Raw genomic sequence first — 144,179 nt, forward strand, 5'->3', positions numbered from 1 at the left:
TTATATAGATCACATATGTGTATATGCATATATTGGATACTATATAGGCCATTTAATAATTTTAAAAAGTTTTTTAAAAGCATTTTCAAATCCCACCAATCAACCTTACATGCCTGCCAGGAGCAGCCACATTACTCACCGAAAGGTGAGGCAGAATGAATCATGATGAAGACCAAAAGTGAGCAGAGTACCAGGAAAGATTTGGCCATTTTTTCTCCTGGTGTTTCCTTGAAGCGATGCTCTAAGTATTATTTCAGAGTGTTGTCCTCTAATACAATCAACAAAACAGAAACAGATTATTAAAACTATTTTTGAAATTAACAGCCATCTTCAGTCTGCCTATTATATCTACTGTGCACTGCATGCAGAAAGCCTATTCTGCCCCTCTTCAAAAATAAGTGTGTAGGGAAAGTTAAACCAGATTAACCATCTTAAAGACTGAGAGATTAAAAATATAGAATTCAGTGAAAGACTTGTGAATATTCAGAAAGTAGAAATACATCAGAAGTTATTCTATGTGCATAATTCTATTATTGTAATGTGAAGTATCTTAGATGTCTTAAAAAGGAGCACACTTTCTGGGTTCCTAATCCTGAACGGTGACCTGGCTCTCCATCCTCTAGGGTTTTATCTTACATATAAGTAGGTAAGTTATATAAACTCATTGCTGATATGCTATCATGGACATATTTGGAGACATTGCCCTGTCTCTAGAGTGCTTCACTCTCAGGACAATTGGACAACTTTGCCTGCTCTGCCTATTCTGAAACAATTTGGAAACCATGGTTTATTAAGCCCCCCTCCATCTCACCCTTACATATTCCCTAGGTTCTCCAGAAATAGAGAAGCAGCACGAGAAAGGAGAGGTCCAAAGTACAATGCAGAAGGCCCTCTCCCCGTGCCCCATGCTGCACTTGACCCACCTTGGAATACGGAGGAAAGCCAGAGGCATGTAATATGCTGTTTTGTGCTGGTGCTACTCCTTTAAGGTGCACTTGTTAGGGTCTCTGGAGAAATCTGAGTAGCTTCGTAGGAGAGGGAAGGCACTGAGGCATTGTGTGCTGGTCAAGGAGGCCCTTGGGGGTCTAGCCTTCAGATTGAGTCAAGATCAACCCTCAGCAGGGGGTGTTGAAGAAGACTTTAGTGAGAAGTGATCATGGGAAAGGGAAGTCCTTGGTCCTCAATCCAAGAGAAGCAATAGTGTGAGAAAACTATAGTAGCAAAGAGCATATCAGAGAAATCATAGCATACTCCACAGGAATAACTAGTGCTTTTGGATAAAATAAAAAACGTAGAAACACCTAAGGAGCAGAAGGCTGGCACACAAGTCTTCAATGATGTATGAAGTCTGTGGAAGCCACGTGCAGCAGTTGTGGCTTTGTCCCTGTAGCAATCCACAACCCTTGCTGTTTTAACAGGGAGGATGTGTGCTCACAGCTTCATTTCTCCTGGTGGCCAAACTTCTTGCCTCTAGTTTCCTTTCTAAAAAGACCAACTTTCCTTTTACAAAGGAAATATATATTCACTTAGAAGTTTGAAAAACAAAACTATAAAAATAGAAATATGACATTGTTATGGTTTAGATCTAGAATATCTCCCTAAAAGTCTCATGAGCTCAAAGGTGGTGCTTTGGGAAGGTGATTGGGTTGTGGAGTTTCTTTACTGATCAGTGGATTCATGCACTAATGAGTTCAGTAGCTGAATGTGCAGTTCGCTACAAGGTTGGGCCTAGGTGGAGGTGGGTTGCTGGAGTCATGACCTGGAGGGCTGTGTTCTTGTCTCTGGCTCCTCTTTTCTCTGCTTCAAGGCTGCCATGGGTTGAACACAGTCTTCTCTGCCGTAACACTCTGCCTTCTTGTGTCTCCCTTAAAGCTATCGTGCTGTGGACTGAAACCGAGAGCCAAAACAAATTTCTCTTCCTGTAAGTTGCAGGTATTGGGTATTTTGTCCCAGCAAAAACAAACAAACAAAAAATAGTTACCAAGGCAAACATGAAGTCTCACAAATAAAAGATGTGTTAAGCATACATTAAAATATATTTTCCAGTTTAAAAAATTATATACATACACACATAGAGACATATGTACATGTTTTTATTCTGATATTCAATCAAATTTTTGTAATATAGTCTTTTTTTCATTTATAAATATGTTATTTCATTGTCTTGGTCTCATATGTAGCCATATAAAACAAGCATGATGTCATGTTCTTTCATATATGAATTCTAATAATATTAATATAATTCAATTGTTGATTGGTGTGATCCCAACTTTTCATTATTATTTAAAGTACTGGAATTAACAGATATTTTTAACCTCAGTTAATATATCTCTTATTATCTCATTTTAATAAGTGCCTATAAATAAATCTACAGAAGATTTCCCAAAAGGAACTCGGTCACCTAAAATAGAAGAGATAGTACTTTTTTCTAATTTATGGGCTCTACACTTGTATCAAAACTGGGATATTTTGAAAACATCCACCATATTCTTGAGTAAATTATTTATTCTCCAGTGCAGTAAGGAGCAGACACCCCACTGCCGAGAAAGGATTGTGGCAGCAGAAATAGAAGACCTAGTTACGCTATTTTGTCAACTTGTGAATAAATTTCTCCCCTGTGAACTATGAAAGATTTTCACCTGCACTCTGTGGTAATTACACCTTCTATAAGGTGCTCTTTGGAGGTTTAACTGAACTAACATTTAAACAGCCTGGGTCAGAGGAGCCACCAGGAGATGCTATTTTGTTTTGGGACTTCTTAGCCACTGCTATGGATGTGGATGTTGTAGGGTGAGAGTCACAGACCCATTTCATCACATTAAAAATAATAAATGTAAAATTACTTTCCACCTGAGAATAAATAATTTAATTTTTTTTCTATTTCATTTTGTTGCAGATTTAATGAGCAGAACATCACTGGTCAGGTGATTCCCATAGGGCATGTTTAAGTCAGGGATTTTGTAAAGGGCACTGGAGATTCTACTGTGAAAAACACTGGCCTAATCCTTACCCTGAGGGAGCTTATACCACAATAGGGGAAAATCATCACACAAATAACTACTCATGGAATGCAGAGTTGAGGAAGTATTTTGTAAAACTCTGTTTCTGAATCTTGTAATATTTAGATATTAATGATGGCCTTTGTGTTTCTCATCCATATCATCATTGAGAAATCAAACAACAAAATTCCACAAATCCAATGTATTAACTATGTAAAAGTGAAGTAAACTATTCTAAAATAAAGAAGATTGTATATTACTAGTATGGCTTTATTAATGAATACAAAAATGCAGCAACATAGAGGGTTATAAACAATATTCAATCCTAAAATGTAGTATTATTCAGAGGAAAAATAGTAAATGCTGTATGAAAGAAGTAAGGTTAAAATATCTTTAACTTTTTCAAACTTGTGCAAATTCCAGTTGAACTAATACTGGGAGAGGAAAACAATGAAGATAAAAGGTTCACATCTACCTCAGGGAATCCTTAGTCTGTGACTCCGTCATCAGCTACCATATTCCAAAAGCTTCTCAACAAGGATTTCTCACTGAATGCCAGGCTCCAGTTCTTGGTTATGAAGTAATTCAATGCCTATTTTCCAATGTTACCTCTAACCAACATATTTAAAACAAACCCTTCTCACTATTTATAATGCAGATTATCACCTTTTAGATGATCCAAGACCCCATGACCTCCTACAGAAAGTCTCAATTCCCCTGCTCAATCTATCCAACTTTTATGGTTCAGCCCCCTCTATGGTCCAATTGTGTTTCCACCACAATACTGCACTGCTTTTGTTTAGATGCCAACAACTGTTTTTTTCCTTTATAGCAATACCACTGACAATCCAAAAATGATATAAGGTACCAAGTAATCCAAATAAGAAAAAATAATCCAAACAAGGGCAATATTATAATTCGCAACCTGGTATATATCCAAAACACAAGCTTGTTTTCTCTAAAATCAATCAATGAATTCTAGGAACAACAGAGGTTAGGAGTAGAAAAAATTTATTGAGAGAAAGATAGCTTCTGTCTAAGAGAGACAGAAGAGGGATCAGAAACTGGGTTCCCCAGGACCATGTTTCCCAGGGGTTTTTTATGGAGCAAAGCCACGAGGTGGGGCAGGTACAAAGTGGGACAAAACTCTAGTTAACTAATAAGATCTAATGGGAAATCACAAGGTGAGCATAAGGTGGAACAAAACTATGATCAACCAATAAGATTACAAGTACAGTTACCCAGGTAATACTGATTAAATGGGGATCAAGTGGGAAAACAAGTTGGAAAGGAAATGGGCTAGGGAGATTTATGCCTACTTAGAATATCAATCACTGCTATTTATCTCTAGGGGAAGTAAGTGTAGTACTCTTTCTTTCTTTCTTTCTTTCTTTCTTTCTTTCTTTCTTTCTTTCTTTCTTTCCCTTCCTTCCTTCCTTCCCTCCTTCCTTTCTTTCTTTTTTTCTTTTTAATAATGTTGACCTTCAGTGAATGTGTCTCCATCACCTTTCACATTGACTCCTCCAGGGCTGGCCCTAACTGCCTACAAGATAACTTATTAACTTACCTATCTACAATAACACCACATCAATGGCCCATCCAACCTAGGGTATGAGACAAATTCTATATCTTTTCAGGGAGTTTATGAAAGCCCCATGATAGCCTGATCCAGACTTACGTGTTCTCCTCCTCTGGTATTGGCCATTGGTTTGGATAACAGAATTTGTGGTCTAACCTGCTTGGACTGACGAAGATGACCTTAATCTCTTTTGCTGGATGAAACTTTAGTCTGGCCTCTTATTGACCTCCCTTTATGTAGAGGACTTACTTTAGAATGTATAACTGACTTTTTTCCTTTCAGTTAATGTCTTAACATTTTAACTGACATAAAATCATAAGTGTACATGTTTATGGGGCTTCATGTGATATATCAATACATGTATACATTATGCAATGGTTAAATAAGATTAAAGATCACAAACATTTATTTCCTTACTGTGAATGTATTCAGAACCTTTTCTTCTAGATTTTTGAAATAAACAGTACATTATCATTATCTGCAGTTACCCAACTGTGCAATAGCACACCAGAACTTCTTGTTCATATTTAACTATGATTTAGCACCTGTTCATCAACCTCTCCCATTTCCTCCCTCACCCCCGTCCATCCATTCAGCCTCTGGTAACCACTATTCCACTCTCATCTTAGAGTTGTAAATACCTTCAGTAAGTTCCTCCCAATTTTATAATCCAGGGCCTGGGAGCCATCTCCAAAATGCATTCATCAAAAAAGATATTGTAGTATCCCTGTGCCATTCTCTGTGAGAGAATAGGAGCCTATTTTCTGCAGACTTTAAACACCTTGCTCCAAGTGACAAAATTACTTCCTTCCATAAAGGTATAAGAAGTTTATTTTCAAAGGAACCCTTTAGGGCATACCAAAGTTTCAAAGAAAAAGGAAAGAACAAGACAAATGAAATATCCTTACATAGAATATTCTGTCTGTTTTATTTTTAATGTATTTGAAAAGATTATTTTTGTGAGGATTTGAATTCTTAGTTAAGAACACTTGCTCTCCCCAAGCTTCAAACTGAAGGATGAGAGGAAATATTCTTTTCTTGTGCTTTGTTTCTTTTTCCTGCTATTAACAGGAATGCTACATTGAATCTAGTTCTGCATTTTCTTTCTCCTAGCAGTCTCCATATCATTTGCTTGGATTTCTCTATGCAGCTTAACTCAAAGCAAACAAATATTCATGAAGGCAGAACGGATGGTGACAAATAAAAATCGCCAAAACTGAGTTTCAGCCTTTGTTTTCATTATTTTCTTGGGCCTCAACCTCTCAACGTATCTCACTAGGAAAAATCATCAGCCTAGATTTCCAGACCCACTGAAATAATAACTTATGCCCATATATTTACCAGAGAAGTATGAATCATTCAAGTGCATAAAAGACTCTGGAACATGCTTGAAGGAAAATGGCCACACACACCTCTCTTACCTTTGGTTTTTCTATTTCTTCTTGGTCACGTTCTTCTTCCTTTTTCCCAAGATGTTCTTTGCATATGCTATCTGACCATGGAGCTATTTTTCTGGTAAGAAAACTTTTTACCTCCACACATAGACATTCGCATTAGTTAGCATCAATTTTTTGGTAGTTTGTTTTGTCTTGTTTCTGCAATATTGGGGAATGAATCTAGGGTCTTTACATTGAACTGCATCCTCAGGTCTTTTTTTTTAATTTATTGCCTTATTTTTGTATTGAGACAGTCTCTTCCTAAGTCACTAAGTTGTCAAGGCTAGGCTTTAACTTGTGATCCTCCTGGCTCATCTTCCAGGATTTCAGGTGTGTATAATATATTTCTGCTAGTATTATTTATGGAATTTCCCTAAATGATAAAATGTTTTATTTTTAGATAACTACTTTTTACCACTTCTGAAGTCTTGTACCATGAATTTTGTCATTGTGAAAATCCCAGTGATGGACACAGAGCATTCATGGTTCTGTTCTCTCTGCTTTTTAATCTGTTCAATTTCTCAAGTAATAGAATTTGGTAATATATATGTGACAATGTGACAAACCGAGAGTAAAATTTCATTTACAAAAATACGATTTATCACTAAGCAAAAATTGAAGCCTATGAAACATGGAAGTGTTTTGAATTGTCATTACTCTTGGAAGCAGTCACTGTGTGCTACATTTTGTGACTCCAAATGGCCATGAAACTTTGATGATTCTCCTCTTCCTCATCCCCCTTCTTCCTCTTCCTCTACCTCCTCCTCCCCCTCCCCTTTCCTCCTCCTCCTCCTCCTCCTCCTCCTCCTCCTCCTCCTCCTCCTCCTCCTCTTCTTCTTCTTCTTCTTCTTCTTCTTCTTCTTCTTCTTCTTCTTCTTCTTCTTCTTCTTCCTCTTCCTCTTCCTCTTCTTCTTCTGGTTTTTGAGACAGGTGGGCCTTGAACTCACTGTGTAGCTCAGACTGTGATTTTCTTGCCTTAGCCTCCAAAGAACTGTGACTATAGGCATGTCCCACCACACCTGGTGAAACCTTGATTCTTATATGCAAATTCTACTCTACCTCACTTTACAAAGCAGTTCTTAAGCATAGACAAAAAAGCAATAACACATGACAGTTACAATAAGCAAGATGACAGAAGATGGTAAAAGCCTGATAGATTGTACTCTTTAAGGAAATTTTGCTGTATATTGGGGCATCTGTGCCTCCTGAAAGTAAAACAGCAAAAAAGCCCAAAAGGAAGCATGAAGAGTGGCAAAAAGATGCCCAGGAGGGAAAAGAAATCTTCTAAAACCCCAATCTGCTATCCAGGAGTCCTCAACAAAAGTCTTTTATGAAGGACAGCTGACAACTTCATGATTATCCTTAATTTCTTCTCATTGTACAGATATAGAGAGTCCTGAATTTTCCTTGAAATTCTCATTTTAACCTTCTAATTATTTACAGTGTTAGAAAATAACTATCTATGTATTGATATATCCCAATTAAAGACCATGAGTAAGGTTTGTGAAGTCTTCATTTGCTATATTTGTGGTTTCTGCTTAGGCTGAACATATGTCTCATTTGTACATAATCATATGTAATTCCTGGAAACTGTACTGTAAAATAGTTCTTTTCTTTTTTTTCCCCCCATTAAGTTTATTGGTACATTTTAGGTATACAATACAGTTACATTGATCATTGGGATCTTGTACCATTACATGAGTCTCTTGGTTCTTATTTTTTATCCCCTTCTTTTGCCCTCCCTTCACCCTCTCCACCCTTCCCTATTTGCAAAGACTTTGTTTCCATTTTTTCCCCTTCTCATAATTTTTGCGTTCCTTTTTTTCCCTTCCCCTACCCCTCCCAATTCCCCTGCTCTTTTAGACCTTTCCTTCCTGTTACACAATATCAGTTATACATTTTTTAAATTACAATATTAAGATCTAGGAGACATTACCACAGATTTTACAGAATTTAAAAGGATATAGAAAGCATATTGCAAAAATCTTTTTTGAAATAAATTTGATAACTTCTAAGAAGTAACTTACAAGACAAATTAATGAAACTAACTCTGGAGGAAATATAAAATTTGAATAGCACCTATTAAAGAAAGTATATTCCTAGCTTGAAAACCTACCTATACGACAACAGCAGGCTCATAAACATTTTAACTGATAAATTATATCAAACAATTAAAGCAGAAAAAAGAAGGAACACTTCTCCCCTCATTTTAAGAATTCAACATTGTGCTAATCCTAAAACTGGATAAAGATAATAGAAGAAAAAGGTATGAATATAGATAGAAATTTGTTTAACAAAACAAACTATTAGAAGTCAGATCTGGCAGTATGTAGAAAGTGGTTTTGTTATAGGGATGGCAGTATTGGTTCAGCATTGGAAGATCCACCCCCAAAAGTCATCATTTTAACAGAGGAAGGGAAAAAGCCACATGATCCTGTCACTAGTTGGAGAAAAAATATTGGACTAAGTTCTACAGCTGTTCATGGTAAAAGCTATCAGGAGACTAGAAGTAGAACAGAACCTTCTCAACAGATCAAAGACATGTACTCCATACTTCCAACAAAAACTCCTTCTATGAATGGAGATGATACAATGCTTTCGCCCTTAAGTGCGGAACAAGGGCATATATGCCTACTCTTTATCTGTCCATTAGACTTTGAAACATAGGTCTAAACCAAAATAGTCTGGCAATAAAATGACACAACTAGGATAGGATTGGCACGGCCGAAGCAAAATCTTTATATGTAGAGGAAATGATCATCTACAGAGAAAATACTAAGAAATCTCTAGGAACCCCTAGAACTTGTACTTGAATTTAGCAGGATTAGAAAACACAAGGTATATCTAAAAATTCAGGTCTGTGTATAGTTGCTATAAATGAAGAACTGGATATTGAAATTTTAAAGTTATGTAGGAGTACAAAGGACCCAGAAAAGCCAAAAACAAAAACAAAAACAGTGTTGGAAGACATTTAGCACCCTATTTTAAGACTTCTTCTAAAGCTACAGTAATCAAGGCAGTGTTGGTGTAAGGAAAGACATATAGATCATTTGAATAAAGCAGAGAATCTAGAAATAGAACCGCACATATATGGTCCACTGAGTTTTGAAAGATTATTTAACATTAGCATTTTATAGAATATAAACTTGATTCAAGAGCCGAGGAACAGATAGTGTCTTCAGCAAACGGCACTAGAACACCTGGTATCCGTATATAAAAAGTTAACCTCAACCCTTTTTTTCCATACATGAAAATAACTTGAAGGGGTCTATGAACCTAAATAAGAAAGCCTAAAAGTATAAAACTTTAAGAAGAAATTATAAGGGAAAATATTTGAATTCAGGGCAGGCAAGAACTACCTAGGATACAAAAACCATGATGTATAAAAGAAAAAAAATTGATGAGATTCCATCAAAATTGAGAACTTTAAATGACATCATTAAATTGAAAAGTAGTCCTTAAACAGACCATATTTACAATGCATATAACCTATAAATAGAATATGTAAAGAATTCTTAGAGCTCATTAATAGACAACCCAATTACAAAATAGACATAAGATGATAAACAGCCAGTACAGCACAAGGAATGGTGTGCAACTCTAGAATCAGAAAAACACTAATCAGTACAATAATAAGATTGAATTATACACTCATCAGGGAGATGAAGTTAAAAGTTTTAAAAGCCTTATCATGACTTTTTCTTTTTGTTGGATTCTCCCCCTTTGCACATTTAATTTGTCACGCCCAATGGATTCATTCTGCTGGGTTTCCTGGGGTTGTGATCCTCATTGTCTTTTCCTAGGGTATGGTCTACAATTTTTTGGAGTGCCGGTTTGGTATTCATGAAGCTCCTGAGGTGCTCTTTATCACGAAAGTATCTTATTTCTCCATCAATTTTGAAAGATAGTTTTGCAGGGTATGTCAATCTGGGTTGGAGGCTGTTTTCCTTTAGGCCTTGAAATACATCACTCCAAGCTCTTCTTGCCTTGAGGGTTTTCATTGAGAAGTCTGCTGTGATTCTGATGGGCTTTCCATTGTATGTGATTTGTTTCTTTTCTCTCACTGCTTGCAGAATTTTATTCTTCTGTTGGATTTCTGGAATCCTAACTATTATATGCCTATGTGTAGATTTTTTTTGATTAAGGCTAGCTGGAGTCCTATATGCCTCACTTATCTGTATGTCAAGTTCTTTTCCCCTGCCATCACTTCTGTGAAGAGTTTTTTTATGTCATCTGCACTCTCTCCTGTTTCTTCATTGACTCCAATCAGTCTTATGTTATTCTTCTTTGCATCGTCTAGCAGCTGCTTGATTGATTTCTCATGTTCCCTTACAATTTTAAAGCAATTTTTCTTTTCCTCCTCACTAATTGCAATCTTATCTTCTATATATGAAATTCTATCCTCACATTGGTTCATTCTGCTGCGCAGACTTTCGATGTAGTTTTTAATCTCTTGGAAATCTGTTTGTATGTGCTTTATGGATTCCATTTGTTTCCTATGTTGGGATTCCATCATGTTCCTCAGATCCTCTGTTTTTTTATCTGTGTCCTCTCTAGATTTATTAATCATGTCTTGCACCATGAGCAAAAACTTTGCTGTTATCTGAGTAATTATTTCTGATTTCATTTTTCCCAGATCCTCTTTTGTTGCCAGTTCAAAGAGTCCAAGTGGTTGAGTATCAGAGTGTTCCATCTTGTTTCCCTGTGGAGTTGCTGTAGGTGATCTGGAAGTCTGTTTTTGAGGCTTATTTATGTGTCTTCTCATTTCCACGGCGGGGGGTGGGGGGGGTGCTTCTGGCGCCCATACATCTCACCTTCTGTGCCCTAGGAGCTTGGGATGGCAGCAGGGAGCTTCCTTCCGGGTGCTGGGACCAGCTCACCTTCTTGGCCCTAGGAGCCTGGGGTGGCAGCAGGGGAGCTTCCTTCCGGGTGCTGGGATGGGCTCACATTCTTGGCCCTAGGACCCTGGGATGGCAGAAGAGGAGCTTCCTTCCGGGTGCTGGGACCGGCTCCAAATAGTTGTTTTCTATGGAAGTAAAGAATTATTGTAACAATTTAAAATATAAATTTCTGCATATACTTGCATATATACCATCATTAAGTTTTCTGAGTTTAAATCCTTTATTCATTCATCCAAGATTTTATAATCTCTAAAATATAATAGAGTCATGTGCTACTTCTGTCTTGTATGACCTGGAAGGAAGTGAGGAATTCTGGTATAATATTACTCCAATTGTCTAATAATGTCTGTAAATACTTTTAATAGATGAGCAATTGTGAAACAATAAAGAATATAAGAAAATAATGTAACACTAAGAGAAGACTGGGAAATTAGGAAATAGCCCTTTGAGATAGTTAATTTTGATTGTCAGCCTGATTGGCTGGAGAGGTGTTCAGAAATTAGAAGCACACGTATCTCAATGTGTCTGGGGGGGGTCACAGGGGCATGACCTTGGGGACTATATCTGGTCCCCAGCTCCATCCCTCTGGATCTTTTCCTGCTCTGTCTTCCTAGATGCCATGAGGTGGGCAGTTTTCCTCAGCTGTGCCCTTCTACCATGAAGTTTCTGCTTGGAAGCTAGCTGACTATGGATTGAGACTTCTAAAATCATGAGTCAAAATAAGTCTCTCCTTCTCTAAGTTGCGGTTGTCAGGTATTTTTTCCCACCAGTGGGGAAGTTGACTAACACATCCATGTTAGTTAAGGTTCTCTAGGGGAACAGAATATATCTATATTGCTCAGTCCAAGACAATGAAAGTCTCAGAACAAGAGGGACCAAGTGTTGGGAGCAATGCTACATAATTTTAGGGGAAAATCATTTGGTTAGCCTAGTTCTCCTGCCTACAGCCCAGCTATGGAATTCTGAGACATAATTGCATTTTGGCCTCTGGTCACAACTGAGACCTCAATGATCCGGTGATGCTGTCTGTGATTCTCCAGGACAAGAAACGTCCTGGGAGTTGAAAACATCCTGGAGGGAACAAACATCTACTCAGTTCCTCCTTGTTCTTGGATTGTTACATCTTATTTATGCAGGATGTACTGAACTCTCTGCAAGTCATTTGTTACACTTTGTTTCTCCTGATGTACTGAATAAAAGGTGCAGTAAGCTGGGGGCTTTCATCTTTGCTGCCCAAAGCAGCACTGATCAGACCCAAAGCTCAGCTTCTTCTCAGTCTCATTTTTCTACCTTTCCTGTAATTCCCCATGTACTGCCATGGCTCGCAGGAGACTAGGACTTAACTGCAGAGGTTCTAGTAATGTCCCCTTTCCCTGTTCTCTACACCAAGGATGTAGCACCAGTCCAAGGCCGAAGGCCAGGAAGTTTCACTATTGAGTTATCAATGTGAATTTGTGTTGGAAGGCTGAAGACACTGGAGACCTAAAGACTGATGTCCAAAGGTGACAGCAACAAGGGATGCACCAGCTCAAGAAGACTGAAGTGAAACAATTCATAATACCTAAATCTTGAAAGTGACTTATATGTCTATCAACAGATGAACAGATGCAGAAAATGTGGTATTTATACACCATGGAGTACTACTTTGCTATACAGAAGGATAGATGAATCACTTGTAGGAAAAGATACACAGTGAAACTATAACGTTAAGCAAAATAAATCAGACATACAATCTTAAGTATTGCATGATTTCTCTTATATGAAAAACTAAAATATAAATAAAGAGGAAAATAAAAGATATATAAGAATATAGGGAGATCAATATTTGGCAAAAATATTTTGCAAGGAAAGTGGACCAAGAAATGGGGGGAGGGAGGAGGAAGGGGAGGGAAAGAAGATGAAAGACTTAAGAGGTATTATGTACATGTACCAACTCCCCATGAGGAATGTAAGCATTATGTACTGCAAACATATACAAGTAAAAAATAATAATTAAAAGAATAAAAGAAGATGGAAGTGCTTCAAAACAGGCAGACTCTCTTCCTCTTTTCTTCTTTTATTCCATCCCGACTCTAAGTCTATTGCTTGGTGCCATTCACAAGCAGGGTGTGTCTTGCCCTCCTCTGTTTGCTGGCCTCCATGTCCCTTGTTCAGAGACACACCCAGTGCTGTGCTTCACTAACCTGCCAGGTATTTCCTACTCCAATCAAGCTGAGGTATTACAATTAATCCTTGCCATAACCATATGTATTATGAGGAAAATACTGAAAACAGTACAGTGTAAAAATATACTTAACATTGCAGCTAAGAAGAAAATATGCCCAAATCTATCTCTGGCTGTACTGTACTAGGTTCAGTAGATGTGTTTTGGAGGCTCTTACCTCCTCGGGATGCTGCCAGGCAGATTTTTTTTAATTGTGCAAAATATACAGGGTATGAGTTTCACCCAGTTGACAAATTTCAAGGGTGCAGTGGAGTTGTGTTAATTATAAACACAACATTTTACAGCAGTTTTCTAGAACTTCTTTTTATTTCCAATGCCTAAAGCCTTATTCCCATGGAATAGCCATTTTATTTAACCCTTCTCTTGGCTCCTGGCACCCTCCATTCTGCATTCTATTCCTATGAATGGGGCTGCTTCAGATTGATACAGAATCTGCCACTTTGTATTTGCCTTGGACTCAGCACGATGTCCTCAAGGGATGTTGTAACATGTGACACTTTTATGGGTGAGCGATAGTCCATTGTACGTCTATCCCACATTCTCCTTATCCCTCTGTGTGTGGGCATTTAGGGTCCTTTCACCTCTTGGTGATTGTGGATAACCCTGCACTAAACACGAGAGTACATTATTTCTTTCAGGCTCTGATTTCAATTCTTTTGGATTCATGCCCAGCAGTGGAAGTACTTGCTCATATGGAAATTAAATTTTTAATATTTTTTGAAGAATTTCTATTCTGTTCTTCCTGATGATTGCAAAATTTCTCTCATAAAGAGTACACAAGGCTTCCAATTTCTGCACTTTGTGAACATTTACCTTTTGTTTTCAATAGCAGTCATCTGGTCAGGTTTGAGGCCATAGCTCATTGTGGTTTTGGTTTGCATTTCTTGATGATTAGCAATGTCCACACACTCTCATGTACCCATGGGCATTATTGGTTTGTTACATGTAATTCTGCTACTGAGGTAGAGAAAGTATTTGGGATACTAGCCTCTCATCAGATATATGGTTTGAAAATATTTAATCCCATTCTACAATTTTCCTTTCCGCTTTGCTGATTGTTCTCTTTGCTGTGTAGCAGCTTTTGGTTTGATGCAGTTGCACCTGATTTTTGCTTTCATCTCCTATGTTTTGGTGTATTACCTGAGAAATCACTGAGAAGACTAATGTCATGAAGCTTTCCTTGTTTTTTTCCTATCATTTTTACAGTTTCAGGTCTTACATGCAATTCCTTGATTCATTTTGTAATAGATTTTGTATAGGTGTTAAATAACAGTCTAATTCTGTTCTGCTGCATATGACTACCTAGATTCTTCAAAACCAGTTGTTGATAAGACACTAACCAGTACTCTTGGCCAGTATTAAAGGTCAGTCTCTTTTGTTTTTCTTTAAAACTTTATTCTTTTGGATTTACTTAACTTTTAAAATATTCAAACCAGAACGAGTATTTTTTGCTCATTATTTATAATTTTGTCATGTTAACTCAAACATCCTCTGAGTCAAAATTATACACCTTTTTCTGATAATTTTGTGGTAGGAAGCAAAAAAATAAGAAAAAACTGGTTCACAGTTCTATACTATTGCTTTTATTGTTCATGTTTTGTTATTGTTTCTTGTTTAACATTAAGTGATAGTGTTGGAATTTTACTCTTTTTCTAGAATAGTATATTGTGCTTTCAGGTAAGAGCTAATTGAGGGTAAGCAGCAATACAAGATGTCCTTCAGTAAAGACATTCTTATATCAGGAGCCCATCCAACTACTTCCTCATTGACTCTTTTTTTTTGTACCAGAGATCGAACTCAGGACCTTGCACTTGAGAAGTAGGAGACGGCACCACTGAGCTAAATCCACCCCCTCAACTACTGGCACTTCTCCTGAGCACTCAGGAATGGCTTGTGAATGGAGAAGGATGTATCATTTCCCAGTTGACTTTTCAATGGACTTCTAGAACTTCAGAAAATATCCACTGGGGATACAACTTTTCAATTCTCATTTTAGAGACCTTAGAAAAAAAAAGCTCTAGCAGTTTGTCACTTAACACTCTAGAAACAAGATGAATTCTAGAGATGAGAATATGTAGGTGGCCACTTTTCATTATATTATGGGTTCTCTGAATTTCTTTCATGACAGTCAAAGCATTAGACTTCATTTTTAATCTCTATTCCATTACTATATGTAGACTATATTTTCAAATGTACTTCCTCCTGCCATATACTTTGTAGATGTAGAATTGAAGTATGCCATAAACAAGCAGAAGTGACTATTTCTGCTGATAATTAATTATTTTTCTAGGATCACTAGAAATGTAAATTCTATTCTTTTATCTGAAAATCCATCAGACCGATAATGTCATTTGAAAGAACATGACATTTGGGTTTATGCAGCTTGATTTACATGGAGTGTAAGGACATGACATCAAAAGTGATTTAATTGAATTTGTATTTTTGATTTATACCCACTTGCATATGCTCAGCATCTCAGTCACTTTGTTCATCACCAAGACACAATGGCCACCAGTCACAATTTAAAGGAGGAGAAGTTTATTTTGGCTCACAGTTTTAGAAGTTTCAATCCATGGTCAGCTGACACCAATGCAGAAATAGTATGGCTGAAGGGCCAGGCAGAGGAGAAGCTGTTCGTGTCTTGGCAGCCAGGAACCAGGGAGCGAAGGAGCCACTGAATTCACCCTAGATGAATTCACTCTGGAATACAGGGCTCCCATGATCCAACCACCCTTCAAAAACCCTTCTCTGAGCACATGAGAATTTGGGGATGGGAGGGATATATACATGCAGATGGATATATATATATATATATCTATATATATCTATATATATATATCAGAAAGATAGATGATAGAGATAGGGATAGAGATATATGCAAATATTCCCCATTTCTTGTCCCTAGCATCTTGGGTAAGAGATACAAAATCTGTATTTATAAAAGTAGATGATGGACCATATTTGGATTGTGGGGCTGTAGTGTCCTTGCTATAGACAAATTCTGTGATGAACAGACATCTGTCTCCCGTCTTTCATCTTTGTGACTTATCTTCTTCTTGCTCCCTTTGAGTCCTCACACACCAGTCACACTTCCTATTCTATGACAAACATAGGAATGATAAAACTTATAAAAGTTGACATTATATATACTTAACATGTGTTTTACACTGAGAAAAGTATATGGCAAGTTCCTCAATCTGATGTGTTGCATTATGGACTGAATTGTGTTCTTAAAATGGATAGGTTGAAATGCTATCCCCAGTGTGACTATTTGGGAAAAGGAAAATAAGGCTAAATGAAGTTTTAAGAGTGAGGCTCTAGTCTTAAAAGATTGGTGTCCTTATAAGAAAGAGGAAGACACCAGAGATTTCTCTCTGCCCATGCACTGAGGAAAAAACATGTGGGGACATGGCAGCCACCTATAGTTTGAGTTTCATTCAGTTACAGGGGACGAAAATCACAAAATCCTATTATGATTGATCTAGTGGAAACTTGTTTTTTTCAAAAAGAGAGCAGATGGAACTATATAAAGTTATTTTCCCAAATTCAAATACATCAGTGACACCAGGCACAGTTCTTTTGTGGCTGAGAATGCCTTAGACCACAATGGATTCTCCATATGATTTCTCCCTCTGGGAATGTGTTCAGTATCAGTCCAGGATCTTCAAGTGAACTAGGTGACTACATAGTACCATAGGAAACCAGTAACAAGATTCTTAGAATGACACAGTTTCCGCGTGGAGGCAGGAGCTTACACATTGTTTCATCCCACCCCTATTTAACTCTTGGGTTCATCCTCAGATTTCCCATATCTGTGAGCTCATGGTAGAGCAGCATCTTCTAATATGGTAACTTCTACCCACCTGCAGCTATTGAGCACTTGAAATGTGGCTGGTCCAAATTGAGATACACTGAAAGTGTAAAATACACCCCATTGTCAAAAACTTTGTAAATTAAAAAATTTATATTGGTTACATTACTACCTTTTGATATACTAGGCTACATAAAATAAATTATTAGAATTAATTTTACCTATTTGTGTAGCTACTAGAAAACTTAAAATTGCATATGTTGCTTGTACTGCATTTCTGCTGGAGAGTGCTGCCCTGGAGGTTTGCACATATTGCCAGACATTTCCTTAGTCTTTCCTACACTAGGTTACAAGGTTTTAATGTAGGGAATTGTCCTGAAGCAATATGATTTGGTTTGAAAAATTACTAGTTTGTGACATTGGTTGGGATGCGCAAAAGTGAAAGACAGTTTTGCTATTCATGTGGAAATACAGAAGCTAGATACAGGAGCCTGCAGGGTGCTAGGTAGAATTACACAGCTGTTGACAGCTTGAGAGCACGTATCAGCCCACCTCTCATCTAGATACTCCTTCCCAGACATAACAGCAACTTGAATGTGAAGAGTGAGCATTCTCTACTATTGGACTTAACACGGGAACAGGGTAGAATTTTTCCAACTTCTGTAGAATAAAATTCTTAGTATCTAATAATTGACAAAAAAAACCCCTGTGTCCCCCCCAAAAATGTATTCTGCTGAGTCTACATTTATTAACAAGCAGCTGGATGGACAACATAATGATGGGGAGATTTCCAGAGCACAGACTGGATAGGGATTTTTCCATGCCCTCAGGCCACAGAGGCTAGCAGGAAAGAGATGAAAAGACTGAAAATCAGGGAGTCCAATGCCAACATCTCTGTATTGTTTCCTATTGTAAATGAGAAGAGCTCTGAAGCATTATTTTTATATACAGATGGTAAAGGCAGGTGATTCAGAATTGGGTTGTATTTGTTTTCCTTGTGGCTGTCATCAATCCTTGTATCATTGGCCCTAAAAGAGAAGAGAGCAAGTCAGATGCTGAAACTCAAGGACACTGCAGAGATCCAGGCTATATACTCATATACTCATATATTTCTATATAGATACTCATGTATCTTAATCAAAGAAATCCATAGATTCATGCATTCTGCCAAGGACTATTTAAAGTCACTCTCACATTGTACTCAGGGTGATTCTGTGAGTATTGTTTTAGAACCTGGCACATGGTACCTTTTGAACTGGACACAAAAATTAACATGTTTTAACTCTAAATCTGCTCATGCCTACATGTGACTCTCATGGTAATCAAAGAGGGTAGGGGTCATTAACACCATTTCTCAGGTTAGAAAATTAAGCTTGAGAGTTTAGTGACTTACTAAATTCTTAGATTAAGTCATGACAATGCAATTCCGATGATTCCTTGTCTGACTCTTCTATGTTTTCAAACACTCTTGAAATCAATACAGATTGTCCCCGACTTACAAACATTCAAGTTGTGAACTTTCACAGGTGTACTGTAAGACTCATTTTTGTCAGATTACAAATCTGACTTATGAACAATTCTCCTGGAATGTAACCTGTCTGTAAATTGGAGACTTATTGTATTTAAAACATTAAATCAATGTCTTAAAAAGAGGCAGGAAGTTTTCTCCACATATCAGCACATCATCAGTTAGTACTGTCCAGGGAGTAAGTAGCAAAACACAATCACCCCAAACACAGACATCTCATTTAGGGTCCATACCAACTTCACAACCCTGCCTGTGAATTAAAAGTGGCAAGCTATTGTCTTGCTTAATCTGTGAAAATATGTGTCATAAAGTTGAGAATAGCCATTTTTTCATCTCACAAAATAATGTTGGTATCTTCACTAATATAGGAACTACTTGAGTGCAGGTGGAACAGATGGGTCACGGTCAAGCATTGTTCTGCTGACTGTTGTGGTTGGATCCTCCTATGTTGAAGGTTGGAACTCACTACCTAATTTAGTTCAATCTTGTAATTGAGACAATGCCTGCTCTAGGGCCTCTGGTTTTCTGATTTTCCTCTTAACTCAGGGATTGTGACAGGGGATTAGAATGAAGCCAGAATATCTACACTGGGCTCCAAATATTGCACTGAATAACTCTGATAAATGACATGATTTCCCCCAATTTGGTTTTCTATAAAATGAGAAAGATAATAATTCTGACTCTCATCATGGGTCATTGTGAGGAATCAAGGGGAAAATGCACATACAACTCTCTTAAACTACACATGTTATAGTAGTCACTGTACAATAGTTAGTATATGATAGAGAGTACTATGTAGTAAGCAGTAGTATAGGTTTTAGTGTTCTCATCCTGTTTTTCCAGGAAAGTTGTGACTCTCTGGGATTATTTCCATTTTGGGGTTGCTAGACTCTCTTGGAGAATCTTCCACCCAGGAGCAATGCTTAGGCAATATGTTGCAATCTCCAGGATATACAACCATAGTAGTCATCAGAGCGATGCTGGGTCATGTATTATGTCCAAGGTCACACCACTGAACTGTACAAGGAGAACTAAAATTTCATTCATGTCCAGGACAACTTTTGTTGTAATGATTTCTATCAACAACACCACAAAAATTCCTGTCATTAATAATGAAAAAAATTATAATGAGAAAAAGATAAGGAGCAAAGTGAGTGATGTTTCAGCATCAAACAAAACTGAAATTAGAGGGCTGGTCTGGGATCTGCATTCAAGTATTTTTCAGTAAACATGCTGTGGAATTCTAAAAGAAAGAAAACACCTAGAGATGAAGGAAGAAACTTTCTTATTTAAAAAAAACTTGTATGCTGACATCTATTAGAATTCTTCATTATTTGAAGAAATGTATCTTATCAATTTAACCTTAAGGAGAGTTCCTCATGATACAGCTTCTGTCAAGTCACCTACACAGAATGAGAGAGTACAGGGAAGTGAAGTCCTAGGTGAGGTCTATTGGACTCTTCAAGATTATTTTGACCTCTTTGTTCTGCAATATACATAAGTGTTTATGTTTGTGAGAAAAATAGTATATTCCATCAAGAAAACAAGAAGCAAATCACTAAGCATGTATAGGAAATAGGAAATAGAGAAAATAATATAACAGCTAGAGTAGGGCCAGGGATTTAGCTCAGTGGTTCTGGCACCTGCCTTGCAAACGCAAGGTCCCGAGTTCAATCCCTGGTATCAAAAAAAAAAAAAAAAAAGAAAAGAAAAACAACAACAACAAAAATCATCTAGAGTAAAAGTTTAAAGCTTTCTTTTTTCTGAATGTGTAAACACCCAGAGTAAGTAAATAACTGTCAAGTCCACAGGAGAAGGAAATGGAGGTTTTCTAGTTCTCAGTCTTACTACTGCTATGTGAAAGCCAAAACACTGTAGGTGATAGCTCTTGCATAGCTAACTCCCATATCAAGGAAGTGTGACCTCATATTCCCATAGTTTTGCTTAACAATGATACCTAAACCTAGCAGCATGTATTCCAATTCCATCATTGTCAAAGCCTATTGTGGCAGTGGAATGGAGCAATATAGCTATGAATAAAATTATTTTATTAAATATCATCTATTAAAACATTACTTATTATATTAGGTATAATTACTGAATATTAAATTTAATTTATTTTAAAAAATTAAATACAGTGGCAGGGTCTATTTTTCTAGTTTATATTTTTGGCTCTTTCTCTAAATTTACGCTTTGGTCTGAAACATTATGAAAATAGTGATAATAATAAAAGATGCCACTCATTTTTCAGGCACTGTGTCTAATGCTTGGAAGCCAATGTTTAGTGAATATTTTGATAGTTTGTTGAACTCTCCTGTTAGAGTGTTGAGGTAATTCACCAGAGTTTTCTGTGTGAAGAATGTCAAAAATGGTAATTTGAACTCATATTTATCCTATAACAAATATTTTCTTTTATTTAAAACTTTCTACTTTTCCAAGTTATAGATCATCTTTTCTGAGGACTATACTACTCAAATATAGTCACTAGGGAGCAAAGTCATAGAAAAGTCAGCAATGTGTGTTGAGGTATCTTTATAGGAGTTTTAGTGCAGCAGGCTAATTTCCAATGTTGAACAAAGTAAATGCAGTGTTACATGCAAGGATGTGACAGTTACATAGTAATCGTTTCAATCCAGCTCTGTCACTATCTGCTCTCTCTCAGTTTCTGTCTCATCTTTCCTTTGTACATCACAGATTAAAGCCTATTCTGCAAAAAGTAATGACAGATTACAGACACTTCTCAGAAACAACCTATTAAATTTTCCAGTAAACAGTTTTAAATGTAAAGTGCTCTATTGTTATCTCCACATACTTCATAGTAAAAATGAGACCAATTCTGGGACCACCTGGCCTAGCATCACTTCCCTCACCTGGAAATTTCTATTACCCATGCAGGAGAACAAGCACAGAACCAACCACTTCCCACCCTGTAGCCATGAGAGCCACTGTACTCACCTTTGCGGGCAGTGTCAGGTGTCATTTCTGAAGTGCTGCTCTCCTCACACCTCCCTAGACTACGTATGTGTGTATTAGTCTGATGTATCCTGAAATAGAACAGAGAACTCTTCAATGATGGGAAAAAACACAATTATAATGAGAAAGAAATAGGAGCAAAGTGAGTGATGGTCAAACAACAAATCAAACTGAAATTAGAGAGCTACCCTGGGATTTTCCTTCAACCATTTTCAAGTAGGCATAAGCCTCTCTGTGTGTTCTAGATTTATCTTCTATCCCTGAATCTATTTCATAACATTCCATCCACTACTATACTCACAGAAATGCTGAATCTTGGAGATCATTAATCCAAAAGGCATTTTGTAAATAGAAAAATTAGATTCCAGAATTTGACTTTGTTGAGTATAAAATTGCTTGGGAAATGGAAAGAATAACAAGACACAATAATACAATCAGAATTTCATAGTTTGAAATAATTTAAAAGCTTGAAATTTGTAATACTTAGAGTATTAAAAATCAAACATCTTGTTTGCCTCTGATGATGGGAAACTCATTGTCTAACAAGGCAAGGTGGTCTGTCTTTGAACACTGATAAGTTGAAATGTTTCTTTTATGACTTTTTTAAGCCCACAGAAACCATTATTTGTCACTTTGCTGTATAATACTTACTCCCAGCCTCCTCAGCCAAACAATCCATCCTAAGGCATTCTTTATTAATATTTTCATCCATTTGAGTTTCTGACTCTAAAGTTCTTGAATAGAGGGCCATTTTTATGGATCTATAAAGCTAATGGAAATTTGGATGAAATTATATTGATAATTTAGGCCCTTAAATTTGAAATAAAGAGGAACTGAAATATTTCTGGATTAGAGATATGGTATATACAATAATTGAATTCCTGGAAGATATGTTCATTTGTTAAGTAAAGATTTAGTTTTTTAAAAATACGTAAGGTCTATGTATAGATTTTATAACTTGTCACCATACTTTTGTTATAAAATGGTGAAATGGAGAGAAAGAGTGGAAAAGGGAGAAATTATTACCAATAATCAGATAACATTTGAGCAAGAGAGCAACAACAAAACCAAAACCAGGTCACTTATAGTTAACCTAAAATAAAGACATGTTTATAGCTGTCAAAACAGCTCCTCAGTGAACTGTTTCTACATCTCAAAAGGAGAAACTGAGACTCCAAATGATGAGGGTATATGAACATGGAAACATGGATATTAAAAAATCTGAGAATAGACTGCAGATGTGGCATTTATCCTAGTGTGCTTTCTTTTGTATGGTACCACTTTGCTTTTGTATGGTACCACTTTCAAAGGAATACTTAGAGAAGGTGGAAAATCAGTGACTGGTGGTCATAGGACCTTTTAGATACTGCAGGTCAGGTTGACTCTATACAGCATTGGTTCTCAACTGTTTTGCTCTGATACCAACACACAGGCTTATAGAGATGTTCGGTAATTGTAACTCCACCACTTTTTGTTCTTTTCTTTTACTCATTAAAGTATATGACAATGTAAGTAAACAATTTCACTAAAGGGATAGCACTGAGTCCTTGTTATTTTATATATAAGAAAGATAATTCACATGCTTTGATTTTTTAACTGATATGATTAATAAATGATCTCAATACACCTAAAATTGATATCAGCATACTACTGTTGGTTAGTACTACAATTGGGAGCCACTACACTAGAATATAGGAAGAGGTAACTTGTATACTTACAGGTTTTCATGACATAGGATGCAAGGATTGCTATATGTTTGACCATTATCACCACAGACAGGGTGTAAGTCCTTTGGGCAAAGAAAACCCATCCTGGGCAATACTCGATAGTTCTTGCACATCTCAGAATCCTGAACAAGCAAAGCATAAAGGAGACTTGCTTAAGAGTATTTAAGGGAAGCAGTAAGTTTGGGAGAACCTCTTGGTTTCCTTAATCATGATTAAGACAAGAGCTGTGATATAGGTTTTATGAAGTCCCATAATCACTTCATAACATATTAAGTGGCTTTAACTTCCTGGATTTGGTTTCTTTTAATTACAGGCATTTCTAAAAAAAGGAGAACAAAACAATAAAAAGGAAAAATCCTACAAAATATAAGGCATGATTTGCTGGGGCATGCCTAAAGGAAGACCACTAGAGCTTGGGATGTAGCTCAGTGGAGCCGAGCCTGCCTGGCAAGTGCAAGGTCCTGAGTTCTGTCCCTGGTACCGGAAGAACACTAGGATGGCACTCAATGAAGGTCCTGGTTATATTCAATCTAGAAAGTAAAGACCCTGAAGCAAATACTAGCTATAACAACAACAATAATAACAACAAGATTAATCAGAAGAAAGAAAAAAAAGGTAAGTCTATAAAAAGAATTTTTAAAAGAAAGAAAAATTATAGATTTGAAGAAGACAAATCCAATGGTAAAGGGAACTGTGTTAAACATTAATGAGTACTTTACTTAAAGTAAATTGTCAAACTGAAAGAAAAAAGTCAACTGTAAGATGTTTACAAGAAATATAGTTTGAAAGTAACAGGCTGAGAGTAACAGAATGAGTTTTCTAAATAACTCTTAAAATTTAAAGTAATCATAAAATTTATAAATAGTTGGGAGTAAATGACAATGAAAATATAAGCTATCAAATCTCAGAAATTAAAGAAGAGAGGTAAGGAAAAGTTATGATTTTATACAGACATTGTTAAAAAGAGACTGTTCTAAAAAATCAATAATCTAACTCTCAAAAAGATAGCAGCTAAAGAGAAAATTAAGCTCAAAGAAAATAACAGAAAGAGTAAAGAAGAGAAAGTGATGAAACAGAAATTAGAACAAAGCCAAGTAGCTGCTTGAAACATTACTAAATAAATAAAAAGATTAATAAAGTAGGAAAACACATCACCATTATTAGAAATAAAAAAGACAAAAAGTATATGAACTATAGCTATTAAAAGGATGATGTAGAAGTGTTATGAATAAATCTGTGCTAAAATTTTAACAATTTAAATTAATAAAATTCTTGAAGACTACTTTCTGAAGCAAAGAACACAAATAAATTTATCAGTATAGTATCTCTAATGTTCATTTCAGAGGTGCCAAGCGTATTAACTTGCTTGTTCTTTTGCTTTGCTTAATGATTCAAACATCTAAATGAATTGTTTTATATTGCATATTATTTTGTATGTTTTGTTTAGATTGCTCCATATTGATATAAATATTCAGGTAGAATTTAGACAAGCAACTTCTATGAATCTCTGGCAAAGGTGGATTAACCCAGGTAAATAAATCATATTTTGAAGGTAACTGTTTTTGCAGGGTCCAGTAAGTACTTGGATAAAGCATTCCAAAGAAAAAGCAGAGAGAGGAAACAAAAAAGGATGTTTATTTTTTCATACATAGTACATCAGTTCTGAACCAATTTTGTTTACTTCATCTTCCAAATGAACCCCATGTTCATCTATCTCCCATGAGCTTCACCACTTCTACCATGGTGAAAATCTGCATTTTCTCTTCTGGGGATTATTGCAATTGCTCAGGTATTGTCTCACTTCCGTATGTGCCTCCCTGTATTTCCAAAAGCGCTTATCCTTCAGCTCCCCTCTGCACTCTAGATGATTGGGAAAGGATTCAGATGGGATGGGCAGTAAGTGGAAGCTGAATGATGAACCTTTTCCATCTGTTGAAATTCCAGAATTCAGGCATCGAACACAGATGAGATTAGTCACATTCACTACACACTCACTTCTTAAAATTTTTAAATATACTAAACTGAATCAAGGCTAATGATTTCAAAGAATAGAATAATGACAGATGAGTAATCCCAGAGCTTTCACTAAGCACAAACTACACTTAGTCCTGAAGCCACTTGAAGCTGCACTGTATCAGCATCCCGAGATCCTTCTGTGCAAATGGAGATTGTGGCTTGAAAAGTTAATTTAATGAGTAGCTTTTCAGAAAGCATCATTCTTACCAGAGAAGAATTGGAGGAATCCAGTCTCTCTTCAGATGCTCTAATATGGGATGGCGTTGCTTGAAGTTTTGCCCTTTCTAAAGCTTCCTTTTGACTAGAGAAGGAAATAAAAATTAATTTAAATCAATATTCACAAGGGCCAGCTCTGTAACTTCCAGTGGAAAGTTAAATAATCATAGGAAACCAAGTTAGAGTCATAAAACATTCAAAGAGTAACTAGGATGGTATATCAAGATAAGTAGACAACTGGAAACAGGCTAAGAGCTCTGGTCACGTAATAGATGTGAAACCTTAGGCAAGTGGCTAAAGTCTGAGTTTCAGCTTCCTAGAACACAAGAACAGAGCCGTACTGGTAATTTCACCTCAAAGAACATGCACTTGTAGAAAGTTAAGTAATATGTTTTCCTCGTGGTTTTTAAAAACATCACCATCCTGTCCATTGGTCTCTGAATTTGCTTTAGAAACCCTTTCCAGAAAGCAAATTCTTTAGCCCTAGAAGTTCTGACTTAATATATTTTGAAGCACAAAACAACTGTATTCTTTAAAATAGGCTTTTCAGTTGGGTCTGCTATAGTTGTGGAACAGAGATTTGTAACAATTTCTTCCAACTATGATGCTTAAAGTGGGAAAACATTAAGTTACACAGCTAGCCCTCTGATTAGAACTTACATCTGGTTTCCTGTTTCTAGTCCAAGCTCCCTTTATACTGTCAGATATTCTCAAGCTAAGGACCTTGATCCTGAAGACCAGTGAAGAACTCTATGGACATATGAGTACACATGTTTATTAAATCAGCAATTTCTAGCTGTGCAGGTCCGTGGATAACTGAAGCTGGAGCAGACTCCTGTACTCACAAGACAGCTCTGCACTTGAAGCACTTGTTTTTATAGGTCCTCCCGTCGGCACTGCGCACAGGGTCATTCTCCTGCGTGCAGGCTAGCTCATTGTTCCTCTCATTCTTCCGAAATTCACTGCACTCATCCTAGAAAATGTGAAAAGGGAAGTGAACATGGCCTTTTCCCTTTTGCTTGGTTGTTTTCTCAGACTTGTTTTTAGGGAATCCTCTCCTAGCCCTGGGCTCAGACTCACTGCACTTATGCCAATGTAGGCCAAGGAACTCCCAGACTGTCTAAAGTTTGTATCTTCTGCTTCACTCGTAACCTCTTTGCACTGGTCCTGGAAGTGGAGGGAAACATAAAACAACACTTGATAGACCCTATTTGTCTCCCTCTCCCTTTCATCCATTGTTCCTTTCCCCCATTTTCCACTTAAGGTGTGCTTTTAACCCAAGGAGAACCTAACTCTACAAATGTGATTATCACTGTTAAAGGACTGAATGAAGATGTCTTCTTTGCAGTCTTGAAAAGCAAATAGAAAAGGTAGCATGATGCATGCACATTATTGATTCATTGATGCTGAGAAAATCATCTGGAGAAAATAAAAGAGATATCAAAGAGAGAAGCTAAACAGGAAATTTAAGATTAATTAATATTACCTGAATTATAAAAATCATCAACAAGCTACCTGCCTGATTTCACATTTAAAATGTCAGAAATAAAGCATGCAGTTCAGGTGATAAGGGATTACATGCTCTACTTTTCAATCCATATTTCTCCAAAAGCAAAATGCCTAAAGCAACAATTAACACACATTCTAGAGGAAATCTACAAAATCAAGAAAGCCCCATCAAGCCCCAAATCACAGCAACAAACTCTTATTATGACCCAAAGTATCAATGTTGACAAAATGATTTTTCTTTGAAGCAAAGTATTAGTATCTTTATAATCCGATCCTTGGAGAAGAAAGCAAGATTCTGAAGGTGAAAAGTAAGAGTTATTTTGTTAGCTTTTAGTAAATAACCTTTGCATCCTTTGAGGGTTGGGAATTTGATTTTTCTTCATCATCTTTTTTCCTTTCCCTAGCTTCTCGCTCACTGTAAAATAAAAAAGAAGGATAATAGGATTTTTCTAGAGTTATTATTGAATTCTGTTTAAGTAATTTTCCAATGCTAAACATTAAAAAATGTAACATTTTTTCTCATGTTTAAAAAATTAAAAATACTATTCTTTAGGCAGTTTCAAATATTGGAATTTTCATATAATATTTGTAGCAATATTCCCAGTTTTAAATGATTCAGTCACCCAGGATGATATTATACTGAAAGGCTATTTTTAGAATATTGTAGAATAAATATTCTACACTGTCATTTAGAAGGTTGCCTCTTAAGATGTGTTATATACATTTATCAGCTCTCCACCATGAATATAATAATTATGTACTGTAAACATTTTAAAACATAGAAAGCTGTCTCATTTTCTTTTTCACTTTCCTGATTAAATTTTAACTCAATTCTCAGTTTTGGTTGTTCTATACATAGAAGGATTTGAAGTTTATAAATACTTTTTAAATGTAGTATTACTTTGAACTGCCACAAAACTATATTGTGCAGTTACAGTATTTCTTTTATATATCAGCAGAACTGAGGCTCCATAAAGCAAACCAGCCTATCTCTGGTTACTTTCTGGTACACTTTCTCTTTAAAGATCACCAATTTTGTCAGCATATAATCCTACCCAGAGACTCCGAAGGTGATTATGTTTTCATCATCAGAATAAATATTCTTGTTAAAGTACTTTGGAGCTAACTATTCATCTCTAAAATGAGAAGCTACTTATCTGTAACATGTAAAGTGTCTCAGGTGGAAAGTAATAAGAACTATTTTCTGGCAAACAGACACCAATATACAGAACTCATGGAGGGGCCTCTTTACATACAAGATGCTCTGGCACATGGCACACTTGTTGACATGCATCTTGCCATCGGGGCCTCGAACAGGGTTGTTATCTCTGGTGCACACAAGTTTCCCATCCTTCTGCTTGTTCCGGAATTCATAGCACTGATCCTGCTGAACAGAAGAAAAAAAGTGTTACTACTATAATTTAACCTTTGAATTGTGAAACTATGACTGACTGGTTAGATAGGAACTCATAACACTTAAGGAAAAAAATAGAGAAAATGAGGTTTCAGAGATGGAATGTGTTTTAAAGGCCCTTTTTCAATCTGCCTAAGACATTTGAATTTGAATCCTCCCTTAGATCTCTCTCAATAACTGTCTTGCCCCAGGGGAACTGTACTACTGCCTAGGTAGCCCACGCCATTTCTGCACAGTTTCTGTGAAGATGGGCCCCAAATATATCTCCCTGCAACTGCACTCATTACTCCATCCAAAATGTGTTATTTTTAAAACTCTTAGAATAAGCTAAAAATGCTTTCAGTTTTGTTTTTGAATAACAATATATTTCTAAAAAATAATGTGTATTACATGCCAGACATTTGTTCTTCTGTGCTTTAATCAATTTCCTTTAGTGACCCTACAAATCATCTAAGATAAACATTTGTTGTCCCCATTTTACAGATGAGAAAAATAAGACACGGTCATTGAGTAGTCAAAGTTAGTGCTGGATTTAGGACCAGAAACCTGCTAACACCTAGAGCATTCTTTTTTTAAACAAAATATTTTATTTGAAAAATAATAGAGAAAAAAAATCAAAGAAATTATGGCAAATCCAAAGGCCTCAAACTTATTTAAATGTATTTTGTTTTTTGAGTTACATTTGGTAGAAAATAAGGACAGAACTGGCATTTTTGAAAACACTCTTCAGTCTTTTTATTAGAACTAAAACCAAGGAAAATTAATTTGTAAATGAGCTATCTTTTTTACTCCTTCACTTTCATTTGGCAGAGAATGAAACTCCTACCAGTTGTATGAAAATAGACCTGACATTTTGTTGATTGAAAAATAAAAAAAAAAAAGAACCCGTGGAACTGAGCCCAAGGGATCTGGCTTCTGTTGAAATCTTCTCTTAAAACCTAAAGAGACAAAGTAGACACATGGAAACATTATCTTAAAAAATACCACTAGCAGCTTAAACACTACAGAGTTTCTTCACATGAGAAATCTAAAATATAGACAAGGACCAAAAGAGAAGATACATAATAGGAAGTAGGGCGATAGATTTTGTTCAAAGGGGAAAGGATTCAAGGGATGGAGGGAGAGTGGAAGAGAAGGAAAGAAAAGGGATGAAAAAAGATTGAAAATGTATTATGTCCATGTACCAACCCTGCATAAGGAATATGATCATCCTGCAATATAAACATGTACTAATAAATAATAAAACAGAAAAGATAATAAAAATACTGTTGGTAACTTAGATTGTGATTTTCCTTCTTTCTTCAAATTGTGATACCCATAAAGAATTCCAGGCCTACTTTTCAAAAATTTTGTTGATATATTTTAGATATGCACAATGACATTCATCATAGGGAATTTGTACCTGTACTTGATACATCTTGGTTCTTTTTCCCTGTTCCTCTCCCTTCCCTTCAACCTCTCTTCCCCTCTGTATTTACAAAAGCTTTAATTCCATTTTTTCTTCTATTCTTTTTTTCTTGTCCCTTCCTTCTTTCCCCCCTCCCCTCTTCCTCTTCCTCCTTCTCATTAGAACATTTTCTTCCCATTTCTCAATATCTATTATACATTTTTGTCTTTATTTATACCTTTGGTTTCTCATACCAGAGAAGCAATGCAGTATTTAAACGTGTCCAATTTATTTCACTTAAGAGTGTAGTCTCAAGGTCCATCCATTTACCTAGAAATGTCTCAATCCTATTCTTCTTTATGGTTGAGTAGTACTCCATTGCATAAAACAACCACATCTTCTTTATTCATTCTTCAGTTGATGGATATTTGGGCTTTTTCCAAGCTTTAGCTATTACAAACTGTGCTTCTATAAACATGGGTGTGCATATATAGCTGTGGTAGGATGCTTTTAATTCTTTTGAAAAGATACCAAGAAGGGGAATACTGGGGTCAAAAGGAGCCTCTAGTTTTAGTTTTTTGAGGAATTTTCACACTGATTTCCACAATGGTTGCACCAGTCTACACTCCCACCAACAGTGGAGAAAGATTCCTTTTTCCTCCACATCCCCTCTAGCATTTGTTATTGGTTGATTTCTTGATAACAGCCATTCATACTAGGGTGAGGTGGAATCTCAATGTTATTTTAATTTGCAGCTCTCAAATCACCAGTCTGTTGAAAATTTTTTCATATATTTATTTGCTGTTTCTACTTCATCTGAGAAGTGTCTTTTCATTTCAGATGCCCATTTTTGGATTGGGTCTTTAAATTTGGGAACTCCATTTTGTTTTGTTTTTTAGTTCTTTATATATTACAGATATTATTCCTTTTTCTGAGGAAAATTTTTTTTCCCACTCTGTGGTTGTCTCTTCACTCTGTGGGTGATTTCTTTTGCTGTGCAAAAGCTTTCTAAAAAGATGAGATCCTAGTTTTTGATTCTTTGTGATATTTCCTGTGTGATCGAGGTTTTGTTCCTAAAGTCTTTGCTTACAACAATGTCTTTATGAGTTCTACCTAGTCTCTAGTCCAGCAGATTTAGTAGTTTCTGTTTTAATATTTAGATCTTTGATCCATTTCAATTTTAATTTAGAGCATGGTAAGAAATATGTGTCTAGTTATAATCTTCGGCATGTGGAAAAACCTGTTTTACTAGCAACATTTATTTAAGAGGCTATTTTTCTTTGAAAAATTTGGCTCCTTTGTCAATGATAAGGTGACTGAATGTGTTTGGAGTTGTCTCTGCATCTTTTAATATGTTCCACTGATCCTCTGGTCTGTTTTTTTTTCCAGTAGCATGCTGTTTTTATCACAGTAGCTTTGTAATATAATTTCAAGTCAGGGACTGTGATGTCCCACTGCCTTGTCTTTGTTGCCCAGAATTGCTTTTGTTATTCTAGGCCTCTTATGGTTCCAAATGAATTTTAAGAATTTTTTCTCTAATTCTGTGAGATATGCTGTTGCTATTTTGATCAGGATTGCCCCACATCTGTATAAAAATTTTGGAAGTATAGCCATTTTCACTATACAGGTTGTTCCTACCCAAGAAAAAGGAATATCTTTCCATTTGCTGATATCCTATTCAATTTCCTTTTTCAGAGTACTGTAGTTTTCAATGTAAAGGTCTTTTACTTCCTATGTTAGATTGATTCCTAGGTATTTCATTTTTTGGATACTATCATGAAAGTTGTTGTTTCCCTAAATTCTCTCTCAGTGAGTTTGTTATTTGTGTCAGAAATGCTATTGATTTCTGAGTGTTGACTTTGTATTTTGCTCTGCTACTGAATTTGGTTATTAAATCTAGAAGGCATTTGGTGCAGTTTTTGGAGTCTTCTAGAGTATCATGCCACCTACAAATAATGATAATTTAACTTCTTCCTTTCCTATCCTTATTCTTTTTATTTCTTTCTCTTGTCTAATTGCTCTGGCAAATGTTTCCAGAACTATATTGAATAAGAGTGATAACATTGGATATACCTGTCTTGTTCCTGATTTTAGAGTGAAGGCTTTCAGTTTTTTTCCATTTAGTATAATGTTGGCTGTTGGTTTGTCATAGATGGCTTTTATCATATTGAGATATAAAGACCATCCATTGCAATTTTCTTAGATTTTTTTTATCATGAACTAGAATTGGACTTTGTCAAATGGTTTTTCTTCATATATTGAGAGGCTCATACAGTTTTTGGCTTTGGCTCTGTCAGTATGGTGTATTACATTTATTGATTGTGTACATTGAACCATCCCTGCATCCCTGGGATGAATCTTACTCGGTTGTGGTGTATAATCTTCTTTATGACTTTCTGCATTCTGTTTGCCAGTATCTTACTGAGGATTTTTGCATCTATGTTCATTAGGGAGATTGACCTGTAGTTAGTTTTTTGGTTGGCTCTTTTTCTGGTTTTGGTATCAGGGTAATGCTTGCTTCCAGGAATGAAATTGGAAGTATTGCTTCCCTTTCAATTTCATTAAAGAGTTTTAGAAGTAGCAGCATTAGGTCTTCTCCAAATTTCTTATAGAATTCATCAGTGAATCTGTCAGGGCCTGGGATTTTCTTTGTTGATAGGTTTTTAATTACATATTCAATTTTATTGATTGATAGTGGGTTATTTAGAATTCTTATATCTTCTTGATGCAGCTTTGGTAATTCATATGTATCTAGGAATTTGTCCATTTCTTCTGTGTTTTCCATCTTATTAAAATACAGGTAGGTATTGATGATCTTCTGGATTTCCATAAGATCTGTTATTTCATCCTTTTCATCCCTAATTTCATGGATCTTAGTCTTTTATTTTCTTTTTTTATAAGGTTGGCTAAGAGTTTGTCAATTTTATTAAATCTTTCAAAGAATCAATTCTTCAATTCATTGATTCTTTGTATTGTGTTTTTAGACTTTATTACACTAATTTATGCTCTGATCTTTATAATTTCCTCCCTTGTATGAGCTTTGGTCTTGACTTGCTCTTCTTTTTCTAGAAGGCCTACTTTCTAAAAATTAAATTTATTGGTACATTTTAGATACACATAACAATTGCATTCATCATATAGAATTTGTACCTATACATGGTATATCTTTATTCTTTTTTTATCCCATTCCTCTACCCTCCCTTCAATCCCTCTTCCCCTCTTATTTACAAAGGCTTTTCCATTTTTCTTCTTTTCTCATTTTCTTTTCCTTTCCCTTCCTTCCTTTCCCCCTCCCCCTTCCCTACTTCCTCTACACATTTGAACATTTTCTTCCTATTTCAAAATATCTATAATACATTTTCATCCTCATTTACACTTTCAGTTTCTCACAGCAGAGAAACAATGCAGTATTTACACATATGTGTCCTATTTATTTCACTTAAGAGTATGGCCTCAAGGTGCATTCATTTAGCTTTAAATGTCTCAAGTTTATTTTCTTTATGGCTGAGTAGTACTCCATCACATAAAAAAAAAAACAACCCACATGTTCTTTGTCTATGCATCAGTTGATGGGCATTTGGACTGTTTCCAAGATGTAGCTATTACAAACTGTGCTGCTATAAACATTAGTGTGCATATATAGCTGTGGTATGATGTAGATGGCCTACTTTTATCTGCTGTATTTCTTAAAATATCTTGAATTGAAATCCAGTCTACATAGTAAATGTCTCAGGATCATCATTTTCAGAAGTAACTAGAATTATTTTCTTTGTAATGTGCTCACAAAACTGCATACATATGTGTTAATAATATCCCTATCTGCCCGAATTGCAACCTTTGCTTTAAGAGTTTAGACTCTTGTTCCTTTTTAAAAAATTTTTTTGCAGCAGTAGGAATTAAACCCAGAACCTTCACATTGAGTTACATACCCAGTCCTCTTCTCCTCCTTGTTGTTTTTGAAATAGGATCTCACTAAATTACCTAAGTGCCTAGGCCGGGCTCAAACTTGAGATCCTCCTGCCTCAGGCTCCTGGAGTACTGGGATTATAAGCATTGCCATCACACCTGGCTTTGTTTTTTCTGTTTATTGTTTATTTGTAATTACTGATTCTTGAATTTCTCAACTCTAAAGTTGGAACAACCCACACCATAGATTTTTTGGGGTGCTTAAACATGATAATTTGCAAACTTTATTTTACTTTGCACATTTAGATAAAATCGTAGTTCTCAGATGTCTACATACAATCTGAATATTAGAAATATATATGTTTATATATATATATATATATGGTTGTGTTTCTGTTTGAAATGTTTCAGATAAATATTACACATTTGAAAAATGACTGATGTACAGTAGAGATCAACTTAAGGTTGTACAATAAAGTGTTTTATCAAAGACATTCATCTACCAAAATGTACAGTAGATGTTCCTAAAATAATTATAAGTAGTGTCAACATTACATTTTTATTTAGTCAGAATAGAGGCCTATTGAAAAATCACCCCACTAACGGGAAATATCTTCTCAGAAAACTTTATTGTTTTGTTTTTCTAATTGGAGTCCATGGCCAGATTAGAAGAGATCAAGCTATGTGACATCCTGGTGTTGGAGTGGTCAAGTGGCCCGATATGATGTACAAAGCCCCAAACTGAACAGTAGGTGGCACTGAAAGGCAAACTAAAGACTTTACCAACCAGGCTTTCATAATACCTTTTTGTTTTGTTTAGTTTTGTGATGAGACAGGGCCTCACAGTGTAGACCAGGCTGGCCTTCAAATTGCAATGTACACCAGGCTGGCCTCAAACTTGTGATCCTCCTGCGTCAGCCTGCTATAAAAGCTGGGATTCCAGACATGTGTCACCATGTCCAGATAGAATTCACATACTGATACTTGCTTTCTTGTTTGTAATTTCTGACATCTGTTTATTATTTTTAAAACTTTGGAAATGAAATTCACTGGATGGCTAATTATAACAAGTTGGCATTGTCATTGGTCCTACAAATGTGTGGTAATTTCATCATACCTGTTCTGTAAGGTGTTCAATGACATGTTATTTTTTTGTAGGATCTAGCCATGTCTTTCTTGTTTACCATTATATCCCAAATGATTAAAAGATAGCATTCCACACACATTTCTTAAATGAATTCATTGCATGATGAATCAGGCAAATTTCTATATTAGTGTGTCTAACTTGTATTACCTTCTTGTCATTGCTCTTTTCTCCTGCATTATGGTTGCCTTCCTTCTCTTTCTTTTTTTTTTCAGCTGCCTCTTTTTCCCTGGGTGGATGAAAAGAAACATTTAAACCAAAATGAATAAACACCTCATTAATTACAAGACCTGTTTCCAAAACAATTGTCATTTTCCTAAACTGTTGAGAAATGATCATTATGTATTCAAGACTCAGAATCAAAACCTCACTTTTGGAAAATACTCACAGTTTGGCTTTGCACATAGAACACTTGTTGCCATGTGTCTTTCCATCTGGACCCCGAACAGGGTCACTTTCTCGAGTGCAGATGAGTTTTCCATTTTTCATTTGGCTTCTATACTGATCACATACATCCTAAAAAGAAGGAAGTCTACATCAGAAATGCTGTTTTCATATAGTCTTTTATTGTATTTGAAAGTCAGAAAACTTCCTTCTAAGAATTAGGGAGACTCTTCACCTTGCTATAGTAGGAAAATAATGGTCCATAAAGATGTCCATGCCCTAATTTTGGTTCTACATGGACTTGCAGTTGCCAATCAGCTGTATTTGAAATAGAGAGGGATTATTTGAGATTATCAGAGTGGAGCCAATGTAATCCTAAAGATTTTTATCCATGAAAAAGGGAGACTAGAAAACAGTGTCAGAATGATACAGCATCACAAAGATGTGACTGGTCACTGTGGACTTTAAAGGTGGCTGCAAGCTAAGGAATGAAGGTAGTCTCCAGAAGTTAGAAACACAAACAAGCAGATCCTCCCACAGAACTTCCCCAAAGGGACACTAGGTTAGCCACACCCTAGTTTCTTTAGAAACTCTAGATTTCATAAATATGAGTTATCACCTTGTGTTATCATAAGCCATTGTTTATAGTATACTGTCTATGAAAGTGCCTTGTTAAGTATTAGAAGGATTACCACTTGGCCTTAGATTTGTACACTGAATGTGTTACCAGTAATATTCAAATTAACCGTGGCTCCTGACCTTCTGAGGGCAAGATCTCAGTTGACCATATTGACTGCCTCGTTCCATGTTTGTGATTGGCAAGTGTGATTTACAGAATAAAAACTTTGTCAATGACATACCTTTCCTGATGCTGACCCAGTCTTATCAGATTTTAAGCCAGAATTCTTTTCTTTTTCCTCTGCTTCTCTTTGCCTGGAAGACACATTAAAAAATATCAGGCTTAGTGTCTAAAGTGACATTAACAAATACATATTAGACATTAACAAATACCAGGTAATATGTAGCATTTAGATGAGATTTTACCACATCACTTGTATAATCAAAAGATTATACTTTTTTCAATCAGAAAGATGAAAAATGTGTGTGGGAGGGAGGGCATTAAGTATTTATTAAACACATATTAAATAAATGCTGTAATGCACTCTGGTAACTACACATACTATTAGAACTACACATACTATTCCAAGTCACCTACAAGTACCTCACTTTACAGATAGAACTAAAATATAATTATGTTTCTTGACCTGACAACACAAATCATTAGTGGCTACACTGGGTAGCAAAGCACTCTAATTCAATTCCATTCACCATGTGAAAATAAGTAGAAGACACCAGTCCTTTATTTATGTAATAAGTGTGACCCATGTATATGACAGGAACCATATTTCCTAAGCTGTACTGGTTGATTATTCTAAATGATCATCATAAAGTCTTCCTAGGATTGAGGCAAAATGAAAAACATTAATCTATCATGATGGCACTCAGGGGTCATAGAATTATAATAAAAAACAGAGTAGGAATCAGTCAGTTGGTTAGCTGTCCTTCTAAGGCTCATGTTCCTTATGAAATGCAAGAGAAAAAAGCAATAATATTTAGGAATTAACAAAAAGCATGATTTTCATGGAGGAAGCCACAGAATATGAGAAATAACCATTCATTCGGGAGGAATGGTGGCAATATTTTAGCCATGCCTATTGTGATAAGCACTTACAGTATTTCTTTGCACATGGCACATTTGTTGTTGTATGATTTCCCATCCGTACCACGCACAGGATCATTCTCCCGAGTGCAGCTGAGTTTTCCATTTTTCACTCTTTCCCGGTACTCAGCACATGGGTCCTGATAAGGGGGAAGAAAGCAGCCCTCTAGAGTTACTTAGTTTGCTTAGTCTGTTGTCATTAATTTGTTAAACAATCTGAGTAAGAAAAGTTCTTGTCTACCTCCCCATATAAGAATTATATCTAAGATTGTTTTCCATAGAGAAAGAGTAGTGAGAAGCATCCATATTCCAATTAAAAGGGGTCAGTTATCACAGCTTCTAATATTACTTCTAAAGGTCTACATAAGAAAATTATAAAGCTGGTTAAGATTTAATAGCATAGATTAAAGTCTAGCAAACCATTCTCACAGATCAGATCTGTCCTGCATCCTGCTCTGATACGTAAGATTTTATTGAAACACTTCTTTCCTCATTTATTTGGGTTTTGTTTATGCCTCCTTTCCCACAATTACGTCAGAAATGATAGTAATAGTTAGAATTAGATGAACAGTTAGAATTGATAGACAGTAGTTACCGCAGACAGAAGTTGACCACAATGCCTACTCATTGGCTTTTTACAGAAAAAAATGCACTACCTGTTAGTGTGAATAGAATTTATAGAAAAATGATAGGAAAGCACAAAAGTATGTGAACAAATTTTGAAGAAGACAAAAACTTTCAACAGCTCTACTTCTTGAGGGTGAGGTTCAGCTTCCTAAAGACAAAGAGATAAAAAACAAATGACAGATGTTTATAAATGATAAAATTTGGGCCTGTGGTGATGTGGAAATGAGATAGTCTTGATATAAGGTATAATCAAAATATATGGTGAATACTGAAAAACTTTAAAAAATTTATTACAGTAAAAAATACTTTGATATTAATCTACCTCAAAATACTCCACTTTGCTTCTAACATACTTACCCCATTGTTCTTGTCACTTTTTGAAAAAGTTCTGGAAGTTCTTTTTTGTTTGTCTTTTTTTGTTTGTTTGTCTTGACATCATGGTGGCTGCCTCTAGGTCCTAAATTCATTCAAAATGTTTAACTTTCATGATTATTTTGACTTTGAAGAAGAGCCAGAAGTTGCACAGTGCCAGATCCAATGAGTAAAGTAGACAAGGACACATAACAATGTTTTTATGAGCCTGCTCTTCTGATAGCAGCAGCACTCACTGTATTTTTGATGGCTCCTCGAAAAAACTCAGGAAAGAATATTTCAAGAAGTTTCAGAAAGTGACAAGAACAATGAAATAAATCTCTTTGAAATAAAGAGTGAGGGACGGAGATCAGTGAGAATATGCTTTTTACTGTAATATTTTTAAAATTTAAACATTCACTGTACTGTATTCCAAGGTTGTAAGAAGATAAATAAGATAGATAACTGTAATTTTACCAATGGTGTTAGGAGGCCCAAGAAATTACCTTACATTCAATAACATCATGCTGGTACTTAAAAATGTCTCAGGAGATATACTAAATATTTGCCTAAATTATTTAAGTTTATCTATTTTTTTTTTACAAAAGTACTGCTAGATAAGGTAGATGAAGTAATTTATTCAGTGCTTCAAGTCCAAAAGATAGACGTCAGGATTCTACCTCAAATGACCCTAAAGTCTACGGTCTTCCACCCTATTATGCTGCCTTAGATTAACAGAAAAGATAACTCAAAAACTTGGTTCCATTCAGGGCAAGAAAGAATAATGGCAGAAAATGAAGAGCACATGATGCTAATGAGAAGGCATATCGACACAAAGGCTACATTCCTAGACCAGGGGTCAAGATGCTAGGATAAAGTCACCATATTGTTAATTATTTACATGTTTAAAGGTATCAAAAGAGCCCTAGAGAAACTGCAATTGTTAGTTTCTTGCCCTACAGCCCTAAGAGGCAGTCCTCTTCTCCCAAGACAGCTCAGCATCTGCTCTTCCTACATCCCCTTTCCTTTAGCCAGGACACAGTCCCACTGTCAGTGAGTCCAGGCCACTCTGGTTATGGAAAGTGGAGGTTGCCCTCACCTGAGCTTTACCTCCTCCACCATTTGAACCATGTCTGCCAGCATTTTTCTGATTTTCCTCTTCTTTCTTCTTTCTTTCTTCATTTTCTTTCTGGCTAGAAATTAGAAAATAGAAGATAAGGAAAAATAGCTTACAGAAAATAGAGCTATCCTGTGACTGTCTCATCACATAACCAAAGTAGGCTGGTACAGAACTGACCAGCATTTAATTAACATCGACTATGTCCCTGGCCCTCTTGTCTAAAAATAAAAATGAGAAATTATATGGATTCTTTTGCCTAGAAAAGCTCTTATTACCATAAAAGAAAAACCAACATATACATAAGCAGAAATAAGACAAACTCAGTAATTATCATTTCCTAAACATTCCTGGGGGAATCTTCAGCTATATTTCGCATAAACATCTCATGTTCAAGAGGCCCCCAGAGTAAATTATCTTCTCCACTAAGCATGATCTGCCTCCTGGATTCTCTGCTTCTCACGAAGAACAAAACACTGGGATCCTCTATAACTGTTCCCTCTCTCTCTTTTTCTTTTTTTTGGTACCGGAGATCGAACTCGGGTCCTTACTCTTGCGCAGCAGGCGGCGAAACCACTAAGTTAAATCCCCGGCCCACTGTTTCCTCTCTTATAGCTTGCTTATCTGTTACCACATAACATGAATTTGACTGCCAGTGTCTCTTGAAAATCTTGATCCACTGATTTTCTACCCCACTCCTTCTTCTAGCTGCCTCTCACTGGACTGCAGCAACTCCTTCCCCCAGTACCAGTAGCATTCTGAATTTTCATTCCTTCTTTTTTTCCCATTTTAAAAACTGCTGACATATGGATCTTCCTAAAGCAAGGATATTTCAGCCATTTTCTCTCCTACCTGAAAAATGTTAATAATTTCTTAGTATATGCACAATTGATCTCAAAATCCTTGTTTTGGCATTCAAAGTTGCAAACATTGGCAAGTCCTAACCAAACTTAATGGCTTGCTCATGACATACTATAGTTTTCTTAACTTTGATTCGACTGGGCAGCTCCCCCGCTTCTCATTTCTTCCTGTCAAGTCTAAATCTTATCCAAATTATGTTTCATTTACTGTATATCCCCACTCTAAACTTTGTACTAGCTCCCCCTTTATGTACCATAGCACATTATATAGATCATTTTTCATTTAGCAATTTATTCCTCTCTTGTATTTTCTTACCTTATGCTCATGTCTAATACCCAGAGGACTAATCCCTGATAACAGTGTCTGTTTCATTTTTCTTTGTATAATCACTAGTCACATCCTATGTTGTGGATATTCAGCAAATCACTGTTGTGTAATTTAAATATTTTAGGTGTACTTCCAAATTCTGTGTGAAGAATTACTCTTCATTTCCTGAAATGTGATATATTTTTAAATGTGGGTAAACAGCTATCTCTCTCTGGGGGTGGAAAGGGGATGAACAAAGGAATTCAGATGTGTTATGTATATACCAAGTCCATACAAGGAATGTAAACATTATGTAGTGTGAAGATGTATAATAAAAAATGATTTTTAAGCCTCAAGAAATAAATGTGAATAGAAGAATCACATTGATAGTAAAATCTATGTTCTCTTTTCAAGGGAAATTCCAAGATGATCCAGACAACGCTCCACTTGAAAAAACTTTATCAAGAAAGATGCCATGACCCACTGGTAGGGTCTACTCTACAACTAATAGGAAATATAATAGCCTAATGATGTATTTTCTACCCTAGAAGCCATAATAAAAATTCACCTGAAACCGTTTTACAGATAATCATTTGCTACTTTCATGTATAAGGAAAGGAGAAACATGATGTATATTACCCACCTGGCTTTTTGCATCCCTAACCCTTCCAACCATGACAAGAGCTTTCTTTGTGTACTCACAAGACTGCCTTGCACATGGCACACTTGTTGCCATGGGTCTTGCCATCTGGGCCACGCACAGGGTCATTTTCTCTTGTGCAGAAAAGATTTCCATTTTGCAGAAGACCCCGATATTCACTGCAGGTGTCCTAAAAGGAGACAAAGCAAGAGCTTGTGTATTTTCTTGGAAATTAGTTTTTGAGTTGTTATTAAGAACTTCCTGGAAAAAAAAAAGAGAGAGAGAAAATGGCCTAAGGATTTTTTCCCCTCTGGCACTTCTATCACTTAAATTCTACTAAAGACGTTGAGCTTTAAAAAAATAAAAGAGGTGTGTGTTTGTTTTTCCTTGAAAGTTAGCTGTGAATCTAGATGGAACCTGCAACCACACACACATAAAAGTTCCTTAATAAACTGCATTTTCTGAGGATAAGTTACAGTCTTTGCTCAGGGGTTTATGGTCCATGTCTATTATACCATAAAGCAATACAAACATTGCAACACGCCACTGAATAAAAACATTTAAATTAAGATGAAACCTCAAATTGTATCTGGTCAAATCATCCCTACTGCTTTCAATCCCCTCTATGTTATGCCTGCCGAGAAGTCATCCAATTTCTGTTAGAAGACCATTAATGTTAAGGACTCCATTATCTTCCAGACTATTCCAAAATTCCCACCATAGAGTTTTCACAAATTAGTCATGTTGCTACTTTTGGAGGATCTTGGAAAATAACCCTACCTTTTTGTTTTCCTAAGTTATTAAAATAGAATGAGTCTGTTCCTCCAGACCAGTAAGCAAAGATAAAGTATTGTGCACTACTCAGAAAAATCAAGGATATTTTTCTCCTTCCACATGAGAGTTCTTCGAATATTTACAGAAAACTTTCTTGCCTTTCTCCCCTTTCTCCTAATATTCTCTTCCAAGTACTAAACATCCCCAGATACTTCTGTTGCTGTTTATGACATGACTTTAGCATTATTCCATACTCTGTATTCTTCCCTTTTCCTAAAGAACTTAGAATAATACTATTTTATAATTTAAATCTAAAATGTCCCTTACCAGTCTCCTGTGTTCAGAGGTGGGGATTTTGGAAGGTGATTGGATCATGGGGGCATTATATTTATCAGTGGATTAAACCAGTGATAAGTTCATATTTGAATGTGTAGTTTTGAGGTCAGCCCCAGTTAGAAAGAGGTGGATCATTGAAAGTTTGCCTTTGAATAGTCTCTCTCTCTCTCTTTCTCTCTCTCTCTCTCTCTCTCTCTCTCTCTCTCTCTCTCTCTCTCACCTATTTCCTTCTCTCTCTGCTTTACAGCCACCATAGGTTGAGTAGACTTCCTTTACCATGGCCTTCCACCATGGCCTTTCTGTCTTGAAATCAGCCACCATGAGCTAAGCCTCTGAAATCATAAGCCAAAATACACCTCTCGTCCTTAAATTATGTATGTCAGGTACTTTGTCATAGAAATAGGAAAGTGAGCAATGTATGCCTTAAGTAAAGCTTGAGAAGCATTACTGTGTTTACAGCTACATCATATTGTTAGTTAGAATTTCAATTCTGCCACCAAGAGACTTTGAGTGAGGGTCATTGGCTCTCTGGGCTTCAGTTTAGTTATTTTATTTATAAAAGGAAATAAAAGGGCCTCCCTAACATAGTTAAAATAACAATGGCCAATATATATTAAGTATTCAATGTATTTCCCAGGTTATGTGAGAATGTATAATATATGGGTGTATATGTATCTCTGTGTGTGCATGTGTGTATATGGTAATACCATCCAGAAAGTGCTCAGCAGATGTGAACTCCAGAATTATGTGAGGAAGGTGAACTTTCCTGGCCACCTTACCACAGCAACCAGCACCAAGGAGGTGAGCCTCGTGGACACCAGCAGCATACATCCCTCCCCCTGCAACCCCCTCCCCTGTTGAAATGAGAAGACACTTAAACAAGTCTCAAAACTAGACTCCTAGATCACCTAAAGCAACTCCAGAAGGAAACAAGATGGAACAATCTGATACTCAATAATCTGGACTCTCTGAACTGGCAATGAAAGAGGATCTGGAAAAAATGATATCAGAAATAACTTCTCAGATAACAGCAGAGTGTGCCCATAGTGCAAGACATGATTAATAAATCTAGAGAGGGAACAGATAAAAAAAATAGAGGAGCTGAGGAACATGATGGAATCCCAACACAGGAAACAAATGGAATCCATAAAACAGAAGCAAACAGATTTCCAAGAGATTAAAAACTCCATTGAAAGTTTATGCAGCAGAATGAGCCAATGTGAGGACAGAATTTCAGATATAGACAATAAGATTGCAATTAGTGATGAGGAAAAGAAAAATTTCATTAAAATAGTAAGGGACCAGGAGAAATTAATTGAGCAGCTGCTAGATGATACAAAGAAGAATAACATAAGACTGATTGGAGTCAAAGAAAAAACAGGAGAGAGTGCAGATGACATAAAATAAACTGTTCACAGAAGAGCTGGCAGAAAACTTCCCAAGCAGGGGGAAAAAACTTGACAAAAAGATAAGTGAGGCATATAGAACTCCAACTAGCTTTGATAAAAAAGAATCTACACATAGGCATATAATTGTTAAGATTCCAGAAATCCAACAGAAGAACAAAATTCTACAAGCAGTTAGAGAAAAGAAATCAATCACATACAAAGGAAAGCACAGCAGAATCACATCAGACTTCTCAACGCAAACCCTCAAGGCAAGAAGAATGACATATTCCAAGCCCTAAAGGGAAACATCCTCCAAACCAGATTGATGTACCCTGCAAAACTATCTTTCAAAATAGATAGTGAAATAAGATCCTTCCTGGCAAAGAGCATCTTAGAAACTTCATGAATACCAAACTAGCACTCCAAAAAATTTTAAACAACATCCTAGGAAAAGACAATGAAGATCACAAGCCCAGGAAGCCCTGCAGAATGAATCCATTGGGCATGACAAATTAAATGTAAAGGGGGAGAATCCAACAAAAAGAAAAAGTCATGGCAATGACAAGTCAATACGTTTCAGTTATAACCATCAATGTTAATGGTCTCAATTCACAAATCAAAAGAAATAGACTGGCAGAATGTGTCAAAAAGCAAAATGCAACAATATGCTGCATACAAGAAACACACTTAATGCAAAAGGAATCTCATAGACTGAAAGTTAAAGGGTGGAAAACAATACTCCATGCAACAGGAACCCGAAAAAAACCAGGAGTAGCTATTCTCTTTGCAGATCAAGTCGATTTCAAACCAACACTGATTAAGAGGGATGAAGAAGGACACTACATCCTTGTAAAGGGAGCAATCCAACAGGAAGAGATGACAATCATAAATATCTATGCACCAAAACTAGTGCACCCAACTATATAAAACAAATACTAATGGACATGAAAAGTCATATATGCACTAATACAATTGTAGTGGGGGACCTCAACACCACACTGTCACAAATAGATAGATCAACTAGACAAAAAATGAGTAATGAAATACTAGAACTCAATCGAACTCTTGAACAAATGAACTTAACAGATGTTTATAGTCTTCCACCCCACAAAATCAGAATACACATTCTTCTCAGATGCACATGGGTCATTCTCCAAAATAGACCACATACTCACACATAGAACATGTTTAAGTAAGTGCAAAGGAATTGAAGTTATCCCCTGTATATTATCAGACCATACTGTGATGAAATTGGAGATCCATAGCAAAAGAAACTCAAAAAATTTCATAAGCATGTGGAAATTGAACAACACACTTCTGAATAACCAATGGGTCACAGAGGAAATTAAAGAAGAAATCAGACAGTTCCTTCAATTAAATGACAATAACAATACAACATATCAGAATCTATGGGACACAATGAAAGCAGTCTTACGAGGGAAATTCATAGCAGTGAATACGCATATTAGGAAAACAGAACGAGCCCAATTAAACAACCTGATGCTGAACCTCAAACTTGTAGAAAAAGAAGAGCAAGACAAATCCAAAGCTCATACAGGGGAGGAAATTATAAAGATCAGAGGAGAAATCAATGCAATGGAGGCTAAGAGAACAATACAAAAAATCAATGAAGCCAAGAGTTGTTTGTTCAAAAGAATAAACAATATTGAAAACCCTTAGCCAAACTTATCAGAAAAAGAAAAGAAAAAGCCCAAATCCATGCAATTAGGAATGAAAAGGATGAAATTACAATGGACCCAGAAGAAATCCAGAGGATCATCAATACCTACTTTGAGAACCTATATGTCAATAAGATAGAAAACACAGAAGAAATGGACAGATTCCTAGATAAGTATGAATTACCAAAGTTGAATAAGGAAGACCTAAAAATTCTAAACAACCCAATATCAACCAATGAAATTGAAAATGTAATTAAAAACTTATGAATTAAGAAAAGCCCGCATCCTGATGGCTTCACTGCCAAATTCTACAAGATATTTAGAGAGGAACTACTGCCACTACTGTTTAAACTCTTCAATGAATTTGAAAGGGAAGCAATATTCCCAAATTCATTCCTGGAAGCAAACATCACCTTGAGCCCCAAAGCAAAGAAAGACACAACTGATAAAGAGAACTATAGGCCAATCTCACTAATGAGCATAGATGCAAAAATCCTTAGTAAGATACTGGCAAGTAGAATGCAGAAGATCATCAAGAAGATGACCAAATGGGATTCATCCCAGGCATGCACAGTTTGTTCAACATAAACAATCAATCAATGTAATACACTATATCAATAGAGCCAAGGACAAAAACCATATGATCATCTCCATAGATGCAGAAAAAGCATTTGAGAAAATCCAACATGCATTTATGATAAAAACCCTACAAATAATAGGAATAGATGGTCTCTACCTCAATCCTTTAGAAGCTATCCATGAAAAACCAACAGCAAATATCATACTAAATGATCAAAAACTGAAATCCTTCACACTAAAATCAGGCATAAGACAAGGATGTCCACTATCACCACTCCTATTCAATATAGTTTTGGAAATATTAGCCACAGCAATTAGACAAGAGAAAGAAATAAAAGGAATAAAGGTAGGAAATGAAGAAGTCAAATTGTCATTATTTGCAGATGACATGATACTTTATATAGAAGACTAAAAGAACTCCACCAAAAGTCTTCTACACTTAGTAACCAAATTCAGTCAAGTAACTGGTTACAAGGTCTACACACAAAAAACAATAGCTTTCCTCTACACGAACAACAGACTGGCAGACAGAAATAGGGCAAACAATTCCTTTCACAATAACATCCAAAAAACTGAAATACCTAGGAATCAACCTAATGAAAGAAATCAAAGACCTCTTCTCTGAAAACTATAGCACTCTGAAAAGAGAGACTGAAGAGGATATCAGGACATGGAAAGACATCCCCTGCTCCTGGGTAGGAAGGATCAACATAGTGAAAATGGCCATACTTCCAAAACTGCTATATAGATTCAATGCAATCCCAATTGAAATTCCAGCAGCATACTTCACAGACCTTGAGAAAACAATCCAAAAATTCATTTAAATGGGTAAGAGCCCCAGAATAGCAAAAGCAATTCTAGACAACAGAGACATGGCAGGGGGTATCATAATCCCCAATTTGAAACTATACTACAAAGCTACTGTGATAAAAACACCATGGTACTGGCAAAGAACAGACCCGAGGACCAGTGGAACAGATTAGAAGATGCAGAAACAACTCCAGAGACACTCAGGGACCTCATCTTTGACAAAGGAGCCAAACACGCTCACTGGAGAAAAGATAGCATCTTTAATAAATGGTGCTGGAAAAATTGGGTTTCAACTTGCCAAAGATTAAAACTAGACCTATATCTCTCACCATGCACTAAAACAAAATAAAAATGGATTAAAGATCTAAATATTTAAAAAGAAACGCTGAACTGGCTGGAACAGAGGTTAGGTAGCACTCTTGGAGACATTAGTGTAGGAAAAGATTTTGTGAACAAAACCTCAGTTACCTGTGAACTAGCCCAAACCATCAACAAGTGGGATCTCTTCTTAAGAAAAAGCTTCTGCACAGCAAGAGAAACCACCAACAGTGTGAAGAGGCAACCCACAATGTGGGAAAAATTTTTCATCTGCTGTTCCTCAGACAAAAGTCTACTATCTAGAATCTATAAAGAACTTTAAAAAATCAGACCTCCCAAATTTAAAGACCCAATCCAAAAATGGGTATCTGAAATGAACAGACATTTCCCAGACAAAGAAGTAGAAATAGAAAATTAACATATGAAAAAATGTTCAACATCACTGGTCATTCAAGAGATACAAATGAAAACAACACTGAGATTCCACCTCACCCCAGAAAAAATGGCTGCTACCAAGAAATCAACCAATAACAAATGCTGGCGGGGCTGTGGGAAAAGGGGAACCCTGCTCCACTGCTGTTGGGAGTGTAGACTGGTGCAGCCACTGTGGAAATCAGTATGGAGATACCTCAAAGAACTAGGACTGGAAGTCCCATTTGACCCAACTATTCCCCTGCTGGGTATCTTCTCCAAAGAATTAAAAGAATCATACCACAGTGATATATGTGCACCCATGTTCACAGCGGCACCATTTGTAATAGCTAAAACTTGAAAGCAGCCCAATTGCCCATCAACTGGAGACTGGATAAAGAAAATGTGGTTTTTAAATAAAGTGGAGTACTACTCAACCATAAAGAATGAGAAATTAGAGACATTTATAGCTAAATGGATGCACAATAAGGTGATACTCATCAGTGAAATAAACAGGACACATGTGTAAATACCGAATAGTTTCTCTAGTGTGAGAAACTTAAAGTGTAAATAAGGACTAAAAGGTATAATAGATAATGTGAAATAGGAAGAAAAGGGGCAAAGGGGAAGGGGAAGTGGGAGGGGTAGGGGAAAGGAAAGAAGGCAATGGAATTAATATGAGAAAGTGAAAAAATGGAAACAATGTCTTTGTAGATAGGGAGGGATGGAGGGGTTGAAGGACAGGCAGGGGAATGGGGAAAAAATAAGAACTAAGAGAGATTATGTAAAGGTGCAAATTTCCAATGATGAATGTCATTTTATTTTATACCTAAAATGTACCAGTAAAATTAATTTTAAAAAATTAAAAACAAAAAAACAGAATTATGTGAGCAACTGGGAAAGAATAAACAAATCACTTATGCTCAAAGACTTCAGCTCTGGTGGCAATTAATATTGATTTTGTGTTTTCCCTTAATCTTTAGCTCAAGTTGAAATTCAATGAGGGTGATGCAATAAAATTTTCTCTAGCTCTGCCTCTGACTCTTCTCTTTCTCCGGCTCTGCCAGACTCTATAACTGGTCACATTTTGCAAAAGTATGGTGATATGATATAATAGTAGTGGGAATGAAATTAGAAACTGTCTCCTTCTGAAGAATTTTGTCTTGCACATATTGGAAAGTTAAGCTGTTTTCTGTATGAACTATTCACATTATTTTAAAATTCAAATGCACAGTTGTATATAATGCAATTTTAAACAAGCCAATCCTATAGCATCTGAATATGATCATCTTTAGAGAGATTTTTTTTTTTGTACCGGCAATCAAACTCAGGACCTTGCACATGAAAGGCAGGCAGCAGAACCACTGAGCCAAATCCCTGGCCCTAGAGATCATTTTTAGTATCAATTGTCCTTGAGAGGAGCAGAAAAAAATGACTAAAACCTGTAATAATTTATCTGGGGTTAGTCATTTTGACCCAAGAAAATATTGTTTGAGTATACTACTTATTTATCTTTCTCCAGTGGGCTGATACTAGAAAATAATTAAACGTAAAGCAAGAGAAAAAATGGAAAAAAAGAGAAAAAAAATGAAAACAAAGTTTTCGTAAAGAATGAGAAGAAAAAGGGTTGAAGGGATGGGAAGTGAGTGGGGGAAAAAAAGAAGAATCAAGATATATCATGCACAGGTACAAATTCTCTGTGATGAATATGATCATTATGTATGTCTAAAGTGTACCAATAAAACTAATTAATTCAAAAATTAAAATGTGGTATATATACACAATAGAGTATTATGCTTCCATAAAGAAGGACAAACTTGAGCCATTTGTAGGAAAATGGTTGCACCTTGAGACCATAATGTTAAGTAAGAAAACCTGAGACACACAAGCTTAAATATCTTATGGTTCTCTTCTATGAAGAACTCAATATATAAAGTACATAATAAAAGACAGACAATAGGAAAAAAGACAAAGAAATAAAGATATTGTAATCCAGCTTGGACAATGTATCAGCAAGTGTACCTTGACTTAGTACAATTTTATTTCATATCTTATTTGTTCTTTGGCCTATTAGTCTGGTTTTTAATCTGTATCTATAATAATTAACTTTATAAAGTCTTATAAATAAATGAATCTGATGCTGGAAGGATAAAAGGGGTGGGGGTGGGGAGAAGGGAATTGAATTGTGTTACATACATGTACTAATCCCCTACAGTGAATGTAATCATTATGTACTGCAAACATGTACTAATAAAAGTCAAAAAAATGAATAAAACATAGAATAAATTTTAAAATATATGAAAAAAAGTAAAGCAAGAGACATACATCTAATTTGACAAAATGTGGGACTAAAACACTTACTATGTTAGTAACAATGCTAGATTTCATGTCAGGAATTATAGGTTTTAATTTTATTGTTTCCACTTTTCAACTGTAAGAACACTGAAACATGAAGATATGGATACCAATAGCAATAATTCTAGTAACTTTGTAGGCAAGTTCCTCTTTCTCTCTGGATTTAAATCTTCATTTTACAATATGGGAATGAAGCTGATACAGGATTTGAAAACAAGCTTTGATGTTGTTTTTGTGAAGAAAGTTTTATGTGAACACACTCATACCCCTTATGTTGCATAATACAGGGTGGTGTTACACAGCAGAGGTAGGTGGTAGTGGTAGAGACTTTATGGTCACAAAGCTGAAATTACTCACTATCTGGTCCTTTATGCAAAAGTTTGTCAGCTCTGTACTAAATGAACTCCAACTTCCCCACCAGTTAGGGTCTTCAGCAATTCTGTCAGTGATTTTTACAGGAAAATGGCAAAACATCACCCTTTTATTGTGATATGAACAACTACCTTTTCGGCTTCTCTTTTAACTTTTCCTGTGGATTCACTTTCCTTCTCTTTTGCTTCTTGAAGGCTGTAAGAGAGAGGTAAGGGAGAATCATTCTTAGCACCCAGTTCATATTATCTTAAAGGGAAAATCTCTCCAGAGGAAAATATTCCTTTACTTCGACATCTCTGTCAACTTAACCTGGGAATCAAAAGGTAAATGACATCCTTGTTCTGGTTTTTAATGTTGCTCAGAGAATAAGACATACATGCCCTAGCAAACCAGTGAATACAGTTTTGCTGCTGTATTTCTTTTATAAAGTACAGATATTCTTCATCTCAAGAAACTATGATGTTGACTAGATCCTAACCCATATCATCTAGTTAGTGCCCAATCAGTACGTCACTGGATTATCCATGAGAATGACCTATATGCAGAAATCAAGTCTCATCCTTCTAAGCCATTAGGGCAAGGAGAATTTGTCTGTAGTACATGGTCTCAGAACACTAGAAAGAAATGTCTGAAGTATGTGGTTTTATGATAATAAATCTATGAGCTCAGTACAAAGACAGGCTTCATAATCTACCTCCTTTAGCAAACCTTGGATGACATCCCTTTCACCCACCCAAGGTCTTTCTCTTACAGTCAGCAGCAGCTGTGGCTGCAGCTCTACTCACAAGAAGGCCTCACACATGGAGCATGTATTGCCATGAATCTTCCCATCCAGACCCTCGATAGGGTCATTTTCTCTGGTGCAGGGGAGGTGTCCATTTCTCATGTATTTTCGGTATTCACGGCACAGCTCCTGGCAAAATGAAGGAGGATTTAAGAACCAAACAACTAAATGTTGGACATCTTCCTCCACAGGACCCCTTTGAAAACTATAATACAATGCCTAAAATATAAGGGATGTGTGTAGGAAAGGTCCATATTAGTCAAGATTTATTTCAGAGGCCTAAGTCACATATTATTTATTATTAATAACAGTAATCTCATTAGAAGAGAGCTGGCTAGGCACTGTGAAAGGTAAAAGGAATAATTCACTGTCTCTTAAAGTGTAAAAAATTTCCAGTATGTAGTAATAGTCTTCACCTGTCCCCAATACTTGGGTCCTGTGAATCTGTTTGCATAAGAAACGGGCTTTGCAAAGCTGCTTAGGATAAGGACTATGAATTCTGGATTATCTTAATGCTTCCAATGTAATCACAAGGGCCAATCCTTAAAACCAAAAGAATGAGGCAGAACAGAAAATGAGACGTGATCAAAGAACAGCCAGAGAGATGTATGTTGTTGCATTTGGAGATGGAGGAAGAGGTCCAAGAATGATGGCCTCCAGAGTGTAGAAAAGCAAGGACTCCAGAGGGGAATGTAGCCCTGCCAATCTTTTGATTCTAGCCCAGTGAGATCCTTGACAGACTCTAACCTAAAAAAATCACAGAAAATATAGAGAAACAATTATAAGTTATAATTAAACAAGTGATATAACTGAAAACTAAAGAAAAATACTGGCATCATAATTGGTGAAGTTATTAAGTATATTATACAAAAGGGGAAAATCCTTAGCAAGCATCTAGTACTTATTAAATACCATGAAAATTGGCCAAAAATTTCATGTAAGGAAGAAACATTCCTGGCTGAAAGTCTTACAGAAAATAAAGGTCATTGTATGTTCAAGAATTGGTTAACTGTCCAACGTGACACATTCTGTTGGACAAAGAATAGATAAATAGTAGCATTAATGATAATAAATGTAATATTATACATTGTGTACTTAAGATATGGGAAACACTGTGCTGTCATACATAGGTTAATTTGTAGGACTTTATAAAAATGTTATAATAATGTCATTAATATGGATATTCAATGAAGAAATTAAGATGCAAAGATGTTATGCATGACCTTACTGCTAATATGGAGCAAGGATTTCAACCCTGACAGTATGAGTCCAGATCAAATTTTTTACTATATTGTTACTGACTCTACAAGAAATGGAACAATGGATTGATTCTTGGCATTTCCACCAAGCAACAAATGGCCAGTATAACTGCCACAAGAAGAATAATATGTAGAATAGCAGGAAATGAGGCCTGAGAGATGGCAGGAATCAGATCAAGTATGGTATAGTAAGCTCCTACCAGGATCTTAGTTCTTACTTTGAGCGAAATCATGGTGGTGTGATCTACCTTATATTTTTAAATGATCCTTCTGTTTATAACTCAGAAGGGTGAACAATATCAATAAAGAAGGAGTAGGGGCCAGGGATTTAGCTTAGAGGTTCCACCGCCTGCCTCTCAAGTGCAAGGTCCTGAGTTTGATCTTTGGTACCAAAATAAAATAAAATAAAGGAGTATTCTTATATATGAGGATGATCCAAATATATTTTTTTCAGTTTGCAAGGTCATGAAGGATGCTAGGATTAGAAGGCATGGGAGGCTTGGCTAACAAAAACGATCGTCAAATATGTACACAGCTATGATAATGTGCAACAACTACCTCTACTGCTTCTCTTTTAACTTTTTCAGCTTCAACTTTCTCTTTTTCTCTGTTGTTATTTTTTTTCTCCTCTTCTTCAAGTTGACTGCAACAGAAGAAGATACAAGTTAAATAAAATACTACAATGACTTTGGTATTATTTTTCAAGAAAGAAAGAGAAACTTCCATACCAAAGGTCAGAAATCTTTAGGACAAATTATCCCAGGAGGGGCTATTAAAATGCTCTGGCAAATATGCAGAAAACTTAGCTTTATATATTCTCCCTCTAAAAAGTGACAATAATGAAACAAGCCTGCATTTTTATCAGTATGAGGCCCTCAGACTTCTTATTTTGGGTGGATCAGTGATTTCAATCAATGAGCTATCAGAAGCCACCATTGTCTTGAATATTTTTTAATTATGAAACTTCTTTTATCCTGATAAGTACTATATCAATGATGAAAGCAAAGGGTAATGCCAGAAAATATGATGGGCCAATCATCACACAAACCATGGTTCACTATAAAAAAAAAAAGAGTAAATGTAATTTTTAATGGAACTAAAGCCCACATTGAAATTCAAGTTTTGGATTACAATAGTAATTCAAGTCTAGTAAGAATCAGCAGTTTGGGCCGGGGATTTAGCTCAGTAGTTCCGCCACTTGCCTCGCAATCGCAAGATCCCAAGTTCGATCCCTGGTACCAAAAAACCCACCAGAATCAACAGCTAATTTTTTGAGGTCAATCATAAGACCAAGTCTTGGTTTCTTGCTATTTTCTGCTGATGGGCAGCACATCAACTATGAAAGGTTGGTGGAACCAACATTGACGGTATTTAGTTATTACTACAGTACCAGAAAATTGAAAGAATAAGACAAAAACACTGATTTCTTGAATGTCAGGTCATTATTTATTCTATCGTGCTACTCTGTCAGTCTCTCCTTCTAAGGAACCATGTGCATGTACTTAACATTGGGCCAAGACCTGTGAAATCTGAGATAATTAATAACTTTGTACTTTATTTTTAAAATTTATTTTAGTTTTTCTTTTCTTTCTTATTAATATATGTTTGTGATGCATAAGAATTACATTTATCTTGAGGAACTGGTACATATTCAAGTTGCATCTTCATCATTTTTACCTCCCCCTCCCCACCTTTCCATTTCCCCATCTCCAAACCCCCTTCACATCTCCAGTTTATTTTAAAGTGAATAGGAGAGGGTTAGTAGACTAAGAAGTGAGAGAATTAGACATGATGATACTCAACTTCTACACAGTGGAGCACTTCTCTCTGATTTACCCACACCACTCTGCAAAAGAACAACCTAGAAGACCCTGGCCTAGATTAACAGGAAGATATTTTAGTAAATGTCTAGAACATAGCCGCTTCTTAGTGTTTCACTCTACACTAAGCCACTTAGCAAAGTAAGCATTTCACCTGTACATATTAATGTCCTGAAAACACATACAAAGTCCTCCTCTCTACTCCACTTCTTGTTTGGGTTATTTTAATAATCATTATTCCCACAGGCCTGTATCCAACTATGTTTCTTTTAATCCATATTTGAATATCTTCACAGAATTGTAAAATATATCAGAATGTGGGAGAGACTAGAGAGAGCACAAAATCCAGATCATGAAACTTGTATTGTCTTTGTTATATAAAAAAAGACAATCAAGTGTTTAAAAAAATCTAGTACTAAGTTGAATATTTCCCTTTGACATAATCAGAAGATAGAAGGATGGGTGACCAGAGAATAACAATGTTATTCTGTGATCCAACATTACTTAATATTTTACAGTATGTGCTCTGCATGTGCAGGAAGGATCTGAGACACAAAGTAGAATAATGATGAGACGTGTATCATGAGAGGTGGAGGTGGATACTTACAACACGCTTGCACACATGGCACACTTGTTTGCATGCATCTTTCCGTCGGGGCCAGGGACAGGGTCATTCTCCCTGGTGCACATGAGCATTCCATTCCTCACTAAGTTTCGAAACTCACTGCAGCTTTCCTGGAAAACAACAACAACAAAATTTCTGAGAGAAGTTTTCTAATTTTCCTGCATCTTTTCCTTTTGAGTAATATATAATACACAGTAATGCAGAAAAGTAAAAAATAAAAGAGATGACATGAATCAAAAAATCAGTAAGGGGCCGGAGATTTAGCTCAGCGGTTTCGCTTCCTGCTGCGCAAGCATAAGGTCCTGAGTTCGATCCCCGGTACCAAAAAATAAAATAAAATCAGTAAGGACAGAGCTCCCACATGAATTTAAAATTGTCCTGGTATTATAGCCATTAGCAAACATTTATCACTGTTTTTCTTCCAAGATGCTTATAATAACAGAAAAGCTATATTTCTGTTGTGCTGCATATTGCAATCTACAAAGTCTAGAAGAGATCACAGTTGAGGAGATTAACTGGACCACAAGGAGAAGCCTTCCTGGTGATACTGAGGACATTACTGGACAGTGCTTTGTTGTTAGGAGGCTGAGAAAGCAGAGAAAAAAAATCATACTCCAACTAAGAAATAAAGCCACATTTGTTTAGGTGGAAGAGAGAATAAGGATGTTCCTTGAAGGAAGTGACATCATTCTGTGAGAGAATCTTTGTCTAGGGATGGGTGTGGATTTGAATCAGGAGAGTACAATGGAAGTGGAGAGAAGGAGGGAAGGGATAGGACCACCAGGAAGATTTGAGATGATTTGTCAATTGATGAAATTCAACGGATGAAACAGATTTTCAGTTCTAAATTACTAATAAAAAGTACCAGCTAACAAAAATATAATAAAAATTTAGTTCAAAGGTAAAATTTGAATTGTGCTAACTGTCCCCAAATAATGAATAGGTTTCTTTTGCAGATGTTAAGAAAAAGAAAAAATAAAGGTAAGTCTTGCATAAGTTTATTACATCAAAGTAATCCAGGGTCTACACACAGATTTGGCTATGTTATCTCTAAAATTATAAAATCATGGATGGCAGACTAAAAATAATCGGAAAGTCAAAACATACTTAATAATGGCAATTGAAGACAAGAAAACTAATGCTTCCTCCATAGCTGGATGGTGACAAAGATCAAATACGATACTATATATGCATTTTGCTTGTGAATTGGGATGATAGAGATCTTGTACTCTCTGTTGGAAGTAACAGGTATGAATGATGTAAATTAAACTTAGCAAACTATACATATTAATATCAATAATCTGAGCCTTAGAATATAAATCAAATATGAAAAACGTACCTTACAAAGATAACACTCCATTTATAATGAAATAAGCTTCAAAATTTGAATAATCATGAAGTTAAATTTGTATTCTCAAATCATCTAATCAAGATCCATTTTTTTTTTGGCTTGTCTTTATTCCTTCTTTTTTCTTCTTTCTCCTCTTCTTCCTCCTCCTCTTTTTCTTCCTTCTCCACATTTTCCTCCTCTTCTTATTCTTCCTCTTCTTCCTCTCTCTCTCCTCTCTCCTCTCTCTCTCCCCCCTCTCTCTCCTTCTCCCTCTTTCACTCTCTCTCCTCCATTCTCTTTCTAAGGTAAGGTCCTGATGTGTTGCCCAGCCTGGTATTCAACTTCCAGGCTCTTATGATCCTCCAGCTTCAGCCTCCCTAGTAGCTGAGATTACAGGCTTGCACAAAGGTTAAAAGTTTCTTTTTGTTGTTATTCTTCATCGTAGGCATGAAACTTAAACAAGAATCATTTATACTAATGATATACATAGATTTTGTAAAGAAAGAGTGTCAGGACTCATCATCATAATTTCTAAGAAAATTACCTTCGCAGTTTCTCTTTTAGTCTTTGCTCTTGCTTTGTCTTTTCCTTTGCTATAAGGAAAAGGGGGAAAAGGAGAGAAAAGAAGAAATGGTTCTTAACTCAGTAGAGTGCATCCGTTACATTCATTGATTGACCCTTCATTACTATTACTATTCTCAAGCAACCCCGAAGGGCCATCCATAGCAGTGGGTCATTTTATTAGATAATAAACTAGAGTGGTTCACTTCACCTCAAGAAAGTGGTGTGCAGGTAAAAGTCCTTTAGTAAATGAGTAAACCTGTTGAACATCCTGGTACATGTATAACAATAATGTTTTCAGATTCTTTTGCTTTGGTTATCACCTTTTAGAAAGCGGTAATATTTGGCTTCTGGGAGGCAATATAGCATGGCGGTGAGGAGGATGCACTCTGGAGCCAGATTGTATAAAGAAAATAAGAAGTGCCCTAATCTCTTTGTGCCTTCCTCATCACTAAAGGGGTGTGTGGGGGGGGCGCTATACAAGGGGCAATAAGAATAATTTGCTCATAGGAATGTTAGGAGAATTTAATGAGCTGATACATAGAAAGCAATTAGAACAGTACCTGGTACATAATAAAGGGAACAGTCTATGTGACATTGAAGATTGATATCATTATCACTATAACGAAATTTTCCAAACATAAGCCTGTGAAGGAAATGAAGGAATGAAGGGACAGCAATAGCTCTTAAGATTTTGAGTAAGTAACAATGTTGAAGTTTGAGCTTAATGGCCTGGGTCTATAGCATAACTGGACATATGACACAAATCATTCAATGGCACTATATAGACTCAAAATTACATAATTTTGGAAAATGTTTTAATGTGTTCTAATAAATATAAGATTCTATATAATCAATGAAATTTGAATATTTTAAACACTTGACAAGACAGTTTTCATATGCAAAGTATGCAAAAAATAACTATGGAGGGAAAACTGTTTCTCAAGTCAGGTGACGGAACCACTGAGCTAAATCCCTGGCCTGGAAAACTGTTTGTCAAAAACTCTATAGCCTTTAAATATCCAAAATACATGAAGTAATAACTTTTTATACTGATGAATGGAACTTACTAAAATAGACTTAAATTGTGTTGTTTCATGCTTCTTTATACAAAAACAGAGCTAAACTTTACCACAAGTATAAATTGACTAAAAGGGTTATTTTTCCTTAATGGGAAATTATCAGAGGCCACAGAACTGACACTAGGAGGCAGAATTGCCTTTTTGTCATTGAAAAATGACTAGGAAGGATAACAGCCTTGATGAGTGACTACATCCTGTCTACATACTAGTGAGAAATATACTGTCATTTTCTTCCCTGGATGGCACATGTCCTACGCTGACTTTGCTATCATTCCCAGGTTCTTAGTTTCCTGTTTTCATCTATAATCTGTGATAGCACAAAACCTGCTTCATATGATTGTGAAGATGAAATGACATTAAGTAGCAAGACTCTTAGCAACTACCAGCAAAGTATGTGCATTTAATACATGTTGGTTATGATAAATTACATGGTCAAGGTTTTGATTTTGTATCTATTAGATTATGTTAGTGCTCCATGGCTCAAACTATATGGGAGAAATCTGCTGAATTAAATTGCTATCAGAGAAGAGTGAATATTAAATCCATTCAGAGATTTTTTAGCACATAAAGGATACACTGAGATATCCTTTTGGTCAAAACTAACAAGTTCAAGAAAATCACAGGATATTTTCGGGGGCTATATCATTTCATCTATTATAAAATCATACTTCCAGTCCTCTATAAATGGACATCCATCAAAATCACCATTCTTCAAATCTATTACAAAGTAATTCTTCACATTAAGCCCAAATCTGTCTCTCTATGTCTTTGACTCATTTTAATTCTACTCCTTAAGGTCAAAATAAATGAATTGGAAGAAAAATAGTAAACTAAAAAATCATAAAATTTTCTGCCTACTACAATGACATTTTACATGTGATCTCATCTATTTTTTTATTTTAGTTAATACTTTTCAGAAAATTAAAAGCAATCAGAATGATTGTCATAAAGCATTCTTTTCTGGGGGTGATGGACTCTAGGTTTCCAGAGAACTTATTGTGCATGTCCTTTTTAAAAAGAAATATTTTCATTAATAAATGTATAACACTGTGGGGAACAATGTGATATATTAATGGATGGATAGATGTTGAGTGATTAAATCAGACAAATTCACATAGTCTCCTGTGACACTATATCACTTTGTGATGAGTACATTTAAAATCTATTATTTTAACAACTTCAAAATATATGACATGTTATTAACCATAATCTCCAAGCTGTGAAATTGATCTCAAAAACATATCCCTCTTAAGTGAAACTATACCCTCAGTCAACATCTTCTCATTGCAATGCCCACAGCTCCTTTCCCAGCCACTGTAGTCACCATCATACTATAACTAGTTTTTGAGTTCCATTGTTTTCAGCTGCACATATAAATGAGATAATGCACTATTTTTGTAGGTTTATCTTGCATATCCTGTGTCTCTTTATATTGCTGAGTCCACAAGATCTTTGTATGCTTTTGTTGTTTGATTTTGGCCCTAGGTAAACATTATACTCAAAATTGAATGCTACATTGAAGAGAAAAATGCGCTATCCCCAATACTTAAAAAACAAAACAAAATAAAAAAAACAAAAACTCCTTCCGAGCACAATTCCCATGCCCCCTCCCTCAGAGCCCTGGGTCCCTGCTGTACTCACAAGAAGGCCTCACACATGGAGCAGGTGTTGCCATGGATCTTTCCATCTGGACCCTGAATGGGGTCGTTCTCTCTGGTGCAGGGCAGGTGTCCATTTCTCATGAATTGGCGGTATCTACTGCACAGCTCCTAAGCAATCAGAGAGGGAAGCTGCAGCTGTTGAACACAGGTTGAATTGGACTGGAAAAATGTAGATTTATTTTGTAAAGGGAGAGCAACAGTCAGTCCATTGGGAATAGTCCCTAACTTTGCAGTCATGGATATTTTTAAGGGATGAAATCCATGGAGCCTCAAGCAAGAAACAGTCATATTGCCTGTGTGTACCCGAGCACAGGTGAATACACATGGAAACACACTCCGTTCAAATCCTTCAAGGAGGCTGGGAAATTTACGTGCTTCTTGCATATCATTTTGGACCCCCAGCCCCATTTTTCTCTCACTTACTGGAGAAGGTCCTCTCACCTCAAAAGAAACTGTATTCTCAGACTGTCTCTTATGTCTCGATTCTCTTTCCTTCTTTTTTTCATGTTCTGCTAGGCTAAAAGAGAGTGGTTGAAAATGGATTTGAGAAGGAATCATAGAATTTCCAAATAGGAAGTGATCACAAATGTGATCTGTTATTAAACTTAACATTTATTAAATTATTCTGTGACTTGCTGTGATCATAATATGAAATTCTCATAACTGTGTGGTAAAGAACTGTTATAACACAAATCTACCATGAAGAAATCTGATCAACAGAGTCAATAATTTCTCCAGGAGAACAGAAATGTTCAGTGTAGACTAATAATTTAAATTTTAGTCCAGAGATGGTTTTCAAAAATTCCAATGCTTGTGACTGTGTCCATGATGACTGTCTGCCTTTGTGTTAATCCACCAGTAATTCCTCTACCAATATCAGCCTTCATATTAAGTGCTTCATTACTCTGAAATCATCAAAATGAGAGGAGGATCTGACACTGAGCTGGAAACTGTCTTCTAGAGACTTACACACTGCCATTACACTCACTTTTTCATCCATGGAAACAACCTAGAAATAGTTCTACTTCCTCACTCACAAAAACCACTTGGCTATTTCAAGACCCTGATGCTCCTCCTGCCCTAATGCACCCACATTTTAATCCTGGAAGATATGGCTTTTACACCTGTGTCCAATTGGGCAGTTTCTCTAAACACACACCGCTTATTTTATTCCCTGTTGAAGTGGCCATCTCATAATGTATCACAGAATTAGGCAGCAAGGACAAAACCCTCCCTCACTCCCACAGCTGCAGCTCTACTCACAGGTATGTTTGACACATGATGCAGTAGTTGGTATATGTGACCCCATCCGGGCCCTCGAAGGGATCAGCCTCTCTGATGCAAGCGATTAAGCCATTCTTCATTCCCTCTCGGTATATATGGCAATAGTCCTACCCGGAAACAAAAGTATGTGGAACATTGATTTTATTCTTAATTAGAACAGTATATTCAAACATCTCCATTGATATAAAATAATAGTATGTCATTCTGAGCCCCGGATTTTAACTGGGCTCTCTTAATATTAAAATCCAATTAAACAACAAAATCATTTCCAAAAATGGCTACAAAAATACATAATAGAATGTCACAATATAATACAACAGGTACATAAACACAACATTGTATTATCAAAACAGAAAAAAATAGCTGCAGATATATCAGTAGAAGAATATCTGACAACTCAAAAGAGAGGACCATGAATTCTAACTAGGGAAACCACAGATGTCAAGAACAATTCAGGTGAGACTGTCAGTAGTAAAAGGATTCTTTGGCATAAAATGCCTTTGGGAACTTGTACATTAGATTGTAAAAATAAGCTGAGAGATCCAGTAAGACTCCACATAACAGGTAGCAGAACATAACATGAATTTCTGAATGAAGTTAAGGGGTCAAATTTGAAGGTGAACATAGAGTCTGAAATGTGCACATAGAGTCTGAAATGTGCACAGTGATCTGCATCATGATGGGAATTACATCTTGTAGCATCTCTCAAACTGCATCAGAGGTAATGTTTGTATCATACTAGTGACTGGATACAAGAAAAGATGGAACCCAGAAAGAAAATGAGAAGTATTTCATCATCAAACAATCGGTGATGATATTATATCAAAGCCATTGGAAATGAATATTATATTTCAGAGGTAAAACCGTGCATTTTGTGAAATTATAGTCAAATTTAGGGGCCAGGGATTTAGCTCAGTAGTTCTGTCACCTGCCTTGCAAGCGCAAGGACCCGAGTTCGATCCCCAGTACTAAAGAAAACCAAAAAAACCCATTTATCAAATAAAATATGAAATTTTAGGAATTATTTTGTACAAAAGATGCATCCAGATTTTTTCTCAAAGCTAGTTAGCAAAAGGGAACAGTCTGTACGTGATGACACCAGAACTGTAACTCATTTCTTTCAGCCTCCAATAAGCTCTTTTCATTCTATAGGGCCAGTCACAGATTGAGCAGGAAGAGATCAATGCCCATTGCTATCTAAAACTGAAGGGTTAACATGTGCTGTGAGGCTCTTTGAGTTGTGTTCAGTTGTGCCAAGCAGGATTTGTTAGACTCACTCACTTCCATTGTGTATTTTCTCACAGCTGCTCTTTTGTTTCTTGTCAGGGCTTCCACCTTTTTCTTTTCATCCAGTTTTGCTTGACTTTATGAAAAAAAGATACAAAGAACACATTAGTATCAGACAGAGACACTGATTTCTCCACATGCCTGTACTGGTGATCTACCTGCCCTCCTGTGGGAGGAGTATCTTTGCCTCCATATTACTACAGATCATGGAAAAGCAGCAAAACAGCCTTGATGTCAATAACAGGTTTGGAAAATGTGCTTTTTGTAAGGTACATTTTTTTCTCTTGATGAGAAAAGTCATCAATCTTCACAAACAAAATGTCAGAACTAGAGTCCTAGCGGGACTACAACAAAACCTGGGGGCTGAAAGCTGCCTTGGCAAAGCATATTGACTCATCCTGGTGTTTCTCAGAGAGCCTGAGAGGCAGAAGGCCCTGGTTGTGCTTTCGGGAAATGACTACTTGTAATGAAGGTCTCCTCCCCGCAGTCCATCCAGGAGCTGCCTACCACATCAGGCTATTTTAGGTTTCACTAAATCCTAAAAGTATTACTTATTCATGGCTGCTTTACCTAAAAGAAAAAGAGAAAACATAAAACAGCCAATGTAGTGTCCATACACTGACAAACTGAGTTTGTCCAAATTTGTACAATGGAGCCGTTTGGTATGTACAGCTAACTATGGTTTTTCAACCATGCATGGTTATCAATCAAAACAAAAGGCTAAATTTAGCTTTTTATATTCTACTTAGAATCAAACAATTTTGCTTTACCAAATGAAGTCAGAGCTGTTCCATATTGTAAAAGTAATTTTAACTCTACTTAGCTAAGAAATATCACCAAATATTATGCATCATAATTTCATAGAAGTTTATGGTCATTTTGTGGGTAATTTGACTCACTTCCATTTCTGGGTTAACTGCTAGTTTTGGTCATTAGCCCCCCTCATGGATGACGGGAAGCCTATAAACTACTAAACCAGATTCAAATGAAGCTTCAGTGATGAAGGAGCAACTAATGTTTCAGAAATTCACGTTTGTCAGGAGGTTCCAGTACTAGGACAGGGAGCTTCCTAGAAACAAATAATTTTGAAACAAACAGCCCTAAACACTCACTCACAGTGCTATTACTAACTTTCTCCATATAACTTATTCAAGTCCTTTTATTAGTTTGAGCCAGTTTCCTCATCTATGAATCAAACTGGTTCTAGTAGCACATGTGGGGGGTCTCTTCCCTTTTGATATCCTAGAGTGCTATACTCACAAGAAGGCATAACACATAGAACACATGTTGTCATGCATTTTCCCATCTGGACCACGAATAGGGTCGTTTTCTTTGGTACAGAAAAGTATTCCATTCTTTGCACGGTCTTCATATTCACTGCAGACTTTCTGGATAATAAAAATTAGACAGTTTAGACATTGATCTCTATTATTTACCTGTAAATTTTGAATGTTATTTACCTAAGAAATTGTAAAAGAAGTATTAAGGATAAAAAATAAAACTTTCAGGATTTAGAACCACCTCAAAATTTGTGATGTTTCTCTTCTTGCAATTTCATCTATTACTATTCAACAAATATATTAAGTAGATATGAATGTAATTTATGTTTTAGTTATATAGGTGGAAAGAATAAGTAATTGCAATAGACAAAGCTAAGGGCTATAATTCAGGTCTGAATTAAGAGTGTACTAATACAAAGGAAATCTGTTTTATGGAAGTTGCAAGAAAAACTTATGGTGAAGTTCTATCTTGAAGATGTACTGAAGAACACAGTGTGGCAAAAAAGGTTCTCTAAGAGGAATTATAATATGAAAAGTCACAGAGGCAATAAGTAGCATGCTCCCTTAAGACAATCTAATGTCTTCATGACCACAGTTGCAAAAAATTAGTTGGGTAAAGAGAACAAAGTTCAGGAAGTGGTCAAATAAGAGACCTTCGAAAGTGATCAAAACCAAACCACTAACCCTTGAAAGGAATTTGGATCTTATTCTTAGACAATGAGAACATTATAAATATTTATAACAAAGAATGACAGAATCAAATCTTTGGTGTAGAAACACTTTCAGCCAGATTTGCAGAAGACTTGAGTAAACAGAGATTTAATTAGATTATAAGAAGAGAAAGGAAGGAAGGAAGGAAGGAAAGAAAGAAGGAAGGAAGGAAGGAAGGAAGGAAGGAAGGAAAAAAGGAAAGGTTAAGAGTGAAGGAGGAAGGGAGACTGGGAAGAAGGGAGAGAGGGAAGGAGGGAAGGAACAGGGAAAGGAGAAATTGTAAATGAAAGATAAAAGAATAGTTGAAGAACATTTGAGTAGTAAAATAAAAATGACTTGGTGACCTAGGATTAAGAGAAAGAAAGAAGTGGAAAATGAAGCCTCACAATAAGATAGAGTTATACAGACCAGAAGGTGGCCTCAAGGAGTGGGCCACTGTAAAACTCTGAGCTACATAAATGTTAGGTAACTATAAAATGTTAGGTAACTATAAAAAGTAGGAAGCTTAACAGGATTTATACATAGGTGAAATGGTTCCAGTATACTCTAAGAAACCTTTAAACATTGGAATTTCATGATGCCACTGATTCACGAAAACACTTCCCATTCTATGAAAACCACATGAATGATTAATTGATCTTGAGGACAGAGGAAAATTTAGACTAAAAATATGCAGACCAGGCAAGATGCCAATGCAATGCAAAGGAAAACTACAGTATTAGGTATTTGAGCTGAGATGGCAGCAATAATAATTAAGGGAAGTTTAGATAATACAGTGAAGCATGATTTTAAAAGAATCATATTAAAATTCTACACTGGTACTGCTTTTCAAATGAATAGCTCCATAACATCTACTCCATGATGGAAGTGCTCTTTGAATCAGCATAATGTTTTGATATATCACCTGCATATAGAAATGTGTAATTATTTTACTAATATGATTTATTTTCAACCAAATAAAGCTAAAACTTATAATAGCATAGCATAAAGCAATAATTAATGATAACTATCAGTTAATTTCCAGAAAAGCTATTATTATTGGGAAAATATTAACCAATTTTAAAAATACACACGGGAATAATGTGCTCATTACACACACCTCAAACACAAACGTTGCAACCAGATTCATCATACTAATTCTTACCTCAACTTCAACTTCTCTTTTTATTATTTTTTCTTTAGGTTTTCTCAAATTTTGATCACCTTTACCTTTTTCTTCTAAATAATGCCGCATGCTAGAGAAAGCAAGGTAAAAAAAATGAATAGAGATGCTTCAAATCTTCATGTTGCAAAATAGTCATTAGGCACATATGGAAAGGCAGTTAGGTTTTCCTGAGTTCTAATACAAACACTTTCAAATTGACTTAAATTTTTCAAAAAGTTTGTTTTCATTTTGGATATGTGTATAGTTTCTTTCCACTGCATTGGTGTTCTTTTTCATCTCTTCTCTTAAATATTTCCAGTTTAAATTCTTCCTTTTTAAACAGAAGACATACTAGACCACATATGAAATGAGATCTACACCTGTCACTGTGCTTTGTATCTGAATATTTTATATCTGATTTTAAGATCTTTTATATGGAAGATACTTTTAAAATGCAATCTACTAGGGCCGGGGATTTAGCTCAGTGGTTCTGCCACCTGCCTCGCAAGCAAAAGGACCTGAGTTTGATCCCAGGTAGCAACAACAAAAAGAGCAATCTACAAGAGAAAAGGACATTAGCAGTCCAAGACTGAGAGGCACTGGCAGGAGAAGAGCATGTAGGACAGAGGTTATGGAACTCAAGAATCTGAAACAAAGCTCAATGAAACCCAGCTAGGACATCTTCATGCATATGGTGTGTGTTGTGGGATTTGCCCTTCTCCCATGGTGATATGTCCCAGCTGAAAAGATAAGTGTAATGTAATTAACATGCAACATGAATTTTCTGAGAATCTCCCATGAACTCTGTGACAATGAGATAATTAAGAAAAACAATGTCTTGGTATCTGCTTTTACTTCCATTCTGTGCAATGACTAGTTTACAAAGAGGTTCGCAATCGTCATGGGGAGAAATGTTAAGAAGTATTTTGTCAGCATTTTCTAAATGGAAAATGAAATCATCTGTACCCAGAAAAAGACTTACATCAGTAGTGCCTATCTTCTGGGTAGTAGTATGGATTGTAGAGGACATAAAACTGCCCAAGTGATTCTCAATGACAAAAACTTCCATTCAATATTATTCTTGGCATCACTGAATCTCTCTCCACTTCCCTCTTTTCAGTAACCCTGAAGACACCACATCTCTACTCACAATATTTCAGCACACAGGGAACATTTGTTGCCATGCATCCTGCCGCCAGGGCCCTGGATCGGATCACTCTCCCGTGTGCAAAAGAGTCTTCCCTTTCTCACTTTTCTTTCAAATTCCTTGCAAAGAGCCTTTTAAAAAGATAAGTAGCTATATTTACTATTGTTCTGCTCTTTCATTGAGAAACTTTATCAGATAGATTCATAACCACAAACTGACACAAATCTGGAAGCACTGGTAAACCCCCCCCACACACAAACACATTGAGAATTAATAATAAGAAATAGCAATTATTTTGTCAGGCATTTGTATCTGTTATGTTGTATATTTATTAAAAGGTTAAAGAACTTAAGAAAGAATTAGGTTAATCAATAGTTCCTAAAACTAGACGGGACTTATAAATTTCCCAATCTATAAAGGAAATGAAAAGTTTTCGTGAGGTTCTAACACAGACCCAACAAAAAGCAGCAGCCATGACAAAACAATAGTAATAATAGTAACAGCCAATGAATAGAAGATAGAACTTATGAAATCAGAAAACTAGATGCTTAAATGTTATCCAATGTGCACACAGAACAATCTAACTTCATTTTCAAGGAAAAAAGAACAAGATGGTATACAACAACATTGTGTATACTGAACTTCCTTTACCAATGTTCATTTCTGAAATCATAGTTGAAAATTGCAAAGAGTGTGAATTTAGTTCCTTCACCTATGCCTTACAGAAGTAAACCAGAAAGACCAACATCTATTTAGAAAACCTAAAAATACAGTGACTTAAAAAAAAAATACAAGAAAATTCGGTTCCCAGCTTTTCTGATGATTTGGATAAGGGCTATTGAATTTCTGTGTTTAGGAAATTCTAGTACTTGGTGAGGGCCCAACTTAACAAATGACATACCCCAAATTACTCTAGGCCTGAGGATTTCTATTGTGACAGCATATTTTATTACACGACTCATAAAATTTCTGCTGTATTCCCTTCTGTTCAACTGTGCAGCCTGCATCCTTCCATTTTCTCCAAGAAAGCATGAGCATGAGAGGATGTCAGGAAGTCAGTTGGGAGACATGAGCAGCTGAGACGGTGGCCTCTAATTCACCGAGGGACCATCAAAAAGTCCCAACATCTTTTTGACCTCAGCCCTTACACGGACACTGTGAGGTTTTTGGAACAGATACCTTTTAGGAGCTTTTCCCTATCTAGTACTTTCTTCTGTTTCTTTATAGTGTCATTTTCATTAGGATGCTTTCAGCAAGAGCCCTAATTGAGTGCGAATAAGGACCTAGTTATTTTGGGAGGAGGAATGAGAGTGCTCCAAACTTCCTGGTTGTAAAAACCTAGGAAGACAGATGTGAAGAGAGTCACCGGGTAATGATAGTGCAATAATAAAAGGAATGGTCAGTGACTCCCATGAGAAGAACAATGATAGTTTTAGTTTATAAGCTGTGATTCATCCATGGAGATTCTGAAGAAACACTTTTGTGAACAGCTCACTGACAGGCTAATTATGTAGCATGGATTGAGCCATCACCAGAAAGCAGGCCTGTTTAGCACAACTAGGCCTCATATCCCAGCCCCAGAGAGAAAGAGGCAAGGATGGTCAGACCTGATAGGAAGGAGGGAGAAAGAACAATGCTCCAGGTTTATGGAGTAACGTATTCTAAATTTCACAGGACGACCCAGAGTTTTATATTCAAATTTACCAACCACACAAAAGTATTGCTTTAAGTCTTTCCCAAGTGCCAAGTAAACCACAGACAGTTCTGAATACTTCATTTTTCTAAATTTAAACTGAGATTACTCAATGTAGAGTAGTAGTTTTGCTTGGTTAAATAACATCAGAAAGCAGAGAGTCAGCTCTTTATTATAAAAAACTGGGCCTGTTTACTTCTATAAGACACCCTAAGCCCAAATCCACAAACATCGTATATTTGTATAGTACAAAAGGGTGAAGAACATAGAATCACAGTCCAACAGGAAGGGAAATTTGAAGTTACTTATCCAGCCTCATTATTTTGCTGACAAGAAAATTGAGGCCCAAAGAGGAGATGATTTGTTCACCTAACACACCCAGGACATGACAGAATGCAGGTACTCTCACTCCCCAACAAAAGGCAGCCAGGAAGCAAAGTATTTGCTAACCTTCTTATTAAAAGTAGGGCTAAGGGTCCAGGCAGAATTAACTAGAGTGCTTCTTCAGTTAACAACAGGAATAAATAGATATGAAAACTAAACTATCAAATACTTTGGGGAAAAGGTTTATTTTAAGAGTTATTTTAAGCTACTGCTTCAATACTTGAGATTTTTATTTAAGCAAAAGCAAGACCTTTATAACTGCAGGTCTCATTGAATGTAATAGCTATATTGGAGAAGTGAGTAACTCCAACTTGTGTCAATGAAATTTAAAACCTGGGGACTATTTTAAAGTTACTTTTGTTTAATTTATATTGTGTTGCAATTTAAACAATTATTCAAAGAAAAGTGATTTACATTATGCCAGATAGGAGGCTGGAGAAAATTAACAGAATTCAGTATGTACAAACTTTCTATCTTAAATCCTTTTTGAGGGGGGAGCTGAAGAGCAAAGGTAAAAATTGTACATCTTTAGTTTTAAGTGGGAAACGCTGGTCTGAACTTAAAAGATAAGTTCACTAGGAATACTCAATCTGAGGAATTTTAATATTTAAAAATGTCCATGTGGTAAGAAAGAACAATGACATTTCTGCAGTCCTTCAAAGTTGCAGTATACTTTGTTAATGCTTATGGGCACAACTAAATTTTGTTGGTAAGTCATTTACCTTTTCAGCCTGTCGTCGAACTCTCCTTTCACCTTCTCGCTTGGCATTTTCTTCAGCTTCTTTTAAACTAGTAAGAAAAGTAAACAGCTGGTCAGGTCATGGGCCAGTAATGTTTACAGTGTCCAGACCTGTGGTGAGCCCTTTGATGACCTCTGCTACAGCCTGTTGAAACTGACTCACTCCCAGGAGACAAGCATTTCCCAGTCTTGAATGCCTGAGCCAGAGAAATTGCCATAGATAAGGAAGGGTGTGAAACTGACTCACTGACGGTCAAGGAGAAGCTTTGTTCTGTAGGACCCGATGGGCAGGCTGTCTGATTGACAAACAGAAAGTTGTCAGGAAATCCACTTCAAGAAGCAGAACCAAGAGCCTTGAAACAATGTTGTGACAAGGGTGAACCCAAGCTGGACATTTGAGGAATTGCTGTTCACACCCTTATGTGTAAGTTTTTAAACCTAGTCACCTTCAAGTAAAGGAATAGTTATTAGTAAAAGCTAAATTTGAATTGAGCTTCTAAACTCTTTCACATCTGTTATCTAATTATAGGCTCATCTAAGCAAAAGGCATTGCCGAGTAAGAAACCAGAGTTTAGAAAGGTCAAATTCTTTTTTCAGCTTATACATGAAAAGAAACAGAAATCCACAGAATATAGGCCGGGTTTGAACACTGAAAGCACATGCCTCCTAGGTAAGAAAGTGTAAATCCCACCGATTTCCTGTTTGGAAATCAGTCATAACCGCAGTCTCTTGAGCCTGATGAGACATGCCCTTGAACTCTAACTGTAACTTTCAAAGGCAAGTGTAAAATTTATTAATCTGTTAAATCTCTGTCTGTCTTAATTTTAAAGATCCAGTAATATAAATATAGCACTTTAAGGTTTGCTGCCTCGAAAATTAGAGTCTCAACCAGAATATGAAAGACTCTAGGGCCCAAGCTACTGCCAAGCGCTGAAAGATTAACCCAAAAGATTTTCCTTTTCATAACACTCACCTTTTACACTAAGAGTGAATTCAGACACATGGTGCCACTATTATTATTTCTTAGGGTCTCTATATATGCCCAGTTGAAGTGATGCGTGTCAAATGACTGACATATATTGTTCCATATGAAAGGGCTTAAATCTTAAAATACTATGCCTTATAAAACACTGAATGTTTTCAATTATAATAGTTTAAAATAATGAATAGCCTGAAATTTAATAACTAACATAATCACTTTATCTTCTCCTTCATAAGATGTTATAAAGGAAATGAAAGGAAGCCATTTGGGAGCAAAGCCTATTTCATATTATAAAGACAAAAGATTACACACTTCATGAAAGGACTTTATCACTTTGTGTCCCAAGAACCAAGTACATCTTCATAGGGCTGCACGGGGATGACAATGCTTACAAGAGCTCTGCACACATCGCGCACTTGTTGCCATGTGTCCTCCCATCGGGACCAAGAACTGGATCATTTTCTCTTGTGCATCCAAGTCTTCCATCTTTCACATAGGCCCGAAAGGCACTGCACACATCCTAAAGAACAAGGAAATTCATCAGTGAGATTGCAATGCTTATAGCACTGTTTTTGAAGTTTTATAGAAGTCAGTGTCTCTGCCATCATGAAAGATACTAGCCATGTAGAACAGTTCTAGTCATGTAGAGGCAGATCAAGGAGTATCACATAATTCATATGTTTAAGTATAGAATTTGTTCATTCATTCATTCATTCAGGAAACAGTAATGATTATGCTAGAATAAAAGAAAGCATAGTCCTTGCCCTCAAATTACTCACAATGTCCTAGGTGATGAACACCCAGAGATATTTAAAATAGTATGTTCTTTTTGAAAACTTTGGTGGAGATAATCTCCGGTGCCCTGGGAGTACAGAGCAAGGACACGAAACTGAAAAGTAGGAATGTTGTTTGACTAGAAAAAGCCAAGTGTGCCATGTATAACACATCTCCTTCCTTCCCTATCATCACAGTCTCCCAGAATCTTAGCACTGAAAGTAGCTGTTTAGCCTAAATCTCATTTTTTTTTCAGTGATATTCCCATTTATTTCATTTTCAGTAATGTTTTTCTCTCACATGATTGAACACATATTTTGCTTTAAAATTAACAGTCACAGTTGAAGAAACAGTGGCTTATTTTTCTAATTAAGTTATCAAGCTACTGAATCTTAAGGCCTCAACCTTAATGTCGCACCTTATTATTTTCACTGAGCAATAAGATCCTCTATTTTGATTATTCCTGGTGAGCAGCAATTTTGTTTTTCCAGTGGTTTCCATTTGCCAAAGAGTCATGACAGATGGTTCAACATGGTGCCCACCACTTCCAGGGATTCCGCCTGATGAGTCCTCTTTCCCAGTGGAACAGGCGTGGCAGCCTCCGCCCGGAGCTCAGCCATTGGGACTTCTCTATCGGGGCTGGCCAAGAAGTCCCGCTTTGGCTGCCAGGGCCTCATTCTGCTGAATATGGTATTCCTGAAATCTCGGATATTCTTTGTGTTATTTCTAAATATTTCTGTAAGCAATGTTCCGAACAGGTGATCTCTTCAGGTTTTACTTCTCTTGTTGTGAAGTCTTTCACACAGTCCAAAAAGCAGGTTTCTGTAAGTTTATTGTAGGTTCCCAGGAATTCCCTAAACTGTTTTATCTGATCAGATTCTGATATCTGTGCAGCCATATTCTTTTGTTTATTTATGAGTCACCTTTTCTGACACATGAGTTTCCTGAGTTCCTGAGAAGTAGTTGTCCACCCTCTGCTCAGGGTTCCAGTGAGGCCTGATTTCTACTCAGTCACTGGCTTTCGTCCTTACGAGGCTGGGGGGGACTGCGATGACTGTCAGCCTGTTGGGGTTAAAGTGGGCGCCTTGGCCAGAGAATGGCCCTAAATCTCATTTTTGTTAAGTAATTTTCCCGAGATCTCCTCACAAATGACAATGGCAGGGTTTCAACTGGTATTAAAGGCTGAGAGTTTAGTGACCCTTTTACCACACTTGAAGTTTCATTTATATTTCTTTTGGTTTTTTAAAAAATAGAAAGCCAAAATACAGCTAAGAGTTCTAAACACCAAAGTTAATAAATCCAGTTTCAGGAACTACCAATTGCTTTTCCATATTATCGTCATTATTCAATATTCTGTTTCAAGCAAACCAAGAATTACTTTCTTCCAAGCATCCAACCTACGAAGGAAGAGGAGAAAATCTGCTTTCCCCTTCAAGACAGTCCCCTGATCATTCTCACTCCTCTGTCACTGGTCCTCACCTCCACTGAATCACTGCTCCCACATTCGCTTTCACTTCTTATGCCAACCTGAGACCCAGTTTTCCTGCAATCAAAAGTTGGTAAAGACAGCAGTTAATATCACAGCACCCCCCCACATACTCAAAATTTACTTCTCATCAATGTACTGTGATTCCTTTTTGCTCCTGAAAAACAATGCCAAATACCATCCTCTTCTTGTTACTTTGTCTAATGAGAGCTTATGTTCATAACTTCAAGTCAAAGAAATGGATCATGATGGAAGCTTAATAACAGAGTTGTAGATATTATTTCCAGGAATATTTTTCCTCCTATGTACAGGGTGGGGAGCCACATCAGAAGATGGACAAAAGTATGTCTCAAAACAAGATATTCCATGACCCTCAAGGAATTTTGTGGTTGCTCTTGTTATTTTAAATAAGCAAGCTCAAGCTTGTATTTTCTAGCCTCTCATTATGCCAGTCTTCATTTGGGCTTCACTGACTAGCATTTTAGTTTTCTTCATAATAAGTACATAAATTCCTGACAATTAACTTTGTTCGGCCTCCTAGAACTATAAAGAATATCTGAAAATAGAATCATAAGTATAAGATACTTCCTAATTTCTAAAAAGGCAATTTATAATTTAGCATCTATATACAATAAAAGTACAATTAAAGGCCAGGGATTTAGCTCAGTGGTTTTGCTGCCTGCTGCGCAAGCATAGACCCGAGTTCGATCCTGGGTACCAAAAAAAAAGTACAATTGAAGTAATACAAAGAAAACATGACATATTTACAAGTGATAAAAAAATTTTCCAAATATTTCAGCTGAAGAAAGCTATTAAAATTAAATTCCAGTATTATTGTGGAGTATCCTAGAAGCCAGAGCTAAAACAGAAACACAATGAGAGGAGTATGAGTCTCACTGTATAGTAAAAAGAAAATACAAGAAATATGGGGAGAGAAACTTTTATCTGGACCAAGATTTAAAATAGGATTCCTTACTTAAGACATAGTAAGAATTAAATGTACAGTGTGTGCATAGATGTGTTACAAAATATATATCTAATAAAACTCTATATGTTCTTCATATGTCTATTTTTGCTTTCTCTTTTTATGTGCTGACCTTTAGCGAAGGCTACAAGCCTAATTTTAGAGTGTTTTCTGAAGATGCAGCCACATGAAGGATCACAGATGTAATACTGTTTTGTTTCAATGAAGATACAAGGGATAAAGCTTCCAGAATCTCCAAGAATGAATATTATCTTACTAACCTTCTAAAACATTTGTTTTCACATCTGTAAAAACTACGGAGCAGACAATTAAAGACTGAGGTCACAAGTCAGAACCTGCAAAGCAGGTATACATATTGTTGGTGGAAGACAATCAATAACCAAACCTAGCATCAAGGGTGGAGAAAGAACAAAACAGACAAAATATAGGACAATGAGATGCTTTATCTGTTTGGCAAAGGTTGAACAGATGGGAAGAACTTTTAATATTAAAAGTTCTAATTACCTACTTTAATATTTCAAACTACCAAATACTTAAATAATCATTTGATGATAAAATAATTGTTTATAAAGATATCAATAGACTGATAAATGATAGATGTTAATATAGATGTGTTTAAACATATACTGATATGTATATAACATCTATCATGTACATAAATACCATCTATGTGTGAGTCCACAAATGTGTGAATACACATAGATATATGTATCCCTACTGTTTATGTAATAGTGACAGTGATAACATATGATACCTTGCACACAAAAATGCTTTATAAAATGTAAGGTGTTATGTACACTTTTTTCTTAAGAGTATTAAAAGAAGTGGAACCAATAGTTTATGAACGGCTAACTCCTACAAAACAAATCATCTTAAAGGATGCAGGATAAACTGTGTCCTATAACTATACAAAGAACACACTTTAGGGAAACAGCCTGCTTTGCAGAATACTTACTCAATCTCAGCACACAGCTCACATCTGTTGCGGTATGTTTTCCCATCTGTCCCACAAACAGCAGCTTCACCATCATTGCAGGTAAAATCCCCATCTTTTTCTCCTTTCCTGAAATTATTGCAATTCAGCTACAAGAGATGATCAAAGAACGTCAAAATATTCCTTTTATACATAAATAGGCTAACATTTAAACCTAGAATAATATAACTTAAAAAGGAAAAGCATTCTAGATCAGTGAGATAATAAAACCACGGGTATAAGACACAAATTAAGAACAGAAACATAATTGGATTTCTCAAAAAAAAAAAGGCTCTCAGTGTGATTTCAACCATGTGCTGGGTGAGGCACGCAAGTCAGCTCTCTGAAACTTAGTGTACTGTTTGTCAAATTCTGCTTGCCTTCTCTAGAGAGCAGGAGTGAGGTGCAGTAGATAACAGATATAAAAACTCTGCAAACTATAAACTGCAATACAGTTTTTATTATTTAAATTGAATAATAATTAAAATCCAGATTTCTGGGTTTGTAATTCCAACTCTATCATTCACCAGCTGCATAATTTGGGCAAGTAACTCAATCTCTTTGTGCTCAAGTGTCCACATTTGCAAAAAGGATGTAATTTCACCAACCCTACTAGACTATAAGCATATTTAAACATGTTAACACATGTACAGTAATTAGAAAAGTGCTAAATCATAGCCATCTTTTCCTTTTTGTTGTTGTTTTATTTTAAATGTTTTCTACTGACAACCAAGCCAAGAAAATGAAACCTCTTTTAAGGATGATCAAAGAAATCCCCAAATCCCTGCTTTAATAATAGGACCTGTACTTAAGGGTATTTAACCAGATGACAAATGAAAACAAATGTTCAGCTCTCAGATCTGCCACCTATTCACTTCACCTTTGTGAACCTCACCTTCCTCATCTGAAAATTGAAAACTCACACCTTACCCATGTTCTGGATTTGTGGTAAGGATCATATAGTACTTATGAAGTGACATTTGGCAACCACTACTGTGACATAAGTTAACTAAAGATCCATTGTTAAGCTGAATTTAACTTCGATCTAAAGCCTATGAATAAAATTTGAGGTATTTTCCTCCCTTAGGGCATCACAGTGCAAAATACATTTTTGATGCCATCAGTGTCATAGTAAAGGATTTTAATGGCAGATATAGAACATTTGGAATATATATTGTGATGACATAATATTCCACAAAAATAAAAAAATAAAAAGTAGGATGTGTACAAATATATAGTGAATTTGTTAATCAGAAAATCAGATTAAAGAACTCTCAGAGAAGATGATGAAAAAGGAAAAAAGATTTTAAAAGAGAAAGGAAAACCCACGGCACTACTTCACAATCCATGCCTTATGTTTAGGCAGAAGTTGCAAATAGAGCAATGTAAGTTGAAAATAAGTGAAAATAAAATAAATAATGGCCATAGATGTAATTTCATTAATTCCTTTACTCAATTATCCCATAAAATTCATTACACATTTATAAGATATTAGGCATTTCACTAGCTGTGAGTCTACCACAACAAAGAAACAAGCAAACAAGCAGAATGGAATATTGCTCCGAGATAACCTTCCATATGGAAGAAATAGGAAACATGTACAATTGAGATTGTAAGTGCTACAAGACACTAAATTACACAATATAATAGTGCCAAGAACAGTCATGATTTTAAATATAAATGTATATATAACATTTAAATGCATTCATTTATAATTTATATATTAAAACTATATTTAAATATATTAAAGTATTTGTTTATTCAAATATAAATGTATATTTATAAAATATATCACAAAATATATGATATATTAAATATATTATATGAATATAAGACATTTACATATATTTATATTTTTAAAGAATACATAAATAAAAATATTTAAATATAAATATTTTAAATAAAAATATCTTTGTACAAAAGAGATATTTGGGATGAGATGAGATTAGAGATCTGAGGGAAGAACATTCTAGGCACAAGAGTTTGACAATTGCCAAGGATTTGTGGTGGTAACTGGATAGTTCCACTGGAGGGGCAGAAAGAAGTGTGGCTGAAGCTTAAAGAGAAAAGCAGGAGAAATGCTGCTTTTCTTTCAAATATAATTTCTGGAAACTCCAGAAGCATGAGGAAACTATGGACTGATGTAATTGGAGCAATCGATCATTTCCCCTCACTGGACAATCAACAGTCACATACTAGGTCACAGGTGTTGACAGGGAGACGACTGAGCAAGTCAACAGGCCAGGTGGGAGTGAGGAGAATAGGTATGAGCATCTACCACTCCACTTCCTTCCCCGCCAAACTCCAGGGAATCATGCCTACATAGAAAACACGGCCTCCTGATGTTGACAATTACTGAGCCCTTACCCAGGTCAGGATCCACCTGTTGGAGAGGCAGAAAACTGGAGAGGCAGTAGGAGTTCTAGAACCTTCTACTCTGACCCTTATTCCTGTCCTATCCTTACACTCAATAGCAGCTTGACTTTGAACATTATCTAATTCAGTTTGGCAGAAAAAAATAGCTAAACCCATTATGGAATTTCACAGGACCTATGCCTGTACACTTCAGGTGTAAAAGAACATAAAAGAAACCCAATATACTAAGTAAAATGTACCAAATAAAACAAAAGAAAAGAAATCCAATATACCAAAGAACGTGTATCTTTGGGAAAAGAATTGTTGAAATGGGTGGTAAAACAATAACATTCCAACTATGCAGCTGGGTGTGGTGGTAGAAATCTATAATTCTAGCATTCTGGAAGGCTGAAGAAAGAGATTCACAAGTTCAAGCCCAGCAACTTGACTATCAAGCAAATTAATGAGAACCTGCCTCAAAATAAAAAGCAAAATGGGTTAAGTATATAACTCAGTGAAAATGCCTGGGGTCAAATCCAGCAACAAAAAAGTAAATAAATAAATGAATTAATGAGAGAATGTATACCATAGACAAATAAGATACCTGTAATTTGAAAAAAATATATATAAAGAAGAATAAAATGGAAGATTTGCATTTAAAGTGATAATACATTATAAAGAATAAAAATGAGTAGGTACAGATAAATAAGGAATTTATGAACCAGAGAATGAGATCAAGGAATTCTCCTAGAAGACAATGAAAACTATAACTAATTTAAAACAAAAAAGAAAAGCTAAAAAGCATAAAGAATTGAATTGGAATTTCCCAAAAAGAGGAAAACAAATATAGTCAGAAATATCTGACCAAGATGGAAAGTTCCCAGAATTAATGAAAAAAATGAAAAACCAAGAGGAAGATAAGAGTAACCATAAAAACTGAATGATAAAATCTAGTTAATAACAAAGTTATGGAGAAATATAAGCCATTTTCAGAAAGAAAACAGAGATACCTAAAGTACATTAAAGGAGAAAACACAGTTATAGACAGATACTGGTATTAATCAGAATTAGTTGAAAGTATGAATTTTGATTCAGGGTAATCATGATAAGAAAAAAAGTACTTATGTTACATTTAAATAGTTACCAAAAGCTGAAACAAGGAAACAACTTTTAAAATAATTTTTTAAAAAATGGTATCGTAACTAAATATGTGAAAAATGGGCCAAATTAATATAATAGGAAAAGTATTTAATTGATTTAAGATTTAAATGAGTGGAATCCACAAATTTAATGAAAATTAATTTGAAATTTTTAAAACTAAGATCAAACCATATATTGATCACAAGAGAAAAATTATTAAGGTAAACAAATATTAAAACAGTAAGATAAGAAAACATGTAACAAAATGAATAAGAGACCACATATAGTAATATTAATACTTAAAAATAGACGTCAGCCCAAAATATATCATAAGTGATGAAGAAGAACATTATGTGAAGAAAAAGAAAGAGAACAAGAATGTATAATAATCATAAGTAATACAGGCTAACAATAGTTTCCAAGTACATCAAACAATACCAATAGTATGTGAAAGCTCTAGATAAATCCATAACTAGTGTTAGAGATTTAACAAACTTCTTAGAAACTGATATATTAGAGAAAACATTAGAAAGATTATTCCATTAGATTTTTATGGAAAATTATACCCAAGACAGAAAATAAACATTTTTCTAAACCATGTGAAACATTTATAAAAGCATAAGATGTTAGGCCACAAAGAAAGTCATAAGAAATTCAAATGAACAATATAATATAGTCCACATTCTTTAACAAATTTTAATTAAAGGCTAATATAAAGAAAAAAGTTTATACATGAGAAAATCAAACAAGATATTACTAAATAACTTTGAGGGAGAGGATATTAAGAAATATTTGCTAAAGAAAATGCCTCAAGTACAAATCTCAAGTCTAATGATCCTTAGGAACTTAAAACACCCTTGTCAGAAAATTTAAGAAATCAGAGGACTGAGTATTTCTCAGTCCATCCTAAAATGAGGAAATGCAAACATAAACAAACACTACTGGAAAAAAGTAATGGATACAGTAGAAGACAAAAGCAATAGAGAATATTAACAAAGGAACCTGATAGAATAGATTTCTGGTATGACTGATGAAAGAGAAAGAGGATAGAAAGAAAAAGTATATGGAATAATAATTGGAAATAACTATAAAAATTGAGATATAAATACATGAAAGCATATTGTACCCATATGCTAATACATTTGAAAATCAAAATGGGTTCATGACTACAAAAAGGTATCAAACACTGGCACTGGTGCAAAAAGCAAAAGGAAAGTTGAATAGATCAACAAATATTAATTCAGTAAATATACTGCTCTGAGATAGCTTTGTAGTCAATTGTCTCAAGTTTTAGAAAAACCTGTATCAAATAATAATACTTCACAAGTTATCCCATGAATTAAAAAAGTGTGTAAGCTCAAAAGTAAAATTTTAAATAGCTTTAATGAAGTACTTATATACCATAATATCCACTCATTTCGCATGTACAGTTCAAGGATTTTGAGTAAATTAGAGTTGTACAACCACTGCCAGAACCCAGTTTTAGAATATTCATCATCCTGAGATCCTTCTGTACCATTTACCAGGTGATCCCAGCTTTCAGTTCCTGATTTGGGCAACCATGGTACTTGTAAATCAAGTCAAGATCCCTGATTCTATATATTTGACTTTTTTTTTTTGAGATTTCATATTAATGGACTTGTAAATAGGTAACTGTTTGATTTGAGCTTCTTTCACTTTGAAAAAGGTTTTTGAGATCCATCCATGTTGTAACAGTTTTAGAAGTATATTCCTTTTTATTGCTGAATAACATTCCATTGTACAAATTTATTTCATTTTGTTTCTCCATTACCAGTGGCCATTTGGACATTTGAATTGGCTTCAGTTTTAAACTATTACAATTAAAAATGATCAAGCTATGGCATATATGTACTAATTCATCAAAACAAATGTAAATATTATGTATGTCTATAATAATATTTGTCTACAATACATAATATTTACATTTGTTCATCTAGCAAGTGTAAGACTTTAGGCTGAAAATTTAAAAACAAAGGGCAAAAAAGAGAAAAAAAAAAACTTTGGAAATATCCATGTGTTGACTTTGTGTGGACATATGGTTCACTTCACTGGGTTCCTAAGATTAAATTTTCTGGGCTCTATAGTAAATTTTTCTTTAAAGTGAAAAATAAAATAGGAATTTAGGTTTTTTATTGCGCACATTCAATCTTCCTCAGTATTGAGTTATGCTGAAACATTGAGCACATGATAAATTGATTATAGGGGAAAAGGACCTCTATTCTATTCCACTGAACTTTATTACTGTTCTTGTAACAATAACACACTGAAACGATCAGTTTATTCTAAGTATTGGATTCAGTTACTAAGTAACCCAAAATTTAAATATAAATACTAGGGTAAATTGGTCAATTTCCATGTTTTAAAAAAACTTCCAGGATTTTGGTAGGGAATATACTGAATTTGAAGAATTTGAAACAATTGCTATCTACAATACTGAAATTTTCAATTTATGAAGATGGACTGACTACCTCACCATTGACAGTCACCTATCAATGATGGGACTGTGTTCTGAGAAATGCATCAGTAGGTAACTTCATCAATGTGAAAACATCAGAGAATGTAGTCACACAAACTTAGACAGCGTAGCACAACAAACATCTAAATATATCCAAGGATTATGATGAACAAAACAGTGGATTAAATTAAGCACAAGGGAAAAATGATGCAAGCAGAAGACAGAATAAGGGGCTGAGGATGTTCGGGCTTTGTCTAGCAGGTATAAGGCTCTGAACTCAGTTACCAATGCTACAAAAAAGGATAGGACAGGGCAGGACAAGACAAGGCAGGACAGGACAGGACAGGACAGGGCAGGACAGGGAAGGATAGGACCTAACAGCATAAATAAAATGAATGACTGCACAAAAAAGGATAGGACAGGGCAGAACAAGACAAGGCAGGACAGGAGAGGACAGAACAGGACAGGACAGGACAGGGCAGGACAGGGAAGGATAGGACAGAACAGCATAAATAAAATGAATGACTGCGCATACAACTCCAACTATGTGGGAGGCTGAGGTATGAGGACGGAAAGCTGGAGGCCATCCTGGGCAATTTACCAAGAAACCTGTCTCAAAATAAAATTTTAGTAAAAGGCGAAAGATTTATGTGATCTGAAGAGAAAGCAGAGTCAAAATAAAATTTTAAAAAGGAGTGGGAATGTAGCTTAGCCATACAGTGTTGGCTAAAATGTGCAAGGCATTGGATTCAATCCCTGGAATGGCAAAATATGAATCCGCTGCATGGGTGACATTGCATGCTGTTTAACATGAAGCTTTTTAAAATATATAAGCAGGCGTATACTCTAAAATAATGATAAAAATATATTAAGTACATATACCTGTACCATACTTGATAAACAAGAATAAATTGTATATGCTGTACTTTTTTTACAGCTGACAGCAGGGTAGGTTTGCTTACCACAAACGTGACTGGGGCTTGTGTTCTACATTACAGTGGCTATGACATTAGTAGGTGGTAGGAATTTTTCAGGTTTATTATAATTTTATGGGACCACCATGATACATACAATCCATCATTGACCAAATCATCATTAAATCTTCTATTTTTCTTAGCAACATTTTTGACTATAAGCCTTGGACTTCTTTTTTTCCTTTGGTACCGGGGATCGAACTCCGGTGCTTGTGCTTGTGAGGCAGGTGCCGGAACCACTGAGTTAAATCCACGGCCCTAGACTTATTTTGTTAAATTTATTTCTATGTATTTTATGCTATTGAGTATGGAATTAATAATTTAATTTTGGATTGTTTTTTGCTAATGTATAGCGGTACAATTGGCTTTATATTACTGGTTTTATACACAGAAACCTAGCTCAATTCTTTTATCAGTTCTAGAAATTTTTCTCTTCTGTGGGGCCTTAGGTCATTCTTTATGTAAGGTCCCTTGCCTACAACTGAAGGTAGTTATTTCTTTTCCAATCACTGTATTTAGTTAATTAATTTTGCCCAATACTGGCTAGAACCTCCTGTTCAATGCTGAAGAAAGATATTCAGAGTAAACCACTATTTGCTGTCTTCTGAATTCTAAGGACAAAGTCTTTGCACTCTGTACAATGTTAGCCACAGAATTCTAATAGATCCTCTTTATCAAACTGAGAAGGTTTATTCATCAGAAAGTTTATTGCATGAGTTTATTTTGAATAAGTGTTAGATTTTGCTAAATTCTTTTCAACACTTACTAACATTATCATTGGTTAACCTATTGTCATTGGTTTTGCCCTTTGTTGTATCAATATGGTGTGTTAGACTAACTTTCTGTTGCTAAACCAACTTTGCATTTTTGGGATAATTCCCACTTGGTCATGGTTTTATCCTTCTCATATTGAGGATTTCATTTGCCAAATTTCTGTTAAGGATCTCAACTATCCATACTGATGATGGACATTTTTATTAGTTTCTTGTTCCTGTGATACCTTCAGTTGGTTTTTTTTTTTAATCAGCATAATGCTTGCCTCATGGGATGAATTGAGGAGTGTGTCTTCCCTCTCCATTTCCTGAATGAGTCTGTAAAGAACTGATGTTACTTCTTCTATCAGTACTGAATATTAATCAACCAGGGAACTGGGTCTAGAATTTTCTTTGATTTAATTACTGATTAGAGTTCTTTATTTGCCATTGGTCTATTCTGATTTTCTATCTCTTCTTGATCAGTTTTAACAACTTATTTTTTTCTAGAAAATTTTCTATTTTATCAAAGTTATTTAATTTGTTAACATAGTTATTGTTTGTAATATTCCATTATAAATGATCATTGTAATTTTTCAGGAGAATATATGTGTGTATGTATGTACATGTATGTTTTCTTGTGACGGGGTCTCACTATGTAGCCCAGGCTGGCCTTAAACTCAAGGCAAGCCTTCTACCCCAGCCTCTGGAGTACTGGGATTATAGGCATGTGCCATTATTCCTGGATTTTTCAGGTCGTCTATTGATGTCTTCAAATTCATTCATGATTTTGGTAATTTTTTCTTCTGATTTTTATTTTTCTTTGTCAATGTAGTTTTTCCATGTTTGTCCTTCTTTTCTTTCTTTTTTTTTTTTTGGTACATTGTAGGTATACAACACAATTACATTTCTCATTGGGAATTGTACCTTTATATGATGCATCTTGGTTCTTATTTTTTCCCCATTACTAGCCCTCCCTTCACGCCCTCCACCCTTCCCTATTTACAAAGACTTTATTTCCATTTTTTCCATTTCTCATCATTTTTTCCTTTCCCTTCTTTCCTTTCCCCTGTGCCTCCCACTACCCCTACCCCTTTGGACCTTTTCTTCCTATTTTATATTATCGATTATTCATTCTAATAATTGGTACATTTTAGGTATACAATATAATGACATTCATCATTGGAAATTTGCACCTTTACATAGTCTCTCTTCGTTCTTGTTTTTCACCCTTGCCCAGCCCTCCCTTCAACCCCTCCAGCCCTATTTACAAAGATTTTGTTCCTATTTTTCCATTTTCTCATATTAATCCCATTCCCTTCTATTCTTTCCCTTAGCCCTCCCACTTCCTTCCCCTTTGCCCCTTTTCTTCCTATTTCACATGACTTATTATACATTTAGTCCTTATTTACACTTTCAGTTTCTTACACCAGAGAAACTATTCGGTATTTACACATCTGTGTCCTATTTATTTCACTTAAGAGTATCGCCTCCATGTGCATCCACTTAGCTATAAATGTCTCTAATTTCTCATTTTTTATGGCTGAGTAGTACTCCATTTTATAAAAAAAAACACATTTTCTTTATCCAGTCTCCAGTTGATGGGCATTTGGGCTGTATCCAAGTTTTAGCTATTACAAACTGTGCTGCTATGAACATGGGTGCACATATATCACTGTGGTATGATTCTTTTAATTCTTTGGGGAAGATCCCCAGCAGTGGAATAGTGGGGTCAAATGGGATTTCCAGTCCTAGTTCCTTGAGGTATCTCCATACTGATTTCCACAGTGCTTGCACCAGTCTACACTCCCACCACCAGTGGAGCAGGGTTCCTCTTTCCCCACAGCCCCACCAGCATTTGTTATCAGTTGATTTCATGATAGCAGCCATTCTTTCTGGAGTGAAGTAGAATCTCAGCATTGTTTTCATTTGCATCTCTCCAATGACCAGTGATGTTGAACATTTTTTCATGTATTTATTTGCTATTTCTACTTCTTTGTCTGAGAAATGTCTGTTCATTTCAGATGCCCATTTTTGGATTGGGTCTTTAAATTTGGGAGGTCTGATCTTTTTAAGTTCTTTATAGGTTCGAGATAGTAGACCTTTGTCTGAGGAAGAGCAGGTGAAGATTTTTTCCCACATTGTGGGTTGTCTCTTCACACTGCTGGTGGTTTCTCTTTCTGTGCAGAAGCCTTTTAATAAGAAGAGATCCCATTTGTTGATTGTTTGTGCTAGCTCATGGGCAACTGAGGTTTTGCTCATAAAATCTTTTCCTACACCGATGTCTTCAAGGGTTCTACCTAACCTCTGTTCCAACTGGTTCAGAGTTTCTATTTTAATATTTAGATCTTTAATCCATTTTGATTTTAGTTTAGTGCATGGTGAGAGATACAGGTTTTGTTTTAATCTTTGGCAAGTTGAAGCCCAATTTTTCCAGCACCATTTATTAAAGAGGCTATCTTTCCTCCAGTGAGGGTGTTTGGCTCCTTTGTCGAAGATGAGATGGCTGAATGTGTCTGGCATTGTTTCTGCATCTTCTAATCTGTTCCACTGGTCCTCAAGTCTCTTTCTTTGCCAGTACCATGCTGTTTTTATCACAGTAGCTTTGTAGTAGAGTTGCAGGTTGGGGTTTGTGATACCCCCTGCCATGTCTCTGTTACCTAGAATTGCTTTTGCTATTCTGGGTCTCTTCTTGTTCCAAATGAATTTTTGGATTGTTTTCTCGAGGTCTATGAAGTATGCTGCTGGGATCTCAATTGGAATTGCATTGAATCTATATAGCAGTTTTGGAAGTATGGCCATTTTCACTATATTAATCCTTCCTACCCAGGAGCAGGGGATGTCTGTCCATTTTCTGATATCATCTTCAATCTCTCTTCTCAGAGTGCCATAGTTTTCAGAGAAGAGGTCTTTGATTTCTTTTGTTAGGATGATTCCTAGGTATTTCAGTTTTTTGGATGCTATTCTGAAAGGAACTATTTGCCCTATTTCTCTCTCAGTGAGTCTGTCATTTGTGTAGAGGAAAGCTATTGATTTTTGTGTGTTGACCTTGTAACCAGCTACTTGACTGAATTTGGTTATCAAGTCTAGAAGGCTTTTGGTGGAGTTCTTGGTGTCTTCTATATAGAGTATCATGTCATCTGCAAATAATGACAATTTGACTTCTTCATTTCCTATCTTTATTCCTTTTATTTCTTTCTCTTGTGTAATTGCCATGGCTAATATTTCCAGAACTATATTGAACAAGAGTGGTGATAGTGGACATCCTTGTCTTGTTCCTGATTTTAGTGTGAAGGATTTCAGTTTTTGACCATTTAGCATGATACTGGCTGTTGGGTTTTCATAGATGGCTTCTATCAGTTTGAGGTAGAGACCATCTATTCCAATTTTTGTAGGGTTTTTTACATAAATGCATGTTGGATTTTGTCAAATGCCTTATCTGCGTCTATGGAGATAGTCATACGGTTTTTGTCCTTGGCTCTATTGATATAGTGTATTACATTAATTGATTTTCATATATTGAACCATCCCTGCATCCCTGGGATGAATCCCACTTGATCAGAGTGTATGATCTTCTTGATGATCTTCTGCATTCTGTTTGCCAGTATCTTATTAAGGATATTTGCATCTATGTTCATTAGTGAGATTGGCCTATAGTTCTCTTTTTCAGTTGGGTCTTTCTCTGCTTTGGGGATCAAGGTGATGCTTGCTTCCAGGAATGAATTTGGGAGTATTGCTTCCCTTTCAATTTCATGGAAGAGTTTAAACAGTAGTCGCAGCAGTTCCTCTCTAAATGTCTTGTAGAATTCAGCAGTGAAGCCATCAGGCCCCGGGCTTTTCTTAGGTGATGAGTTTTTAATTATGTTTTTGATTTCATTGGTTGATATTGGGTTGTTCAGAATTTTTAGGTCTTCTTCGTTCAACTTTGGTACTTCATATGTATCTAGGAATCTGTCCATTTCTTCTGTGTTGTCCATCTTATTGGCATATAGGTTCTGGAAGTAGGTATTGATGATCCTCTGGATTTCTGCTGGGTCTGTTGTCATTTCACCCTTTTCATTCCTAATTGCATGGATTTGGGCCTTTTCTTTCCTTTTTCTGACAAAGTTGGCTAGGGGTTTGTCAATTTTGTTGATTCTTTCAAAGAACTAACTATTGGCTTCATTGATTTTTTTGTGTTGTTCTCTTAGTCTCCATTGCATTGATTTCTCCTCGGATCTTTATAATTTCCTCCCTTGTATGAGCTCGGGGGTTGTCCTGTTCTTCTTTTTCTAGAAGCTTGAGGTTCAGCATCAGGTTGTTTAATTGGGCTCATTCTGTTTTCCTAATATGCATTTTCACTGCTATGAATTTCCCTCGTAAGACTGCTTTCATTGTGTCCCATAGATTCCGACATGTTGTATTGTCATTGTCATTTAATTGAAGGAACTGTCTGATTTCTTCTTTAATTTCCTCGGTGACCCATTGATTATTCAGAAGTGTGTTGTTCAATTTCCACGTGTTTATGAAATTTTTTGTTTCTTTTGCTATGGATCTCCAATTTCATCACACTCCAGTCTGATAATATACAGGGGATAACTTCAATTCCTTTGTACTTACTTAAACATGTTCTATGTGTGAGTATGTGGTCTATTTTGGAGAAGGACCCACGTGCAGCTGAGAAGAATGTGTATTCTGATTTTGTGGGGTGAAAGACTCTGTAAACATCTGTTACATTCATTTGTTCAAGAGTTCGATTGAGTTCTAGTATTTCATTACTTATTTTTTGTCTAGTTGATCTATCTATTTGTGACAGTGGGGTGTTGAGGTCCCCCACTACAATTGCATTAGTTCATATATGACTTTTCATGTCCAGTAGTATTTGTTTTATATAGTTGGGCGCACTAGTGTATGATGCATAGATATTTATGATTGCCATCTCTTTTTCTTGGATTGTTCCCTTTATGAGGATGTAGTGTCCTTCTTTGTCTTTCTTAACCAGTGTTGGTTTGAAATCTACTTTATCTGCAAAGAGGATGGCAACTCTTGCTTTTTCTCGGGTTCCTGTTGCATGGAGTATTGTTTTCCACCCTTTAACTTTCACTGTATGAATTTCCTTTTGAATTAAGTGTGTTTCTTGTATGCAGCATATTGTTGGATTTTGCTTCTTAACCCATTCTGCCAGTCTATTTCTTTTGATTGGTGAATTGAGACCACTAACATTGATGGTTATAACTGACACATATTGACTTGTCATTGCCATGACTTTTTCTTTTTGTTGGGTTCTCCCCCTTTACATTTAATTTCTTGTCATGCCAGATGGGTTCATTCTGCTTTGCTTCCTGGGGTTGTGATCCTCAATGTCTGTTCCTAGGCTATTGTGTAAAATTGTTTGGAGTGCTGGTTTGGTATTCACAAAGTTCCTAAGGTGCTCTTTGTCATGAAAGTATCTTATTTCTCCATCCATTTTGAAAGATAGTTTTGCAGAGTACTTCAATCTGGGTTGGAGGCTGTTTTCTTTTAGGGCTTGGAATATGTCACTCCAAGCTCTTCTTGCCTTGATGGTTTGTGTTGAGAAGTCTGCTGTGATTCTGATGGGCTTTCCTTTGTATGTGATTTGTTTCTTTTCTCTGACTGCTTGGAGAACTTTGTTCTTCTGTTGTGTTTCTGGGATCTTAACAACTATATGGCTATGTGTACATTTTTTTTGATCAAGGCTATTTGGAGTCCTATATGCCTCACTTTTCTGTATGTCAAGCTCTTTTCCCCTCCTTGGGAAGTTTTCTGCCATTATTTCTGTGAAGAGATTTTTTATGTTATCTGCACTCTCTCCTGTTTCTTCATTGACTCCAATCAGTCTTATGTTATTCTTGTTTGCATCATCTAGCAGCTACTGGATTGATTTCTCATGTTCCCTTATAATTTTGAAGCAATTTTTCTTTTCCTGGTTATTAATTGCAATCTTATGTTCTCTATCTGAAATTCTGTCCTCACATTGGCTCATTCTGCTGTGTAGACTTTCGGTGGAGTTTTTCATGTCCTGGAAATCTATTTGCATCTGTTTTATGGATTCCATTTGTTTCTTATGTTGGGATTCCATCATGTTCCTGAGCTCCTCTCTAGATTTATTAATCATGTCTTGCACTAAGGGCATAATTTCTCCTGTTATCTGAGAAATTATTTCTGATTTCATTTTTTCCAGATCCCCTTTTGTTGCCAGTTCAGTGGGTCCAGGTGGTTGAGTATCAGAGTGTTCCATCTCATTTCCCTTTGGGGTTGCTCTAGGTGATCTGGAAGTTTGGTTTTGAGACTTATTTATGTGTTTTCTCATTTCGACTGGGGCGGGGGGCTGTTAGCGCCTGCTCAGATTACCTCCTTTGAGCTGGGTGAGGTGGGACAGGGGCTGGGAGCAGCGGCAGGGATGGTGACCCAAAAGCCCTTTCCTGTGGGCTGGGAGCAGCCAGAGGGATGGTGGCCCGGAAGCCCCTTCCCCTGGGCCAGGAACAGCGGGACAGAAGGTGGCCCAAAAGCCCTTTCCTCTGTGCTGGGAGCAGTGGGAGGGATGGTGACCGGGAAGCCCCTTCCTCTGGACCAGGAGCAGTGGGACGACGGCTCAAAAGTCCCTACCTCTGGGCCGGGAACAGTGGGACTCAGTACCTTGGTCTGGTGGTCTGGTGTCCTCTGCGCCTTGGTAATGTGGAATCAGGTGGCTGCCTGTCTGCAGTGGGGTGATTCGTTGTCTTCTGCGTGACTCAGGACCTCGGTAGGGCATGCACAGACCTGCCTGTCTGCAGTGGGGTGATTTGGCATCTTCCACGTGATTCAGGACCTCGGTAGGGTGTGCACAGACCTGCCTCTTTTGTCCTTATTTTCAGAGAACCAACTTTTGTTTTATTAATTTCTTCTATTATTTTGTTTTGTATTTTATGGTTTCGCTTTGATTTTTATATGCCCATTGCATTTCGTTTACTTTTGTTTTTCTTAGTTTTCTAAAGCGGATGATGTTTAAATTTTTTACTCCTTCCTTCTTTCCTGAATTAGACAGTTAAAGCTATAGATATTGTTTTAGCTAAATTCTATATATTAAATTGTCTATTTCTTAAAGTTCAAACTATTTTCTCATGTTTCAAATCCTTCTTTCTTGGATTCATCAGATAGTTGGAAGTACGTTGCTTAACTTCCATATACTTGGCTATTATTACAATTAGTTGGTTTTGATTTTAATTCTGTTATGGTAAAAACATACCTGTATGATTTTAATCTTTTTAAATTTTATAGAGTCATGTTTATATCTTAGTAAACAGTCTATCTTGAATTTTTCTGTAACTTTCAAAGAATGTATATTCTATAATCATTGGGAAGTACTTTATTTCAACTGAAATAAAGATTTAACATTAATTGTTCAAGTATTCTGTATCTTTGGTCATATTTAGCTTTTTTGTCAATTTTTGAGAGCAGGGTATTCAAATTTCTATTTTTGTTGAATTTTTTATTTCTTATATTTATAGCATTTTTTGTTTCATAAATTATCCTCTTCTGTTACTAGGTATGTAAACATTTATAATTGTTATATTTCTGGGCATACTGACATTTCAAATTATTGAATTTCTTTATTTGTCAATAATAATTTCTGTTTTAACATTTATTTTTCTGATATTAGTATAATCAATCATTCCCTCTTATGGTTGCATATGGTCTATATCACTTTTTCATCATTTCAAATTCTTGTGTCTTTGAATCTGAGGAGCATCTACTGAAGATTGGTTTTAACTGCTTTTATATCGTTTAATAATCTCTGTCTTTTGATTGGTATGCTTAAACACTTACATTTAATATAATATAATATGATATGGTTGTGTTTATGTATTCTATTTTTCTATTTGTTTTTAAAATGTTCTTGTACTTTTTGCCTCCCTGTTCTTCCACCACTGGCTTCTTTCAGGTCCTGGTATGCCTTTTTAATTCTTCTGTTGATTTTATACATTTACCACATATGTCTATTTTCTTAGTGGTTACTCTATAATTACAATATGCATCTTACTTTATCACAATTTTGTTAGATTAATATTTAAATTTGATAAATTATAGAAATGTCCTATTAAATTGCAATTTCCTGCAATGTATTATTGTCCTGTGTGTGTGTGTATACATATCCAATAAAAGAGCATTATGATTATTACTTTGAATAATAAAACCTCTTTACAGAAAGTCAGCAGAAAATGTTTTAAATATATAATATAGAGTGCTTTATATTAATCCACATTTTCACCCTGTCTACTACTTTTTCTTTCTATAGGTCCAAGCTACCATCTTATTCAGCTAAAATTGATTAGCTTTATTGTTATCTGCAAGGCAGTTTAGTCAGCAACAGTCAGATTCCTCGATAGGATAATGTTTTATTTTGCTCTGATTTTTGTGACATAGTTTTAGAGGATATAATGTCTTCATTAACCTGTTTTTTCCTCCTAGCTCTTTGAGTATGTCATTCCAATGCTTTTTATTGATTAAAGAAGTTGATTATTTTATTTCTTATTGTACTGCAAAGCTGTTGCTTCACAGAAAAAAAACCAGTACCAGTAAATGCAGTATAATGTAAAATTAAGATAGTACCGTTCTTCATCTGGCACTGTACAAATAATACTTTCCTCCACTCCCTGTTATTTAAAGAGAAGATCCTTTAAGTATTTTGACCCAGATCCAGGAAGGAATATAAGCAAGTAACAACATTATATAAGGCTAATGATGACAGTGTTATCCCTGAATAACATAATTTTTCTAACTTGTTTTTATCATGGATATTTCATGAACTCTGAATATTAGAACCTATACCCTGGTCTAAAAATCATAAGTTATATAAAAAAGATTTATATTGTGTTTATCTGAAATTGTTAGAAAATTAAGGGGTATTTTCTTCCAGTAGCAGAGTTGAGAGTAGTTTCTTTTCCATTAGTTTTTCTAAAAATTGCTTTCTCAAATCCTCTGTCCAACACTAATTTAAGATAACTATGCTGGAATAAGTTATTTTCTACTAGTTTATTTAGGGATTCCATTTTCATTCCTCAATAGATTTTATGTATTTCTCATACACTTGTTCACTCATGAGTTCATAGAGTTCTGAAGAGTCTCTCAGTGTCATTTTTATCAGCCAATCATCTTCATAAGATTTGTTGTCAAGCCCTGGATTTTCAGTGAGTGCTTCATTAATTTCAGTTACTTCTGTCAGAGGAAAATAGAGTTCGCTGGCAGCTCTTACAAGTTCCAAAGCACCAAACTCATCTTGCTTTTTCAATTTTGTCCCAACTTCAGGAAGACTATGGTAAACAACATCTCTCAAAACTTCCAGAACAAAATTGCTGATTCCCACTGTTCCAGTAACACTTTCTATTATTATCTGTTCATGTCTCTATGAATTTACACCTGGGAGATGAGCAGACCAGGTACCCAGCATCCAACATGTGGAGGACTCAGCTCTCCTTGCTGAGGCTGCACACAGGCTGCAGGCCTTAGCTCACATGTTCTGGCCTTGCTGCACCACATTCTCAGGGTCACAGCGCTGAGCCTCTCCACTCCCTCTGGGCCTCAGCATGTCAAAGCTGAGAAGTCAGCTTTGGTCACCTGTATATACAATCTATTATATTTTCTCTTGCCACTTCCCAAATTTTCTTCTTATTTTTTGGTTTTTACATTTTGATCATCGGGGTTCTTTGTGATTATTGTATTTGGGGATTGTTGAGCTTCTTCAAAGCTCAAATCAATTTTTGCATCAAATTTGGGACATTTTAGGCCACTGTTTATTGAAAGGAAATTTCTATCTCTCTTCTTTCTCTTCCTTCTAGTATTCCATATTCTATTATGTATCTGTTGGCATGCCTGTTGTCCCAAAGATTTTGTGAATATATTAATTTTTCTTAAAAATTTTTCTCTGTACTTCCATTGTTAGTTTTATTAATTTTTCCTTGAGTTTGCCAATTTTTATGCAACCACAGATATGCATTTGTGACTCTCTATTGAAATTTTCTTTTCACTTATTATATTTTTCAAATCCAGTATTGCCACTTGATTCTTTATACATTTTATTTTTATTGAGTCTCTAATGTTTTATTATTGTTATTGTTCTCATACTTGCCTTCAATTTTTCCAACATGATTTTAATAAGTATTTTGAATAACTTTTATCATTTTCTCTCAAATCTAACACCTAGATACTCAGAGATAGTTTCTATTTTTCACTGAAGATATGTCACCTATTCTTGTTATTATGCATAGTTCATATTTTTTTGTTGAATCTAAACATATCTGATAATCCATTATGGAGATTTGTGTTATAATTTCTCCCCTGAGGGTTGTATTTTTTCTTTGCTTCTTTGGCTGGATTAAGTCTTTGAAATCTTGCTTTCCCATAATTTGCAGCTGCCGATGTATCTGTTTAATAATAAAATATTTATGGTTGTGTTTTTGTTGTTATTTTGTCATAGAGCTGAATTCTATATTTCCTCCCTAAATCTTTGTACCTTACTGCTTTCCCAGTGAATGGGCACTTTGTTTAAATAGATACCTTAATCTATCCATCTACTAATCTTCCAAAATGAGTCTGGCTTTAATGATTGCAAAAATACACAATTTTTAAAAAGAAAACAGTGTATGTGGAAATTTAAAAGTTCAATTTTCATGAAAAAAAAAGACTAAATATGTCCACCTAATTAGGCTGCCATGCTCTCATGCTCTGCAAATGGACTTTTGTGTATAGAAGAAGACGTAAGGTTCAGGCCATTTTTCTATCAAGCATTTTCCTTCCACTGTGTTATCTTGTGCTTTCTAAGTACACTTTTACAATCTTAAGGTTGACCAGTAGTTTGTGAATTCTTGGGCCTTCTTCAGTCTCTGACACCTATGTGGGAAGGCTGAATCAAGAATATATTTTCTCGGGCCACGGATTTAGCTCAGTGGTTTAGCCGCTTGCTGCGCAAGGGCAAAGACCCGAGTTTGATCCCAGGTACCAAAAAAAAAGAATATATTTTCTCCAATCATGACTGCAACTTTTGGTCGTTCTTATCACTCATGGTGAAGATCTTCACTTCCATCAAATGTACCTCTTGGTATTCTTGGTACTCTTGGTACCTCTTTGGCCCTCTTGGTACAGTGGTTTGTCTACTACTTGGAGAAAGGTTTCCCCTTTCAATAGTTTCTATGCACTTACTCCTGCTGATAGTCTGCCCCTCATAAAATCTCCATATCCTGTAGCTGAAGCAGGGAGTTACATGAGAGTATCCCTACACAAGAACACCTTAGACTTACCGAGAATTCAGTAGTGTTTTTAAATTTTATTTTATATATATTTTTTGGTTTTAGCATAAATGCTTCTCAGATTGGCATAGGCTGTTAGTAAACATTTAGAGTATGAAAATGGTTGTTTTGGTCAAATTTATCTAGCATTAAACCTGATACTGGGGGAGATGATTTGCTGACTTTTTCATTCAGCCATAGCCAAAAGTACCACCTTTTAAAGGAATTTCATTTCCAAACCAAAAAAGAACAATTAAAAATAAAAAGATATAGACAAACTTTTCTCATGATTATAATTGTTAAATTTCGAAATAAAATACTGCCATAAAAAATCCAATAATGTATTAAAAGCATATTAGGAATAAGTATTATATACACTAAGAAAACAATAAAAGCTTAATTATCAGGAAATTATATTAATAGACAAAAAGAAATAAAGTATTTTATTAGTTTCAGAGAAGGCATTGAATAATGCAGCAGAGAAAAATTTGCTTTCTGAAACTTGCTAAAGTTTGTAGATGACACTCCCTCTAATAAACATCATACTTAATGCAAAAACGTTAGAGATATTCTCTATAACTAAGGAGAGAGATGGAAGTTTGATGTTCATTGTCACTAGTTTTTAGCTTTTTAATGCAAGATATTTGACACTGATATAAAGAAAGAAAAATAAAGGATTATTAAGATTGAACAAAAATATAAAACTCCTATTTTATACAGATAAAGTTCACACTGCCAAAAAATAAACAATAGAATCAAAGATCCACCAAACATATAAAATTGTCTAAGACCAATCCACAGAATCAATATAATTTGTCTGTAACAACACTAGCCAGAGAGAAACACCATCAAAAGCAAAGTACTAATCAAAATAGCAATAAAATTGTACATTTTCTAAGCATTAACTAAAATTATTTTTATAACTGTAGAGAATATTTGATACATTTCAAAAAGTATATAAAATTATAATTAAAGGTAAGTTACGCTTTTGAGTTAGGCAAGTTATTATTATAAAAAGTTAATTTTATTTAACTTTTTAAAATTAATGAATGAATTAATTTCAATTAATTTAAAATTAAGTTATGAAGACATTGTATCTCTAATCATGTTGGACTCCCAAGTTCAAGTTGAATTTTTATAAACTCAGTAACTTTTTATTTCTAACATATACATGAAAACTATATATATATATATATACATATATATATATATATAAATTTTTAGTAACATGAACTAAGGAAAAGGACTTAGTCATTAAAGCCAAAAAACAATCTGAAAAGGAGGGCCCATAAACACACATATAAACTCAAATAAACTTAATATCCTACAACGTTGGTAACCTAAATCATGAGAAATATTAAATGAATAAATTCATCAATTAAAAAGCAAAAATTTCCCTGTAGAACAAAGACATTAGCTGAAGCTATGACTGGACTAGGGTAGAGATAGAAATGATAAAAAGGAGTCCAATTTGGGATATGCTCTGAAGACAATATCAAGACTTGATAAAGTGAATAATAGAGTTAGGAAATGGAAGACTAACATACTAATGAAGAAATAATGAGAGAAAGAGAAAGAGGATGTCAGAGAAGGAATATTCCTGAACACGTAGAGCACCAGAGTGAGTAGCTGGGTTGTTTTTGATGGGAGGAATCTAAGCAGAGAAAGTAGGTAGATTGTTCTTCCTTTATAGTGAAGAGAAAGGTGCCACCAGTAAAAATGTAATGCAATTGTATGAATCCATTCAATTTTGACAGAAATTGTAGTATTTTTTTTTTTATCTAAGAGATGGGAGGAAGAGGATACTAGATCTTGCATGGTGACCCTGTCTCTGAATGTGACAAAGAAACTCACATTTAAAAGTTGCAAATAACTCTTCCTGGCTCCCATAGATTACCCCCTCTTTGTTACAGATAAATTATTTGCAGATATTGACCAACTGAATTGTGTTTGTGTTACTATTTTTAAAGTGAGGCTCATTGAACCCCAAAACAAGAACTTAGTCAACTATGTTTAGCGTGGAGGCTGACGTTCTTGGACATACCTAAGTAATACCACCAAAGCAGATGTTAGCTTGGTGAGATCAAGCATGTTATAAGTAATGAGGGTGTGTCTGCCCTGACTGATCACTTTAATTATGTGTCAGGGCCAGCGGTGGAGAAAGAGAAAGATGAAATTAGAGAAGATGCCACATAGGAGACCTGGAGGTGATGTCAGTAGCTGATGACTGTGCCCATTTTTTTCAAGTACTTTTGCAATATTTTAGGCCAGGAATTTTGACCAATACAAGCTGAAATTTTAAATTTTAGTTGTATATTTTTGTATAAATAAAACATTTGTATAAAAAGTAGATTTATCAAGTAAAATTCTGTGGTGTTCTAAGTAAATGCAGTTTCTTTCCTTCCTATTCATTTTTTTTAAACACTGAAGACTTTTCTCAAGCAAAATATGAGCCTGAGTCTCAATCTGCAGAACAGGTATAAATAAACAACTAAAATTGAAGTACAAGAACCTTACAGACTTTAGAAAATATATAGAATCAAGAGAAGAAAGGAGATAGAATAGATAGAATGAGTTGAATGACTGACTACTAGCATATGTTAAGCACTGGATGACTTTTTAAATTTAGTTTCTCAATGAACATATAACACATTTCATAATGAAGAGGGAGACGGGGTGGGGTGGGGGGAGAGACAGAATGCAGAGATACATATTGTCTGAGTTACATGGACAACAGCAAATCTGAGATTTGATCTAGTTTAATTGTCCCAGGAAGGCACTTACTGGAGCTAGACAGGGCGGGAGGTATGAGAAATGTCCGTGGCTTACTCCACCTCTGAGAATCTGTCAGAGCCCAAAATGTTTTCAGAAAGTTGGGTCATGGGTTGGGCTAATGGACAAGATGTACCAGATATTTAGCCCACCCCTGAACTAAGCCATGTTCCCTCCCTTTTAAGTAGATGGCTTCACAATGGGTACAACCTAGCAATTAGGAAATAAACAGCTCTACATGGAGTCAAACAGCTTCCCAAAAGCAAACAAGACATGTTCATTTCAGTCTTACCTCTGCTTGGGCAGTGTCTCTACTGGCTCTTGCTAAATGCATGGCCCTTTCCTGGGATTTTGCTGCATTTTCCCTGCAAGAAAATGAGGAATCACACCACTTAGTCATTGCTTGCCTAACTTTTCAGAATAAGACCTTACATGGTAAAGTCCTTATTGGTCTTCATTGGTCTCCTCAGCTTAATCTACCAATTCAAAAGTAGAGAGATGTCCTGAAAGGGAAAGATAGCACAAATACCACTCAATGCTGAAAACAAAAGCCCTCAAATATTGACTAGTGCAGGCATAGTCTTAGCTTTTAACTACATAACTTATTACCTCCCTTAAATATTTCCAACAGCTTAATGATAACCAACTCTAAAAACTGTCTGTGCCACTCCTTGAATACAATCTTCAAATGAGTGTATTTACAAATGAGTGAATCAAATATCTTTGTAACTGCCTATATGGGTACTGATTCCAGCCCCTACTGCCCCACCGAGCAAATCAACCCATTCTTACAGTAATTTGGAGATAATTTTTACATGCTGCACTCTTTCCCTTAAAACAATTAATTTATTCCAAATTATTTCACATAGACACTAAAAATAATTATTGAATAAGTACCTCCAAAGTGATAAACCATCTTGTGATTCTCAAGGTATTTTATTGTTTTACATTATTTTTCAGTAAATTTATTATATTCATAAGTTTGGTCTCATATTAAGGCTTTCTATTCAGTGAAAAGGAAACTTTATAGTCAATAATATACCTGCTGTTTTATTCTCAGTTTTCAAGAGAATGAGAAAGGATTAGTCAACATGCCCCCAACCTCCCAAACCCTGCCTGTCTTCCTTCACATTCCCACATTCTCATCACTAGAAAGCAGTGCATATTATCAGGACTTCATACCACAATATTATTAGACATGTCGAATTAAATCCCTTGAAGAATATCAACCTGGCATTTTAAAAAGCCAATTATAACATATCTAAATTTGATAGGTTCAGTATTGGATCTGTAAGGGCTGAAATTTCAATGGTGGTCAGAATTAAAAATGAATTCCCAGTTCACAAATGAGAGAGGGTGAGGATTGAACTCAGTGGTAAGAGTGTTCACTTAGCATACAAAAGGCTCTGGCATCAATGTGTAGTATCACAGAAAAATAACAACAATATCAATAAAACTCTCACAGAGAATCTTTAAAAGGCCAAAAACAAATGACGCTCTGGTCTGAGGATTTACAGTTGATAACTCAAGTCTCCTATCTTTGGAGAAGGAAATCAAATAAAAAGCATTGGGTAGATGTTAAAGCATTGGGTAGTATCCTAGTAAACTTCTAGGATGCTAATTCTTTCTAAGCTGCAGGAAGATGGAAACTGTAAACAACCTTTAGTCCATCTCATCCTCCCATACCCCCAGAAGTCTGAAGACACTAGTAGTTCACAGAATTAGTATGCATTCTGCTTAAATCCTTCTACTGATTGACCACCACAAGGAGATTCTGGCATCCTTCTCAAGGGGATTTTTTTTAGCCCCTCAGCTACAACAGAATTAGGTCTTAACTCAGCCTGAGAAATCTGACATTCTTTCTTAAATTATTTTTTCCCAGACTGTTCAAAATGGAACTACATCCTCAAAAGACTATAGACTGCTACATAAGGTATTAATTGTGGCTACTTTGGAATCTCATTTGAAAGATTACTAAGACCTCACTTTGCTAATTTTTTCTGGTGGAAGATGTCAGAATGGCTGGCTATTCAGGTTTAGAAAAACACATTTGAAAGAAAAAAAATAGTGCAATCACTAGTTCAGAGAGTAGCAGGTAAAAGGAATCTTACTCACAGTATCTGTTTGCATGTGTCACATTTGTTGATGAATGTGATTCTGTCAGGGCTTTGGAAAAGTTTTCTGTCTTGAGGACAGATCAATTTCCCATTTTTCATCAATGCCTGAAATTCACTGCATGTTTCCTGAAAAAAAAAGAAAAAATAGACTGTATTTACTAAAAGCCCACTTAAAAAAGACTTAAGAATTTCCTTGTACAGTATTATTTAATGACCAATATTGTCTTGTACAGAAGCAATTCATACAGTTGATACAAATAACAAAAACAAAAATAATGACTCTGGGTCATCTGTTGGAGATTACCAATTCACTTAATTAGCATTTATGTGGTACAATTAGTAAAATGGAAAGAATAGAAAACATAGAGTCAAAATATCTGATTTTATATTCCCAGATTCTGATTTATGACCCCAGTAGCCTTAGGAATTTAATTTTTCAAAAGCTCCACTTTATAAATTAAAATAGGGGATATAAATATATGCACATCATGGGAGAAATACGTGTTGTGAGTGATGAAGTAGATATTCAATAAGTAAATTTTCCTGTTTCATTATTCTTATTATGTCAGTGGTGGTGATAATTATTATTATAGGAATAGTCTAAGATGACACATGAAATATCTAGCACACTGTAGACCAATAGGCATTTCTGTGAGTGGAATATGAAAGGGTTGTGGATCGAGACAATGTGTGAGCATTGGAAACTTTAAGATACTTCTGCCCACATTTCCCAAAGTATATGTTGCAAAATACTAGCTCTAGAAATGTTAACAGTTCTTACATGAAAAAGAATGCCTTAGTTATATATGTTTGGAAAACAAGTTTCTGCATTGATTCGTTTTCTGGAAAAAATATCCAGATTGTTTATGCATCATTTGACTTATGAGCACAGGCAGACCTACTTTAATGCTAATGAAGCCGAAGTTTGAGAGCCCTTCACTGCCACTTCTTTTCCCAGAACCTCGGGAGATCCTAGCCATTTTCTATTTTAAAATTTTTATTCTTTTCTTAAAAGTACTTCCACTCCCACTTCAACAACTAATACTATCGAAGTTAACAACACTGTTGACCACTAAAATGAAAGCTGGTGAGTCTATAGAAGTAATGTGCTATTGTCTCAAAACTCTCTCTCTCTCTCTCTCTCTCTCTCTCTCTCTCTCTCTCTTCTCTCATTTTACTTTTGGCATAATCTCTGGTACTACCATTTTATATACAATGCAACATTCTGTGCTATACTTGGTTTGGACTTTCTTTTTGTAAATGCCAACAATTACACTGTACCCAGTTTAGGGGGCACAGTAGAAACCATTTTGAATATTAAAATTAATAAGGCAATAAAGGAAAAATAGCCTTTCAAAGTGAGGGTTCTTTACTCATTGAATGTGTTTTATTGAAGGTCTGCTATATATATTACTCTTTTCTAACTTATATTCAATGACGCATTTTTGATAGCTAGCAAAGTGCTGATTTAAAATGTTATATAGTCTCTATTAGTTTATAAAGTTCATTAGGCCTTTAGATCCAGCCTTTGGAATCTAAGGTTTTATTCTGTTCTGTTTTTGATGAAAAAAAATCCTACTTTAAGATATTTTCATTAGAAAATAAATAAAGCTTTTCCTCCAATTCCTGCAAACATTTCCTCTCCCCAAAGATGACTATAGGATTCTATTGTGCCTCCTATAGCTTTATAATAATTTACTCATTTTAATGAAATATATGTATTTTGCAAGATGCCACAGATACAAGAGTAAATTAGACAGATTTATCCTTGAATGAAGAGGTTTTATGCTTCAAACAGAGAATGATGCACCTAATCAAGCCTCATAAACATAATAGAAAATTAGTAGCATTTACAGAATGATAAATAAAAGAAGAGTAAATAATATTAGAAAACAGCCTGGGAAATTTTTCTGAGAATGACCTTTTAAAATATCTCCCAGATTATTATCACATTCAATGATCCTATCTTAGTAGCACAGTAGTAATTTCTGGCAACAGATTAGCAACTGAGCATCTTGCAATCTGTGTCCTGTCTCTGATGCTGTAGTATTTTATGCTAACTTTACAAGTTACTGCCTGGTTTACCAGGTATAAGAGAGTCCATAAAGTCTTGAAAATCTTATGTTGGAATGAGAGAAGAGTCTGCATCTTCATATTATAAATATATCTCTTGTGAGGTTGATCTTAGAGAAAATATGTAAAACAACGACCCATGATAATATTGGAATGAAGCTCTACATAATTTTTAAGGTTTAATTATTAAAAAATAAAATCAACCAGGATAATTTCTGAATTGGACTTCTAGTGCATCACAATTAAATGTGAGCCTAATGCCTAAACAGATATACTTTTTTTTTTAATTGGGCACTGAGAGTTAAGTTAAAGTTTTGCTCACAGTGTTTAGTTTAGATGAGGCTGAATACTATTATTTAAGTTAGGAAATTTTGCAGAGTATTCTTTGACACAAAGAAAAACTGTGCAAATTGAAAGTGCAAGTTACGTTTTCCTCTGGGGAAAACAGACTGCACTCCCAATTACTGCAACTGGGTGGGTTCAAGCAGGAGGAGATCCAGACCAACCAGCCATTCTGACATCTGGAAGAGTCTCTGCAGCAATTGTATACTTGGAGAATAACTCCCAGCCCTCGGCATGTTTTTATTCTGTTATTGTTGCTGTTCTTATTTTCTGCACATCACAGAAACATTGGATCCTTCTTGAATCCAGTGCTCTTTGTTTCCCTGGCTGTGGCCTAATTGTTATCTTCCATTCTCCTTCAGGGACCTCATCATCAAATCTCCCCGGACCTGGCACCCTCCAAATCAGTGTAAGAGCACTACAAGTTTGCTTTGACTGCATAATAGCCCTTCTGTGATGACAAATGTAAGCACATGCTTAAGATTTTTGCAAGTTGTTATACTACTTTTTCTTACTGGGGTGGCTCATATTTATTACATTTAACATGCTTTTGTGATGCTAGGAAAAAACCCAAGCTACTGAATTTAGCACCATCAATAGTTTTATTTTGTGGCTCAGTATCTGAAGAGCATGATTAGAAAGGCTTCCAGAAAAATACTTCCTTCTCTGTGACCTTGCCTTTTATGTCTATTTGAGGTAGCTGAACCCATATTGCTAAAAATTTTCAGTGATATTGAGCTTAATGATGTGAAAAAGTAGGTAATGAAAATGTTTCAGGCAGTACCCAAAATACTGAAAAATAAAGTGATTCCTTTATGCTCAGTGAGATTTGAACATCTTCCTTTTTTTCTAGTGTAAGACCTCCAAATAAACACACTCTCTGGTTTTTTTAAATCCAGCCTTTTCTCTACTCTACCATACTTGTGGACTTCTCTTTAATTAGCCAACTCAGATGAAGTAGTAGAGGCTATGGTAAAATTCTCTAGCACGTTTCTGTAAGGTGTTTGCTTTTTAAAAAATGACAATAAAATACAGCAAGGAAGTATTTTAATCATAGTTCAAAGAATTTTGGTGCTGAGAAGAGTTAACTTAACTTTATATTATTTAACTGTCCATGGTCTTTGAGCAATACAGTGAAATCTATATACACAACACTATTTTCAATGTTAAATTAATAGCATGCATAACAGCATGAGGGAGGGAGAAATTGGCCCTTTTAACTTTTTTTAAAACAGTAAATTTTAATTTACATAGAAATTAATTTATTTCTCAAAAATAAGACCTCTGCATCAGGTCCTCTGCCATTTCGGGTGCTTCTTCCTGGTCTGCTGTAAGTTGTAAAGATCTTTTCATTCCCTCCACTTGACCTTCAGGCCCTTCTATAACACTATCTCCAGCCAGGATTGCCCTGACTATCCCAGTGAGGACAGATACCACCTTCATGCCTCAGAATTCCTCCTGAATCCTCCTTTATTTTTCTCCTAACACTAATCTGTATTTAAAGGACTATATATTTTACTAATTTACATATTAACTTGTCTCTTTTCCTCTACTAAAATGTAAGTTTTAGAAGGATAAGGTTTTCATCTAGTTTGTTTGCTATAGAATATCTGCAGGATTTCATATAGGGTCAGATACATAACAGGATCTCAATAAATATTTAATGGATGAAATATATACACTGATTATATATACTAGATATAGATAACCCTTTTGGCATAATAATTGGCAGAAAACATTTGAGCTTCCTGTATGGTGTATTGTGGTTTTATTCAGCTGCTAAATAGAACAATAGTGGTTTTTTGGTTGATTTATTTGGCGTTTATAGAATTTTAAAGCACTTAAGTATGATAGAGCACCTCTTTCAGACAGCCAGCAGCATTAACATGTTGAGAGAGAGAGAGAGGAAACAGAGGAAACAGAGGGACAAAGAAATTCATGGCTTGTTCATAAAAGTCTGTTTCTGTGTTTTTAACAAAAGCTATTAGTATCTATAAGCGTAATATGTCTGCACTATTAACACGAAGGTGTTGGCCAAAAACCATTTTGTTTTAGGGATCTTGGAATGGATTCAATGAGAAAAAGCAGGACTGACCTGATTTGCATCCTCACTGGCAGCATCTGAGACAAAAATGCAGAAACCAAAGTTAAGGGACTGTAAAATATTCAGTAAATAAATCCAAAAAATCACTCAATGCAGTGTTTGCATTGATTTAATGGCAATATATGGTAAAACTACAAACAGTTTTGGGGACTTTTAGATTTACCATGGCAAATGAAATGAAGGCAGTCTACCAGATTAGTATATATACTCATACAGCTCCAACCTCTCAGAACTGTACAATTTAGCAAATAGTACTCCTGCAATTTCTGACATCTCCAAAATATCTAATTTCCAAAAGAACCTTCTAAAGTATGGCAGTATCCTTTTATAAATTATAATATAACATACTATATCAAATATAACATACCAATTTTAATATAATTTAAAAGTATAACATATCATGATATTAACCTCACATATACACATAAAATTCCACTTTCTGAGTTCTGACAACTTTATCTTCTTATTGTAGAAACAAATATTAGAGATAGAGCAAAAGTTAGGATTTCTTAAAATCACAGCCTATACCATTCTCTCATTCCCTGCTCTCTTGTATTTACACACTCATCTTAGGAAGTCAGCATCATTTTTATATAATGATCTTACTGACTTTATCTCTAAGGTTTTTCTTTTTAAAAATGTAATAATTTGGAAAAAGGTAAAAATGTAGGCAATCTGTTTTTCCTTCATGTCAAATAGTAAATTCAAAACCACCCTTCTAGCTCCAACAAAATCCCTCACCATTTAGAAGCAATATTTTAAATCCATTAAGAATTTGAAAATATAAAAATAACTTAGAAAGCACTACTGCTTTAAAACAAAACTAGATGGCTTTAGGTTTTTAAATATTTTATTTATACATCTAATATTAAGTTCATTTATCTTTTACTCGTTTTTAATTTCTAATATAGTTTGATATATATATGTAGTATGAGTTAATACACTTGGTAAGAGGAACATGCAAAAGTAGGTATTACCTTTATAGAACATAAATAGAATTAATTGAAGGATTTCTCATGGATAAAAATTTACAACTAGTTGCTAAAAATTCTCCAACTACTTGCCATTTCCAGATAACAATATGGTTATAAATCCACATATATAGATATTCAAAATTCTATGTGTGGAAAAGATTTTATATAGAGAAATATATATATATTTATTTTTCTTGGCAAGTGTAGGGGAGGAATGTCCCTTCCTCAGGGCTTTGAGATATGTGGTAAGAGCCTTAGATTGCATGCAAATTGCTCACCTTGTATAAGGCAAAGAGCCAGGGTCAGAAGCACTGGCACAGTGACTGTCTTCATGGTGAAGATGTTGTAAGTTGGCTATACAGGTCTGCTCTGTGCATTGCTCAGCTGTGTCTAAGACTGAACTCAGGAAACACGGCTCACTTTTATACACATGGTGACACACACATACAGAAAACCAGTTGTTCAGGCTTGTGGTACACTTTATGTACCACACCAGTTTATCTTCTATCCTTTGAGATCATGTCAAGGTGGCAGATTTGAGCAGATAATTTCTATTTTTAAAGTATAATGTGTTTTCATGATGCCCCTGGCCTCTGCTGAAAGCAAAATCTGACTCTAAGGACCCTACTCAAAGTCAAATATTTCATAATCCTATATGACAACTGAGATCAGCAGCAGCAGCAGACCTTACTACTTTGTAGATAAACTTGTTTCTATTTGGAATCCCTTCATAAGTGGGAGAGAAGGAGAAAAGAAAACAGATAGGCTGTCCTACCAGCCAGATAAAGATTTAAAGGTTTCCATATCTAGAAAGAGTAGCTTGTACTGCGAGAATCAAGGGTGCCTGTCAATCCCATCTGTACATATTTTGAACTATCTGGATTAATTGTCACGACTCCAGATGTACGTTAGAGAAGAATGACCTCCAAAAACAACATAGCAAAACTCTAACATTGAATACCTGTGATAAAAGACTTAGAGAAAGATTCATGGCTTTCCCAAGAGCACATAATTAAGATAGGAGAGGCAGAGCCTGCACTCACAAAAGTAGACAACAGGTTCCCCATCCACCTCACTCCACACTACTTCACCCTTATAGCAAAGGCAGAAACTCTATGAAAATAAAGATTATATATACCACTTTTGAAAATTCTCAATCTGAATGGTATTTTATATCCTGAAAAAAATCTTCTGTCCCAACCAAACGTCATATTCATAAACATTGGAGAATCAAGGTTGAATTTTCCATAGCCTATAACTATCCAAATTACTGTTTGAAAAACATGACTTAATTAGTTTTCCCTAAATTAAGTTTATTATTGTATAAGCCTATTATCTAGCCTCCCAAGAAGGAAAGAGGAGATGTTATTAAAGATTACAAATACACCAATGAAATGTTTTTGAGAGGAAACTTCTTAGTTCCTTCTTCCAACCTACAAGTAATATCATTTGTCTACCAGCTTCTTTTATTCTGTAAGCTTAACTGTGTCACCTGAAGAACATGCAAAAATGACTGAAGCCAAAACCAAATGGTCTGATTACATTAATCTCAGGGTCTCCACATCCATAGAAGGAAAGTGATGAAAGGACCTTATATCATTGTTGGAGGAAGCTTATCAAGGCTAGCCAGCTATAGGAACATGACAGTATTCCAAGAGCCATCAAAGTAAGAAGAGAATGGCCTTTTTTTTTCCTCCATGAAATAATTTCTTTCCTATACAAGTATAATCATTGGTTTTAATGTCTGCACTTCTCTAATAGTCTTCCTATTTTCCAATGGTTCAGTAAAAGTAGTGACCACAGAAAGAACATTTTGATTGCATTACAGTTACAGGTTAGAAAATCTAAGTCCACCATAGCTGAATGGAAAGATAATGGAACAGGGGGTCAGAAAGTCTATTTGCAACTATAGCGCATAGTGAAGATGAACCATACTTTGAAACAAGGAAACTCTGGGTCTAAAACTTGACTCACCAATTGCAATGCTATCTTTGGATAAACCATTTATTTTCTTTGAGCCTCACCTTTCTAATAAGTAAAAGAGAGAAAATAAGACCTATACTGTACAAATGTTATAAAGCATAAAGGTAAAATATATAAACACAAACACGCATATACACACATATGTGTTCATATGTGTATTACTACTTGGAGCAATAGCACGCATATATGATGAACTTTATAGTCAATTAGAGCTGCTGCTCTTCCCATTATAATGATGTGGTTCTATTAGATAATTTCTAAAATTCCAAGAAAAATGAACATCTCTTGACCATGGATCTTAACAACAGATTTAAGTTTACTCAACAGAGAATCACTCCCTCAATACATTTCACATAAAATTAAAACAAAAAGATATCTATGCTCTTTTTCTTTTCATCATTGTAGTCACTGATTCTTTATCTCTATAAATTCCTCTTCTCAATATTGACATACCAGTACTAAATTGTTTTGTTTTGTCTGCCTTGTGAGACCATGTGAAAAGTGTCTCAACCATAAACTCTGTGTTTGGTGGCAGGACAGTTTAATGTCTTACAATAAAATTGATAACTGTGTGATGCACTTCCATGACCCCAAATATAGCCCAAATGAAATGAATAGTAGTCCCTGAAGTTTACACATTTACATTTAGCAGTAATAAGTATCAATACACAAGTGACTTAGTTTCTACAATTGAAGCTAGCAATAAAAAGTATAAATACACATTACAAAAGGAAACGTGTGGTTTGATTAGCTTACACAATTAAAGCTAGCAATAAAAGGTATCAATACACATTCCAAAAGGAAACATGTGACATGGTTAGTTTGCACAATTAAAGCTAACAGTAAGAAATATCAATACACATCAGACTTAGTTTCAACAATTAAAGCTACCAATAAAAAGAATCAATACACATTACAAAAGGGAACATGTAACTTGGTTAGTTTACCCAATTAAAGCCAACAATAAAAAGTATCAATACACAAGTGACTTAAGTTTCTACAATTAAAGCTAGCAGTAAAAAGTATCAATACACATTCCAAAAGGAAACAAGAATTCTGAGGAGTGGAAGTGGTGCTAGGGAGGAACAAAAGAACCAATGGTGAATACCTCTTTGAAGAATCTCTGCTATGAAGGACTGTGGAAGGTTTGGTTTCCTTCTTAATGGCAATGTGCTCCTCACTGACAGCCAGAACCTCCTGAAAGGATGGAAGAGGTTAGGAACTGGTAACCTCTTCCAAGAGGAGAAGGTGGCCACAAGAATGTCCAGTGAGCACCCCCAATTTTGGAAGTGCCTATCAAGCTGGCTCATGTCAGCAGAGCTTTTCTCAAGTTCATTGGACTTTCTCAAGTTCACAGGACTGTTGAAATCCAGAGGTGATTCATCATGTTTTTCTGTCAATCACTCTTTATTTCTGAAAATCACCGTAGTTATTAAGTTCATATAAACAAGGCTGAAGTTTTGAAGAACAGAGACATATCAGATTAAGCAGAGTACTTTTCTCAACTCAAATTTCCATCTATGTTTTCAGATCTTTCAGTTATTCGTAAAACTTGGAGAACTCTTTTCTCTCATTAGAAAGGAGTTAGATTATAAAAATGATGAGCCTTACAATCCTACAAATTTATTAAGTGCCTCATAATCTGAATTCACATGAGGGACATTGACACAGGGTAAGAAAATATAGAAGTACAAAGTAAAGGAGTTTTTTTCAAACTGTTAGTGTTACTAAAAACAAAGATTGTTTCCAAACTCCAAAGTTAGTGTTCTCTTTTTCTACTCAGAGATCCTTGCTGATCATAATTTTCAGTAAACTACAGTTCCCTATGATTATATCAACTTCAACAGCTTTCAAAATAATATTCTCTTCATTAGTTCTTTTGATTTGTTTATGCAGTGTTATGATGTAGCAAAAGAGGTTATTATTATCCTCTCCCAAGAGCCCAAAAGGGTACCATTAAAGAACCCAAGAGTAAGAACTAGTTTGGATGGCCACCCCAGCCTTGATGCTTTTTTACTTCTTACACACTTAACCTCTCTGAATCCTGGTATAAAAAATTACACATTAAACTTCATAAGTTGAGGACTATGCTTTTTATTCATGGTCATAACATACCTCTTTCTGCCCACATGATTATGACTATATGTGGGGGGGAGAAAACAACAAGAGATCAAAAGAAAGAATTTCATTAGTGGTTAAATGTTGTACCTAATTTAAAAGACTACAGACTACAGTATCTGGCTTCTGTGAATTCTATGAAACTCTGTGAGGTGTATAGTCTTCAACTTATGAAATTCAATCTGTAATTTTTCAACTTTACAATGTTGCTAAAGTGTAGCCATTCAACCATTCTGTTTCTCACTTTCATTGCAGTAAGCATCTTACTATACCTAAGAATAGAATGGGAAGGGCATTATTTGTTTACTGAGAACATAGACTCTCCTATTTATAGATATAATCATTGCTTTTATTAGAGATTGAGATAAAAACAGAATTATTTCAATGTCAAATTTTTAACTGAACTAATTAGATATGAAGTTATAGTGTTTGATTCTTAGAGTCCTTACCTTTCCCTACAGTCAATGTTAATTGAACCCTTGTTCCATAGCCCCATGCTGTCCATCTCCAAAAAATTTAGTGCATTCTTAAGTCTCCTAGGATGCTCTTGAAAATCAAAAAACAGAGGTTTGTGGAATGTGATAGCCCTTCAAAAAATATCCACATATTGTTCTGAAGGAATAAAGAATATACTGAATTTTTGCAAAATTTTTGCATGTTTTATATGTATAACATATGTATAACATAGTAATCAAGAGCAAAACTGTTGTTTATAAACTTATTTCTAAACAATATCTCAAAAAGATAATTTCTTATTAGGTGATACATACCTATAATTCTTGCACACAGGAGGCTGAAACAGAAGGATTTTAAGTTTTGAGGCCAGCATTGGCTATGTAAGAAGACTGTCAAAAGAGAATCAAACAAAACAAGGTGATGTTGTCTCCAATTTCATAAAAGAATTGGCAAAGAGATGTAAAATTAGTTAGCATTTATTATGTACTTAGTGATGTATACAATAATAAATAAAGGGGTAAATATTATCTCATTTTTTCCTAAATGTAAAGAATTTCGTGAGATTTTATAATCCCCTCAAGACTAGATAGCTTGTATGTAGTGATCTTTGTAAATGAAAACAATCAATGCAAGAAAGGAAGTTAAACTCCAAAGTTTAAGCTTTTAAACACTATAGTAAACACATTACCTAATTTTTTAACTAACATCTCAGGCACTCACAATTTTGAGCTGAATTGTGTCTCCTAAAAATTAATAGTTTGAAGTCCTAACCCCCTCTAACTCAGAATGTGACTGTGTTTGGAGACAATATTTTTAAAGTGGTAATTTAAAATGAGGCTGTTAGGTTGGGTCTTTTTTATTATTCATTAATAAATTTATTGGTACATTTTAGGTATACATTATGATCACATTCATAAATGGGAATTTGTACCCATACGTGATATATCTTGGTTCTTATTTTTTCCCATTTCCCTTCCCTCCTTTCAATGCCTACTCTCTTACCTATTTATATAAGCTTTGTTTCTTTTTTTTCCTTCTTTTTAAATTTTTTCCCCTCTTTCCTTCCCCTGCGCCCCCTCCTTAGTTCCCCTTCAACCTTTGCCCCTTTTCTTCCTATTTCACATTACCTATTATACATTTTGGTCCTCATTTACACTTTCAGTTTCTTACACCAGAGAAACAATTTGGTATTTACACATGTGTGTCCTATTTGTTTCACATAAGTGTATGGCCTCAAGGTGCATTTGTTTTGCTTTAAATGTCTCAAGTTTATTTTTTTTTTTATGGCTGAGTAGTATTCTGTCACATAAAAAACCCCACATCTTCTTTATCTATTCATCAATTGATGGGCATTTGGGCTGTGTCCAAGATTTAGTTGTTACAAACTGTGCTGCTATAAACATGGGTGTACCTATGTAGCTCTGGTATGATGCTTTTAATTCTTTTGGGAACATACCCAGAATTGGAGTAGCTGGGTCAAATGGGACCTCTAATCCTAGTTTTCTGAGGAATCTCCACACTGATTTTCACAGGGGTTGCACCAGTCTGTACTCCCACCAACAGTGGAGAAGTGTTCCTTTTTCGTTAGGGTGGGTCTTAATCCAAACTGACTGATGCCCTTATAAAAGGAAATTTGGGCATAAAAGGAAATGTTCAAAGACACTGGGGATGTTCATTGTTATGGTCTAGTTCTACAATGTCCCCAAGAGTCTCTGGTCAAAGGTGGAGGTCCTGGAAGGAGATTGGATCATAGAGGTGCTATACTCATCAGTGGATTAATCCATGTGTTGAGTTCATAGTTAACTCTGCTGTTCAGAGATGGGGTCTGGTTGGAAAAAGTGAGTCACTGGGTTCTTGACATGGAAGGGTGTATTCAGTTAGTGGCTCCTCCCTTCTTTCTTTGCTTCCTAGCTGCCATGATGTGAGCAACTTTCCCCCACCAGACCCCCTTCCACCAAGCTGTTTTTGTGCTGGTGCCTGGTAATCATGGACTGAGCCCAAGAAAACTGTAAACCAAAATGAACATCTCTTGATTTAAACTGTGGGTGTAGGATGTGACTAATACATGCACACAGAGGAAAGACCATATGAATACACAGAGAAGGCTGCCATTGCAAGCCAAGGAGAGAGGCTTCAGAGGAAAGTAAGCCTGTAAACACCTTGACCTTGAAACACCAGCCTCCAGAACCGTGAGACCATGAATTTCTACTGTTTAAATTTCCCAGTCTTGGCATTTTCTTATGGGTGGCTCAGCAAACTATGTATTTACCATATGTGTTGTGAGGCTCGGCTGAGAAGAGGGGTCAAAGGATCCTGACTAAAACTTGTTCTAGGAGAGAATCTCTGTCATTGAGTGGGAAACAAACTGATACTAAACTTTCACAATAGAGTTCACAGTTTGCTTTTGTTATTCCTTGATTGGTTTTCTTGTGCACATTTTATCTTTCCTACTCCAAAGGTTCCTTGACTGACATATTTTTATTCCCTCAATCATACGTATAACAGCACCAGACAGTTCCCAGACTTCCCCTGCTTTGACCCAAACACCATTATCTATTCGTAAATTTTGCTCAGTGTTCTTTCTCATGTCTAAAGCACTTATACACTGCTTCTGGCCCTTTGTGGGATGACTCTTTTTCACTTAGCTATGTCTTTGTGGGACTCCATATAGATTTATGTTCTCTAGGACTCTCCCTGAACCCTCAGAGAATGTTCCTTCTCTGGACTCCTACGAAACACAGTATCTCTTTCTGGAAAGTGCACAGTGACATAGTCTTGCAATTACCAGTTGATTTGTCTATTTGTACAGTTGGATAAATAATATTTTAAGACACAATGACTGATCAAGTGAAAAAACAATATTTAGAAATTGAATTCATTTTTATAATTTATAACAAATTTCCATAATTATTGCCTTATTTATCTTTAAAAAGATAAAAGTAAAAGTACTAAAGTAAAAGAAAAATATCAGAAAACCTAGGCTCATTGACTCATGCGAGGCCACAGAAGTTGTAAGTGATCAAGCTGAGACTCATATCGAGGGCTTAAGATTTAAAAATTAATAATGCACCAAGTTGAATAGCACTCACCAATGTGTCATATGATATCCTTGATTTATTAGGCAGAAAAAATAACAAGGAAATGAGTAATAAGTATGAAATAAGGGAGCTCTCAACCATGAAACCTAATTACTAAAATTTAAACTTTAAAACATTAGGTATATAAGCCTAACTTTAGGGAAGTCTTGTGCTATTCCGGATGGGTTTCATAATACTCTCTACAAGAATACAACAAATATCTACTAAATGCTTATATTTGCCTGGCACTGTTAGATTCCAATGTCAAACTTATGAGCAAATCAGATACAATCTCTGACATCTAAGAGATTGTAGTCCGGGGAAGAGTCAGGGAGATAATCCAATAGGTCATTGTTCAATTGAATCTGCCAACAAGCTTTTAAGAAAATGTTGATAGAGAACAGCAAGCACATATCAGGGATATTTTGCCTATTAAAAAGAGGATTTCTGAGTTCAATTGTGTTCAATCATTTTTAAAATGAGCTGTTATTGGTTGTTGAGAAAGAATGGAAAGAGAAAGAACTGCACTCCACACATGTGCAAGGAAAAAAGCATTATACCACAAGAAGCTGAAGGAAGCATGAACTAGCCAGAATAAGAAGATACAGAGAATGTGCTGTAAATGGTGACTGGACTGTAAGGTAAAGAAATGCATAACGTATGATCAGAATAACTTTGCCATCTTTAGAACAACTGGAAGCCACATTAGACAATTTTTTTAATATGAATAATCCTATTGGCCACTTCCCAGGAATTTTGTTTAAACCCTTCTATAAGTTTATAATGTGCTAATAGACTTTTTACATGCTGACCCAATAGGTGACCTTCATTTCAACCATGTAAGCGGTCAGAGAAGTAATTTATGTAAGCCAGCATATGTGGGTGGAGTGAGCAATATATGAGGCATGTAAAAAGTTAGTTTAGATGCCTAAAACAGCACCTCATTTATCTGAAAAACCAGCTAATTAGAATGAAACATTCCTTTAATAATTATGAGAGCCAAAGATTTGCTTTGATAATTTCTCCTGTCTAATATTGTTAGTTTCTCCACAATATCATCCAATATATGCACTGTTTAACCACTATATCACTAGTTAGTTATGTAACTTTACTTAAAGGGCAAAGTTTGAAATTAAAATTGAGTATGAAAATTGTTTTGCACTTAATGGATAATTTATTTAAAGTAACATCTCAAGTGATATTAATTAAACCTTATTAATTAACCTTATTAATTAAATCTTTCATTATTAAATACCTGTGGAAAACTGCTTAAGAAAGGATTTTCTAGAGAGTACGTGATATATTTCTGACCAATAAAGCATATGCAGTGGAACACACTTGCCAAACACATGAACAAACATAAAATGTATTAACTAGCTTTAGTCTACAAAATAAAAGAGAATGTTTTTCTTCTTCTCCTACATAGAAAATACTAGTTACACCAGAAAAAGTAAAAAGAGAATAAGAAATTATTTAAGTATTCCTTACAGTTACCAGCATTATAACGCTTACTTAGTTCATAGTTATTTCATTATACAGCAATATATTAAATATATATTTATAGAATAACTTACTGTATAATACCACCATGTAAATGACATATGGTAGAAATGTTTACCTTTTATACAGAGAATCTTCAATTTATAATGAGATTGTATTTCAGTAAATTGCAATTATCAGATGTCAGAAATGCATTTACTGCTCCTGATCCACTGAGCACCTTAGCTTAGCAATAAGATACAGTGGTAAGCACTGGTTTATCATCACAATCACATGATTGATTAGGAACTACGGCTTTCTGTTGCTCTACAGAAAAATAAATGTATCATAACATAGTTCACTATGAGAAAAGATCAAATTTCAAAATTCAAGGTTTAGTTTCTGTTGGATGAGTATTATTTATACACTTACAGGTGAAAATTATGAGTTGAATCATTGTAAGTTGGGCACTGTTTGTGTATTTGATCCTCATGATAATTCTAAATTCATCAGAGAATATTTTATTTCCACTTCAAGGTCAAGAAGATTAAAGGGAAGGATGACTAAGTATTTGTGTCAAATGCGCTAGGCCAAGTGGAAGAGCTGACACAGGACCTCGGGCTTCCTGACTCTTAGTCGGATACATTTCTTTCCTACACCCTCATATTCAACAAAATTATGATCATACATTCAGAGATATTAGGATAACAAAGAAAGAGGAAATATGGAAAGAGTACAAAAAAAGTCATACATTCAGAAATAGAAAGAATGCAAGGACACAAAATGTATTGAAAGAGAAATTTAAACTAGTGTTGATGACAAAAGCAAATACAAACATGTGTAACGTGTTACAAGTTGTAAAGGTTTTTTTCTATATATATTCTTTTGGCCTCATGATCATCTTGATGACCAAATCAAGTATGTATTATTGTTATTATTCCAAACTTACTTAAATTTAGAGCAATATAAGAATGTTCCCACGAAGAGGAAATAGTGAAATTTGAAATCAGACAAAAGTCTAATGAAAAAAGTTTTTTTCCATACTCTTCAGCTTTCCTGCCAATGTGAAGGATGCTTGAGGATATAGCTTTTATAATTTCATTAGGAAGTAAATGATGAGAAGGTGTAGAAAAGCAAGATAAAATTTAAACACCTACTAAATAGATGTTAGAGTGTGAGATACAGAATATACCAGGTGTTTTTTTGGACCAGGAATCAAACTCAGGACCTTGCTCTTGCGAGGCAGGTGGCAGAACCACTGAGCTAAATCCCTGGCCCTTCACCAGTTTATTTTTAAATGACAAATATGATTTCTGCTTATGACTAGGATGAAGTAACAGGGAAAGTTTTTATTTCTTCACATGAAACAATTTTAAAAGACAGAAAGCATAGTTTTCTCAGATTGTATAATGTAGCATGAAGAACAGAGGTTCATGATAGAGAAAAAACAAACCGAGTTTCTCCTCCACAGTCAGATTCCTGACTATAGTTTGCAGACTACAGAATAGAGAGGAAGAATGCAAGTGGAGCCCAGAAATAACCCTGAGGGGCAGATTCACCTGGAATACTAATAAAGAGAGAACTTCCAGAAATGTGCAGCCATCACTCCTCTAGTTTTCAACTGAGTACTTATTAGCAAGTGCACATGAAAAAACTACTCAGCAACATAGGAAAAAAATCACTCCAAGATGAGAGAGAACACAATCTAGACCTTTTGTAGGAGAGGTGATACCTTGTGCTACCATCAGTCAGAGGGGAAAACCTTGTGATTCATTTAGAGATCTAAGAACGATATTTACCCAGTAGTGGGGCAAAATGAATCCCAAAGGCTGCTTTGGCTCTACCTAGCAAAGCTTAAAAGCAAGGCTTGAAAGGATGAGACCACTCACAAGTAATTAACTGTTTCCCAAAATAAAGCTTAAGGGTGTCCATAGAAAAATTAAAAATCCATCACCCAACAAAGTAAATATCCAATTCCTACTATATATTAAAAAATTACCAGATATACAATGAAATTGGAAATAGAACCCATAATGTGATGAAAAGTCCTTTAAAGAAACTGGATTTGTTCTTCTAGCTTAAATGAAATAACAAGGATTGGAATTACCCTTCTGCTTACAGCAAGCAAGGAAACGATAATGAAGAAGAAGAAGAAGAAGAAGAAGAAGAAGAAGAAGAAGAAGAAGAAGAAGAAGAAGAAGAAGAAGAAGAAGAAGAAGAAGAAGAAGAAGAAGGAGAAGAAGAAGAAAAGCCACCTAAAAGAAAAGCAGACAGAGTATATTAAGCAATTACCCCCTTCTGATGATTGAATTCAAAGTCCCCTGCCACCCCACAATTTTGGTAATTTTTAGTAATTTTTAGTTTTGAGACAGAGTCTTGTTAAGTCACTAAGTTACCAGGGCATGCTCAAATTTATAATCTTCCTGCCTCTGCTAGAGGGCTGGGATTACAAGTGTATGCTACCATAACTGGCTAACAATGGTTTTCAAATGGCGGACATCAGTGCCTTGAAAAAAAGACAAGTGATTCATGAGAAACAAGAAGAAATAAGCCAAACCCTAAAATTGTTACAGATTATTGACTTGAGAAAATTTCTTAGCATCAGAGTAAGGAGGACACAGCCTTTCAGACTCTGTATTGATGAGACAGTTCATTCCAGGAAGCTAGAGTTCACAGAACAAAGAATGGGGATAAGAGACCTAAGCAGAGAAGACACCCAGAGAACTGAGTATTCGGTAGAGCACTCACTGATCAGCAAGATTGCCAAGTGCACAGAGGGGAATACTTTGAGACCAAGGAAACGTCTGTCCTTCCTGAAATGATTGGAGAATACTGAACCTGATGTTCCCACAGTGCCAGGTATAATGGCCATTCTTACTACTCAGGCTGAACAACGTGAAAATTGATAAGGCATGGGCCAGAATACTCAAAGGAAACTTGCTTCAGTAGTAAGGGATCATTAGCCCTCATCTAAATACAATATTTCTCTGTTTCTACCTAACAGAACCTAACAACAAAGCTCAAAATGACTATATGATTCCCCATTAATTTTACTGTATCCCAGAATATAAATCAAGGATTTTTATAGAAATACAAAAAATAGTCACTCCAACCATGTAAGGTGACTAAAGTCTGGCATTTAAAATTAGAGGGCATGCTAAGAAACAAGAAAGTACAATCCACGAGGAAAAGAAACATAGATCCATCAAGATTATGGATGTTAGAATTATCAAAAAGGAAATTAAAAGTTATGTAAGTATATGTCAGATGTTCAGAACTATAGAGACATGACAATGTGAAAGCAGAATACAAATTAAACTTTTGAGCTTAAGATGAAAATACACTAAATGTGAATAAAAATAGATTTGACTTAAGTTAATGAACTTGAAAATGTACAATAGAAACTATAAAAAGTAAAACAGGAAAAATGTCTTAAAGACAAAAACATCAGTAAGCTGCAGGACAACTGTACCCAGATTACTAGAAATATTATTTCGGCCCCTGAAATTTGAGCTTGGAAAATATAAAATGATTTGAAGTTAACAATCAACATGTTTCCAAATCACACACTGACAAGTTCAAGAATCTCAATGAACTCCACACTAAAACAAACAAGAAAAGAAACAACTATACCAAAGTGTACCACTATCAAAATGTTCAAAAACGTTTCCTTTTGGAAACAGTGCAAGTGAAACAATTCTTTTAATGGACTGAGAAAAGAAAACCTGTCAACCTAGAATTCTATGTCCAATAAATCACCTTTTAAACATGAAGATGAAATACTTTTTCACATATAAAAGTTAAAAAAAATTCATCACTTATTGATGACCTGCACTAGAAGAAATGGTAAAGGAAGATTTTCAGGCAGAAAAAAGTATATACCAGATAGAAAAAGGTATCTACACAAAAGAAAGAAAATCACTAAAAAGGGTAAATACATGTATAAGAATGTTTCCTTATTTAACTTTTATAAATAATGGGCTGTTTATGCAATAATAACAACCAAAGATTTATTGCTAGTAAAGTAAGAGAGGTGCGATGATACTATAAAAAATATTTGATTCATCGAAAAAAGAACATAAAAGAAGTGAGAGAAAAAAAGATGATACAAATAAAAAATGTGATAAAAATAATAAGGTGGTGCAGACAAATCTGACAATACTGATAATCCATATACTATATAAATCTGTTTTATATAAACTATATGTATATTAAGTATAAATGTATACCCTATATAAATATATTATATGTAAATGTGTGGCATATGAATATGTAAATTAAGAGAGATTATCAAGATAGATCAACAAAAAAGTAAGTCCTATCTATTTGCTACTTACAAGAAATACATTTTAAATATAAGGACATAAATAGGCCAATAGTAAAAAGATGGAAAAAGATAAGTGATTCTAACATTAACCAAAAGAAACCTTTGGTGATTATATTTGTGTTAAACAAAATAGATTTCAGAGCAAAGAATGTTATCAGGAATCATGTCATGATGACAAAGAATCAATTGATCAAGGAGACATCCAAGTTCTAAACAATTTTCATCTAATAAATAAGAGGTAGCCAAATTTTTAGAAATTGGATGAGAACATTTTGTATTGATTGTTTTATAAATAGTGGAGAATTAATGGGATTGGTTTATAACTCACTTAAATCCAGAATCCTGGGTACTGCCATGGGAAGGGTTTGACATTCTTTATTATCAAGCTGGAAAATGATAGTTTTGGCCAGGTACGGTGGCACACACCTGTAAACCCAGTACATAGAAGGGTGAGGCAAGAGGATTCCAACTTCAAGGCCAGCCTGGGCTACATAGCAAGACCTTTTTTCAAAAAACAAAACAAAACAAAAGATAGCTTTATCTTATGTACCTCAAGAAGGTAAAACTACAACCTAACTGAGGTTAGTGCCAAGTGTGACACCACTGGAATGAACAGCTCTGTAACATGGAAATCTGGGCAGAAATAAAGCAAATGTTTGCCTTAGGGAAATTATGTTTTACATCTCTGGAGACGCCAGAAAAAGGATAGCTTACACTTACATAGCCTGTAAATGGGTGGCTACTATCTAGACCCATTATAGAACAAATGGGTTTTAAGTCATAAAATTTGAATGCTGTATATAAATTAACCAGAAAAAAAGGATGAAGACAGTATACAGTTAAAAAGATGATAAATACAGATTTGGAATGAAGTATTCTGCTCTCGTAGTCTAATACATAAGGATTAATATCAGTCAAAAATTTAATTTAATATCAACTTGTAGGAGGCATGTTGAATTTTATTAATTGAAAGTTTGAGACCCCTAGGTAAGAAAGGCAAGGAGAGAGAGAGAAAAAAAAGACTATTCTGCCCTAAAATTTCTAGCAACCTAGTAAGGATGATAAAATTTGTTTTGGAAAATAAATGATTCAATAAAACATATAATAAATGTCATAAAATAAGCACATGTGAGTGCCTAGGAAGTGTTATTTCTTTAATCTGGGAGATAAACAATGACTGTTTAGGAAAGAAGTGGCATTTGAATTGGGCCTTGAGGTTAAAGTGCATTCAAAACTGGGGACATGAATGTGAGTAGTGTTTCACCACAGAACACAAGTAACGACTTAAAAAACAAAATAATGTGGGGCCTCCATGAAAGAAAAGGTAGTACTTTTCAACTGTAGGGAATAGATGAGGAGGAAAATAAGGGTGAATCATTTTAGAATAGTAGAATTTCAAAAAGCACAAAAAAGCACTGCCCACAAATGAAGAGTCAGATGCCTCATGTGTCACTGGTAGAAATGAACAGCCACTCTAAAAAATAGATTGGAAGCTGCTGAGTTATACTACCCAGAAATTACACTCCTGGATATTTATCCTAGAGGAATTAACATTTATATGCACAGAAAAGCCTACAGGCAATTGATCATGATAGTAGTCAAAAGTTGAAAATAACCAAAATGTCCAACTGTGCCATGGCATCATTTTAAGTAACAGAAAAACAATGAATTATGCATATCTGTAACAACTTGGATGGATCTCAGAGACATTATGCTGAGTGAAATGAACCTACACATAGGTAACAGAGAATATTTCAATTTGCGTAACATTCTTAACATTACAAGGAGAGACTGGGGGTGGTAGTGGAGTGTGACTGTACAGAGGCAGCATGATCATAATAGTGATGGAAAATTTGATGACTTGAGGACAGGGCTAATTATACCAATCTATTAATGCAATAAAATGACACTGAGTATACACATGCATTGTATCAAAGTCAAATTCCTGATTTTGATTTTATACTACAATGATGCAATATTTAAGTATTAGAAAGTACTGGATAAAAAGTAAACAAGATGTTTTGTACTACCTTGCAAATTCCTGTGAATCTATAATTATTTCCACAGAAAAATGTTTTTAAAAAGTAGATTACAAAATTTTGCATACACTTACCATACAATCCAACAATCTACCTCCTAGGTATTTACCTAAGATAAATCAAAAGTTATCTTCATATAATCTGTAAAAGGATATTTACAGCAATAATATCTATAATTATCAAAACCTAGAAACTGTTCAAAATATTTCTGTTGACAAATGGATAAACAAACTTGCCGCTCAAAAATAAAAGGAAATGAGCTACTATACCTGTCACAAAAAGGATGAACCTCAAAACCATGATTCTGTAAGAAAGAAGCCATTATATACTTTATGATTTAATTCATATGACTTCTTCCAAACAACAAGTTTGAGAGGAGGGATCAACTGACTGATCTGGGCTGCAGACGTGTACGCAGAGACCTTCTGGGCTGACGCATGATTCCATGCGTGGGTTATGCTGCTGGCTACTTAGGTGACAATGCTGTTAAAGCTCATGTAACTGCGCACCCCAAATGGCAATTTTTATTTTTATAAAACTTATCTTAATAAACTTTATTTTAGAAAAACATATGTGATATCAAACTATTTTTAAAATAGTACATATTATGTATTAAGGGAGACAGAAGCAGATTTTTTTTTACATCTTAACATTTGTTATCTTTGACTGGTAGGTGGAATTACTTATAAATTACGTTTCTCTTCCTACTTTTCTTGTCTAGTAAGATTTCTGTATGAAGTAGGTATTATTTTGAAGAACATGAATGCTATTTTTAAGGAATGAATTAGATATATTTAGAGCCAAATAGAACATTGAAAGTCAATAAGCCATCTGCAAGCTGAAGAGCCACAGAAATTAGTAGCATGGCTCAGTCCAAGCAGCCAGAAGCCTCAGAGCCAAGAGACCAATGGTGCAAAAACTGGTCCAGGCCAAAAGTCCAAGGACCTCACCAAGTGCCAGTGTTGCAAGTTCCAGAGTTCAAAATCCAAAAAACTGGAATCTAATGTCAAAGGACACCAGACCACACTCATCTGGAAGGAAAAATCAGAGAGAGGCGAAGAGCTACCCCCTTTCTCTGCTTTCCCAATCCCTCTGGAACCTAGTCAATTGGATGATATTCACCCACATTAACAGTGGATCCCCCCTCAATTCACTGACCCATGCACTAATCTTCTCTGGAAGCCTCTTCACAGACACTTAGCCATAGCACCTTATCAGTTCTCCAGGGATCCCTCAGTACAGGCAAGCTGACACCCAAAATTAACCTTCACATCCCCTTTAATTTGCAGGTGAAACTACGATGGCTAAAATAAATATAGCGACGTTTTCTAATTATTTCACATTTTAAAATACATATACCCTCGGAACTGAATTTTCCTAAGACAGACACATGATTCTAGCACAAATGTCATGATGTATTTTGACTGGGGAAAGGGGTGATTTTCATCTTTCAAAAATTCTCACTTAATAATCCCACAAGAAAGGGAGCCTAGGCCTGGTCCTGCAGGTGGAATCCAGGCAGGGCCTGGACAGAGACTGGTCCTAAATATCCACTACATAAGATCACTGGCTTTTTGGAAATGTGCACTTTGCAAGCATTTTAATCTCAGGTGATTCATGATAACAGTACCACCCACTGAACAGGAATGTTTAGCAGATTGGGATGATGACATGAGAAAGCTAGAGTGACTATCATTACTGGTTAGAGTTCATGTCATTCATAATGAAGCCTATGTGAGAACCAGAAGGAAGTATAACTCAAGAGTTAAATGTTGAAATTTGGAGAAACACTACCTGTGTTTAAATACTGACTTCTTTGCTATGTGACCATGGACAATTTATCAAGAATCTCTATTTCAACTTGTCACCACTAAACTGGGAATTATAAGAGATTACTCCAAGTATTAAATAAGTTAATTCATTTAAAGTCTAGATGATGCCTGGTGCATGGGGAATACTCCAAGTTAGCTGATATTGGAAGTCTCCTCATGTTTTCTGTGGACTGTACTGGATTGGAGGTAACAATGTGGAAACCCACCCCTAGGACTCTTGAAGTACTGAGTATTTTATGGGGAAGGGCCATAAAACAGTGTCTAACCTTAGGAACACAAATTAATAGCCTACATAAGAGAGGAGTCATTTAATCATTAGTGCTCCTTTCCTTGGATAGCTTGTCACAATACAGGTGGTGAGGGCTTATAAGGAATTGGGTCACCTTCAGTGAACAACAGTCACACTTAACTGGATAAACCAACAGGTCATTTGAGCCATGAAAAAGTAACATCTTTTCAAATACGTCAGAAAAATCGAACAGTTCACCCCAGCACTTAAATGTTAAAACATTTCCCTTCTTTAGAAGAGAGGACATGTCTTATTCTGTAGCTGGAAGGGAAAAAATGTCTTTATATGTTATTATTGGTTCTTCTCATGTCTCTAAAATCACTAGCAAGGTCATGAATGTAGTAAAAATATTTGGAGTGGGATTAAGAAGTCTACATTTTAATAACAGCCTTCACTTTTAGCTGAAATTGAAACTGTGGCCACAGAATAAATTCCTAAATTACAATGAAGTGGGGCACATTGGAAATGGGCTAAAGATACAAAAAGAAGGTGGACAAATTAAACTGTACTTATCAAGTATATCAGCCCAGTTAATAAAGAAATTGTCTGCTGAGGCAAGAGTATCTGAAACACAGAAGTACTCCACATATACCGAATTAATTGATAATCTATTTGACCATTATACCATTAACATACATAGGGAACAACTACGAGAAAGAGTGGGAAAATCATGAAATGTGGAATCATAATACTGGATGCCTCAACTTGTCTACATGATTTCAGATATATTATTTACATTCCTGAGTCCAATTTCTCTTTTTTTTTTCAATTTCTCTTTTATACAATTTTATCACCTACATTATCAATTTTGTCATGCAGATGTAATAAATCAATACAAGTAGAAATACTTGATGAGCTCTAAGGTGCTAAGTAAAAGATAGAAACTGTTCCTGCTATTCCAAGGCCTGGTTTGGAACAAATTGACATTGTGTGTGTCGAGCAGCCCCAATGCCTATCAGTGTGCTCATAAGGCTTCCTTGTTACATCTCAAAATCAGAAAAGAAGGTGAGAGGGGATGAGAAGGGAAGAAAGAGCTGACAGTTTTCTTTTGCAGTTAGATTAACTAACATATGCAATTTTAATTTAAAGCGAGTTCTTAAAAAATGAGATTTGTTGTCATTTGGGTGTGGTTGCATAACATGCCACTGCTGTGAGGGTGGTTGGCAGCAGCACCAGGCCAAATCTACTGTGGGTGTGGAGACATTCAGAGCACAAGTATCACCCCACCCTGCTGTCCTGTTGCCTAATTAGCTGGTGTGTGGAAAACAAGCTTCAGGAGTCAGGAGCAATCTTTCATTTACAGTCATGATGCAATGGAGAAATGGCAGCCTACTTACAGCGACAGCGGAAATGCTGACTATCCCCTGACATCTGCTTTCTGGAAAGAGCGACGAGTATAGAAACCTGTGTTCTACACTTCCCAGGGAAGCTCATCCTCCACTGCTTCCCCATTTACCTTACATTTATGAGCTCAACAAAACGAGCTGGAATCATCAAAACTTCTTCTATTTCCAGGAAAAAGAAATGTCATTATTTTAGAACAAAATAGCTGCCTTTGCTAGATCATCTTTTCAAGCTAAGTGGTAAAAATAAGCCTTGTGAGACAAAAAAGAAAGAATGAGGGAATTTCTCTTAAGCTAAGCTCAGACACAAAAATATATTCCACTCAGTCTTCTTGAGTATATAATCTTCAGCATACTCACCTCTCAAAGAACCAGGTACAGATTCGTGAACAGCATTCGGAGAGCTTGTATGGGCCTCAGTATATTCTAGTCTATTTAAATCCTTTCATTTTGTAATCAGCCCTGAAAGGAGGGCATCATTTATTTGAGGACAAATAACTAGAAAGTGGCAGAGCTGGAATGTATTCCATTTCTCCAGACTCCCAGGCCTGTGTGGTTTTCCCAGACCACAACTTCCTTTTCAGTCACAGACTGGACTTGTGTCTGGTTCAGAGATTATTTCTCTTTCATCACTCTGCACTCCAGGGAAAAAAACTCAGATTCATCTTCTATGTATATGTAGTATTTTATATAGAGTTTAACCTCTAATTTACATGTACATTTTTATGAACTTTACTCCACTGGCCTTCAATTAGAACCTGTTTTGCCCCTCAGGGGACATTTGGCAATGTCTGGAGACACATTTTTTTTTGGTGGTTACGATTAGAGAGACACTACATCTTCTGGTGAACAGTGACCAAGATGTTGGCAAACATCCTACAGTACATAAGATACCCACTCCGACAGCAAGTAACCCAGTTCAAAATGCCCTGAAAAGATTCAGAAACCCTGACCTATGTTTTTTAGCCAGGAATAGCTTCAAAGGTTCAGAAATTATCTTGGTGATTAGTCAATTCTGCAACAAAGAATTCTGCTATGTTACTCAAAGAGCTCTTACCAGAAAAGTCAAGTAATACTTTTGAATGATGGTCTAGATTGGCTGTTTCACCACTCATTAGGGTACATAGATCCAATAGTTCCACTTCAAAAAAAAATTTCTATAAAATACCACAGTCAAGGCTGAGCCAGTACACTCCAACTCTAAGCTGAGACTCCCTCCACTCCTAAGTAACTATATGAGCAATTTACTTTTTGGGTTTTTTTTTCTTTCGTAATGGGAATTGAACCCAGGACTTTCCCACTTAGCTACATCCTGAGTTCTTTTATTTTTACTTATTTTTAATTTTGAGATGGAAGACTGAGCTCAAAGCTGCAAACCTCCTGCCTCAACTTCCCAGAGTGCTGGGATTACAGATATGTGCCATCATTCATGGCAAGTTAATTATTTTTAATTTAATATCCACCTTCTCATATATCCAATTTACATCTTTTCTCTCTCTTAATATCCCAATTTTGATTTACATGTATGGTTCACCAACTCAATTCCTTTCACAATTCTGGTCACAGACTGAACTGGATGAGAATTGAATCAAATTTCCCCGTAAGGTCAACATTGAACCTCACCATTGAATTTGATTTGGTTCTCATCCAACTGAGTTTGTGACCAGAATCGTGGAAAGAATCAAATTTGTGAACCAAGGCACCACTGTAATCTCTTCTCCAAAATATTTAACAAACACCTTTCTTCACCATGTAACACATGCACACACACACACACACACACACACTCCCCACAAAGACTTATTTAAATATCCCAACAAAAGCTAAAAGCTTCAGAGAACTTTAGAATGGACCATCTGTGGCTTTTAAAAGGTAATAAAAAGGTCTGGGGATTTAGCTCAGTGGCACCATGCCTGCCTCACAAGTGCAAGGTCCTGGTTTGATCCCTGGTACAAAAAATAAATAAAAGCTTAAAAAAAATAAAAAGAAAAGGGTTGACAGAATAGCTGTAAGTTCCTACACATTTCCTTTTGTGAAAAGGGATTGATGTCAGCTCTTCAACTAGCAGTGACCTCACTGCCCATCCTCTGCCACTCTCAAATCTGAGAGTGCTGAGGCTGGACGTGGTGGCACACACATGTAATCCTAGTCCTCAGAAAGCTGAGGCAGGAGGACTGCAGGGAGTTTGAGGCCAGCCTGGGCTACTTAGCGAGACTCTGTTTCGGGGGGGGAAAAAAAGAGCTTAACAAATCTGAAAATGTTGCCTGATCTACATTCCTGCAACATTCACAAGCAATGAAGCAATGAACATGATTTTTAAAATTACATAGACCAGGGTATGAATCCAGGATCTACTACTTATTAGCCATGAAAATATCAGCAAATTATTTAAAATTTCTGAGTCTTGATTGAAGGTAAATTATTTAGTTAATTGTATTAATTAGACAAGGCTTGAACATTCTTAGGTTTTAGTACTGCTCAATGAATAGTACTTATTATTAGTTCCTTTAAAAAAAACCTAATCTTGCTTTGTGACTTCTACCTACAAAAATCCTTCAGTGACTCCTCCCAGCCAAGATCTTCCCTTCCCCCTCTGCTTTTCAAAGTCCACAAAATTTTGGTGACAGCTTTCCTATGGGAATATGTCTAAGCCTACATAAGTCCTTTGTCCTTGGCATCACCCTGGCTTACAACCATATTCTCTTATTCCTCTATTTGTCACTTTGGGAAGAGAAGAATTTTGAAACTAGACAAAGATGAATGGTGTTTAGTTTAGGTTCTGCCACTCTATATTTATTGTATCTTAGAGATTTCATTTAACCTAGTTCCATAAGAAAGTGATCTTAATACAAGGATCGTTGCTAATATGTAAGGTATTCATAACTAAGGGCCTGGCAGAGAGTAAGCTTTTACTAGCTAGAAGTGATGTAATAGCATAATGGTTGTCTTGATCACCTGAGCAGAGATACAGAGCAGATAGTTTATCTCTTTAAAAACTTCAACCAAGTCCCAAGCAAATCATCATTGGCTTAGTATTTTTTCATAAGTACCAGAGTATTTGATAGCTGAGCCACCTATATACTATGTTATCCTATTTCTTTACCTAAATAAAAATTTACTAATCAGACATTTTCTAAATTGTCAGAATATTATAATGGCTAGAAGCAAAGATTCTAGAGGTAAACTGTCTGGTTTTGTATCTGCCACTAACTATAAAGTTTGGCAAGTTATTTCACCTCTCTTTGCCTCTGATTACTCATAAAATTCTAGAGTTTCTGTATCATAACTAAATATTAAAACAAAATAAATCAATACATATACAAGCTGCTTAGAATAGTTTCTGGGAATCTTAAGCTTTCAATAAGTATTACTATCATTTCTATTTTATTGTTTGTTCTCTGAGATAATCCCCTTTTTCAACTCCCTCTCTAAACTTCTGGAATTAATTAGTCAAAGAGAGAGTGTCTAGTACTCAATAACTGGAAATAGGACTCGATTTGGACTTACAAGACTTAAAAAGAAAGTCATGATAATGGTAAGAGAGTGTGTAGAAAACAGGATTGCTCACACTGTGGTGGGATTGTGATTGGTTCCGCCATTCTGAAAAGCAATATGGTTCTGAAGAGCAATATGGTAGGTCAATAACATTTTTATTTCATTTTTTCACTAATCTTTGTTTCAATCAGTATATAGTAATTACAGGATAGAGGGAAAGCATTCCAAAATATGTATATAACATGTAATGATAAGATCAGGGTAATTAGCATATCTGCCACCTCAGACATATACCATTTTTTTGTTGGGAATATTCAAAATCATCTCTATTAACTATTTTGAAATAGTCAATCAATTGTAGTCAACTACAGTTATTACACTGTACTATAAAGCATTAGAAGTTTTTCCTCCAAACCCATCTGCACCCCTGTGCCCATTAACTATACTCTCTCTACCTCCCTCTCTTCTATCCTCCCTGGGCTCCGGTCACCATTCTTACATCCTCTCCTCCTTTGTGATCAGCTTTAGCAGCCCCATATGACTAATGACGAAGATAAATGTATTTGTCTTCCTCTTCCTGACTTAGTTCACTTAACATAATGTCCTCTAGCTCCATCAATCTTGTTGCAAATGACAGCTTTATTCTTTTGTGGATAAATAATACCCCAGGCATATATTTATCACATTTTCTTTATGTCTTCATCCAACGATGGGCACCTAGGTTGATTTCATGTCTCAGCTTTTGAGAATAGTGGTGTAATAAATACACAAGTGCAGATGTCTCTTGGATATATTAATTTCATTTTCTTTGGATATACACCCTGCTGTGGGATTGCTGGATCATATGATAGTTCTGTTTCTAGTTTGTTGGGGAAACTTTATACTATTTCTTATAATGACTGTATTAATCTACATTCCTTTTTTTTTTGGGTACCAGGGTTTGAACTTGGGTCCTTGCACTCACGAGGCAGGCAGCAGAACCACTGAGCCAAATCCCCGACCGCTTAATCTACATTCTTGCCAACAGTTGATAAAAGTTCCCCTTTCTCTTAATTGCCAATGTTTGGGGAGTTTGTGTGTTTTATTTTGAAAATTGCTATTCTAAAAAAAGTAAGATGATATTTCACTATCATTTTTATTTGTCTTTCCCTGGTGATTAGTGGTATTGAACTGGTTTTCAGTTACTTGTTGATCATTTATACATCCTATTTTAATAAATGTCTATTCAAGCCATTCTCCCTTAACAAATACTTTAAATGAGTAGATCTTCAATCCTGTTACTTAACTTCTTTAAGCTAATGAAATAATAAGAAAAATGTGCTATCTTAAACATACATGTCAAATAATCATAGCACTCTCCATAAAAAAAATGCAAAACAAAAGGAAATGGTGAAATTACCTATATAATATCCATAATGCAGGTATTTAGACTTGAGGCCATCAACTCTCCAATCCTAACCTCCTAACACTATAGCCCATATTACAAAGTATCTCCAGGTTTAATTCAACTTCCCAAGCCATTAGCCTAGGATTCTTATCAGACTCCTTTCTAATTTTTCAGTAAGTCCTATCAATTCTTCCTCTACAACATGCTGTAAGTCTCTTCAGTGCTACAAACTGAAGCAAGCTACCATCTTCTCTCATGGACAGCTGCTCCTCTGGCTTCCTCATCAACTTCCTTGCCACCATTTGGACATCTGTCTTACAATAGCCTAGGTTTTCAAAATATAAATCAGAGTGATGAAGCTACATTGTTAGAGCCATCTGATTATTTTCCAATCTCACAAGTGGAATGAGACTCAAGACTCCCAGCTGCAATCTACAAAGTACAAATGAATCTATTCAATGCCAACCTGAACTATTGTTTGTGCCCTGTTTATTATATTCCAGTTCCAGCAGCCTCCTCTCTGATCTTTCAAGGTGCTGAGCTCATTTCTACTTCTGCATCTTATATGCAGTGCCCCCTTCTGCCTAGAACGCTTCCCCCCTAGATTCGTGAATGGCTGGTTCCTTTTCATGATACACTCATGATACTCATGATATTCATGAACTCATTAAGCTCAACTTAATTATTACTTTTTCAAAGATAGTTTTCTTTGTAAGAAAATCTAGAATCAGACTCTACTGTGTGCTCAAGCCTGTCATTTTCTTTCCTTCATAGAATCCACAGTCTGAATTCCTCTTTTTATTAAACTGTTTGCTTCTTTACTATTTATTTTTCTGCCTAGAATATAATCTCCAAAAAGTAAAGATCACACATTAGAAAAAACTGTATTTTCCTGAAAATATGTATTATTGTACCTTATAAAACAATTCATTATTAGTGTTATTACTTCCTTTATTTTATTTTATTGTCTGACTTGAGGATTTCTATTTGATTTTCCATATTTCAGAGAAAAATTGAGATTATTCCTTTACATAGCTATCATAACTTAATACACTCATGTTTTCCAATTTCCCCATTAAAAATAGTACATATGTAGGGCTGGGGATTTAGCTCAGTGGTTCCGCCGCCTGCCCCGACAGCAGAAGATCCTGAGTTTGATCCCCAGTAGCAAAAAAAAAATAGTATATGTATTAATTTGCTACTGATGATTTTGAATTTTGCTTAAATCTCATGGTATCAGCAGCCATCTTCTCATAAATTACCATATTTATAGAGCTGGAGATATCTTTGGAATCTGTGTCAATCACTTAACCTGCCTTATCTCATTTAAATACCCTCAACATCCCAAAGAGGTAAATATCTTGAGGCCTATTTTATGAATAATAGTTAACATGTTTTTACCAGTTACTCTGTGCCAGGCATTGCTAAAAATATATTTATATTAGCCAGTCTTAATAACAACCCATTTTACACATCAGAAAGCCAATGAGCTGAGAAATAAAATAACTTGTCTGAGAAATTTGCCTATATTGTTAGTGGTAACATGGAAACCCAAACCCAGTGCATCTGAATCAAAACCTAGCATTCTAACTTTTGTATTGTATTGATTTCTCCTCTGAGAAAACTGCATTAGGGAGTCTGAGGAATTTGAGATTAAGTGGCAGAATATGGTTTGAATGAAAAATGTATATATGAGTCTAAACTATTAAACTGTTTAGAATTCCAAAGAAATTTAGTGCCATATTAAGAATCATGAAAAGTTTATGACTAGAGAAATTGTCAGAATTCAAGGCTCCCATTCCCAGGTCATTCGTCACTCTTTTTTTAACTGCCCCACTCCATCCTCTATTGAAAATGTCTCTCCTATGGCTGTTCACTATTAACTACTTATACCAACCTTCCTTCCAGAAAATTTGAAAAAAAATGGATTGGTGCAGAAATGGAAACTCAGTGAGAAATTGGAGCCACAGGCACAAGATGACAAAATGCTGAGAAGAAACAACAGCTTCAGTAGCTGTCCTTGACTGAGCACTCCCATGTTCCAGGAACTCTGAGAACTTTGCATGCACCTCATTCCATCCTCATGACAGCCCTGGGAAGTAGGTATTACTATCTTCATTTCCACATTAGGAAACAAAGACTTGATGTATTTAAGGAACTTGTTCAAGTTCTTACAGATAGAAGTAAAGGACCAGAATTCGAATACCAATTTTTCTGACCCCATTATACTGCTGCTAAGAACTAGACATATAGATTGCCAACCAAATTATGCAGATGTTTTGTGCAGAGTTTTATTTTAATCTTATTTGTCAATGATTTTTAAATTGTAATGTGGGAATTCAACTTAGTAAGTCATAGAGAAAGAATGCTGGATGTGGGAGAGCTCAGAAGTCAGTGAGGGCATCTAAGATAGAATGCTGTTTCTTAATTTACACAATACAGGTGCATAAAATGCTCCATGACCAGACATGCAATGTCTGCTCCTACTGGATTACACATCCAAAAGTGTCATTCTTAGTATTGTTATGGTATCATGGCAACGGATTCAGGTCAAAATTCTTCCATTTTAATTCTTGCAAAATGGTGACAAGAGCTTTCCACTGACTCTCAGGATTCAGAAAGTCCTTAGAATTCATCTAGTTCAATCCTTGTGTAGGATAAGAAACTGAAGTCTTTTTGGCATTAAAACACCAGGTAACAACTTGAATGAATTTCAAAGATATTTGAAAGTTGTCTTAGTAAAAGAAGCCAGACACAAAAGACTACATGCGTAGAATTCCCTTTCTATAAAGTTCCAGACAGATGAAACATCTGTGGCAATAGAAGTTCAAATAGCAGTAACCTAATAGGCAGGCCATTACCCAAAACTTCCACTCTTGATTATATTCCTAATGCAAATACATGCATAAAGTCACTAAAATAAATGCACTAAATATCTACAGCACATTGTTCATTAACATTAAAAGGCTAGAAAGAAATCAAATATCCATTAGCTGCAGAATGCATATATATCCACACAATAGAATGATATATAGTACAGTACATTAATGACAGTCAATTACCAAGAAATGTAAGTACCAATCTGGACATCATTAAAAATTAATTTAATAAAAGGAACAAGCCACAAATGTCAAATCACAGCTTGATTCCCATTATATAAAGTTCATCATGAGGTAAAACTTTCTTATAATATTGTACATGATCATCCTTGAGAAAGGTAGTGACTAGAAGGACCATTAGGAAATACTGGCTACACAAGCGTGTTTAGGGTTTGGAACGAACTGAATTTAAAATTTGTCATATGCATTTCTATATACTATAAACTGGTCGCAAACTTGTAAAAGTCATCCTTATGATAGATTGTTACTTGGGAGCAATGAGAGGAATGACTTATACAAAGGATAACTGTGAATGATTGAATCAGAAGCTCAGTTTTAATTTTGTTTTTAATTTAAAATGTAAATTAAAAATCAAAAACCAGAGAAATTTAAAACATTGTTAACAAATCATACATATAATCAAATTAATAAAATAAAATTCAATAGGTAAAATGTATAACATCTAGAATTACTATAATTTGAATAATATAACTTTCCAACTCAGAATTCCTAGCTGTTGCCCTTTCAAGTTCAATAATCACTACTGCAAAGACTTGGATGGGCCTTTTTCAGATATGTGGGTTTAGAGGCACAATTACTATAGAATTATTATCAGAAACCCTATCATCCAAATTTCTAAATGATTTTTATCTCAGTATGAAATACTAGTAGCTATCCCCAAAAGTCAATATGAACTTTGGACTTATTCACTGTAGCATACCACTGAAATAAAGGAAGTGAAGGTTGAATTGTGGTATAACCCACTAAAAAGAATACATTTAAAATACTGCATTCAATTGTGGATTCCATGGTGTAGGGAGTTAACTAATGAAGTAAGTTCTAGATGAGTGAGACTTCCACAAAAGAGACCAGAAAATACCTCCTATAATATAATAGAAAAAACAACAACAACAGTGAAACTGAGAGAAGAGTACCTGAAAATACTGAAAATTCAACTAGTTAAATTTGGTGGGAATTACTTTCATCTGTGTGTGGCTGAAGATAGTAGACTGGGACTCCTGGATAGAAGTTATATAGATACCGATTTCACCTAATTGTGAAGAAAAGTGAATTATACAAGATAGATGGAGCTGACTGAAGAAGTAATGCACTGCCTTTTACTGCAAAGACATTGAGGATGACATTTTATCATTAAGTGAACAGTTTAAATTGATGGTATCTAAAAACATAGTTTTTTACCTCTAAGACTGATATTCCTATAAAAGGGTGCTCTTTGAGGGTCAAGCTTGAAGTTGGAAGTTACATAGTTTCTCCTGCTGATCCCTTAACTTAGGAGAAAAACAACCTTGGACAAGTCTTCACTTCTCTCTTCAGTCAACATATTGGAAACAACTTAGCTTTCTCACATTAATGCGTTAACAAAAAAAAATGTGCAGTAAAATTTTGAAAACTAACCAAAGTGAATTTGTTATTGTTCTGCTTTGAGGAATTATACTTGTTTCTGGGGAAGGACTAGATGAAAAGAGATACCGGACAGAGAGTGTTGTTCAGTGGTAAAGTACTTGCCTAGCATGCTTGGGTTCCATCTCCAACATGGCAAGAAAAAGAAAGAATGAAAGAAAGAAAAGAAAGAAAGAAGGAAGGAAGGAGGAAGGAAAGAAAGAAAGGGAGAGATAGAGAAAGAAAGAAAGAAAAAAAGAAAGAAAGAAAGAAAGAAAGAAAGAAAGAAATTTATAGAACTATCAAAAATATGAGTAGGAAGAAAGCAGCTGGAGCTCTCAGGTGAAATGTGGATGGTAATTTCCTGAGTTGTTATCAAGAGGAGGGAAAAGCTTATCAGAGGCTTCATGAAGGAAACTTAATTAAGATATCCCTGATGAGTGAGGAAGGTCCCTGGGAATTGGAGAACTCTTGTACCTTTTGCCACCATACCTGAATGATATACAGACAAGTTGGCCATGTGCAACAGAGGACTTGTTTCAAAATCAGGATTAGTACATTTAGTAAAAATAAAGGTAATGATAATAATTTTAAACAAAGTGATATTAGTGAGCCAATATCTCAGAGAATATATATGGTCAAGATTTCTACCTGAGAATTGATTTCTTTATGACATGCAGTTTATCAATGTCCAAAGAGAAAATATTCTAAAACTCTAGTCACATATACACTGCCTTCTTGAGTAAAATATTGCCCACATAATTTAGTTGATCTTATATAAAATCCACTTTAGATTTTATTGAGGAGTGTAAGATTGTTATCCTTGTTATAAACTCAAATTGATATTTTCTTTTAGTTCTCCTCTGATCTTTCTTTGCTGAATTTTCCACCTTAGCCACCTATATGCATAGCCACACCTTATTCCTCATCATTACACGGAATTCCTCCACCTCCAAAATGCAAAACTTAAAGTCCCTCTTCCAATCATATCTCCTTCTCCATTTCCTATTCTATAACTCCCACTCAGCTTGCTCCTGGGATTAATCACACCACGAATATCTTCTCCCCTTCCTATTATCTTTGGCTCCATGTCCCTTTTTGCCTTGGCACTCTCTTTATTCCAGCATAAATTCAATATTTAACCATGTTAAGTATCATAGCACCTTCAATACTACATAGTCTTGAACACCAATCACTACTCCTTGCAAAGTGTCAATGCCAGTTAATAAAAGTTAAGTATTTTCATAAGGGATCATAGTGTATACTTAAGGAAATAGGCTTTGAACTTAGGCACATCTATTTTGAATTCCAATTCTGCCATCTGCTATATCTACATCTGACACCATTCAGCTTCTCTGTGGCTCAGTTCTGAATGCATATGAATTGCTGTAACCACAGATTACAGCATCCTGCCTGACAAGAATGAGGTGTACAGTGAATTATCTGTTGAAAAAAGATTAGGCTTCTAAACTGCATGAGAAGGGCCATTGATTTCAAGTAATATTCTCTCCCATTCTCTCTCTCTCTCTCTCTCTCTCTCTCTCTCTCTCTCTTTCTCCATTTAAAAATATGTCTACAGTTTCAGTCAGTTTTCCTTTCCAATATTGCCTTAGGAGAATGACTACAGTTTTGTAAAAGTAACCTTTCACCTCTCTCCTCCATCTCCTCCCACATCTTTAAGGATTGCCTTATCAAATTCCCTCCAGTATTCTCCATACAACAAGTTATCTCTTTAAAAACCCACAACTATGCCTTATCTTTCTCATAACTTTTTTTATTTTTTATTTTTTTATTTTTGGTACCGGGGATCGAACTCAGGACCTTAAGCTTGTGCAGCAGGTGGCAAAACCACTGAGCTAAATCCCCGGCTCTCATAACTTATTACCTCAACCCCCCCCCACCCCCGCCGCTCCTCTTGCCAACCCTCTCTTATGGGCAGTGTCTGTTTATGGCTTTTACTTCCTTGTCCCTCAATCATTCACTTACCATTCAGCAAATCAGATTCAGTTTCTTTCCCTCAGTTCTAATGAAGATCATTGGACATAGCTATTTACAGATATCCCTTTTTAAAAATCTTATCAGAATTTGCCGTAATCTCTGCAGTTTACTCTTAACTCCCTGTCTTTCATCTCTGTGGCATTACTGTCCTCAACTACCATGTGGAACACTTTCTTCTACTTCATGGAACAATTTCATCTCATTTACCTGTTTTCTCTCCCTTTGTTGCCTCTCTTCTAAATATGATATGCTCAGCAATTTAATTTCTCTTCCATTGTTTTACCTACCTGTAGTTGACACCAAATCTTTATCCCCCTTGCTAACCTCTCTCTTACCCCAAATGTCTTTCTATCAGCCACTATTAATTCCATATCCAAAGCCAAATTCACAGGTTTTTCCTCATTCCAAACCTACTTCTCTTAGATTCCCTGTATTCAGAGATTCCACATCTCCAACTAGAAACTTTGAAGTCATTTCAACATATTTTAACTAGACATACCTACCTGGTCACTTCTTATTATTCCTATCCATAAAATCCCAAATCGGGACCCGTATTCTTATCTTTATTACCAATGTTCTTACTTATTTGCTATTATTTATTTTAAATGGAGCTCTTGACTTTTCTTACCTAGGTTTTGAAATCCTAAATAGCTGTTCTACTTTTTCTCTTTACACCCACATCTCTGCCAATGTATGCACAGACTGTCTTAAACATAAGGCACTTTCTAAATAAATATCCTGTGAATCTTCATTATTACTATCAGAATCAGAATAATTATATAAAGCAAAAATAGATTGGAATAGAGAGAGTAGGGAGGATACAGTAAAATAAAATGAAACCTAAGTGTTTGGGCTAAGACAGTAGTTTGATTAGACTACTAAGGAACCTTTGCATTTACTTCTAGTCTTTGGTATTAGTGAGAATGGTTTAGGTTACTGAATTCCATAGGTGTAGATCAACTTGGGACAGAACAGACTAATTTGATAGTAGCCTGAGAAAGACATGGGAAATTTGAAAATAATTATCTCCAAAGTTCCAAATATTAAGTATGATATCATAAGAAATTGACCCATAATTAATAAATTTTCCCTTAGGTTACTATTCTATGAAATTAAACTAGTAACATTAACAGATTCCACTAGCTCAAATTAACAGGATGCTGATTTGACAATTAAGTCATATTACTAGAAATCCTTTCTTGGCTGGAAAGAATAAATGCAGATTATTTTTCAGTTACATTATATAATTTAAATAACTTTTTACAGCTGTTTCTGTTTCTACAGTAAACCTCAGAATTAAAAGGGTCAAAGACATTCCAAGTCAGAACAGATATTTAAAGTGAGCTAATTCAATACCTCCATTTTACTGATGAAGAGACCGAAGAAAACAGTTACTTATCTGAGGTCAAAAGACAAGTTATTTCATCCATTCACTGAAGTAAATATTTATTGAACTCCCACCACGTATTAAGTATATGTTGGTATCTGAGCCAGGAATAAAGTCTAGGTTTCCAAACTCTCCACTCTGGGCTCTTGTGCTACAACATATGCAGCCAAGCACTTAATAACAAAACAGTTTACCAGGACAATTTATTCAGCGCACATTTCTATAAATGAAGTCCATGGTCTATGACTATCAGAACCCTAGACCTTGACCTGGACCTACTAAATCACTATCTCTCTGGAAAGGGCTTAAACGCTGCATTTTAACAAGTTTCCCGGGTAATCTACATGAAATGTGAGTTGCACAGTCCAAAGAGAATGGACAGGAAAAAACAAGTATTTAGGTTTTTAATGAAACTTAAGAAGACAGCTAACACCAGCCAACCTTAATTCAAAAACTAGGAAAGAGACTAAGCCAACTCTATTTAGGATACATTATATCTCTGAACCTGACCAGCAGACTAACCATTTACTATGAATTAAGCTTCACTGCTTTTAAGTGCACTCATATATATCTCATTTGATCAAGACAAAAATCCTGATATAATGACACAATTTTCTTCTTCTTCCTATCAAGATATTGTATCATAGATAATTTAAATGATTTGAAAGAAGGCCCAAAAGACACATGGGCAATATTAATTATATAATTTCTTCATCATTCAAAAAATTAAGGAGTTGTACTTGGTGAAAATTAAAATTCTCTTTGTGAAATATAAAAAAATAGGACAGGTACTTCTCAATGTCTAACTGTGTGGTTTAATTAATTGGAGGGACAAAGTAGCTGTTCTCTTTAAGGAAGCAGAGGAAAAATGAAGACCGAACATCCTTCACCAAACCAAGACACTAAAACTACCTTAAGGAAGAGCATCATATGAAACCTCAATCTTCCATGCCTCAGAAACTTGCTCCCATGACTGACATCTGTCTATTAGGAACCCTTTTTTTCAATAGATGCTTCCATGCAAGTGTCTGGATGAAATTACAGGTCAATATGGCCAATGCTTTTTCTCCCAAGATGAAACTGAGTCTGTACACTTATCTTACATTAAGTTTAGCATTTTGCAGCTTGTAAACAGTCTTCAAAGACTGCACAGCAAAAGAAACCACCAACAGTGTGAAGAGGCAACCCACGATGTGGGAAAAAATTTTCACTAGCTGTCCCTCAGACAAAAGTCTACTATCTTGAATCTATAAAGAACTTTTTAAAAGCCAGACCTCCCAAATTTAAGGACCCAATCCAAAAATGGACATCTGAAATGAACAGACATTTCTCAGACAAAGTAGAAATAGCAAATAAACATATGAAAAAATGTTCAACATGCCTGGTCATTTGAGAGATGCAAATGAAAAGAATACTGAGATTCCACCTCACTCCAGAAAGAATGACTGCTATCAAGAAATCAACCAATAACAAATGGTGGTGGGGCTGTGGGGAAAGAGGAACCCTGCTCCACTGCTGGTGGGAGTGTAGACTGGTGCAAGCACTGTGGAAATCAGTATGGAGATACCTCAAAGCACTAGGATTGCAAGTCCCATTTGACCCAGCTATTCCCCTGCTGAGTATCTTCCCCAAAGAATTAAAAGAATCATACCACAGTGATGTATGTGCATCCATGTTCATAGCAGCATGATTTGTAATAGCTAAAACTTGAAAGCAGCCCTATTGCCCATCAACTGGAGACTGGATAAAGAAAGAGTGTTTTTTAAAAAAATAAAATGGAGTACTACTCAGCTATAAAAAATGAGAAATTAGAGACATTTATAGCTAAATGGATGCACAACGAGGTGATACTCTTAAGTGAAATAAATAGGACACATATGTGTAAATACCGAATAGTTTCTCTGGTGTGAGAAACTGAAAGTGTAAATAAGGACTAAAGGATATAATGGATAATGTGAAATAGGAAGAAAAGCTGCAAAGGGTGGGGTAAGTGGAATGGGTAGGGGAAAAGAAAGAAGGGAATGAAATTAATATGTAAAAAAGAAAAAATAGAATCAAAGTTTTTGTAGATAGGGAGGGGTGGAGGGGTTGAAGGGAGGGCAGGAGAATGGGGAAAAAATAAGAACCAAGATGGATTATGTAACGATGCAAATTTCCAATGATAAATGTCACTATATTGTATACCTTAAATGTACCAATGAAATTATTTTTTAAAAAAGAGTCTTCAAAGACTTTTAATCAGATCACAGCCTGTTCTTGGTTACTGTATTCTTATACTAGCTGTTTAGGCTCTTGATTTAAATCCATTTTTGCCTGGTTCTCCAGGACTCCCCATGAGCTACCTATGAGTGGGATATAAGGAAGCTTAACTCCCTAACTCTTTGTTTACATTAACCAACATGCCAGAACAATAATCTATTCAATGCAGGGGGCAGTTGTATTCAAAAATTCAGAGCCTGTGACCCAGTAGATATGATGTTATATAATTGAGGGAGAGTAGCAAAGGAATGAAGTAACAGTGAGATGAGTAAGATCCTTAGTGGATCTAGACAGGAATCAGGAAAGAAAATGTTCTGTTAATGGGATTGAAAGTTTACCATGGTAAAAAAAAAAAAAAAAAAAAGATTTTTCTCCTCAATTTAACCTAGATTTTCCAAACTAGTTTGGACTAAACCCTGTCGGTATTTGTCATGACCCAGAGTAACAGAAGCCAATGAGAAATCTCACCAACCACGCATGTTTTTGCCAACTTTTTGCCATTTTTTATTGAAAGTTCCAGAGACCACTCATTCTATACCCTTGTTTGGCCACAAAGTTGCTTCTATGCAGTTCCAGAGTGGTACAGAGCCTTTGAGTAGAAAGGGCCTGGAGAGACATCTTTTCCAACTCTCTCACTTTATAGATGATACTGGTGATGTATAGAAAGAACAAATGATTTGACCTAGGTCACTTAGGGACTCATTGTCAAAGCCGAGGCATATGCACCCCATGAACTGTTGCTTCCTCTTAGGAGTTATACAATTAATGTTTTTCTTGTTATTATTTTATATTTTACCAGCAGATGAAAATTTGATTATTTATGAACTAGAACAATTAAAAGCAAGATAGTAGGATGATTATTGTATTTTTACCATTGTGAACATATTTTTGATGAGAGGAATTGGTCAAAATTGCACATAGCTCATTGCCTATAATTTTTCTATTTTCTTTTGAGTATCATAAGCTTATAAATAAATTAATCAAATCTAGGATTAGATCTTAAATTAAAGATGGGCTATACTAGACTACTTTAAGATCTTTGGAAACATTAAATCTCTCTATGATCTTGGGTAGAGAATAGAATAGCCCTGGACTCTGAGTCCAGAAATACCAATTAAAATCCCAACTCAAATCTTCCCAACTCTCCAAACTTGGATAAATCAGTTAATCTTTCAAAGCTTCAGTTCTTTTCATCACATTACAAAGACCAGTAAATCCTATCTAGGCCCATGAGTTCCTCAGGTTTATAAGGAACACATGAAATAGTGTATTTACAATAGTTTATACTCTAGATTTTGGGATTAATATTATTACACAGCTACAAATATATCCATATATAGGACATATAGATAAATAAAATTCATATTTTAGCATAACTGTCTTCCTCAGTTTGATTCCTAACATCTTAACATAAATGCACTTCTAGAATGTACCATACCTGCCCTAGTTTTACTTCTGATGAGCTGTGAGCTCTTTCCCCTTTGTCCTACCCGTCTGTCAAGGTTGACATACATGACACACATAGAGCTATGCCTCACCTCCCAAGCCTTTAGCTCTTAAGTCTTAGTGCTGTGGTTTCCAGTTTTATGATTTAAGTTTTAAGTGCTCCTTAAAAAAATAAGTTTTGCATTTGTTATTGTTTCTTTTTTCTTAGACATGTCATATGTGTGCATTTTCCCTTATGAAATTCAAGTACCAGACCTAGATATAAAACCTATGAGCTAGAAATTTCTGAAATGAGAATGTGGTCATTTTACTAAGCCTTTTACTTATAGATGAAATGGGGATAATCAGCTTTAATCCTCTGGGTGTATACAGCATACAGAATAAATTACTGGTTCAAGATTTGAGGAAGTGACATTTTCATGCCGAAGAAGTATTAACATTGAAGGTAAATGAAAAAAAAACTAGCAAACTTAGAAAAGGGGAAAGTTACTCAAGTAACTACCTGAAAAGCTAAGGCAAAGAACCAAAATGAGAGTGGAGAAGCATAGCCAGTGAACGAATTATTAAATTACCTCTTCGACTTTTTTATTTTCTGTGACATTTTTTCTATTTACAAAGCCCTTTTATTTGTCCTAACTCTTTCCATCCTCACTACATTGCAAGAGGGAGCAAGTCAGCAAGGTGTTTTCCTAATTTACAAATAGGCTTGTAAAGTTTAGTGAAGTATTTTGCCTGAGCTCCTCTGTGCAGGAACTGGCAAAGTTCAGAGATTTCCTGACTGAATATCAGTTGTTTTATTACTTTTTAATGTTCTCAGAGCACTGTATTTTTAAATTATCAAAGAATTCTATAGTAATAACAAGTCAAAGTTGTGTCTCTAGTTATGCAGTCTGCCAACAATACCTAATGTATACACAGACTGTTTAGCAACTTGCAAAACCTCAGGGATCTCATTTCCCCACAAAAGCGTAAGACCCTTTATTGAGAAACATTATGTTAATGAACATGATTTACATAATGGCATATTTGAAAGAAGGCTGTCTCAATTATAAGACTTTAATCACGAAGGGATTTATGGAATTTATTATTTTACATAAGAGGAAGTCCACAGGTACAGCAAGCCTCAAGACTGGCTGACTCAGTAGCAGAGTTTGCTTCATTTTCAGGCAGGGGGTCAACTGGCTGAAGTGATTCCAGGCAACAACTATAGGAGAAAAAGACCATCTTTTCTTCAGGGGTAATTGTAAGAGAGAAGAACCTTTCCCAGAAGCCCATGGCAGATATCCCATTGGTCTATATTGAGTTTAGATCAGGCCTGGGGTAATTACTGGAAATAGAAATAGGATTTCCTTTGCATCAGTCAAGCCTGTAATGCACCTCTGGGTAAGCTTAGATTCTCCAGAGGGACAGAGTTGTGAAATATATGAATAGAGAGGAAAAATTCACTTTTTAAAATCTGTGCTCAGAAAGGAAATAGCAGTGACCACCAGAAGCCAACACATGAGCACACGAGTAGTGTAGGTACAGGGCCCACATGCCAGAATGCTCCAGTGCAAGTCCTATTGTTACATGACAGAATTTCCCATATTGCAGCACTATTCATGAGAGCCAAAAAATGAAAATAACTTAGTCTCCTCCAAGAGATGAGTAGCTAAAAAAAATAGGGTACCTATAAAAATGGAATGCCATTCAGCCATGAAAAAAAGTGAAATGTTGTCATTTCCAACAACATAGATGAAACTGAAGATCACTGTGTAAGTGAAATAGGCCAGGCACAGAAACACAAGTCCTGCATGATCTCACTCATGTGAAATCTCAAAAAGATAAAACAAAACAAAACAAAAACAGAAACAACAGCAAACAAAAAAAACCAAAAAAACCTCTATTGATCACATAGACTTTGAGAGCAGCATGGTTGTTACCAGAGGACAGGGAGGGAGTAGGTGGGTAGAGAAAGGTCGATCAATGAGTACAAAGTTATAGTTAAGAGAAATAAATAAATTCCTTTAAAGTAGAAGCCAATACCTGACATTTTACGGTGACAATACAATAAATGTCTTTTCATGGTATATTAGCTTGAATGACAGAATATTATTATTTTTAAATTATGCAAGCATTACAATTACAGCATATTGTTTTTAGTAATTATTTTATTGTTTTTGTAGTTATTTCCCAAAGTTCACTAATCAAGTCAATAACCATTTCCTGAACAAGTGCTACATGCTGGGTAGTATTCTATACACTGGGTCAACCAAAACAAATTAGTGAGTGTGTGTATGAAATAGCCATGTAAATTACTGTAATCTAACATATCTCCTACTCTACTATAAAAGTAGTACAGAGGGTGTCCCAGTACACTGGGTCAAGGATGATGAATGACCATGTACATACACAATGAGAAATCATGATTAAATGTCATAAATGTACACATATATTATCTTAGCAGTAGTAGAATGAAGAATCTTTATCATTGGCCCTATTATGCAGAAATGATTTCAACACTCTTATTAGAGAATGTATACTCCAGTCAAAAATAGAATTGTATAAAGATATAGATTAGTAGCATGGCTTATTTCTCAAAAATGCCTCTAACAAGACCAGTGGCGCTAGCAGCTAATAACTACAGGCTGTATTTTCTCTATGGATGACATAAACTCTCCATAAAGAATACTATGTTGTGGAACACATCTTAATACCAGTATTCTCGGAGGCTGAAGTCCAACCTGAGCAAATTAGTGACTCAGGGAAATTCACTCTAAAAAATTGAAAAAAATTAATAATATATGTAAAAGAGGGGCTTGGGATGCATCGCAGTGTAAGGACCCTGGGTTCAGTCTCCAGTACCATCTAACATAGTTTAAAGGTGGAACTCAAAGCTTAGATAGTTTAAATAAAATAACAGCAAATGGGATCCTTTGTATGAGGTACATAGATACCTTGCAAGTAAAACCTTATTTAATTATTAGAAAGCTTCTGAAGTAGATATTATTATCATCATAGTCATTATTGCTATTTTTACAGATGAGAAAACTGAAACTCAAAGGAGGTTGGGCAGTTTGCCCCAGGTGTTTAAGTAATGACAGAGGAAAAGAATTGAACTCAGGCTTTTGTGTCCCAACCTGCACTTTTAATCATTCAAATGGTGTTTTTCAAAGTGTGATCTGAGTCTTTGCACCTGGGATTCAATCCCAGGGATTGGAAAGTCATCTGGGATTTTAAACCTACACAGGATCACTGGGTCAGCATCTCTAAGATGGATCTAAAATGTGAATTTCATTGCAATTTTGGTCTACTGCATATTAACACGCTGCTAAACTACGCAGCCATCTATTTAAGAAATTATGGAAAAACAGTTAAAGTCTTACTAATAAGTATATGTGATTAAAGACCTTCTGAATTTTATCTTAACTAAAAGCCTTTTAAAGCTAGGAAAACCCACTGACTGGAAAACTTAGAACCTAAGTTTTAGGTAACAAACCAAAAATTATACCACAGGTGGACATTCTGCTGATGTTGAGATAGATGCTTAAAATTTTTCTCTTCTGAGACTATGTAAAGGTGCAAATCTCCAATGATGAATGTCATTATATTGTATATTAAAATGTACCATTGATTAGAATGAATAATTGATAATGAGAAATAGGAAGAAAAGGTCCAAAGGGGTAGGGGGAGGGGGAGGGGCAGGGGAAAGGAAAGAAGGGAAAGGAAAAATGATGAGAAATGGACAAAATGGAAATAAAGTCTTTGTAAATAGGGAAGGGTGGAGGGCATGAAGGGAGGGCTAGGAATGGGGAAAAAATAAGAACCAAGATGCATCATATAAAGGTACAATTCCCAATGAGAAATGTAATTGTGTTGTATACCTACAATGTACCAATAAAAGAATTTAATAAAAAAAAATTTTTTCTCTTCCCTCCTAGCTCTAATTGGGCTTTCTGTCTTTGAGAAAGACATTTGTTTTTAATCCCTGAGCATCAGTTTCTTTAGTGTCAGGTTCTGTCCTTCATGAGGATGACTCCCAAATCTGCTTAGAAAAAGACTTTTCCCAGAACTAGAGAAAACAATACAAAAATTCATTTGGAACCAGAAGAGACCTAGAATAGCCAAAGCAATTCTAAGCAACAGAGACATGGCTGGGGGTATCACAATCCCCAACTTGAAACTATACTACAAAGCTACTGTGATAAAGTCAGCATGGTACTGGCAAAGGAATAGACCTGAGGATCAGTGGAATAGATTAGAAGATGCAGAAACAACTCTAGACATGCTCAGCCACCTCATTTTTGACAAAGGAGCCAATCACCCTCATTGGAGGAAAGATAGCCTCTTTAATAAATGGTGTTGGAAAAACTGGATTTCAACCTGCCAAAGATTGAAACTAGACCCATACCTATCACCATGCACTAAACTAAGATTGAAGTGGATTAAAGATATAAATATTAAAACAGAAACACTAAACTTGCTGGAAGATAAGTTAGGTAGAACTCTTGAAGACATTGGCATAGGAAAAGACTTCATGAACAAAACCTCAGTAGCACGGGAACTAGCAGAAAGAATCAACAACTGGGATCTCATGTTATTAAAAAGCTTCTGCACTGCAAAAGAAACTACCAACAGAGCTAAGAGACAACTTACAATATGGGGAAAAATTTTTAGCAGCTGTAACTCAGACAAAGGACTACTATCTAGAATATATAAAGAATTGAAAAAAAAATCAGACCCCCAATTCAAAGCCCCAATTCAAAAATGGGCATCTGAAATGAACAGACATTTCTCAGACAAGGAAGTAAAAGCAGCAAACAAATATATGCAAAAATGTTCAACATCACCGGTCATTTGAGAGATGCAGATGAAAACAACCCTGAGATTCCACCTCACCCCAGAAAGAATGGTTGCTATCAAGAAATCAACAAATAACAAATGCTGGTGGGGTTGTGGGGAGAAAGGAACACTTCTCCATTGCTGGTGGGAGTGCAGACTGGTGCAACCACTGTGGAAGTCAGTATGGAGATACCTCAAAGAACTAGGACTAGAGGTACCATTTGACCCAGCTCTTCCCCTGCTGTGTATCTTCCCAAAAGAATTAAAAGAATTATACCACAGTGATATATGTGCACCCATGTTCATAACGGCACAATTTGTTATAGCTAAAGCTTGGAAGCAGCCCAAGTGCTCATCAACTGGAAACTGGATAAAGAAAATGTGGTTTTTTTTTTTTAAAATGGAGTACTACTCAGCCATAAAGAGTGAAAAATTAGAGTCATTTATAGCTAAATGGATGCATATCAAGGCCATACTCTTAAGTGAAATAAATAGGACACACATGTGTAAATACCGAATAGTTTCACTAGTGTGAGAAAGTGATAGTGTAAACAAGGGTTAAAAAGATTAAAATGAATAATTGATAATTCGAAATAGGAAAAAAGGTCCAAAGACAAAGGAGTAAAGGGAGGGGAAAGGGAAAGGATGAAAGGGAATGGAAAAACTTTGAGAAAAGAAAACAAAATGGAAATGAAATCCATGTAAATAGGGAAGGGCGGACGGGGTGAAGGGTGCACAGGTAATGGGGAAAAATAAAATAAGAACCAAGATATATCATGTACAGGTACAAACACCCAATGATAAATGTAAATGAA

The 144,179-nt window shown here is 35.5% G+C and overlaps 2 protein-coding genes and 1 pseudogene across 6 annotated transcripts in view; all 3 read right to left on the reverse strand.

The window, feature by feature from the left end:
* The window catches only part of Spink14 (serine peptidase inhibitor Kazal type 14 (putative)), a 5,523-nt gene extending 3,381 nt beyond the window's left edge, over positions 1-2,142 (reverse strand). The window contains 1 exon segment of the mRNA XM_087180499.1: positions 135-2,142. Coding sequence (XP_087036625.1) covers positions 135-209 — 75 coding nt within the window. The 5' untranslated portion in view covers positions 210-2,142.
* A 15,686-nt stretch (positions 2,143-17,828) lies between these two features.
* Spink5 (serine peptidase inhibitor Kazal type 5) lies at positions 17,829-103,538 on the reverse strand. Of its 5 annotated transcripts, none has more exons than XM_021266174.2 (34): positions 103,408-103,538; positions 102,147-102,172; positions 97,635-97,762; positions 95,812-95,884; positions 73,772-73,899; positions 71,825-71,888; positions 69,964-70,091; positions 68,573-68,639; positions 65,777-65,904; positions 64,627-64,717; positions 62,752-62,879; positions 61,486-61,567; positions 60,184-60,311; positions 59,362-59,437; positions 58,901-59,028; positions 56,161-56,209; positions 54,269-54,396; positions 52,400-52,484; positions 50,584-50,711; positions 49,930-49,993; positions 40,839-40,966; positions 38,952-39,045; positions 36,887-37,014; positions 36,015-36,087; positions 35,159-35,286; positions 34,921-34,999; positions 28,176-28,303; positions 27,262-27,334; positions 26,491-26,577; positions 26,256-26,383; positions 25,402-25,495; positions 23,170-23,300; positions 21,434-21,522; positions 17,829-17,978 (listed from the first exon to the last, which is right to left on the reverse strand). In XM_021266174.2, the coding sequence occupies exons 1-34, from the start codon at positions 103,460-103,462 to the stop codon at positions 17,920-17,922; spliced, it is 3,303 nt and encodes a 1,100-aa protein (XP_021121833.2). In that variant the 5' UTR covers positions 103,463-103,538; the 3' UTR covers positions 17,829-17,919. The 5 variants fall into 5 exon arrangements, with proteins under 5 accessions (XP_021121833.2, XP_021121832.2, XP_021121835.2 ...); XM_021266173.2 differs by having other exon boundaries at positions 28,176-28,306; XM_021266176.2 differs by lacking the exon at positions 26,491-26,577.
* LOC101705563 (mitochondrial import inner membrane translocase subunit Tim9 pseudogene) lies at positions 70,825-71,382 on the reverse strand (annotated as a pseudogene).
* Positions 103,539-144,179: the final 40,641 nt, after the last annotated feature.

The sequence above is a fragment of the Heterocephalus glaber genome, unplaced genomic scaffold (assembly GCF_053883595.1).
Source record: "Heterocephalus glaber isolate CG9 unplaced genomic scaffold, H.glaber_assembly_v1.0 deba00001463, whole genome shotgun sequence".
NCBI lineage: Eukaryota > Metazoa > Chordata > Mammalia > Rodentia > Bathyergidae > Heterocephalus > Heterocephalus glaber.

Bases quoted from the DNA above. Each gene is read 5' to 3' on its own strand.
- Spink5 (XM_021266173.2), bottom strand. From the start codon at position 103,462: ATGAAGACAGTCACTGTGCCAGTGCTTCTGACCCTGGCTCTTTGCCTT. The intron at 64,718-65,776 runs GTGAGTAGAGAT...TGCTTTCTCTAG, and splicing joins TCCCTGTGTGCTGAAATATT to CATGCGGCATTATTTAGAAG. The intron at 52,485-54,268 runs GTAAGTATCCAC...CTTCTGTTGCAG, and splicing joins GCCATGTGTGCAAGCGTGTT to TCAACTTGAAGAAGAGGAGA.